Here is a 144,179-nt window from a genome sequence, read left to right as displayed (position 1 = left end):
TCTGCCTAGAAAAACAACTCCAGGGCAAAAGCAGAAAACGTTTTCCTTTGCTATTTCAAATCCACTGAACAAACACCAACAGCTTCACTTATCCCAAAGGGACCAAATGAATTTGATGTTTCCGAGGATAAAAGACCTTTGTTCAAGCAGTTCTCCTTCCTTCAAGCCCTGAGCCAGTAAAACCTAGCCTGGCCCAAGTACTCTATAAAGCAGCATAAGAGAAAGATCTTCGGGCAACTAGGAGAAGAAAGAGCTCAGGAAAAAAACATTGTCTCCCATTCAGGGGGGAAGACCCAGGCTGAAGGTCCTCCTTTCAAAAATATGGGAGTCTCCCAAAGATCAAGGTTTGCTTCCCAAATATGTACAGCTGCTCTTCAAATATGTACAGGCTGGCTCTGCACAGCAGTTGCTGTGCCATATTCTGGGCTGTTCTTGTAAGTGTTGCTATTGCATTGGTCAGAAGAGCATCTCCCAGACTCTGTCATTCATTGTGTAACCACTTAACAAGGCCACCTCAACCTGCTGGTGTCTGCTGGTGGTGGCACTCCTTTGCAGGTGCCCCAGCCCTGTACAAGCAGTGCAGTCTCATCTGTAACCACTGCCACTGCCTTGGCAAATCAGGACTCCCATGAACCCTGTAAGGATGTCCTTGCCCTGAAATTCCCCTGCCCTTTCTCAGACTACTTCCACTTCATTATCTGTAAGCTAGTGTCTCTGGTTAATTCCTTGCTGGAGGAGAAAGAGATTTCCCCACATTTCAATCTGCTTGAACCAAGACCCTGCCTAGGGGCATCTACTAGGACATGCGATGAAAGTATTTCCAAGAAACAAGGTATCTCCAGGCAGAGAGAGTAGCTCTTCTGTGCTGTGACTACGAGCACCAGAATTTCATGTGTAATATGGAAATCTCACACTGTCATATAAGGGACTAATCCTGCCTCTTCCATGGCCTCTTATATCTTCTTCTTTCATGGAATCATAAAATGGTTTGGGGTTGGAAAGGATCTGAGAGATAATTCATTCCAACATCCTGCCATGGGCAGGCACACATTTTCCATCTGAACAGGTTGCTCAAAACCTTCTTTGCACTGAAGACCTTCAGTATAAAACACTTGTGGACCCTCACTTCATTGGACCATTTGTCTGATGAGTGTCAGCCTGCTGTCCACTAGCACAATTTGCTGTTTCAAGGCTGAGAGCTAGATTGATTTGCCTCAGTACAGGTGAACAAGCCATTGCTAGCTGCCAACAGCATCTGAGGCATTGACACAGTGACAACCATACCCTACTATGTGACAGCCAGAGACCATACCAAGCACCCAAGGATGCCTCAAATGGCACTACATATTTGGGTTTAGGCAACTGAATCAGGTCCACAGCATGTACAAAGCACACTTCTCACCTTGGCAAAATTGCCAGCCTTGTACTCAACCAACTACAAGTTCAGTAAACCAAACCACACCTGTCCACATGCTTGGGAAGGAGCATTTTGGGGTGTCCAAGCCATGGCAGTGTGGCAGAAAGAGCTGCATGCCCCAAAGACTTCATTTGAGGGGATGCAGTCTGACATCTTGTCATGCATAGAGCACCAAAAGCTACAGGGGCAAGGTGCTGAGCTTGGAAGTGTAGGCTGGTGCAGCAGCCTCCACTTTGGTTTCTCTCAGTAGTAAGTTTGCTTCAATTGTTGATGCCATTTTAGAATGTTGCCTTATATTTATTTCTCTTTTTTATCTGTGCAATAAGTTAAAAAATGCCATATGCCTGTTTTTATATTCCTCAGGCTTCATCCCCACACACACACCATACACACACAGTTCCCAGTTGAGTAAGGAAAGCGACGCATTTATCTGTGGCTCAGCACAGACACTGGTATACCAATGCATACATCCAGTGTGGGCGTAGGAGAGATATAGATGCCATATGGAAATCACATCTGACACATACAGCTTGGGACAAATGGGAGAAAAATCTGTGCTGCTCACGTGCACCATGGAAAGAACTTTTTCTGAAAATTGTTGTTAGCTTTGGCTTTATAACTCTCTGATACACCAAAGCACAGATGCCAGCTTGTTATCAGAAAGGAGTTGGAGGGAGAGATGGGACTTGACTGTGGCACAGAAGGAGAATTGGTCACCCTCAGCTTCCTCCCCTCACCCAGATTTGCAAACAGGCTGGACCCAGCCTTAGGAGGCAGCTGTGCTACGCCCACCCACCGACTGGCAGCTTCACATCGGCATTCCCATGACTGCCAGGAAAGAGCTGGCTGCCATCCTGCCTCCCAGAGCTCCCTCCCTTCAGGGGACAATAAACACTTCACCTTCTAAAAACTGGATTGCCAGATACTTTATACAGCCAAATGATAACTGATAGGCAAAGAAGAGAAATCAAGCACAGCAAGGAGTTTAAGGTGGGTTGAGAAAAAGATAAGTTAGAAATAGGATTTAATTATACAGATGTTATGGTGATTAGGGTCATCCAAGTAGGTAGATGGATTTGCAAATCCAGGAAGTTTTGCTCTGGTGACAACAATTTCTTCCCTTCCATCTTGCCTCCTAGACAGCCCAGCCCTCAGAGTGCCTAGAGAGAGATGACCTTGGTAGTATCCCTGCTCCTAATGACAAGGGGGGTTGTCCCAGCACTGACAACTTGTTTGGATGCTCAGAGCAGGCTCAGCCCCCAGCAGCACTCAGGCAGTCTGGAGCGAGGCTGCTTTTCCAGGGGTGGGGAGTGGGGAGGAGGAAGACGTGATTTATGGAGGAGGCTGGCACCGATCCACCGATCCAGAGGTTTGCAAGTAGAAGGTTCTATCACCCACTCTCTATGCAAAGAGACTCATACCACCATCAGTGAAAGTCTGAACAACGACCCAAGGGCTGGGCTGGTGAAGGGAACATGTTGTTCCCTAGTGTGAAATGAATGTAGAGTTGAAAAAGTTGGGCGTTGGGTGGAGCTGGGGTGGTCATGTTTCCCGGTAGCTGTGGGTGATGCAGGCAGAGCCCTTCCCTCAAGCCCCACAAAACCAAAACTGCAACACTGGAAGCTGAACTGGGCAAATTCATTTGTTTAACCCTTAGAATGCAGCTTCTAACTGGCTGCAGTTGCTCATAATTGTCTCAGCTGAAGTGAATAATGACAAAAATAACCCAGTTTTTGTCTTCCCAGCACCAAACCTGTTTTTACTACTTACAAAGTGCTTTGGGGGGTGTTGGTATCAGTTATTGGCATATCCTGTACAAACAGTCCTTCCCTCAGCAGTCATTATTCTCAGTCAACCCAATCCAACCTGAAATCCTATCACTAACACAGTCCTAGAGAGGGGACTAATTCTCATCGGACCAACAGCGATGGAGGAGGAAAAGGAGGAGGAGGAGGAAAAGGTCAGAAGACAGATGCAGGCCAGGTTACTAAAACAGAAGGGACCCAAAAGAGTCTCACAAAACAAGGGCCAAGGAACGTGCCTGCTCTCCTTCTCCTTCAAGCAACTGCACAGCAAGGTACTGACTGTAAAAACAAACACAGCATTACAATGCAGAGGCAGGAAAAACCAAATCCCAATCACACAGAGGCAGAGAAGAAAAAGATTAATCAACTTATGCCAAACCTAATAATAACATAGCCTCACCATTAGCCTCCCCAAAAGAGAGGAAAGGAAAACAAAGGCACTGAAACATTAAACACATGAATTAATGGAAAATATCAGGCAAATGTAAGAATAATAAGGAGTGCAAGACTGCACACTGGCCTCGATTTCCCTTTCCCCCATTATGCATACAGAGACAGAAAGAAAAAGCAAGCACCATTCCCAGCCATGGTAATCCTGGAGTTTGTAGTTAGGAAAATTATTTGTAAGCCAATTGAACTAAGATTGCTAAATTTTGTTCTTCCAAATGCTCTTGACTTGGTAGAGTCATTCTACTGAATTAGGTATGAAGTCAATGTGAGTGCATTTGAATCCTGCTCTGAACTCTTGCAGAGGGACACCTGCATTGCTGGAGCTCAGGAGCTCTCAGGGAAAAGCCTGAAGTGGAGCATGTTCGTCCTTGAATGGCATCCTCCAGCCAGGCATGAGGACAGGCTTCTGCAAAGCCGGGCTGTTGGGTCTCTGTGTTTTATCCCACCCAGCACAGTGCCCAGGCTCAGGGCAATATTTTGCCATGTCTTTGGCAGCTGTCCTGACTGAGGGATGGAATTCATTTCACCCAGCTGTGAATCTCTACCGAGGAGACATTTCCAGATGAAATTGTCACCCGAGGGATGTTCTTGGCAGACAGTGCAGAGAAACAAGCCTTTCTGAGGTGAGATTCACCTCACCTTCAACAAGGTGTCTAAAGTAAATCAGGTGAGTCAGTCTCAACAAGTGCCAATTGCCCCCCATTGCATATTAAGGGACTGTGGGTGTCTAGTTCAGGTGAAGGTATATAGTTGTATGAGAATAATTTCATCTCTACTTTATTTCCTATGCACATATTCAGGGAATGCATTTATTTATATTTAATTTATTTTCTTGCATAAGAGCAAGAGAATGGAAGAAAGCACATTCTTCTCAAGCAATGAGAACCACAACTCATATTTGCTTCCCTTCTAGCTCCCAAGCCTCTTTCTACTATGTTTTTTCCAACCTCAGCCCTGCCCCCAGCCCCATCATCCTTTTAGTCATACAGTAATTCCTCCTAAATCGTCCCTTTCCTCTTCAATACTTCGCACTGGCTATCCAGCCCACCCAGCCCAAGTTTCCTCTCACTCAGCAAATTCAAAGCTTGTCGTTCTTCCCCCTGTGCAAGAGCATTGAGACTGCAAGAGAAGTCCAGTCCCAGTGTCCGTGTTCAGACATGGATGTGACAGGGAAACCAGCAGTCAGGCTGGGGGAAAATCCCTGTTCACTCAGTTGCTGCCCTCAGTTGCTCCTGCCATGCAGGAAGGAGCAAAGCTTTTATGGACGTAAGTCACAAAGCCAGTCATTTATAAACAGATGAGAGTTTTGCAAGCACTGGCAGATTTCCACACAGATACTAAGGTACATCCCTGATGCAAGACCACCATGCTGCCAGATTTTGAATCCATGTCACAGTGTGGGGGATGTAAAAATCCTCAGAGAAAAGGCCAACAGAGCTTTTAAATAGTGATATTTATTTCCCCCACAGTTCCTCTTGGAAATGGATGCGTCTGGCTGGGGTTTTTTTCCTTTCTCACATTTCTCCACATCAGTGCAAAACACTTGAGACAGGTGAGGAAATTCTGACATGGTTATGAAGAATGTCTCCAGCAACTTCTGTAACAGTGAGGCTGTTCCCATTGGATGTTCCCAACTAATAAAACACAGCATAGCATCATTTACTCACCAACTTCATTCAGCTCTGAAGCTCATATGACTGCTTCTAAAACTTTCCATGCATGCTTTCCAATAGACAAAATCTGCTCTCACAAAGAGGTGGACTTTACTGACAACCATGCCAAATCTTACATAAACAAGGTAAAAATATTTACCCACACCGGATCTTCATCTGGTTTATTCCTGGTCCTGATTCAGTAGATATAAGTATGCTGAAACACTGAGTCTCTAGAGTCCATACCTTAAGGAAGTTCAGCTCAGTACCCACACACAGTAGTTTGTAACATGCCTTTCTCAAAGAAACCACAACAACCTTCCTAACTCTTGTTCAGAGTGTAAGGGTGACATGTAGAAAAAGGATTTGAAAAGCTGGGGGGATATCCTAACATACTTTTAAGGAGTTCTTCCTATATGTGAGCGTGTCAGGGTTCTGGTCCTCCACTCTTGTACAGATTCTGTTCACTTCCTATACCTATAAAATCCTACACTCAGTGTCACATCAGTTATTGTCCTCACATAGAATCATTAAGTTAGTAATTAAGTTTCTCCAAAACAAGGTCACCCCTATCTGCATACTTCTGAGGGTCCAACCTACACTAGAAGCTGGGGATTCAGCTTCCACACACAATTTCCTGCGGTGTTTCACTCTCCCCACCACTGATCTAACCCTGACTTTCCTTGCTGCTCTTTCAACTAAACCTGTTTCCCCACCGTGGAGCTGGAAAGCAGATGGTTTCCTTCCACAACAATCTTACAGATATCTGAAGGCTATTACCACACTAATTCCCAGCCCTCTTTTCTTTCCATTAAATCAGGCCGTCATTCAGATTTCCTGCACAGCACAGGACTTTCAGATCAATCGAGTGCTGGCATGGATGTCTTCTGAATACCTTCCACAGGTTGACTTTTGTCACGAAGCCCAGTCTCCACAACCCGCTAGGTCATAGCTGAGGATCCACGAACAGAGGGCAGGATGGACAACTGAGGGAGCATGTCAGACAAGACTTCTCCATGCACACAGAATCATAGACTGGTTTGGCAGGGAAGGGATATGAAAAATCATCTAGTTCTAACCTCCCTGCCATGGGCAGGGACACCTTCCACCAGGTTGCTCAGAGCTCCATTTTACCTGGCCTTGAACAGTCTCTGGGATGAAGCACCCACAACTTTTCTGGACAATTTGTTCCAGTGTCTCACCACCTTCACAGTAAAGAATTTCCTCCTAATATCTAATCTAAATCTACCCTCTTTCTTGAACCTATTCTCCCTTGTTGTGTCACTATGTACCCTTATAAATCATCTCTTCAACCTTGTTTCTTGTAAGCTCCCTTCAGGTACTGGGAGGCCACACTTGGGTCACAGAGTGCAGTTCATAACAGGGGCCGTGTGAAGAAATCTGTGTTGTTACCGTGGTCTTTCCAGCTCTCTCAAGGCTGTATGGCATAAATAGAGTTAGAATATTGACTGAGGCTCTTAAATTAGCCTACCCAGGTGGAAAAAGAAATAAGACATGCCATTCAGGCAGGAATGAAAAAGGATGGGCAGAGAGCACCCTGGAACAATGTGAGAAAGAGCTGACAAAGAGGCCCAAAGGTGTGACTCATGATTGAATAGTTGGAGGACATTCGTTTTTGGTTCATGGCATGTGGAATGAGTGCCCAGCAGACAGGATACCCACCAGACCTCTCCTGGGAGCTGGCAATCCCCACCCAACGGCACCAGTCAGGCTCCTGCATCAGTACCACAAACCGTAGAAGGGCACCTTGCCAAGTGTTTTTTTCAGGGTGTCCATATACTTGGCATGGCTACACTCACCAATTTTCAGCAGGCTTCGAGCCTTTCCTCGCATCATCCTCTCAAACCACAGAGCCTGGAATATCTCTACTTCGGCTTATATAATACTCCCAAATTGGCTTTCACATTCTCTGTGAACCACACACAAAACCTTTGCCTTAAAGCAAAACACCCTTCTCAAGCAACAAGGAACCATAACAGGCACTGGGACTACACGACTGGATTCCCACTGCAGCCCCACACCACATCATCCCCGTGTGCAGGGCTTGGAGAGGTTTGTCAGAGGAAGCAGCTTTTCCCCAAACACCTGCTGCTCCCCCCAACTCCCCTGCCTCAACCTCAACATGCATATAAATTGCTGCAACTGTGTCAGAAGACCAGGAATGCATCACAGAAACCCTTCCCCTGTAACCATAGCTGGATGTAACATTTGCAAGTGTAAAGCGCTTATGTTTGTGCAACAGCATTTCCGTACACTGTGTTCCACCTGGAGCACGGGAAGAGGAGCTCACTGTGACCCTGTCACAGCATCATATTTAGGCACAATCACACTCTGCTGCCGTGAAGGAGGTGAGGGAGGGAGCGGGGAGCTGAAAACTCTCGTTTAGTGCCAGCTGAAGCAGTAAGTGACAAAATTCAGGTTTCCACCCACTTCCTTCTAAATTTGACATTTTGCAGCTATCATTTTCCACAAATCTGAGGAAAACGTACTTTTAGGAATAGCAGCACAACTCTAGTCTATAAAACTCTTATAATTCACGTCACTTTATTGATAAATGTGCCAAACTGCAATGCAGGCAGTTAAGGAGAACATCAGTAAGGGTACAGTAAAGGTCAGTGCAACAGGACTGCAGTAGGGACAACACAGTGACAGCCATGTCAACAAAAATACTCAGATGCACCTCGAAGTCTTTGTTCGAGGGTGAATCTGTTATCATTCCACAAAATATGTGATGAACTCCATTTCAGTAAGGGATGTATATACCTCTATTTAATCTATCCTTAGCAGAGATAAAGAATGCTTTTATTAGCTCGACTGTCTCTTTAGTGTAGCTACTGCCTGGCACATGGCAAAGCAAATGAAGGAGAGACCAGACAGCAAACTAGGCTGGGGACTTACACATTGTTTATAAATTTTGTCATGGATGGTTTTTGAATAGGTAAAATCCAGTGGCAGAAAGGCGGGTAGCTAATGAAACTGCTGCACAGATGGAGTGACCTGCAGTCAGGTGGGGCTTGAGGCTAAGACATGCTCCACAGCCCAAGGGTCCTCAGAGAGCTATGAGGAGCTGTCCCCTAGTCTTCCACTGAACTGTGGAACAGCTCAATGCTCCATGGAAGGAAACAGGGCCCAGGGACTGACTGTACAGCAGATCATTAAAGCTGGGACAGAGGGATCCAGAAAATATTTCACTGTTTTAGTTAATCACTCTGTGCAAAGTGCAACAGCTAATCATGAGAAATGGGAAAGAAGCCATCTCAAAGTGTTCAACAACTTGTCAACAGAAGGAACATTCAGGACCCACAAGAAAGCAAAGAAACACATATCCAAATCTACTAGATGAAGAGTTGCATATTGCTTCCCCATTATTTTGTGTATCCTTCAAGGGAAAGTTTTCAATTACATCTGATCCACTATTTTAAGTTAAATTTAAAGACTATTGAAGTCAGGTCAAAACTACATTTCTCAATTATAAAATTATTTTTCACAAAAAATAATACAAACAGGAAGGGGAAGGGAGAGGAAATGTGCAATCCCAAACTGCAGCTCCTGGAAACAGATGGAGCCGAAGATGACTTCAGGGAGAAGAATCAGAATCTTCTACACCTGGGGAGCTCAGCAGAGTAGAGGCATTGTAGCAGTGCCCTACCACTGCTGCTTCATGTGACAACAAGAGTTTGTGGTCCCTCTGCTCTGCTGCAGCTGCAAGGGTGGGTGATACAGTGATACACATCTGTCAGGGCTCCATCAGTGCTAACACACCTAATGGCTGTATGAAACACTTCCCATCTTTGCCAGAAGCAATTTTGCAAAAGTGTAGATTGGAGTTTTGTCCCCCACTTGGCATTTATCCTGCCTCAAATACAGTAAGATGCTTTTTAAAGGCAAATACGTTTCCTCAGTCAAAAAAAAAAAAAACCACCATAGTTAGAGTTTTGTACAAGCTTAGAGATGTTGCCAGACAAAGCCTTACCAAGATCACAAGATTTGTGTAGCAGAATTCAGAATTTGCTGTTTGGCTACATATTACCCTATGTTGCAAGGTCCCAATATATCTGGGGCCTCCAGATGCTCTGAAAATAAAATAGCATACTTAAAATAGCAATATGCTTCAATAAAGCTACCAGTGTTATTAATTATATTGCTATTCTATCAATACTCCAACTGGTTATTTGTACCATTAATTATGAAAGTAAAGTAATAATAGGCCAAACTGAACTTAAACTGAATTTTTACAATGGAGATTCCTTATATCTCTTGCATTTTAAGCAGTTTGCTGAACAAATAGATGCTGATCTGTGAAGAAGCCGCCCATTTGCTAACAAGTCATGTTAGCAAAGTCAGTACATGGATCATTATTGTATTTGTAACAGTTCCAATGGACAGTATCTGGATAAGCTGTAAGCCTATCCCAATAGTACCTTTTTCTGAAAAATAGATCAAAACTGTCTGATTTGGTAGCTAAAAGTAGGAGCTTTCTAGGGTTTAAAAAATGTAGTATTGACCTAGACAGTCCAAATGTAAGTTAGAGTCAACACTGAGAGGGGCCCAAGGCAAAACCTCGGACCTAAATAACTCCAATTTTAAGGAGTTCTAAGTCTGGTTCATATAGACGCTTCACATAAGAGGGAGGTGCTCTCTGAGCTTCCTTTGTCCTGAGGACTTCCATAGCCCTGCCAATGGTGACATGCAGGTTGCACCTATGTAACAGGCAGCCCTCCCCATCACCTACACCACCAGGATGGTTCCTGGCTTGCTTTTGGCTCTCAGCCACCAGCCCTCAGGCTGGCTCGAGAGCTGTCTGTGTTGTGGAGGTCCCTGAAAAGGACAGTGCTGCTCTCAGGTGTGACCTTACATGGCATGGTGTATCCCCCATCTGTCTGTCACTGCAGAAATGAGCTCCATGATGTGAAGACCTTCTCAGACCTTCCCATCACTTGCAGCCCCAATGGTCACTTCAGCCTCCATCAGTCTCCTGTTTTTGTTGTTGCTGCTGCTTCTTTGGAGGAGAGCAGGAGAAGTCAACAGTCATGTATGAAAACAGAACTCACTTTATGTTACATCAGTAGCCTATTGACATGGAACAGCACAGTAAGCTTTCTTGCTGATAAATAAAAATGATTAGTTTAACTGATGGTTGTATATTCATCATTCTTGATACCAAGCAAACATTCTGGTTGTCAAGCAGGTAATATCTGACACATCTGCCCTGTTGTTTATCTCTCAGGCTATACTAACTCAAGCACCTTATCCTTATCTTCATTCTTTGCCCACCCCTCAAAAGGTCTGACTGATAGTATGGCTATATCTGCATATTTGTATTGTTGGTTTGGTTTTTTTTAATTCCAACAGTACTAGTCTAATTGTGGACTTCTGAAAACTTCTAAAACCCGCAGCTTACACTTAGTGCCATTGTTAATTCCAACCATTTGCTACCTGCTAATATAATAAACACATGCTTAGGGTTATATTCAGACTACCTAAAATAGCCTTAACACTCCAGCTTTGGAGCCAAAGCTAAGGGAGACAGGAGCAGTTTGGCTTGGCTCCCCACAGAGCCTTTGGAGACAAATAGTCACAGTGTCCACATTAGGCACTGTATAAGTACTGGTTAGAGAGCACAGCCCCTATATCTCTGTTGGCTGAACAAAAAGCCGGCTCTGTATCCCTGCAGAACCAGATTTTCCAGCTCTCTGTTCCCTCGAATTTAGGATTTGTATGTAAGTGGAACTCGTGTGAGGCTCTCTAAAAAGCAGACAGGGTGCTGCTTGAAGGGTCTCATTCAGAGAGAGTAGAATTTCAGCTAAGTTTGTATCTAGAATCATTAAAGCTGTCATGCACTTATAAAACCTTTTCAGAGCAATTTGGAGAATTTACTCATGCTACTGAGTGCCATCTTGCTACATTATTGGCATAGATTCAGAAGTCAAACAGTTCTTATGTGATCATGACAATTTCTGATTAATTAAACTATTACACCCAAAAGTACATGAAACCTTACTCCAACCCCAGCTTTCACAATCAACAAGTACAAAACTGTGGTTCTTCACTCTTCCACCAAGATTTAATGAATTTCCTTTTGGAACTGTTAAAAACAAGAACAGCAACTGAAATATCAACCTTATAATAACATTGGTTTATACACCCATTGCTTTAGCAAAAACTGGAAGGAACACAGGCAAAAATAGAGATCTTCAGTGCTGGGTCTCACTTGCAATTGGATTTCAGACTCCCAGAATTGATGCAATGCCGCATGCTTTTTTCCAGTTCTCCCCTCAAAATTGCCCCAAGGTGTAAGATTACCCCAACCTAAACCTGGTAAGGAAGAGACAGAGGAGAACACTGACACTTTTGGGTGATGAGTGGACAACCAGTAGCATCAGTTCAGAAGCAGCAGAGCTGTAGGGTAGACAGGAATAAAGAAGGATGAAGAGCCAAGAGGAGATAGATGGTCCTCACTTCTCCCTGCAGAGAGGAGGCTTTGGATAGCAGTGAAAGAGCATTTTAATTGCCTGAGTTTTTTCATTTCATAAGTAGCAACTCTTATGATATGTGATACTTCATTGACCACGCAGCCTTTGCCTCTGATATGGGTGATTTCTGCAAGTGGAAAATACACAGGTGTGCACCCCTTTGGCTGAGCTCATGTCAGGCAGCTGCTCTGCACAAACCTCACACTACACCAGGACCCTGGGCCCTTGCTTACAGCTTACCCAGATGGGTTCAGATCCCAAGGAAATCAGGGAGTCTGAGTAGCATTGGAACCTACATGTGGTGGGAAACTTACCCTCTCAAGCAAACAGGAGGATGGATTTATTTTTTAATCACCTCTTGTTTTCTCGACTACAAACAGTCCTGCTATTTCTTTTCCAAGATTCTATCAAAAGTTCCCATGATAACGGGACAAGATCAAGAGATAGTAATTGAAAGTGTGCTGCAAAATAGGAAGGACAACTGGGAATGAGAGAATTACAAAAAAGCCTGAACCTGAAAAAAGAGAAGGGGAAAGTTCCTCACATCCCATGATTGACTATGAGAGAGATTGCTGAGGGAAGGGCAATGGACAACTGACAAAGAGCTGCGTTGTATGTGAGAAGTGGGCAGATTTATACTGTGCAAAACTTTGACATTAGACAAGCTGCCCAAAAGGAGTTTGGCCCATGGAGCTAATCTGGAGAGATGACCAGGAGCACAAGAGAAGATGGGGAATGGCAAAAGGGAAGAACTCCTCAGCAAAGAGAAACAGATGACAAAATGAAAGTGGTGCAATGCCAGGTGGGAATCATACAATCATAGAATGGTTTGGGTTGGAAGGGACTTCAAAAACAATCTAGTTCAAATCACCCTACCATGAAGAGGGATACCTTCCATAGACCAGTTTCAGTCAAAACCAACTGGGGAATTTGCATTGGGAGGTCATTAGAGCACCTGCTGAATGAAGAAGAAGGAATTTGACACAGGAGACTTACAATGAGGAAAGGAAGCTGGCTGTCATGGAGAGAAAGATTGGAACAAGCAGCCAGATTTGGCACAGGATGAGGCAGAAGGATGTGTTGATCCTGTACACTGAAGTAAGCACTGCTTCTGAGCCCTTCTTCAGGAAGTTAAAGGCTGTGCCAGGAAATAGACATAGAAAATTATTATTAAATTAAAAACCCAGAAGGAGCCTTCGCACTTGGCCTAATTTGGAAGAGCTGGACTTTGCAGCCTTGGAGTTCTTGTAACATGCTTGGTGCATGTATATGTTTGTACTTTGGAGGGGTTCAGCCTATTCCATGCCAGAAGCCAAGAGTGCAAAACCAGGGCTTTCCTTCTTTGTGATTTACAGCCTCTGAGTCTTCAGCTGAAAAATTCATTGGCTTGTCTTGTTTGTGCTCCACATTACAGTACCTAATCTCACATCTGATCAGTTGTCAGACAAGGTTCATCAGAGTTGTCTCATCTCCATTACCTGCCCCCATCCCAGTTTTTCAAGCTTACTAATCCACCAGTTTCTCATTTCTGTGGGAGGAGACCTTGCATCACCTCTACAGGACTGACTTATTTTTACCTACATTCAATTTCATTGTGCTGTGTTTTCCACATATTTTGAACACTGATATATCTCTTACTTACTGTTTTTCTTTACTCAGTGAGACTCGGATAATCAGTTTACCTTCCTCGGGACATGTCGCCGTCATTCATGAGTCACCATTCAGCAGAGTCCTTAGCAGGCCACTCCTTGGGGGTGCAGCACTGGGAGGCCACCAGACAGCCAGGTGCTGCTGAAGTGGCAGGAGAACAGACCTGACAGCAATACTAAGAGGAGGGCAACAGCACATACAGCTCCAGCTTTCAGTCCTGCTTCACAAGCAAAACCAAGCTTCTTGTACAGCACCCAGTGGTGTGCAGACACATCCCAGCCTGAGCAGAGCACTTTCCCTAGGGCTCAAAGAAGTTCCACACAGATTAGGACTAGCCAAGAAGACTCATTGTTAACACCAAAAAGGTCATGGCATAAGAGCCTTTTCCTCTCTCTTGCCTGTTCTGGTGGAAGACCTCTTCTTACCCTTCTTCAAAACCCATCTCCCCAGGCCAAGACCCCCAGCCCATATGTAACAAGATTTCTAATTCTCTTATTTCCCAAACCCCATACTGCTTCACACGCAGCCTTAGTGTCTAAATGTCTGCTTTCCAGCTCTTCGTACAATTACTTCACAGATGAAGCTCCCTGCTGACCTCTTTCACCCTCTTTCACCCCTTTCCCACTCTTTCTGAGCCCATCCCTTCATCTGAAAATATTAACTCCAACATTCTCTAAATTCCTCACTGAAGTGCTCCAGGGATGGCCATAGAACAGATATCAGAGCCAAGCTCGCCATGTTACACAAGACCAAGTTAGCACCTCTGAACTGATCCTTGCTCACCCACAACAGCTCCTTTGCTCACCCACATCATTGCTGCACAGGAATTTCTTCTCTATCACTACCTTAGTGTTCCTCAAGTCCAGGCAATCCTAAGAGACTAGGCAGGAGCAGCTGATACCTTCCAGCCACCTCAAAACTAAGACATATGGAGAGAATTGCTGATGAATTTTGAGATGTATTATGTGACAGGTGCTTTTGGCTCTGGTTATCTGAAATGAGGGGGAAGAGGTGGAAAGGGTCTCAGATGGAGGGTTTTCTAGTGGAGGTTTAAATATGCCTAGCCATGAATCATTCTTGTCTATGCTGACCACAGAGCATCACATCTGTTGTTTTTATGGTCAAGAAAAATAAAAAAAGAAAATGACTAATACCTCCTTATATAGACAAGCCACTTGAGTCAAGCCTAAAGCAGACTCTGCTAATTGGACAAAACCATGGCTCATAATAGCATTTTAACATTTCTCCTTCTTACTGTTTGTCTTTCGGTTAGTTACGAAGGGTGTTAACCCAGAAGTGGTCACCATGAGGGTTTGAAGTTACAGTAACACCCCATTAAGCAGTACATGGCAAATTTACTTCACACCTGGCTTGTCAGTGGTAGCATTTCACACTCTGAAGGCTGCCAGCCAAGCCAAACAGCAGCACAGGCATCCGTGCAGTGACTGGCAGTTTTACAGCCAGGAAAGCAGGCAACATTGTTCCATCTCTTGAAAAAAGCATTGGGGGTTTCAGGCACAGACTGTGAATTGATCACATTTATATCTGAAGCTCAGATATGTCTTCTCTGTCAGCGCTCATTGTACAGAAATATGTACACATGTGCTCCATGGTGGGCAAAACCACCCAGTGCATGTGACAGGAACAGCATCCGCATTGTTGCGAGCTCAGCACATGGAATCATATCCCAGCAGGGATAAAAACACATGATAAAAGCACACACAACACTGCAGCCATGGAAATAGATCAAGTATTGGCTTGTAGAAGTCAACCTCACCTTCCTTTGCTGTCTCTAAGCTGGAGCCTCTGAGGTTTCAGTTGTGCTCTGGGTAATACTTCTGTGCACTCCAGAGCAATCTTCATGGCTGGGTCAGTAGCTTTCAGTCCTCTTTGCCCTTATTCCCTACTGATACACTTAACAGATTACACCACTGTGGCCTCAAATCTCCTCTGCTACCATTACACCAGTAAAAATACAACAAGGGCAAAAAAATATTTCTGTATTCCTGTAGTTCCCCAGTCTCAGTTCCCAAACATCTTCTGAATTTATGCCAGCTGCTTTACATAGGTGCTATTCATGTTTTTATTTATGTATGAAAATGTATTTTACCTACAGGGTGGGGTTTACTTCTTGTCCACCAAACAGTGCTGCCTTCAAACATGCAAATTTGGTCTGTTTGCAGCATCCAAAATAGAAACATTGCACTAACAGTAATTAGATCAGAGTTTAAAAGGATCAGATCCTCATTAAGGCTTTTCCTCAAAGACTTTACAAGCTTAGAGCTTGAATCTAATCTTCAGTGTCAGCTGAAAGGGAAGCCAGGGGGCTTGATAGAGGGGAACAACCATATCTGGCATTGGTTGCTGTTGGTGAAAAGAAACAAGAGGTTAGTGCTGCAAATGGTTAAATCCACAAGATCTTTGAGGGACAGCCACATCCTGGAGGCTCTCTTAAGAATCCCTGTTTTCAACAAGACTTTGGTGTACTGCAAAGAAAAAAGCTGAAGTGTTGAGTGCCCTGACTTTCTCACCCTTCCTCTGTCTCCAAAGCAGATGTTGCTGCAGGCAGCCACATTGAGTATGTGGAACATCTTTGGAGAAAAATTTAAAAATTAGGATGTCAAACCGGCCAGATTTACTCTGGCCTGTCTTAATTCAGTTATCCCAGAGCTTCATCCTGTCTTTTTTTTCCTCTCTGTTTCATCTTGGTTGTTTCTTCCCTTCTTCCTGCCATATTGGTGCCCCTTCTTACACATCCTGTTTCTAAATAGCCCAAACAAGTCACAAAAACCCCTGGTGAATTTGCAATGGATTTATCATCCATTTTTTTACAGATAGAATGGTTTTACATCCTTTCCATCCTTTTACACCACTTTTCTATCTGTAAAACTGTCCATGGTTTTGCAGATAGAAAAGTGAGGGACAGAAATATTAGATACCTGAACAAATCCATTCTGAGAAGTGTGTGTGTCAGGGCACTGGCCCAAGCTACAAAACCACCTTTCCTGTCTCTATCCATTCATTCACACACAAGGTGTTTCTTGTTTACCGTCCTTGCAACCAGCTTTCTTTTCTTGCCTCCTGTTGAAATCTTCAGTTTCATTACCCCTCTGCTCCTTAATGTTCTTGTTTACTTGTTGATCTTTTGCTACTGTCCTCACTTCCATAGGTCTTTATTGGTACCCTAAAACATCCCCTTATCAGGGTTCAGTAATGGTGTCAAAGTTTTGCACACCCCAGGAAAGCTTTGCATTTAAAAAGTATGAAAGGCAGCAAGAACTTAATAGACAAAGGCAGATTTATTTCAAACTATAGGGGTGGGTTTAAGATACGACTGATTCTTAGAGCCTGGGATTTAATATGGAAGATGAGATGGAAGAAGTAATCCAATTGATCTAAATCTTAAATATGGCCCAGATCTGCTTGTAAATTAAAAGTAATAATTATGCATTACCTGTAAAAGCATTTGATTTAATTTTAATGGCCTTTGCAAATTGCATTACTAGATCATTTGTTTACAAAGTAACACACATATTGATTGCAACAAGTTCTACAGGACATAAAACTGAGTGGAAATACATCCACATGTTTGACAATGATGAACTTGAAATTTCCATCACATAAGAAGAATACATTTCCTCTTTTAAAACCCAAGAGCTTTCTGATCTAAATCTTAGAGTTTTAAGAATTATATTAGTACCAGATGAATGATAAAAAAATGCTGGTACACAAATGAATGGATTATAAATATTCATGAAGCAAACTGCAGTCTATAGCCAGAGGAAGCTGTCTACTATGAAGCCAGGATCATAACACCGTGCTCATGAGCCACTGAGTACATGTGATATTACCCATTGTCTTACCTCTGAACACTCCTCAAATAAGAAGGAAGACTCTAAAATATTTTTTCGGCGTTGCAATAGTGCTTCTTCTGCATTACATTTCACTTCCATTTATTAAGATGGATTATCCACTTCATGCTAAACCCTGACATCCTTTTAGTCACTAATTAGCTAAATTCCCATCGGACCTGCTGCTACATAGTTCTGAGATTTGTGTAATCAGTTAGGCCTGGCCTAATCAGAGTGGTTTCATTGTACAATCAGACCTCAGAGGTATTAAAAGTACATGAACGGATAAGAAAGAATAAAACAGAGTGTTACCTCATATTGATTTCAGTGAGTCAATGGGAGGTCTGAATAAAGACTGAGTAAGAGCCAAGGAAACAAATAAAATATTTCTCTTAAGTGTTGGTGGTCCTCTTTTTATTTACTGGAATAGCATTTCTGTAAGCTGACAATGTTATCTGTATTGTGCTAATTTAAGTGCCTCCAGCTTTAAGAGAAGCGACAAATAAAAAAATCAAGTATTCTGTACAGAAGACCAAGGATCTTAAATGTCAAAGCAAAAAAAAACAGAGTGAAGAATTCTCTTGCTCAGTGGTTTTCATAATGGAAAAGGAGGGAAAAAAGAGCAGGCTATCAAGACTTCACCCCTCACCCTTTTTTTCCTCTCTCTAACAGCCCCCTGAGGATCATTCATAGAATCACAGGATATCATGAGCTGGAAGAGACCCACAAGAACCATTGAAGTCCATCTCCTGGCTCTGGACAGGACCATCCCCAAGAGTCACACTGTGTCCCAGAGAGCATTGTCCAAACACTTCTTGAACCCTTTTAGGGTTGGTGCTGGGACCACTTCTGAGTGGAGTCTGTTCCAGTACCTGACAACTCTCTGGGTGAAAAACCTTTACCTGATATCCAACTTGAGCTTCCCTTGACACAGCTCCAGACCATTGCTGAAGGCCCTGTCACTGGTCACCACACAGAAGAGATTGGTGCCTGCACCTCCTCTTCCCTTCCCAAGGAAGTTGCAGACTGGGATGGGCTCTCCCCTCAGTCTCCTCATCTCCAGGCTGAACAGACCAAGTGACCTCAGCTGCTCCTCATACAGCTTCCTCACCATCCTCATTGGCCTTCTTTGGACGCTCTCTAGTAGCTTAATATCTTATACTGTGCTGCACAAAACAGTGCTCAAGGTGAGGCCGCCCCAGCTCAGAGCAGAGCAGGACAATCCCCTCCATTGCCCAGCTGGGGTTTCTGTGTCTGGTGCACCCCAGGACAGGGTTGGCCCTCCTGGTTGCCAGGGCACTGATGGCTCCTGTTCAGCTTGTCATCAAGCAGGACCCCAGGTCCCTTTCCTCTCCAGCCTCTCAATCCCCAGTCTTTCCATGCATCCAGCTGTGTCCATCCTAGATGCAGTATCTAGAAATTTTCCTGTTAAAATTGATATAGTTGGTGATTGCCCAACCCTCTAAAGGGTCAGGGTCTCTCTGCAGGGCCTTTCTTTGAGGGAGTCAACACCTCCTCCCAGTCTATTGCCATTAGGATTAGCTGAGCCTTGGGGAGCCAGAGGCAAGCACAGTGTGGATGCTGCATCAAGACCATGTACAAGTCCAATCTCCCACCTTTCTGTGGGATCTGGGGCCAGACCCATATAAGAATTTGCCAGGATCACTGCAGCAGGAGAAGGCAGTGTGTATAGACACTGCTGACTGCTCAGAGAAAGGTCGAAAATCTGGAGGAGAGGTCAGTGAGGAAGAGAAGAGGTTCTATCTCTGAGAAGATGGAATCTGGAGGCAGGTAAGAGAAAGAAAGACAAATTATTGAAATGGAAATAATCAAATTAAACTATTAGTGAATTTAAATAAACTTGTGGTTGTTTCCTTTTTACCATTGAAAGCTATGGAGAGGAGAAAACAAAACCTGACTGAGAATTGCTGTCCTGTTTTACAGATGTGCCATTACAGCCACTGAGTGAAACCAAAAGTAATAGAACCACCACATTATTCAAGACTAAAAATTCACCTGCTAAGTGAAAGAGATGTCCTGTTCACACAGGCCAGCCAGGGCTCTGGGCCCAGATCCAACCAATAACAGAAATAATAACTTCATTTTTGCTTGTACTTCTTATTTTACTTTTAAATTATAAATAAAGTTTTACACCTTTTGTTTGGTAATTAATCAGACCCCTTAAAATTAGACCTTTTAGATTTAAAAAAATAATCTGATATTTTCACCAAAAAAAGACAGCAGTGATATGAAAAAGAATAAAGACTCTAGGAAGTGAGACACTATAATCTCAATAATGCTAAAACAGAGAATTTTGAGAGAATACCACATTATTCAAGACTAAAAATTCACCTGCTAAGTGAAAGAGATGTCCTGTTCACACAGGCCAGCCAGGGCTCTGGGCCCAGATCCAACCAATAACAGAAATAATAACTTCATTTTTGCTTGTACTTCTTATTTTACTTTTAAATTATAAATAAAGTTTTACACCTTTTGTTTGGTAATTAATCAGACCCCTTAAAATTAGACCTTTTAGATTTAAAAAGATATTTATACCAAAAAAAGACAGCAGTGATATGAAAAAGAATAAAGACTCTAGGAAGTGAGACACTATAATCTCAATAATGCTAAAACAGAGAATTTTGAGAGAATTTTGTCCATGGCAATAAGACAATGCTCCTATCAGAATTAGGATCAAGTACTTTGTTGAAATCTTTTCTGCTTGTAAAAAAAAAAAAGTCAACAGCAGTAAGGATGAAAAAGATAGAGAAGTCTCACAGGCCAATATCTGCTGTCTAAAACAAGCAATGGCTCATCTGGACTTCCATCACACTCCTAAGGGATGTCTTAGTTCAGGCTGTGGCTGCAAGTGAGCAGACATTTTACCCAACATAAATATATCCTACAGTCAGAATGAGAAAGAAACTTTTCTGCATGTCAAAACATATTTAGCAACTGAACAGAAACATACAGCTACCGTGGTCTACCTTGTGTTAACTACGCAGATCCCCTCAGTGAGGATGTGAAGATATTTGAAAGAAGTCAGATTTTGCCTTTCTCGCCTCACAAAGTTTTGCCATCTTACCTTTCCAGCCACAGACACTGAATTTCATCCCTATTCTGCATTGCTTGGGTGCAGCCACCCTGTCACCCATACATTGGTTCAGCATTCTACTGCTGTGTCCTTCACACAAAACAAGAAACAGCAGTAGCTACCTAAGTTTAAAAACCAAACAAAATCTCCTCCTGAACTGTGAAGACACATGTGTTACACACATATCGCAAACTGTGGTATTTACTAAATGACTGTCCTTCACTTTGTCTTGTCTTTACATTTTTTTACCCATATGTCCCAATCCTGATGCCAGATTACTTCAACTGCCACATAAACAGTCTCCGCTCTATTATTCAATATTACACTTTTGTGCCCTTAAGTTGTCAGAGCCTTCTGGGATGCAATAAAATGTTTTCTTTCTTTCACATATTTTGAATAAGGGGCTCCTATATAGGAAGATGTGAGATAAATTTCTGTCTCCATCATGCTCTGTCTTGAATTATGGATCTAAGGCTCTGGAACACAAAGCCCTCTGTATCTGTAAGGTCTTGGTAAAAGGTAAAGGGCAGCTGTAACTTAAATATACTTCAACAAACTATCTCAAAACACATTCTCCAATTACACATCTCTCCCTTAAGCCCTATAAATGAAATCTCTTGACAGTAACTGGGCTTTCTCTAGTTGGTTTTTTTATTGCTTTTTCTGGAATGAGGATCCTCCACATTCACACCTAGTTTCCTAGGTCTGTATCTTTGTAGATGTCTCTCTAATGAATCAGAATTTTTTTTTCATGAAGCATCATATACAAAGTGTGCGTCTTTATTCTATTCATTCTTTTAATCCTTACACAAACAAAATATTGGTTCCAATTCCCTGGCTGTAATTTCTTGTTGATTGATTCATTGTTCAGCTATAACCTCAGTGATCAAAATATTTAGAAGGCTTTCAGGAGGTCATCTAGTAGTGCCCAAAGGCAGAATTGACTATACATCAACAGTTCTTGGCAGCTGCTTGTCTAACCGGTTTTTAAAAACCTCCAGTGATGGAGATTTCATCATTTCCCTAGGCAACCTGTGCCAGAGCATAACTACCCTTATCATTAGAAAGTTTTTCTTCCCAGAAAGTAGGATCATCTACTGGAAGACATATCAGTCACTGAGAAATGCTTTGAGATAAAGACTGTGCTGTCACCCAAATCCACCAGGTGCTTACTCAGGCTTAACATTTGGTAGGGAATATGCCATCCTTGAAAGATACAGAAATGTTTTTGAGCCACTCCCAAGACAATAACTGATAGCAACTGATTCAGATTCAATTAGCCATTGGCTCCTCAGTGGCAATAAACATCTCAGTGGCTGCTCCTGGATATCTTCCACACAATGAATAAGAATGATCTGGGAACTACACTTCTCCAAAATATTTAATTCTTAAAGAATAGATATTAAGGGGGAGGGGGGGGGGAAAGATTGCCTGGATCAAATACTGAAAGCATCCAGCCTGTGATGAGATCCAGATGGCATTGTGAAAGATCAGATTAGGCTGAATTAGGCCAAATATATATTCCAAGTAGTTTTGCCAATGAGCAAAAAGAAGAAGCTTCCAAGAAGGCCTACTGAGTTTGCAATTTAAACTGGCACTCCTTGCAATATAATCAAACCACTTTAGTGACAGACAGCCTCGTGAATGTGTGCTTATTTCATACATGGCTGTTTTAAAGCAAAAAAAAAAAAGACAGCAGTTGTTTAATGACACAAGAGAAAGGGCATTTTCGATGGTGTTATGGCTAGCAGCTCTTATTTACTCTCCACATTTCAAGAAGGAAAATGGAGGCCAGGAGAAACCAATCCATTTTGGCTAGTTCAATTTTCCATGCCTGAGATTCTTGACTTAAAAAGAAAGAAACAGAGATGAATCTCATTTCTTCATTAAATTTTTTAAGAAAACTATTGAAGCTGTTCTCCTGCTCTATTGAAAAAGCTTTCCATGGTAACCAGATAATGAGAGTTAAAAAATAAAAAGAAATTAAAAAAAAAAAAGCCAAGCAGAAACTCCAAGTCGCAATCACAAACCCTCCATTAAAATTTTATTCTATTCAGTTCCTATCATTCACTTGGTCCCCATCCAAATGATGGCTGAACCACCTCCTTTTTTTACTTCCATTATCTGGCAAGAATATCTGCAAGCTTGTGTGGAGGCTCAAACACGTGCAGAGGCTATGATGTAAAAGAAAATCCTACAACCTCTAGAATGAACCAGATGGCACATGAAACACTACAGATGTGAGAGCAGATGAACACTGGAGTGGTTTTCAGTAGTCCCATTCTGGACTTCCACGGGATGTGTGCATGAATTCAACCCCTCTGACTCAGGCACGTAATTGAAGAGCCTCTTCACCCTTGGCCACCTCATTATTCAGTGGAAGGAGACAAATATTTCCAGTCTACTCAGGCCCTGTGTTGCTCTCAGAGAACCCATTCTTCCACCATTGCAGAAATTTAGAGCATCCAGATTCCTATATTAGATATTTCCTTTACAGGCAAAAATTAGATAAGAATGTAATCAGAGTTTACAGTTTGGTGGAATGCCAACAGGGCATCTTACCTTGGCACCTTCATGCCTTGTGCAATGTGTGCGGGCATCTCAGGGGCAGGTGAACCTAAGAAAGAGCAGGGAGGCCTGTAAGTTTTTCTAAGAAATAACCTCTGAGAAAGTTTAGAGCTTGACCCCAGAGTGCAGAAAGGGGTTTTCATCCCTTTTCGATTCTCCATGGCATGGACAACACAGAAATTCTGTCTCCTCTAGACTCAGTTGAAAAAAGGCAGTGCAAGAAACCAGAGTACTCCCTGTGAATACCAGCACCCATCCTCCACTCTGAGGGCATTTCAGACCACTTCCCCTACAGGACAGCTGCAGTCACAAAGGCTTGGAGCATCCAGAGACACTCTGTCTGATCCTGGTCACACAGTTCCCATCTTGGCAGGCCAAGTGTTCAGTTCATTTCTGTAGCTGTGATTAGAACACGTCAACAAGGTAGGTCCTAGAGCAAAACTGAATATACCAAGATGAATGTTTATTTTCTGGCTCTCTTGGTGTTTGTGCACATAGGCATGTTTGCATGTGACTTTCCCTGTGGATTCCTCACCAAGAACCAAGGGCCTAAAAAGCTAAAATCAAGACTGTCCCAAAATAATACATCTCAGGTTTTAAATCAAACCTCTCATTTTCTAGCAGTAGGAACTTAGTCAGTATATTGTTAGTGTTCACACATTGCAGACCTGATCATTTAAAAAGGCTTAGGGTTGCCTGCACCCCAGATTCCCTGTCATTTTGCCGCACTGAGGCTTGTGTCCTGGAAAGGCTGTGGCAGCACCCCCTAATCCTTTAAACTCAACCCTTCCAGACTACCAACAGCAAGCAGGGTCAATTATGGTTCAGCCTGTGGCTTTACAGTTGCATGTTAGGCTACATCTTTTTCACTGTCCCCAGCCTGAGGCTGATATTTTTGGCTACAGCATCTCTGGTGTTTACCTCACGGAGGGGCTGCCAGAAGGACAGCTGCCCTCCTGCCCTGGGGCAGTGTGGGCTGGGACAAAGCAGGAGATCCACTCCATCCTGCAGCCCTGAAGGAGCTGCCCCTGCCTGGCTGGGGAGCAAGAACCTGACTGAGCCAAAGGGCTTTCCCTGCTCAGGCTCCTAGGTCTAGGAGCACCTTACCTGGCATCTCCAGCCATTATCCCACAACACTCACCTCTCCAAAGCATTAAAAGGAGTAGAAACAAGATGTGAATATAGGGAAAGCAGAGTGTCCTCACCTCTCCACAGATATATTTGCCAAAAATTGAAGTCTATAAGAAGAAAAAAAAATATGAGAATTCTTTAATCTTAGCTTGGGTATGACTAGTAATTAAGCTAAGAGTTGTATTACCAATATGTACAGTGTCATGAGATTCAGTTTCTCAGTGATGAACAGAACTAGAAATTATGCTTTGGCAGACATTTAAGTAATAAATACTTAATTTTATTGATTGAAAAATATAGCTAAATATAGTATAACTAATATATAGCTATCAACTGGCCTGTTTTCCATGTAACAGCAAAAATTGCCCTGGTAGTGCCTGGCAAAAGAAGAAAAAGAAATTACACAAGTCTGTCTCTCTTTTCCCTTCCCACCATGAGGTCATGCAGAGACATGCATTACCCTAATATGGGCTAGTTAATAACTCAATTCAGAAAGAGCAAGTGTGCACACTTTCATGTTGTGCCATGATTACTTGCTAATGATAAAAATAAATATGATCAAGCAGGAACTTTGGAGGGTTCAAAGTAGACAAAAAAAGTCATAATTTCCCAAAAGGGTATGTTGAACAATTAACATTAAGTTATTTTCTTAAATTCTTGGTGAAAACCAGCCCAACTGCAGGTCTGAGACCTTGAGGTAGGTCAGAGCTCTATGGTCCCTTATGGGTTAAGATAAATCCAAATTATAAAAGATACATCCAAAGGGAAGCCAGACAAGTGGAAACTCAAAAATAAATTCAGGGGTCTGGTAACTCTCAGCCTCCAGATTCCTCTCCTGCAGACACCAAATCTGTATAAAGCAAAAATCTACTTCAGTATTCCATTCTCCCTTTGCTTCCCAATGAAGACAGGTCAGATAAGCTTGTTCCATGTGAGACTGCTTTGCTGTTTGAAGTAAGGGGCTTGTTCTGGTACCCCTGAATCAGAGATGGTATTAACCATTCATTGCCATCGCAATCTTGACTCAACCAAAACTGCAGGGGTAGTTTATCCTTACCATTGCAATTACAAATAGAGGTGGCTTTATCCTTCTGAAAAGGATCTATCAGCAATGAAAGACAAAAATTCCCAAACCTTTGATGTGTCAGGATCTTCCACCATTCCCTGCTGAGAAGTTTGAAAGGACAGTAGATTCCTGGCAAAATTATTTTAAAGCTTTCAGATAATATAAAAATTTTTATTCCTCAGTGATCAAACTGTTGTTTTGATTGGCTGGAATTTGTGTGTTCCCAAAATAATGACTGACTGCAGGGGATGGTCTAATGGGTGGAGGCTGGTATCCAGTCACAAAGGCGTATCCATTTTTAAATAAAATTATATACTTGTAATTGCACTTTGGCTCTTATTCACAATGGTCCAAACCACAATAATTCTCAATAAGACTGTCAACCATCAGCTACTGAGCCCCAGACAACTCAGACTGAGTTTGCCCTGAAGGATTAAGGTCAGGAAATCGCTTCTGCTAAGATGCGATGTTATGAAAATGTTTCAAAATACGAGTATTGGGACATAAGGTCAGCTTTGGGGCAATCTGCCAAGCAGGCCTTGCTTTCAAAGCCTCACTTCCCACTCACCAAGCCAGGAGGGTCTCATTGGTGTAGATGTCACAGTTTATGCAATATCACCCAGCAGAAAACCAAAATGCACGTGTCCCACACTGACTCAGCAGAAGAGAGCTACAGGGATGTGGTCCGATGAGGAGGGATCACGCAAAATCTCAGGTCACTGCTTCCCCTTTCATGGCCTTTCTCCTCCTAGGCAAACAAACAGTCCACAAGCTGGCAACCAGCCAGGATGTTCTGCAGCCCACAGACAGGGCAGCGCAGCAGATTTGGGAGCACCCAGTCACTACTGACCCGAAAGTGCACCTGTGGATAAGGGACCAACAGCCCAGACACCAGAGACCTCTGTGAGCTCAGGAAGTCTGATGCGTGGGAATCATATCATCCTCCTTCCCTCTTCCTGGGTTATTTCTTCCCTCCCCCAAACCCACTGTCTCTCTGCCTTTCCCCTGTACCCTGCTCCCACCAGACCCACATCACGAGAGGCATTTCTTAATCTTTTCTCATAGTTCCACTTCCTGCATCTCCCAGCTACGAGCTGCAATGTGTGAATGCCAACTTTGACGTTTCTGGTTTGTTATGAATTCATGCTCCTCTCTTCTTGAACTTGAGCTCAAAACTCAGCTGGTGGGAACAGTTGTCCTCTCTTTTTCCTTCTCAGTAACTTGCTGAGGGACTACCCTTCACATCTGACTCACCACCTCACAGGCAGACCCAAAAGTTAACCTCACAGGCAGACCCACAAGCTGACTTCCTTGTTACCCTGCTTTGAGGTTTCCTACTTTGATACTGCAAAGAATGAAAAAGAAAAGGCAGAGGGGGGAAGCCTCTCTTGTTGTAACACCTGGTCACTATCTGCTTGCATTAATAAAAATTACGCTCCTCTTTCTCTTGAGTTGAAGGTGAGCAGGATGCTAAATAAGCATCCAGCCAGACTGAGTGGGGAATGAGGAACTGCAGTTCAGTGTTCGACACACAAGCTGCTGTTGGCATCAGCAGCTCTGCCTGCACACTGCAGGTGTGGGATGTGCTGACCAGCCCACATTCACAATACTTTGGGATTATCCCTCAGTGGCAGAGGGGCTCTATTGTACAGCACATGGCCCTGGATCTCTTCACTGTGGTCCCCTACAACTGTATCAGACTCATACAATCATAGAGTATTTCAGGTTGGAAAGGACCTATAAGGATTCAACTCCTTGATCATCCCAGGACTACCTAAAGCTAAACCATAAGACTAAAAGCATTTTCTGGATGGTCCTTGAACTCTTGAAAGGCTTGGTGCCGTGATGACTTCCCTGGGGGGCCTGCTCCAGTGATTATTATTAATTTTCATACATTTCTTAAATGAAAATTTCTGAAGCAATGAGGATTTGGCTCTAGCCCAAAGTATAGTGGTGTGGCACTATGAGAGGGACCCTGTTGCATACCCCTGGCATGACAAGAGGTGTGTGGGCACAGGTGAGGACACACAGCCCTCTGAGAGCACAGAGTGACTGCTGCCCTCCGGGGGGACAGCAGGAGCTGCTCCCAGGACTCTGCTGGGACTGTGTCTTGGACTCAGCTCACTGACAGATTTCAAAAGAGAGCCTAGGAATAAGTCAAGCTGAAGAGTCAAGCATGGCTCCAGTGCCCACAATTCTTTCCTGGTCTTTTCTCTTTAACACTATGGACATACCCTGTGGGGCCAAGGGCACGGAGTACCATGTGAACACACAGCCTTTCTGGGAATATCCACAGTGGCCTGCCTTCAAGGCTTCTGTCACTGGGAAACAGGAGCCAGCAAGCGTGCAGGATCCATTTAAACTAAATGAGCTATGTATGGGTCTGTTTTCTGTCTGTAGCAAATGCAAAGAGGGCCTGTCTAAACCACAGTAATAGGGGGCTAAGCTGTTTAGATTTCCTCCCATGTGCCAAAAGGTAGGAGCATGCACTCAGTCACTGTGCCCCAGCTGATATTCAATATATTTATTGTGCTACAATATGCTGATCATATGTCTGAGCCTGGAGAAATGATTAACATTTCTGGTTTGATTAAGTGAAGGTCCCTTTTGAAGCTGCAAATGATGCTGCTACAATCTATCAAGCAAATATGTATTTATGAATATTTAAAAATGCTAGTTATGCAAATGTGCACTTAGGGAATTTAAAAATACATGTAATTAATCTCTTTGGGGTTGCTGTGATCTGTTGAGTGAATACATATCCAAGGAGAATAATCAAGTCAATAAGCCAACAATGACTATTGCAGAAGGATACTCAGTTGTACCTCTCTTCTCCACAGATGATGGTAACACACAGTGGTTCTAGAGTGGATTGTCATCTTGTTCTTCAGTCATTTCTCTGTTAGTTTGCAAAAACTCAGGCTAGCTGTTGCAGCAATCCCAGCCACAGCCACACTTAATCAGGATGTTAAGACTCATAAAAAATCATTTCTGCAAAAAAGAAGGAGAGTATGCAGCATATTTTCTAGATTAAATGTTTGTGTTTACATCCTCCATTCCACCATCCACTTGGTGCATGTCCTCAAGCATACTCAATTTCCTCAAAGATACTCAGCTCTTATTTTTGTAATATCTGAACCCACAGCACCCCACTCCATGGTGGAATCCTCATCCTCAAGTGCATGCAATTCCCAGGGAGCATGGATTATCTAAAGAAAGAGATCCTGGAAACCAGCCAGGCTGGGATTCACTAAAGCTAGCACAGACACAAAGGAAAGAGATGGTGCTTAAAGTACATAAGGGTTGTTTACATTATCTCATAGCTCTGCTTCCATGCTTACTCTGCATCTTGGTCTTATTGCACCCACACTGTATTTCTATTTCTTCATGTCTGGGATCTCTTTTGTAGAATTCAACAAGATAAAACATCAACACAGTAACAGCAGGACAGACATAGCCTAAAAGTCTGAATGGATCAGCAACATGTATCTCCTGGCCACTTAGCATTCCTGCACTCTAGCTGCCCAGTTGCTCTCTCATGGCTTCCATTAAGCCTATCAGTCTGTCCTTGTGGAGCAAACACATGGCTCTAGGAGCCACACATCATCTCCAGGCTATACAGTGTAAAGGACCATTGGAGGAAACTGGCATCTTTGAAATTTCTTTCCATTTTCTTAATTTGACTTAAATTAGATAAAGGATTTAAAATTTATTGGGGATTGAGTGAGGAAAAAGACAGCAAAAACATGCATGCAGAATATATTCTCATCAGACTGTTGTATAATTTTCTCAGAAGACAGTATTTTAGAAACTATATTTGCACATAAATCTCCGTGGTTACTTACCTGGTGACTAAGAAAGACTCTGGAGATTGTTCTACCTGATTCATCTCCTCTTAAGCTTTTAAATATTCTGGGGTGTGCTTCTGGCTACAGCTATCTCACTTCTTCTTCCCTTATCCATGTCAACTGGTAATTGGCTTCATTATCTGCTCAAGAGGGTTTCCATCTGAGGTACAAGAGACTGAGGATCAGATCTTCCTCATAACTCATTTTTACAGCATTCAAAAACCAAGATTAAGAAACCCTCACACCATAATTCTCCACAGATTCATCTTGCTACCAAAGAGAATTTTAACCTGATGAAGGAAGCTTTTGACTGTCAGGGTTCCATTCTTTCTGCAGAGGATTCAGTCTGCAGCAGGCCCTCTATCTCTGGGGGTCACTGGCATCTGCTGTTGGCTTGTCCATGAAGCCATCAGCCTCTCCTGCCCACATGCTCCAGCATCTAGGCTCCAACAAAGGCACCCAAGAAACTATTACAACTATTTAATCCTTACACTCAGATGATAACACTGAGCCCCAAATATTGCACACTAACAGCTCTGTATAAGCAGCATAGCTAATTTTTTATTTATTTTGCACATTAACTGAGACAAGCAGTCAATTTCCATCTCCAGACTTGCCAGAGTAAAACAGAAAGCATAAAAAAACTTAAATTTTCAGTGACAAAAGTGAGAATGCAGTACAGGTATTTTAAAATAATTGCTTCAAAATCATTGGAGCTGGATCCATTGTTTCTGGAAGAGAAAAGTATATCAGGATCCTCCAGAAGCTATTGAACAGGCTACAAAGCAGGGATAGAGAGAGTGTAAAAGCAATGCTGACATGTCTGGAGATGTCTACACTAAATTTGGGCTGCATTGAAGCTCACAGTCCACACAGACCTGAGTACTCTCCATCATGCACGTTGTAACACAAGCACTCTGCACTTAGGGCAGCCACCCCTCCCAGGAGCTGGGCTGGTCCTAGAGCAGGCTCAGGAAATGTGAGAGCAACTGGGTGCCAGTGCAGTGCAGCAGATGAGAGTGGGGATGGTTACATTCACTTAGAAACCCCTTTCCAAAAGCATGTAAATACAGCACAGTCTTTCACATAACTGATGCTGAAATCCAGACCTGGGGCCAGGCTTGTGCAAAGAGGTGAAGCTCAGCCTTTAGAGAACAGTGTTGGCTTCACAGATACCTTTATTAGTTACATCTGAATCTATCAGTACCACACTTGTGACCACAGGAACAGCACGTGTACCTCTAAACCCTGCCTGGGAATCTGATGGGTGTGAACAGGACCGATGAACTGCAGCATAGTTCAGCAGAACTAACTGAAGTTTAGGAAATGGCAGCCTGTTTCGCATTTCGGATGTCTGTGAGAAAAGGCAAAATCAGGACTATCAGGCTCAGCAGTGCACTGATATTTTCATATGCTGTTTCAGTAACAAAACCACATCTCTAGTGGAAATATTGACACAAATAGGAACAGTGGCACTACATACTTTTAGAAAAGCATTTTATTTCTGAACTTAGGACTTACTGTTTCAAGCGGCCACAACTAGTAGTTCTCATAAGCAAATTAGGTCCAATTATCTGATGTCTAAATTAGAATCCTCTCCCTCCTCAGCTCCATTTGCAGCAATTTTTAGCACAAGAGCAATAACAGTTAAACACACTTACCTAATTATAGATAATGATCTTTATAAAGAGCTGCTAGAATATGCTAAGCATCTTAGCATAAACATACCCATTCATTCCTACAGCGAGATTATGGTAAAGCCTAGTGATCATGGCAAATAGTACCCCTGTGGAAGCAACCTGCTCAGTACAAGACACCCTGTGAGTCAAATGACCTACCTCCTCCCTCCCTTCCATCCCATCAGCTGCAGGTGCTCATTTCCAGCTCAGAAAGATCTCAGCCCATTCCTCACAACAGCACTTTTGTGGAAAGCATCCTTTGTTGCCTCTGATTTGTGACACTGTCTCTTGCTGCTGCCATGAGGCAGGCCAGCTTGAAGACTCATTTTGCCCCAGAACCCAAAATGTTCTCACACTGTTAGATAAAAATAATGACCAAATTCTTCTGCCGGGGCAGATTAAAGTCATCACTTGTCACAAAAGAGCCAGATTTCATCAGTATGACTGGGACAGTCAACAATCCTCCTGCCCTTCCTGACATTGCATCCTAGGAGCTCAGGAGCAAATGCTGCTGGCTCCCAAAAGGGACTGTGCCATGCTTTCCACCCTTCCCTGCTTGACAAGACCAGTTTCATCTCACAGAGGGAAGCTACTGGAAAGACAAGCTCTCCTCCTGTGGCCATGCACTCCCATTGGCATGTGTCTGACAAACAGCAGTGCTGCTAGGAGAGAACTACTAGGAGCTGAAGCACAGCCCTTGCATAGCAGAAGCAGCTGCCAAGGCCCTGGGGTGGTCCTTTGGCCAGTTTTGGAGGACCCAGATCCTAATGGGATGTCTGGAGCACACACACTTTTTAATGTCTTAGGACCAGGTCTGCAAGCTCTGGGGAAGCAGCAGGCAGAGCAGCAAGAGCATTTCCTCCCTTGCTGCCAGCAAACCTGAAAAACCACAAACTGTGGGGCTGGGAGGGACTGTGGGAGCAACCTCTGCACTGCAGACTGGTCTGGCACCTGCACCTGAACAAGAGCCTCCTGAGAGAGATTGTACTATCCAAAAAGTTTCCTCCAGAGTGGTCTGCGCTCTTGCAGTTTTGATAGCACTGGGCTCACTCCCCTGAGATTTTATTCCTGCTTTGTATCCCTGTGGAATAACAAGAGAGGAAGCCTAGTGAAGAGTCTGGTCTGCAATTCTATGCTCCTGCCCATCAAATTGCCAGCAGCTACCTCACCATTGTAGGCAATGGCAGTGGCCTGCTGTAGCAAATTTTGCTACCCTGGTCAGAGCAGAAAAAAAATCCTTCACAGAACATTGTGAGATGCATCATATGGGACACATAAAAGATGTGTTGCCATGAATTGTTGAGGGTCTGTATCTCTTGAGACTACAAATAAGACACTTCTTCTAGGGAAATACACAAGGGATGCACCTTTGCTGCTGTCAGGAACAAAAGTAGATACAGCAATAAGAGACAATTAGAAAACAGTCTCGTTAAGGCATCAGCTATTTGATGCTGTTAAATTACAAAGTCTAGTCAGAGAACAGCATGGGACTGAAACAAAACTGCTTTGAGAGGCCAAACCCATGCTTGGGAAAAGCAGTAGAGATGAGCTGGTTACAAAAGAAGTGCATCTGGTGAAGGACCTGCTTTTACATGTGGTATACTATCTGTGTGAATATCAGCACATCTGGTGCCAGCGCCTTTGACAAGTTACTGTGCAAAACCTTTCGTAACCTAGAGGTGAGCTTGCAAGACTGCTAAGAACACCATCACAAACCTCAGTACTCTGGGCCAACTCATCTCAGGGCTGCTGCTTGCAGCCCACAGGCAGACCCTCCCCACATCTCTGCACTAAACCACCATAAAAAATGTTTTGGGGAAAGTCATACTAATAGTGTGCAGAGCAGATGAGTATGTAGCTGGTGTCCTGGGTTCTGAAGACTTCCTGCCTCTTACCCAGGAAGGGCAGGGTCTGCAGGTGTCATCTGAGGTGAAAAATAAAGTGCAGTTCCCAATGACTTATTTCTAGTTACTTCTTTGGCTTTCAAGGTCTGTGTTAATGAAAGAAACTGAACTGTATTTATATGGAAATACAAATGTCTAGAGAACACATGTGATAGTAGAAAAAAGAAGGACCCTATGATTTTGGGCAGTCAGAGTGCAGTTGAAGCTGTATGCACACAAGACCCCACTCTTTGTCTTTAACTGACAAGAAAACAGGCGTTTCCTGCTGGTATAAGCACAGCACTGATTCCTTCCTTCACAGAGATCTATTTGTCCCATTTTACATTTAAGAAACAAAGAAACAGTAAAGGGCTGGTTCACCTGACCTGGAGTCAGGCCTAGGACCCATCTGAACTTGTGAAGAGCTTGCACTATCTGTTCCCAGGATTCAAGGCTTTCTCTTCAAGGGAAGACACCAGAAGAATCAATTTTAATAGCATCAGCCAGGAGCTATTCTCCTTCAGTACCTGAAACAGGAAATTTTTTACCAAATGAGCTCTGATAAGTGATCTCAAATACTCCATCAAATACAATCTTGAATAGATGAAGTCTTCCACAAAATACTGCCTCTGTATAACTAGGAAATGTGAAGGGCATGTTCTCCTCTGCAAACACAGGCCTCTTGCTGCATAGGTCCAATGGGCATTAATAATCCTACTGCTGACAACTACTTGCCATAGACCTAATCAGGAACAATAATACTTGCAACTTCCCTGAATAGTTTCAAATTATTCATTACAAAGCTCATTCGTGACTTTCAGTTGCTAATCCTTTTTTCCCCCAGCTAATCCTATACTTTTTAGAAAAGATGGTGCACCTAATTTGTGTTATTACTGCAAGAATTTATTAAAATTGAGCTTTAATGGGATCAAGGGATAGTGGGTCAGGTTCCCACCTCCAAGGCCAGAGCTGTAGAGCACAATAATGCCTGTTTTATATGTGCAAAATCTAAACTAGCAAGATGCTTTGCCAGCATTGGGAATGGGCATGAGGTGCTTTCTTTCTCTTATCCTGCCTTTTTCAAAAGAAAAGAAAACATAGTATGTTCTTCTAACTAGCTCAAAGAATAAGGAAGTTGTTCCATAGCGGGACACATAAATTGACACCATATTTCACCCAGGGACAGAAGAGAATTTGGCTTTTTTACAGCGCTATCAGTGGAGAGGACTAAATCCTTTTATCTATTTCTGAGCATAGTTTTCCTCTGGTTTAGACAATTAGATTGAATGGACATAAAGGAGCAGAACCCATGGTGATGATGGTGATGACTGATGATGATGATGGTATCAAATGCAGTAGTTCAGAGCAAGAAGGTGTCCCTGGCTGTGTTGTACTTTCCTGTTACAATGCCCTCAGCATCCTCCAGGCCTCATTCCTTGGCAATGACCTACTGACTCCAGCTCTGGAGATTCCTCAGCCGAGGAGTAAGGAGCAAAGTGACCATTTCCATTGCTTCACTAAGTGGGAAAGTTTGGGAGAGGAGAGGAGAGGAGAGGAGAGGAGAGGAGAGGAGGCAGCCCTTGAGAACACCTTAACGAGGGCAGTTCATGTGTGGGCATTTTTTCTGTGATTATAGCTCAAGCATGTTGAGCGACTCCATCTGTTCCTCAAGCTCTCAATTTGTGGAGGATTTTGTGAATAGCTAGCTAGCTGACAAAGGTCACACTGACATAATACCGTTAGTTAAGCAAGAAGGAGATGAGGATGGGAGTGTCCAAACCTGGCAAGGGCACTGTCTCAATTTATTTCCTAATTGTCTTGATGTGTAAACCTTATGTATTACCTTACATGTGAGATTTAGTTTTGTGCCTACCTGCAAAGCTTGTTTCCATTAGATGTTGTTACCCTCTGAGGTGCTGAGCTTCAGCCACTTTAATCCACTTAGGAGTTGAGCTGTAATTCACAATGAGCTGGAGGTGATGATAACTGCATAAACATCAGGAAGTGTGTTTTCTTTCCAGCAAAAATCACTTCACTTTTCTAGGTCTTTGTCAGCCTCCTTTACAGAGGTGAAAATATTTAGCCTCTTTGGAAATCTACAAACACAGAAGCATGAGATAAGTGCTAAAGTATTAGCTGAGGGATTGTAACACTTCAAAGAGACAGTCCCACCATGATGGAATTTCCTTAGCAATAAGGAGAAGACATTGCTTAGATTAGAGGAAGAAAATATAATTCCGTCTTGTTAACTCACTGAAAGCATAATTGTAAATCAGCCTTGACCAGATGACATGAGAGGAAGAAATGCTGTTTCCAAAGTTGCTTAGAAATCAGTGTCACTAACATTGACTGCCCCAAACGGCTGTTTTTAAACTGGGGACAGTAAAATTACAGTCCCTGTCATGCACACCAGCAGTGACAGATAATGTAACTAAACAGCTTCTATTCTGCAAATTAAATGCAAAATTAAATGCAAGTGCTCTCAAAGGGATGGGTTTATATTCATTCAGTGAACAGCCACAGGCAATTGATTACTGAGTGTATACACTAGAAAAATTCCCTTTCTCTGCAAGCAGGTGGTTTCAACTGTAGTTCCTGTACTGCAACTAGAAGGTGCACATCCTAAGACCTGTGGTGTTCAGTCCGTTTATGCCAATGGGAAGTCTATCCAATTATAATCAATGTGCTTGTCATTGTTCAAGCCTACAAAACACACACACACACAAACCACGGGCTGGAGGAAATTACCAGCCAGCCATTATAATGATTAAGTAACCGAGCAACCTCCTGATAAGTTCCAAGTAATTTAGTTTTCCCCTGGAGCCACACTGTTGAGTCCATAGAGAGAGCAGGGCCAGCAAGACAGTGAGGGTCTGGCAGGGAGGGAAGCCATTGGGCAGCTCTGCTCGTGCATGCAAGCAGAGTTTCTGGAACATTCACCTCCTTAATGATATGTCCACTGAGCTCATTTTTTAAAGCTACAATTATGTTCCCGCTCCTGCCAAAAAAGCACCTGACAGATGATGAAATTTTAAAGAATTCAATTTCCTCTCTGACTACAGCACTTGTTCTGCCCCACATTATTTTTCTTGATAACTTCATAGAAAGGCATTAATTTCCTGTAAATAAAGATTTGGGGAGTGAGCACCTGGATGGCAGATTCCAGGTCTGCCAACTTTCTTCTTTTAGAACACTGGTTTTGAAGAAACAGGCAACACTCTTCTGAGACACAGATGCTGACAGACTTCTTTCTATTAAAACTACGTCTTAGTCCAGCCTTGGTGATTAAGAAACCAAGTCTTAAAGATGGATTGCAATTTAGCTAGGAGCAACCCTGCAGGAGAGGAGCATGGATATGAGCTTCCAGAAAAAACTGGCTTAGCATCTGGAAGTGTCTACAGTGCTATGCTCCTCTGACACAAACCTATAAAGTACCAGTGCCCAAGTAGCTCTACTCCATATGCACAAAAATAACTGCACAAGACCTACACCACACCTCTTAGGCAACTTCAAATGTCTCTCTCCACACAAAGAAATACCCAAAAGGCTGGAAGGAAGGAAATGGGTATCAAAGCACTGGAGGGGCTGCCAGCTCAGCGAAATCTGGTCCTTGGAAGCATCATCTCCAGTATTCAAGCGCACTTTCAGGTGCCAGATACTTCTGCGACTCTGATCCTAAACAAACTTTAATTGGTGGGGAATGACACCTTGACAAATGTTGTCCTCACCTTCATCTGTAAAATAATCAGAAGCTGGTCACCTGTCTTTTGAGGGTCAGTTGTTCTACTTACAAATACCTCTTAACTTGCAGAAATATAGCAGCATCCCTGTAACTTAGTTCACATTATATGGAACCATAGCAATTAGAGAGCAAAACCTTCTGGTTTTAACCACAGCCCATCAGTTAATGTTGCATAGGTAAACATAGTTCAGAGGCAAATTAAGTTTTAATTAAAGGTGATGAGTGTCACTGTGTCATTTTTCTAAATGGGAGAGAAGCAAACACCAAAATCCTAACCTAATGCAATTTTCCATATTTTTCATGAAAGAAAACATATATATGGCTGTAAAAGTAGATCTGGTCTTTCAAAGAAAGATGCAAGTGGCTTTTTTTGTGATGTTATCCTGGCCCACCAGCACCATCACTGAAGTAAAAGAAGCTGATTTCAGTAGAGGAAAGTTAAACCTGTGTTGCCTGCCTTTAAAGACCCAGACCCTAGCGCAAGGGTCCTCCACATGCAAAAGCCTGGAAAAATCAGGGACCAAATAGCAGAACTTCAAGCAGGAAGGAAGTAGGTGAAAAAGAGACTGCAGTGAGTTTTGATGAAAGAGGAACTATCAGTCTGTGGAGAAGCTACTAATAGAAATACTCAGGGAGCAGCCCTGGGTCTGTCTTCTTTAATGTTTTTGCAAGTTACCTTGATATGCAAAGCAAGTGTGCTGCTGATATTTGCTCATAGCACAAAGGAGACAAGCCCCATTTTTCTAGGAGAGGCTTGCAAAGCCAAGAACTGGGGGAGAAGGTGACAGGAGACACTGAAATGGAATAAAATTCAAAGCTACTCAACACAAGATCATATATCTGTGGAGTAATAGTGAGAACTTCCACCACAAGCTGAGAGCTCATTAACTGGAGATGACTGAGGAGAAGAAGCAGAGAGCATTAGTTAATTATAGGATGACTTAAGCTAGCAGGTGATGCAACTATGAGAAAAAGCAAATGTGATCCTAGGATATGTCAGCCAAGATATTTCCAGAGAAGACAGGTAGTGGTTGTCAGGACATAAAGCAGTGGTGCAACAAGGAATGGTAATAACATAAAAATGGCTGTGCTAGTTCAGACCAAAGCTTCTCCTAGCCCATTAGCCTTTCTTCAACTGTGGCCAGAGTAAGAACAGGAAGAATAAGAATAGGACAAGCTCATCTAAAACTTCCTTCTGATACTCTCACAGCCTTGAAATATTTTCAGCTAAGGGGATTTCCTTCGTTAATTATCGTTTGACTGTTAAGCAACCCACAATGGATTTTTCTTCTAAATTACTTTCAATCTACTCATGAGCAAGTGTAAATTTCTTGAATCCACTTTGTCCTTCTGCAAGGACTTCCTTGCTTTTACTTATCATATGGATAATCACTCTCTTTTTTAATGTTTTGAGCCCACTTTCAAGTAATTTCATAATGTTTCCCCTAATTCATCTTCAGGATGCAACACAGAGTAGCCAATCTCCATCAACCTTTTCCCAAATTTTGTCATCTTCTGCCACAAGTTCCAAAGAGACCTCTGTTTCAGACCAAACAAGTCCCATATATTCAGTCAGTTTGTACCCCTGGTCATTCCTGCTGCCCTCTTTCATATTAAATAGACCCTTTCTAAGCTAAGGAAAGCAGGCCACCTTTCAAGGTTGGTTAAGTCACACACTATGTCATGAAGATGTGTCCTCCTTCTGCTCCTAATAGTTCCTATATTTGATGTGGATGAGGATTTTTATTTTGCTTTCTGATGGGCATAAATCTAGTGTTTGTATGTCTAATCCAGTCATCCATGCCCAATAAATATTAGCTTCACCTTGAAGAGGAACTGAAGTACAAAATCAAACTAAGACAATGAGTGACATGAAGAGTCCATTGCAGGAACTGAATTAAAGGAATAGTTATTATTTTTCTCTATACAGAGCACTGAAAGCACCAGGAAAAGATCAGAGTTATTGAGAATTAATAAGTCTATTGGTACAGTGTAGGGACAAAAATGTAAATTTCGTTTGGATGTAAATGAGGCTTGGATATAATCAGGCTGTTGATTAGAACAAAGCCCAGAGACTCTGAAAAAACCTTTCAACAGAAAAGAGGGTGAAAAATGAAATTAGTTTCAGGATGGGCCAGAGTCAGTTTGTGAAATGTTGGTTACCTGCAGTCCTGGGAGATTCATGACACAGGAAGGCCCCACCTAGGTATGCATTAATAACAAATGAGGGCTCCACACCAGCTCCCTCTGCGGCTGTGTTTAGCCTTCCCAAGGGCAATGCTGCTTGCTTTCCTTTTGGGACAGATGAACAGTACAGTTCTTTGCACATAGGCACCCAGAGATCTATCAAAAGCATTCACAGAGAAGTAAAGGCAGAGAAAGCAAGAGAGGCTGTAAAGCTTGCTTGCTGGGTTGGGGTTGCAAGCCATTACGAGATGAAGAATTAGTTTGAGCAGATATATGGGAGTAAGAAACCCACATGCATCCTACTGCAGAGGAATGTGGTGGGAGGAGCAGGCTATACAATCCCTAACCATTTAAATAATTCTATACTTATTATATAGTTAAATCATTTAAGCAATTATTTATGGATTGACTAATCCCCTCATTTATTGTTCCTTGTGTAGACAATCTTGGAGTAACCATTACTGCAAATACTGGAACTTATAACAGGTCAGATAACAGAAGTGTGTAACTAGGCACCAGATAGTCACACACAAAAAACCCAACTGATTTGGTTTGCAATAAGGGGCTTTTTGGTAGTTTTTTTGGGTTTTTTTTTTCACCACTCTCAGCATTTATAAAATGTCAGACTACCACCATATTAAAGAGAGGGGGGGAAAAAAAAAAAAAAAGAAGACAGAGCTGCCAGAAGTCTTCAGGATCACTGTCTTACTTATCAGTGGATTTATAACTAAAACACTAGAAGATACATGCTGGAAAGCTAACTAGCCAAAGGTATTATTGTATGTGCTGGCATAACACAGACGCATTTCAGAGAAGCATAAAGCAACTTAAAGGCATTTCTCTTGGGAACTCAGAAAACTGGGAGGATCATTTCCATATGCTCAAAGAGGTCCTGTCTCACAGGCAGGGAAAGTAAAAGTCTTCTTTACTAAACTGCCAGTAGAGGTGACAGCACTAATTCGAAAGAGTAAGACTAGTGCAGTGAAACTTTCCTTACCTCAGCTCCCAAACAGCTGCCTGGCTCTTTAACATTGATTGTAATGTTATGTTTTAGTGTCAAAATCACCCAGGCAAAACCTACCATCCAGAAGGACAAAGATTAGAAGCTGACTACAGGTAGATCTTGTTAAATAATCTTACAACATGAAAATATGAAATACGAAAAAATAATATCAATTTTCCATAAGATACATGGAAAAACACATGTAAAGGTTGTTTAAAATAATTTTTCCTTTGGTACATGCAGGTAATGCACAAATCATTATTTTCTCAACAAAAATATACTTTTCCCATCACAGAAGCACACAAACGTGGGTCTGATAATCACGCTGTACTTTTTCTTTCAAGGCTAGATGAGGGGTGTATCACAAAGGCAGCTGCAGAGTCGCAGAGGTAAAGATTCCCACCACCCACCTATAAACACCTCCCAAATGCACAGGCATGGAGGTCAGAAGAGCACAATGCAAGCTCTCTAAAACACAGTCCCAATAAATTAAAATGCTTGAAATCTTGTTTGGAAAAAAACAAAGAACAGCAAAAAAACCCCTCACGATTTCTGTTCTATTCCCCCTGGGGTTGTGCCATCTCATCATCAAGAATAACAATAAAATCAATTCATTACATTCCATTGAAGGCAGTCTCAGGAGAGAGATCAAAGAATAAGAGGAAATGAAAGCTGACCAACTTTATCACCTTTGGAGTCAGTCCCAACGATCTCAAATTAATTTAGATTGGTGGGGCAGTGCATAAAAGCTGGCAAGTTCTTTTGCCAGTGCACAGCCTCTATACAAAGCCTTGAAGTGCTGTTATCTCTGGGGCTTTTCAGTAAGCCAAACGTTTTTGTGAGTGCTAAGTACTTTTTCCTTTGGCCATTTCAAGTTTATTATCATATACAGGAGGAATATTTTCATGTTTTCCTCTCGAATCCTGCAGGGAGCCATCTGTCTCTCCTGAAAGACCCAGCAGTGACATTTCTGTATGAAAACTCTTCCCCCACAGGAGGCTGTGGGCTGTCAGCCCTTTCTGCTCCCAGCAGCAGCCCTGACTAGCCAGCCACCCTGGAACACCATCCCAAGTAGACAACGGTGCCCGCAGGAGCTGGGAGCTGCCTGCAGCAAACCTGTCTCTCTGCTCAAGACAGCGAAGCAATTCCCCAAAGCTGCAAGTCACAGGGAACTTGCGAAGGTTGCTGCAGCACAGAAACTCTCTGGAAAGGGGCTATGACCAGAGGGGGCTGCTCACTTGGGGAGCTTGGATCCCCCCTGCACTGATTACAGTGGGCAGCACAAAACCTGACTCAGCCTCTCTGCCCTCATCCACAACAGGTCCCGGACATTCCTCACCCTGCCATTTATTTTTGTTTCTTTCCTATGAATTTGATTTCAGATGCTTGGGAGAAGTCTTCTGTGCACTAGTTTTCCCCCCAGAGTTTCCTTGCCATGCCTTATTGTATTTCATTTTCAAACCAGATCACTATTTCCTTTCCAGCCTTTGTTTTAACACCCAGCCCCTAGACAACCAGACATGAGACTTGCTCTATGCAACTTCTGTCTTATCTCAGGCCAAATTTCACAGCATCTGTGGCACCACACGCCAGAGAGAGAGAGACATTCTGATAGACACCTTCCCTTCCGTCACTTCCTTGGCAAATAGCTGCCTCTTGGAAACACCCAGTTAGTCAGTGGATCCCATTAGCCCCAGTGATTCAAAGCTGTGTAATCTGCAGCTGCAGACAGGCACTGCCTTTTTCCTTTCCGCTGTGTGCAACTCACCAAATGGCATGAAGGTATTTAGCATCTCTGACCTGATTTCTTAGCAGCCAGCAATGGGGAGCCTAAGAATACAAGTTTGCAGCATCTCCTTTGAAAAGAGATGTGCTTGATGCCTTAACACCTCCTGCATGAGCTGTAGAATGCTTTGAACTGTGTGGTTTAGAGAGGCCTGCAGGTACCTAGTCACTCCACACTGTGTGATCAAGCCCCACCACTGAAACCACGGCCCTATGAAAGGACTCTCTTTTCAGCTACTCACCAAAAATCCAGAAAAAAGTAATAATTCCTTCACTCAACCTCAGTTCTACATTCAGTAGGAGGTAAAATCTCATTTAAAAATTGTATTTTATGGAATAGTTCCTGATCTTCCAATTTTACTTCTTAACTTGCCACCTGAGGACTCCCACAAGGGAGTCCCACAGTACAAAGTTTACTATATAGGCCAATTTTGAAAGCTCAGTCATGAAAGAAAACTGCTCTGAAGAGCTAAGAAAAGATTAATTTACTGCCATCAGAGATCTATACTCTTCACAACCAGTTTGAAAACCAACACTTTCTTTTGCTAACCCCTCACTGGTGAGCAGCTAATATTTTTGAAGGTTCTCCTTGCCTGTCACTCAGCATGGTGGAAATACATCATGAATAAGCTTCAACACGAACTGTGAACTCCAAAAAGTAAAACTCTGTCCTAAGTCCATCTATTCATTCACAAGCATTCAAACTTGTATGCAAATAAAAAATAAAATAAAGTTGGGAATTTTTTTGAACTGTCTAACCAGCTGTTCCTGGACATTAATGAGAGCAGTCATTTGTCCCAGTGTAGCTCCTGATGGATAGATCCACATGATCAAAACCACTTTCAAAAGCAAAGTGTAGTCAGGCTGCTGGCAAGCTTAGAGGACAGGAGGAAAGAGAGACAGAAGGACTTTTCAGCTGCTTTTCCTGGTGGTCAGTTCAGCTGAGTGGCAAAGTACAGCAGTAGTCTAAAGCAGAGATGCTGTCACAGGCGCATGCCAGCCTTGCCTGTAAATAAATAAAAGGCATCATTTTCCTCTGCTATGAACCTGGCACTTTTCACCAACACTAAATTGATTTAAAACCTTCCAGAGGAAAAGCCTCAATGTTTAATTTCTCTGGCTAGCCTTAGATTCTTGGCCCTACTTTTATTTTCCATAACATCCAGTTTATTTCTTTTGACGTTTGTTATCCTTCAAAAATGCTATTGTAATTAGATCATGACACTCTACAATTATCTCCAAACTTAAATATTCCCTTTCATTTAAGAGACTTTATGTGTAAATTTCACGAGGTTTTGAACAATGTTATCTTGAAAGTACACTGTGTTCAGAGCCAGGGTGAAAGGAAAATAAACTCACAGAAAATAAAAAGCAATTCAAACTTCTACCCCAAAACTCAAATTAAACTCTTTTGATCCTCCAGAATAACTTACTTGATTTTATTTATTTTCCCATTCTTCTTTGCTTCCTCTGTTCGGACTGGGAGGGAAACTCTGAAGTACTGCATGAAAAAACCTCCTTTTTACTGTATTTTCAGCTCAGCAAGGACTGGAAAAATAAAGAGAAAGCAGTGTGGCCTGAAAATAATCTCTGTTCATTCACCTCAGGAAAGTTGTCTGACTAAAGGCTGTTATGTAATAAATTATCTGAAATATGGATCTGTCTGTTTCAAACTGGTGTGATTCCACAGACTCAACCTAAGGTCACTGGTCCTGCCAAACTCATTGCTCCCCAAATTACTTTTGAGAGCTCACATAGCCCACCATTAAGTAGTTCTCTCTTCTCTTTTTTCCAGAGTGGCTGTGGCTTAAACGAGAAGACTGTTTTCTTTTCCCAGTGAAAACTCATCTGCTGAGGAAACCTCTCCAAAAAGCAAGCAAACTAAATAGCAGTTGGCTTTTAAACATGAAAAGTTCATGCTCAGCCCTTGCTTGTCCCCAAGTGCATGTGACTGCTTCAGAGTTCAGCTGGAACCTATTTCTAACTGCTGGCTACCAGCTTTGAGGGCCCATTTCCACACAAGCACCCAGGGATTCATCCATACATTCCCCCCCCAGGTTTATGTATGGGCCAGAAGCAGGTGCAGGCCTTGACTTGGCAAAACTTCATGACCAATTGCATAAACACACCTTCAGGATGCTGAATACAAGAGCAAATGAATGCCAGGGGAGGAATCGCTGAGCTGCTCTCAAGCAAGCCCAAGGAAAGGAGAAGCAGGGGGAAAATAAAACAAGAAAAAATATTAGAACCAGATCCAATAAAGTTCACACTGCCTTTGTATACTAATGGCACAAAATTTCTGCAAACTAGCAATCCCACCAAAACAGGGTAGTGTTATACAGAGATTCCAAACAGCAAGAAAATGAGTTCCAGAGATGGTTCCTTTTACCATAAGTCACATTATGGGGTCCAACCACAACCACCCACAGATTATCTGACCTACCTGATCCTTCTACTACACAATAGCCCACTATGCTGGATATGACTCAGGTTTTATGTTCATGTTATGGAAATATAATCTCCACTTAATTTGCTCAAAGTAGCATCTAAATCACACTTGCCTTTTTGGCTTGATTTCCTTGAAGTTTGAGACCACACTCAGGCTTCCAACTCTCCCATCCCCATCTCAACCACCCCATCTAATAACAAAGCATCAAAACTCAGCATTTCTACATACTAAAAGGAAACAAGCATGTTTCTTAACATGCTGAGGAGAGATGAGACTTTTTTTTACTGTTGAAGTACTCAACACTTAAGAGACCGATCTGAGCTCCTGGGACTTGTAAAATTACAGAGGGTTTGAGGCACTTGGCTTTGGATCAATTGCCAGACATCTATTAATTTGGCAATATTTTTCATGTTGATGGGTAGATTTCAAAGCAGATGGAAGTAACACACCTTTCTGGCACATTTTGTAGGTGAACAGCATCTTTCTTGAGCCTGCCTGTGAATTTGTCCCTCCCATTTCAAAGATGACTGCCTCTAACATCCAGTCACTGGGGCTCCTTGCCCAAACCATCAGCTGTTTCTCGGAAATTGCTTCTTCTGTCTGCTCTCTGCATTCCCCCAGTCCAACAGGCGTGTTCTGGAGAGTAGCCCTGCAATGAAGAGTTAATGAAAGCCCTGGAGGGCTGATGGGACCCACATGAATACACCCAAAATACCTACAGAGTCCCAGTGCTCCCCACAGTGATCCCCACCAGCTGTCATGCAACAGACTCGTTTTTAGACACTCTACCTAGTGCTTATGCTCATGTTTCTTAAACATGTGGGAAATGTTGATTCAGCCTGTACTTAATGTAAAACTTCTTGGAGTATTAAAAAAAAATCCTCAAGCATGTCATCTAATCATCAGGAAAACTATTTGAGGCAATTTTTGGGTGCTTTTCTTTGAGATTTGTGTTGTCCCAAAAGGCCACATGGCTTCAGAAATGAAGGATCAATTCAGGATCTTTAGGATAAAGCTGTAACTGAAATCCACAGGCATTTTTTCTGAAGGGTCAAAAGGAGTGACCCTTAAAAGGTTCTTCTGAAGGTTTCCCCTTTAAAACCTCCTTTTCTTAATCCAGTCTAGTCTCTAGAAGAAAACAATGGAAATATCATTAATACCCTTTTCTGCCAAACAGGTTTGTTTCCTTCCTCTGCTGATATCCAGTACAACTCACAGCATAAATTCACCACTAGAAGGAAAGGCTGTGAATGAGCAGGAGTTCCAGAGGATTCAGCTCCTCTCACCATTTAGGGCACTGGAGTAGTCCTTAAAACATGGTTCTACACCTCTCAGTTTGAGTGCCCATTAGAGGGAATCTGACCTCCTTTTGTACTTTTCCTCTTCTGAAAAAAACCAGCTCATACTGGGAGGAAATTCATCCAGGCTTAATTCCCCCACTATAAAACTTGATGACATTTTGGGTGTTCTGTGAACAGATCAGAGGGACTGACTGTGCACTTTGTACAAGTCAACTGAAGTGCAATTCAGGTTTAAAAAAAAAAGTGTGAAAACAATAGAAGTGCAAAGTTCCTGGGAATGAAACTGACCTCTTTCTTCTACTGTTGAGGGAATTAAAGGGGGTGCTCTTTCCAATTAATGACGGTAGTACAGTCAGTATGTCCCAGGGTCAAAATGCTCCTCCAGTTTCCGCAAGTACAAGATGGAAAGAATTTCATGAGACATTATCAGAAAGAATTCACAGTGAGATAAACACTTACTTCTTCCATTTGTTTTCATTCAGGCTTGACTTGTCACTAGTAATTATGACAGAGGATGTGATAAATGTCCGTCCAACATTTGTAAGAACAATATACTTTACCTAAACATGAGAACACACAGGAAAAAAAGACTAATCATAAGCTAATTACTTCTTTCACTAATTGTTACTGCCCTGAGTCACTGTTTCTACACATTGCCTGATTTTTTTTTCCTTCAGGAGTGAAGCAAAGGGACATTTCAACCTTGTCATGTTTCTTACCTTGAATCTGTTTTCTTTTAAGGTTATTTATTTTATTTCTCCTTGACAAGAGTTTGTTGATGTTCCAAAACCTACACTTCAATTTCCCAGCCTTCATCAATCTATTTAATGGCTAAGAAGAGGTAAAACACCCAAATACTATGTTTTCTTTCACCAAAAATGTCCCTTCTGGGGAGCTACACTCTTTTTATGGAGCTGGAAGGAGCTTGAATGACAATTTAGATGCTTTACTTGTCTTTCACCTGCTACTTTTCCAGGGGATGGAAGAGCTCTTCTAACACATAGATAAGACCTGTTCTTCTTTCCTTTCATACCTTAGCAATGGGTGAACATTTCAAGCAGATCACCTTCTTACCATTCCTAAAGGAAAAAATAAATATGATCGTTTCAAAGTCTTGACACTTCCTGCTGCCAGGAGAATAAAAATCACACCAACAGCCCTGGAGAGCAGGTGCCATAGGTAGGTGGTGAGGAAAGTGACACAGGCTCTGTTGGAAGACTACAACTGATGAACCAGATACATTTAGAAAAGTTGACATTTCACTGAGTTGAACATTTCCATCATGAACTGTTGTGGTTCTTTCACCAAAATGCCTGTGCAAAATAGCAAAACTGAACAAACATTTTGCAGTCTTGCTATTACCAAGGAGTTTTACAGATGCAGATATTTGTGCTGTTTCTGGGTACATTCTGTAGATCCACGTGGGCTCTCAAACCCACCATCACACTGTGCAGAAATGGATCCATGTATCATGCTGGACATCGTCAGGCTGCTAAATAGGATTTCTGCTTATTATTTCATCTTAAATTACAAAGTCTAGATTCTGGAAATAAATGTGTAACTCCTGTGGTACTGAGTGCTCTCCTATTCTCTTTGGCTTCCTAAAAAGTACAGGATTCTCAGTGCTTTACAGTAGATTCTCAGAAACCTGCTGAATTTACCCTTTGATAAAAATGTACTGTTTCTGAAGTAGGAAACTCAGGTTTGTCATTTACTTAACATTTGAGAAATGTGAGAAGTTCTGTATATTCCACAAACTCTGGGGAAAAGAAGGAAAAAACCCACCAACTACCAACAAATGAGCAGGGGCAAAATAAACAAATTGCTCTTTAGAAGCTGCACAGTCTAACAGTTACACAGCAATTTGAAGTTATTGTCAACAACCCTATCGCCTTGGAGACTGGCTGACGCTGAAGAGAAATATTAGATGGGAAATTAAGGTTAACAAAGGGTTTCCTACTGTTGTTCCTAGTAATATAAGCACTTTACACATCAGTTCTAATTCTGCTGAAATGGGAAAAAGGAAATGGGAGAAGAAAATTTAAACACGGACCACCCATTAATATTAGAGGTACCCTGTCCTCAATAAACTCACTTTCCCACCAGAACTGCTGCAGCCTTACTTCACCTTGGCTGACTTGTTTGGAAACAGTTTTTTGATTGCAACTGCTTTAAAGTTCGTGATTTTGCCATTAACCCAAGTTCAGTAGCTGTTTTTCAGCAAGATCTTGCTTCTGTTCAGGTAGAAACATGACATGGCAATGCCCTAAAAGACAGGACAAATTGTCTATCCAAAAGCTAAGTGTTGAGAGGCAACATGTGAGCCTGACAAGCAGTGCCATTGATGCTATGCTGTCTCAGCACTGCTCACCCCCGTGCACACCAAATGTTCCAACTGAATATGAACTCCAGACTCTTGATAACAGCTGTGTTGTGCTTTGCTTTCCAGCAAGACTCTGACGTGAATCCAGTGAAAGACAAAAATTCCCAGTTCTGTTACACAGATGCATCAGCAGTAATGAAAATATTTCAAGAGGTCTAGAAATTAATTTCCAGTCAAAGACTGCCTTTTCTGCTGTTTTCCCCAAGTACTCTAATGCTGCCATCTTGCACTGAGAAACCCTCAGGTGTTCATAGATCATACTGCCAAATCCACATTAATATGAGTGGTTATGGCTCCCACATGCTTGGGAAAAAGAAGTTGGTTACATTGAAGTAGAAGCAGCACAGTATGGCTGCTTAGGGCATCTTTCATCAGGACCCTGAGAAGGAGCAAACATTTCCCAGGTCAGGATCCTGTCTGAAGACAAAAGCCTCTCACCCTATTCATTCACGTGGAGAGGAACATACCCAGCCTTGGACACTGGACTTCACTGATTACATTTTTCCCTGCTCAGTCAGTCCCAGCCTCTCCTTCTCTTCAGCTACAGAGCTGACTTTAGCTGTCTTCCCATGCACCTCACTCCTTGCTCAATCCTTCATCCACTTACACTGAATTTCTCAGCCTCCATGCCACTGTTTCTCTCCCCTCTTGCCACCTTGACCTGCTGAGCTCTATATAAACCTGCCCATATTTGATAAAACAGCTTTCTCCTCCATACTGCTGTGGCATCAGGAAAACATCATGCACAGGAGAGCTGCTGAGCTGCTGTCCATTCTGTTCCCACTCTCAGCAGCTCAAGGCAGTGTCACATGCTTTCCAGCCCACCACAAATGCAGAAGCTTTGCAGAGATGGAGTCTGTACATGAAGACATTGCCAGGGCTGGAAGTTGACCAGTGAGGAAGGTATCTTCAGGAGATGTGAATTTTAAAAAAGACATGCAAGTTTCTACCGTGCAAATTTGTGCAAAATGGATATTTCACATGACTTGTAACTTGAATAAATGTGGCGAGATCTTCAGAGGGATAGAAAAGAGCCAATTTTTATAGAAAAACAACAATTTCCTACAGTATTTTGAATTTCTCCTACAAAAGCAGAAAGAAGAATGGAAATGAGAGCATTAAAAAAAAAACACTAGAGTGATAGTAAATTTTAATTTGTTTTTAATTCTACCTTGAACTCTTCTTTGGGAAAAAAATAAAAAAAAATAAAAAAGGAAAAAAAGAAAGAAGAAGCCTTTCTGGCCTCATTCTCTTGTTACACTTACCTTATGGCAGCACATGGCACTGGAAATTTCAGCCTGCCTGGCTGAGCCTTGAGAACGTGAGCAATAATTAAAAATGTAATATTGAGCTGCCAGGTATCACAAGATTTTAATGATAACCAAAGCTACCAGCTCCACCTACAATCACATCTTTAAAAGAACAGAAATGAACCAGCCACTTCTAGCCTCTTTATGTTCATTATTGCTATGCCTTTTTTTTTTTCCCACCTGCCACTCATCTCCAGCTCCTCCCATCCCAGCCGGAGTATAACCTGAAAAGAGCAGTCACAGCCTGAGGGCCATGATTGTTTACTAGGACATGCACAGGGAAGATTTCTCTACATCTGGCCATTTAATGCTACAGCACATTGTACAGTAACATCGTAATATTTTCAAGCAGCTGTGTAATGCTCTATTCTTTCTGAATCAGTCAAGAGTTTCATTATCTAAATCCATGTGAGAACACAGGAAGCTGTGTTTCCCCAACTCCTGAAATATCTGCCTCAGGAAGGAAGGTATATTGTCTTTTTGATGCCCCTGTTTTGCTTGAGAGGTGGTTCTGTGTGCCTGTTTTGCAACAGCACTATGAAAGCAAACTAATTCAAATCTTCTATGGAAATGCCATGTTTGCTAGACACAGTTTGCATCCTTTTAACTCAAGGGTGACTAGATCTTGAGCATATCTCTAACGTTATCAAAATCTCTATGATCTGAGGAGCTCCAAAGTATGATTGCTGCAGTGTGAGCTGCAGTAGGAAATTAAAAATATGAAAATGATACCCCTGCATTTCAATCACCCCATGTTTTTGTTTTAAGAAAGGGAAATATACTTCCTGAAAATCTTTGGCTAAGCCCAAGACTGAAAAAAAAAAACAACACTACAAAACAAAACAAAACAACCCCCAAAAATAAAATAAAAAAAAATTAAAAAAAAAACAAACCACGCAACCCTGCTTTAATACCCTTCTTTTAGTATGTGAAAAATAGTATCTGTTGCAAGAGATGATTTTTATGACCTCTAAAGGTATGAAAGCAGAGCTGAAATAATAATGATTATTCAGACTTCAATCTTCCTTATTCTTTGGCTACACAAATCCTACTCCAGGCACCAGAATTTTGATCTAACTAATAAAAACTAAAGATGCAGAAATTCAGCGCAGTTAGGAAAGAAACACTAAGCAAGTGCATGTTGCTGACACGATAAATCTCAATTCACAAGTGTAAATTATCATATTTCTGTGAAGTTCAATTTCTTGGACTTAAAAGGAGGCTAGTTGTATAAGTCTTCAAAATAGTTTTTGGAAATTATGCTCTTTTTTCTACTCTGCTCTTCCTTCCCTACCAGCAAGCGGCACTGTTCAGAGAAGCACTTACACATACATGTACAGCGAGACACCAAGTCCCACTAGAGTCAGCTGGGAACTGCATTTGAATTTACACCACCCTAAACTACCCCTTCGACTGGGTTCAGACTGGGAAAAGCATCAAGAGCCAGGCAAGGGAAGGGATTGTCCCACTCTGCTCTGCTCTGGGGCAGCCTCACCTCGAGTGCTGGGGCAGTTTTGGGTGCCACAATATAAGGAAGGTATTAAACAGAGAGAGTCCAAAGGAAGGCTACAAGAATGGTGAAGGTCATTGAGAGGAAAATGTGTGAGGAGCAGCTGAGGGCACTTGGTGTGTTCAGCCAGGAGAAAAGGAGACTGAGGGGAAAGCTCATCCCAGTCTGCAACTTCCTTGTGAGAGGAAGAGAAGGGGTAGGCACTGATCTCTTCACTCTCACAACCAGTGACAGGACCTGAGGGAGCGGCCTGAAGTTCTGGCAGGGGAGGTTTAGGTTCGATATCAGGAAAAGCTTCCTCACCAGGTGGGTGGCTGGGCACTGGAACAGCTCCCCAGGGAAGTGGTCACAGCACCAGCCTTACAGAGTTCAAGAGCATTTGGATGATTCTGTCAGGCACATGGTGTGACTCTTGGGGATGGTGCTGTGTAGGGCCAGGAGTTGGATTTGATGATCCTTGTGGGTCCCCTCCAACTCAGAATATCCTGTGATTCTGTGATAGAATTAATTACCATGACTGCTGGCAGAAACAAGTGAGCTTTGGGAGAGTTGTCAGCAACTCTCCTTCTGAGCATCGTTTTGGTCACTGGGGAGTAGCAAGGAGGACAGAAGTGGGACCAAGAAGCCATGCAAAGCAGGTAACTCAGTCCCCCAAGAAGACATCTCCCATGACAAAGAGAGATGTGGTCAGAAAAAGTCAGTAGTCAGGAAGAATCTTTATACAAGGAAAAGGAGCACTGGGGATCCAGAGCCCTGCTGCAGCCTGCAGTGCAGATTGGTACTTTTTCCTGTGGTAAGAACACAAGAGAGCTGTAAGCAACAGCTTAGCTGAGTGCTCACCAGTAATTCAGGAAATTTTATACTCACCACATCTACTGTTCTCATATTTACTGGTGTGGGAGAGCTGGCATGTTCTAGCAAAGCTAGTGGAAAGGGAAAATGCTTGAAAAAGGTGAAAAGTGGAGTTTTCTTCTTGGGCTCATAAATAAAAGTTTTTAGAAAGGCAAGATTTTACTTAAGTTTATGGGATAACTTCTCCACATACTACTCATTAGACTGGATAAACATTTCACAGCAACAAAATAAAGTCTAGAAATTGCCCCAGTGTGCTCTTGTAGTCCGTATTACTTGTTATTATTTCTCTCTCAAAAAGACAACTTGATTGTTTTTAAAAGTTCACATACCCATCTTTATACAGAGTCAGCATTGGTCTACTGGTTTAAAATAGGGAAGAAAAACCCTGAAATGTTAAATATAGTGCTTTTGGTCCATGTATATTTTCAACTCAGAAATCCCCAGCAACAATCTATGGTAAGAAATGAAGAACAAAAACACACAAAAGTCTGCTGAATAAGATAGAACAGTTGTTCGGGACTCCTTAATGTATTCTCCCATGGATATATTTGTACTTTATAATTCAGTTTCTCCACTGTCTAATTATCTACAGACAATTTAGTCTTGGGTGGATTATAATAGGTTCTGCTTCAGTTCAGCCAAGACAGAAGCATAGATGGTTGGTACAAGGCCAGCAGAAAAGGAGTAGAAGACTGTTGAACTATTTTCAGGGTCACTTGTTTTTCTAACCTTCCTACAGTGTGTCCAAACATAAAGTAATCTTACCTTTTTATGTTCAGCACATATCCAGGTCTGAGATAGAAGTTTTTACTTTCCTGCTTAATTCAAGCATCTTTGAGATGTGAATAATTACCAGCTCACCATTTGTGCAGGGTCCAGATATGGCCTGCCTTCCCTCTCTGTCCTTCTAATATCACTGGTTCTGTCCTTTTTTCAAGACCAGATGCTAGAGACAATGCTTTCTACTGACCAACTTATCTTATGTACGATTAAACATAAGAGCTTGGTTTTCACTACTTTGCTTGAACCTCTTTACTTAGGAGGACTGGAACTTGGGGGAAAATTCTCTTTAAGTGCTTTTGAAAATGACAAGTCTACGCTCCACAGTTCAAGCAGTGCAATACTGCTTGTGCCTGGGAATATACTGAAAGAGGAATAAACTGAATGCTAGGAGACCTCCATTATTACAGTGCATTAATACCACAGACTTTAACTTCTCTGTAATTCTTACATGCAGCTTCCTGTAATGTTATAAAGTCCCTATTGTCTTGAACAGAACAGAGACTGGTACTTTCCTCCTTTTTATAACATACTTGACATTTATAATACCATCAAAAGCTTTGAGGTTTTCTGACAGAAGCTCTCAAAGCCTTGCTTCCTGTTCTGATCTACAGGCACACATAAAATTCACAGCAGAGCAATATGTGCACCAGCAAGCTCTCCGTTTCAAAAGCGTTCCTGTGCTTTAAGGTTGTATTTTTTTCATTGCACTATTGGCTGATACTCTATTTGAAAATCAGAGTCAAGGTGGTCTTAAGCTCCTTAAGTATTATCTGCCAGACATCAACACACACTTCAAAGAAGATTTTTGGAAGCCCTGTATAACCTTTCCATTGCCTGGTTTGCTTTTTCCATCACCTCTTCACCAGAGCTAAAATCTGCTTCAGGGTGTTGATGTGGCAATCAACATTCTACACTGTGAGCTGGAAGAGACCCAGGTGGTGCAAGTTCTCACTCTAAACACAAAGGCTCTCCCTGATCCCTCAATCTTTCTGCCAAACCACGGGAAGAGTCTACCTGATTCACGTACACAACGCAAGTCCAACTTCAGTGGTTTACTCCAGACTTGGAGCCCCTGGCTGGCAAGAACATCCTGCTGCGTAGGTGTTCAGGGTGACATGAGCTTTAGCTCCTGCCAGCAGAGACACGCCTGGATCCTCCCACAGAGAGCACCCAAGCTGCTCACAAACAACTATCCTGGAGAGCAAATGTTCCATTCCCTCTACAGGTTTCTCGACATTTTTGAATTTCCTATTGTTCCCAGAGAAGTAACTCCTGGATTATAGCCCTGCTTGGTGGAGCACCTTTCCCTAGAGCTAGGAATATGTTGATTGTGTGAATAATAGAAGGACCTTGGCAATAGCTTCCACCGGATAATATCCATTTCCTCCCACTAAACAACTCAATTTCCATCAAAAAATATCCTTAGAAGGATATTTTTCATTTAGATAGTTGTGCTGTCTCCAAGATCAACCAGTCAGACAGGTCTATAGGTTTATTCCTTTCTCTATTTTTTTTTTTAGCTGGATACATCCTTATAACCCAAAGGCACAACTAAAAAGCCAATATCCTCAACATCATTAAATCCTTTGCAAAGGATTTAAATTCAAGACAATAAAGTAATGTAGTCAGTGGGCTAACATAAGCTAGGTTGGTTTTTGTTATCTAGCTTCTTGCAGAGACTCTGCCAAATTTATTTGGACTGTTTACATTGTAGATGGCCCCTTAATTACCTCTACAAAAATCTAGACACACATCTTGGTCCACACCCTTTTTTTACAGCAAACAGCAATGCCTTTCAATGCCTCTGAGTGACTGTTCTGCAATTAAGCCTGCTTTGCAGGAGTCTCTGGGCTGCAAACAGCTAAGGACACTCAGCTCATTCCAGTTCATCCACACATCCTAAGGCAACCACCAAGCAAACATAAGTCCCTGGATGTCTTTTTTCCATTAACTATTTCAGAGTCATGAGGAGTGTAGCAGCAGAGGACATCACATCTGGTGGTTTGAGAAGTATTTCAGAGAAAAAATTAGTATGCTGTGGTCCTGTTCCCAAAGGGAGATTGTAGTCAGAGGCTGAAGAAAGGGAACTACTCCCAGTTCACAGAAGTGAAGAGCTCACATTGCAAGTGGCAAACCTGATGTGCCAGTGAAACACCAAGAGTACTGACCATGGGCTCAGAGATCATTAAAATCCACAAAGTGCAATTTAAGAATCACCAGCTTAGGCTTTAATAATACAGACAGTTTATATATGGCTTAAAATTTTTTGTCTAAACTTTTCATTTTTATGGATCTGCAGACAAAAAACAACTTTTCTCACAATCACTGCTCACATCTTAAAGACAGGTTTCCAAGCTTCCCACCCCGCATTTTCAGGTTACCAAAGGAAGAAAACCTCTAACACTACAAATGTGTTTTTTGAGTAGGATAATAAAGACAGTCCAAATGTTTATATTCCTGATTAATTTGTAGCATAACTTCTGTGTGACTGCATTCAGAACATTAGTGCTGTGCTCGGCAAGGTACTAGGCAAACTAAAGACAGACATGCATCACAACTTTGAAAACCCTCAGCACTCAAGGGTGAAAGAAAATTGCAAAATAGTAAGAGCATGGGAAAATTGTAATGTCAAATTGGTACCTTAGGATAATGGATAAACAAATAGGTCAACCCTTTCTATCAGCCTGACACTGACCCTAGTAAAATATCAACACAACTGACAAAAGGATTGAGAACTATGTAGGACTATATAAAGATAATGATAATCAACATATTTATGGAAAATAAATCCTATCAAGTAAATTTATGTCCTATCATGATTTTTATAGCAGTAATAGGAGTGGTAGAACAGTTTAAACACAGATAAAGGATTTTGATGGGCCCCAACATTTGCACTGGAAGAAAGAAGATGAAGAAATCAGTAAAGTGTGTGGAAAATTTAATCAAAACTGTATTGTCAAAATGTCAATTGCTATTGGCAATGACCATCAACCAACAGTCTTAAGGGATGCTCCACAGGCAGAGAATCCCCTCAGGCATCCATGGCTCTGACCAATGAGTCATGATTTGATAGCAAACTTGCAGTGCTGCACTTTCGCCAAAACACAAATGCAAACTTTGGATCTTTGAACAGATCTGTACTAAATCCATCGTGGAAGTCATAGGACCAATGCTGCTTTAGTGCACCTACTTCTGATGTCAAGGGGAACACTGGAAATCAGATAGGACCCTAGAATGGCCAAGGGGTTTTAAAGATGTGCCTTATGAAGATTACAACCCATCACTCCATTTTTGTCCTCAAAAAGATAAAGAAAGAAAACTTTACCAAGGAGCAGAGAATCATCTGCACTCTCAAAAATACAGGGACAAGATTCACAGGCTGAAGGCAGAGGCAACTGATGTAGCACTTTCAGCAGGGTTGGTTACTCTGGACTCCCTTCATAGCCCACAGACAAAAAAAAGGTTCTTGCAGGATGCAGTTTATCTATCCGAGAAACCTGGTCTAGTGGAAGGGATCCCTGCCCATGTCAGAGGGCTGGAACCTGAAGATCTTTAAGGTCCTTTCCAACTTAAATCATTCCATAATTTGGTGGTTCTATGATTCACCAAGCAGACCCTTACTTTAGCACTGCAGCAGTTTACATCTAGACTTACTTAGAGTGGTGAAGGGTCACCAGTTTGTTGACATAGTGTTAAAAAAATAGAAAAGTTAGTTGATACTGTTTATGGATCCCCTGTGAAGCAGTGACAATCTTCCTCAAACCAGAGGGACGGGAGCAACTGCAGAAATATATCCAAAAAGACCATTTAAATTGTTTTGTTCAATAACTAGATATAAGGTATTCCCAGCAGTTCTTCTTGGTTTGTCCATGCTCCAGGAAAAAGTTAGGATTTTTTAAGAAGATACCTACAAATGCTGGCCTAGCATCTCTAGCAAAAATGTTCACACCTGCTGATTGTTTTTGTGCTCTTCAGGTTCTGCTTTGGTGAGAAGCAGAGGCCAAAGGAAAGACAGAAATTACCTAGGCCAGTTCACATCTTGTGTTGCAACTTTGTGGGAGGGAATGCTTGCTCTTGCTATTGTAAATCAGGGAGAATAATTCCCTCATCTCTGGGGTGGAGCTGCCCCTGAATTGCACACCTCTGGTTTCTGAAATCCAGCCAAGGGCTATTACAGTCCTATATGTGAACAAGAAGCAGACAATCAGCTTAACTTGTCCATGCTAGTTTGGTTCTGGTATTCTCACTGTCCTGGCAGCCCTAGGAACAAAGATAATAGAGCAATGGGTAAGGAAATAGAAAGTGGCATGGCTATTTTCAGACTATCAAGTGAAATCTGTTCTCCAGTCCAGCAGAAAACTCAGATTTGTTGGGTCATTGTTAAACCAAATAAGAACAGCTGCCTAGCAAGAACCCTATCCACTGACAAATGATCAAGCTGACATATGGAGAGAGGATAGTGTTACTAAGAAAAGTTGCTTGGAGGATGTCTGGTCACTTTCTATAGTGCCAGGTGACAAAACAAAACCAAAAAAAAAAGGATTGCAAGATGAATTTTTTAGGCACTTTTAAAACCCTGTGTTTGCTTTGAGTCCAAAACTTGAAATTAGCTTAAGCTCCTGTTGTATTTACCAGGCCAGTTCCTCAAAAGTATCAAGGTATGGCCAAAAAGGCTTGTCCAGTTTTCCTGTGCATGTTATTTGTACATACAGATCTCCATTTTATGGTGTGCACAAAATTGAGAGGGAAGCTCTAGCCTAAGTAAACAGCCTCCATAGGAACAACATTTAGGCATTCCTATGTAATTTCATCTGAAGAACTCAAAATATTTATAAACTGTCATTAACTAACCTCCCATCATTTCCTGTGAAATATGTAGGTAGCCTTATAGGTTTGGGGACATGGTAGAGAACCTCTGGAGTAATTGGGGGTTTTTTTGTTGTTGTTGTTTTTGTTGTTGTTGTTGTTGTTTTGGGGTTTTGTTTTTTTGTTTTTTAATTTTACCAGCCCATTTCAGTTAAAACTGAGATGGCTGGAAGCGAAACAAATGCTGAAGCTGGGACTTTAAAACTGGAACACATTTCTGGATTTAGCAGCTTAAATTTTCCAACAAATGCAGTTTTATGGCATGAAGCTGAACATCTCAGACTTAAAGACATCAGGCTTAACTTATGCTTAAAGGTCCCTCAGCACCTGATAGTCTTCGCAGCTGCTGAGTTTTATTGCTAGAACCAGACAGTTCAAACTGGGGACATCAGCCAGTTTAATAAAAGCACAACATCTCAACTGTGACCTATTTCAAGTATCACGTGTTATGGGCATGCTCATGCCTTATCACAAAGCCATGAAAGCCAAAGTCTGGGCAGGATGTTGGGCTGGAAACAGCAGCTTGCTACACCTGGTTGAGGAGCACTTGTCTATTAGAAGGAGAAGCCCAACTCTCTGACAGTGAAATCCACAGATACATCAAGCACAGGCTCAGAAAATTCTGACAACACGGCACAGACCAAAACCAAAGGAAAGCAATGGCACAAGGAAAAAGTCTCAATCTTCTACTCCAAAAAGACTTTTTTCTTCAAAATTACTATGAGGAGCTAAGAGCAAATTTAAGCATCAGACTATCGTACAGACAGTCTTACTTTGCACAGATCCATCCATGTCTAAAAGTAAAGGGCCTCCTAGAAATCTTTCTATAATAAATATAAGGCACATCTTGGTTTCTGCTAGTTTCAGGCCTAAACTGTGGAGCAGAGCTACCAGAGGGTGGGAAAGTGGCTAGAGAGGATATGTCAATTGTCATGAACTCTCTCAAATAAATGGGAATGTGGTGGCTAGCATCATAAATGCAGCTAGACCTCTCAGACCAGAATTGAAAAGAGAAGCACTGGGGACTTTCCATGCCAGGAATAAGTTTAGACCTGAAGTCAGACATGCCTTACTGCATTTGTTGGAAAATTTAAGGTCCTAAATCCACAGCCATGTTCCAGTTTTAAGATTTTGTCTTCAGCATTTGCTTAGTTGCAGCCAGGTCACTCTCAACTGAAATGGGTTGGCAACAGGATAAAAAGATGAAATTATTCCAAATTTTCTAGACCAGAAGCATTGTTTTTAGTTCTATAAATCAAATGGGCCTGGCTTTGCAGAGAAAAAAAAAAATTGAACTGACATGGAAAAAATAATATTTCAAGCATGATCCTTCAGGGCTTTCACAAAAGTGAAAGTTCTCCTGCTTGGCCAGTGCTATCACTTGGGTTCACAGGCACAGTCAGTGCTGTAGGTCTCTACATCTGCCTTTTAGGTAGTAATGCCTGGGTTTCCCTACACCCTTCTTTAGAGGGAGTGCTGGTCTAGCACAGCTCCATCTCTTAGCCACAGCTGCTAACTCCATAATCTCCAAGACCTCTTTTCTGGCATGTTATGTTTTGGCTGAATCAGCTCCCTGAGCCGGTTCCTGAGCAGCTCTCCTGCATGGTCAGCAAAAAGGTCAGGACAAGTAGCCAGAGTCTCTGAGGCTCTGCAGTCACCAGTGTGTGGAGCCACGGATGATGTTGGGTTTGGCTGGAGCTGAAAGGTGTGTCCCAGCTGTTTGTTTTTACAGGTGACTGCTGGTGAGCAGACAACAGCCTCATCCCAAAACTCAGCACTTGGCTAGATGAATCCCATTTCCAGTTTCCCTGAAGAAAACCAACCTTGAAAACAGGTTTTTGAGGTGTACACGCACCCATCCTTTTCTTGAGACTGTCTAGCTACACATCACAAATTCATCTGCTTCACCTCAACCCTGTGAGTAAATAGGTGATAGATATAGAAGGGGATATAGCAAGCAAAGATATATTTAGCAAAAACTGAGAACAGATTTGATGTCTTGGAAACAAAACCCGGGGTATATCCCTTGTAGCCCTAGAGATTCAGGAAACATTTTGAAGACTGCTTTCAGTTCTGAAAACCCCCATTTCCATTGCCATCTGCCTCATTTTGATTCCACTGGTTCCAAGTCTGCACTGACAACATCTCTACCTGACATCAGGCTCTCCCAGTGACTGAAAACGTGCTCAGATGTATGGTTCACACCTGATCAGCTACACCAGTTCCATTAATGACTTCTCAAGGACCTGTTTCCCAGCAGCCTGGTGGCCAAATTCTCTCCATATGTAGTCCAGACAATTCATTTTATACAAGACTGTAAATACACTCCATGCTATGACATAGTTATTCATTTAGATACGAAGACCTTCTCCAAGTTCATTGCTTTGGCTTACTTTATCAGCTTTGGCAGAAAGACCACACACTGTCACATTGCACAAACGGGCTGAGAAGCTGCTTTGCCTGGATGTGTGACTGAGAAGATGCTCTCCCAGAAATTTTGGCTGGCTCTCTGCACTATAGTGACTCTCAGACCAGGACATCTTGCCCACCCACTGGTTCAAATGACAGATAACTCTCCCTGTCCCTCTGTTCTGCATTAACCAGCAACTGAGTTTGTCCTTTGCCATTTCTTTCTCCACCTGGTATTCACCTCTCCCAATCTCCTTTCCTTTACCTTCCTTCCTTTCTGCAACTCATGTCCTTTTGGTTTTCCTTCACCTTAGCTTCTTTCTTCCTAAACCTATGAAAGATGTGGATCATAACAATGATTGCCAGCATGCTATTTCATCCATGTATTTGTTTTCACTTTTCCCAGCCTGTTTCCCCTTTCACAACAAAGACCAGAGAGTGCAAAGCAGGAATTACTTCCTGGAGAAGGTTTTTCCAACACTCAGGCAGGTGGGACCCCATTCTGCCATGTACAGTGGCAGATAATCAGGAGTATAAAACTCTTCAAAGAATGGAGAACCATAGGAATGTAATAAAACCAGGTACCTAGAAGCCCATCCCTCATTGATTTCCATCATCTTTCAAAGAGAATGTTTATATCCATGCTCCACAACACTGGATATCTTTAGGACTGCGTCTCTTTCAAAACAAGTTAATTTATTTCTCCACACAAACCTAGGAAGTAAGATGTGCCTTGTTCAAATGTATACATATGTTTCAGAGTTTTCTATATGCTAAAAGAGCATGAAGGAATAGATTTTTTTTAATTTAAATTCACTGATCAGGGCCATATTTTTTTCTTGTCGTGGAAAAATAAGTCAAAATAAGTCATTAAATAAGTTTGTATTGTTATATCAGAATCCTTTCTCAAGTGAGAAATAAGCAAATAGTTTTCCAATATGGTTAGATATATCTTGACCTTAAAAGAAATCACACTTACGAATTTTTTAATGCTACTGCTGTGAAAAACACAACAGTCCCCTAGAGAACTGGATCATCTTTTCAACAGATAGAGAACACCTCTAGTAAACACAGATGCTGTTAACTATGGTTTTCAGTGCCACTGAAGTTAGCGGTTGCTCTTGCAGCTGCTGAGTACAATTTATTATGTCTGCACCACTAAAGCCTCTAAGAACCTGAACACAGAGATCATCCTCCCTACATCCTCCCTTTTATGAGTATTTTCCAACTGGGTAAACCAAACCCTTAAAAAACCCCCATAAAACCAGTGCCACTGTGAGCCCCACATGCAGCCATCAGCAGGGAGGGCTCAGGGCTCTCTGTGCGCAGCTCACAGGTGCTTGTGAAGCTGCAGTGACTTACCTAAAGCACAGCAGCCTTTGGAGCTGGGGGCAGCCATGGGTTTGGCATGGAGCTAGGCAAGCCTTGGCTGGCCAGGGCTCATGCTCCCCCCCTGCACCGTGGGTAGGAGTCACATTCCAGCAATTAGCACGGCAGCCCCAGGAACGCAGAGCGTGCAGGGCTGGCTGGCTGAGACCCTGCGCCAGCAGATCTGCCAGCTGGATTTCATCCCCTTGGCTGCCAGAAGCAGCTTTGTATCATCAATCAGTTAACTAATGCGCAGAAGGCAACTGTGATGTTGGTATGCAATTGCCTCTTAAATTATGGAATTATGAGGCCTTCCTCAGTCAAATTATGAGGATGCACAGTAAGAGTGAATAAGGTCAGCTGTGTTCTGGGTTCCCTTTACCCTGCCAAAGGTAAAAAAAGACATAACTTCTCCACAAAGCTGCAGTAACTGACTGAGAAAAATCCAGCAGATCATTACACATGAAGGGAAAAAAAACAAAGAAAAATCAATTAAAAAAATATTTAATACACATCACCTCCAAATTAACTTTATTCAGAGGGATTAGGCTCACACTTCACTTTGCACTTGCAATAGCCTGAGAGTATCTGTGCAGCTTCTGGAGTGGGTGGCAGAGAACTTCCTGAAGTTCTCATAATGACCTCAACATATCTTAACATTGCTAATGGCTAATGCAATCAAAATAGGGTTCAGGACAAACTAGGGAAATTTTAGGAGAGATATAGAAGCTTTCAGAACCAGTCATACAAAACTATTGCTTACTACAAACTTGTCAGTTGCAAGCTTCTTCAGAAATAGGAATATTTTCATCCTGTTTGGAAAGTGCTCAACACCTTACAAACACTGCTAATCAAAGCACACAAAAGAAGAGCTCCTAAGTAACAGCTGATGCCAATACCAACAGGAAGGAACTCTGGATGCCCAGATGCTGACATTGCAACCATGATTCGGGTGTCCCTAAACCACTGTTAAACCTATCACCAAGGAGAAGGTGGGGGAGAAAAGACAGGGAAGAGAGAATGGATCTGCTTGACAATGAAGCCTAACAGTGCTTTATAAAATGCATGGTCCTCTGTTATTCAGTTTGAAATACATTAAAAAGTCCAGATTTCAGTCAGTTGAGGTACCAAACATTAAGTTAATTTAAACACCTACCAGTTTGCATTAATGGAGGTTTAGGTATTTCCCTTTTCTTTTAAAAGTGGAAATTTAGAGAAAATAACCACTCAGTCTTGAAGGGGAACATACAGAGGTGACAGCTTTCTTAAAAATTCTTTTTGAATGTTTTGAGAACAGTCAGCATTGATCAGACTTCACATTTCAAAGCTTCACAGAGGAAGCAGCTTTGGACACAGATCTAAGGAAAGAAAGCTACGTTTGCAATGCATATGGTAGTCCATTAGCATTATATTTTCAACACTTGAGTGAAGTCTGTGATTTCCTGCATGTTGACTGGTGAGCTACAGTATAAACTCACTCTCACACAGTATTTATAGCTGCTGGCATTCAAGACTCAGCTGCAATGTCTACTCAGCGTCTCTTCACATGAAGCCCTATAATGGGCTGGTTTAGCTTGGGGCAGGGTAAGACTTACCTTTCCTTCATCTTTAGGTCAGCACTTCTTAATCACTTGCCAAGAGCTAACAAGCCTGCTGTCATTCTGTTAACATCCAAAGGAAAGAACTCAAACTATAGATCTGGCAAGAAAATGCTGTTCTATCCTCCACTAGAACTCCATTCAGCATCATTAAGACCTTTAAAAAGCACATTTAAATGTGCTTTTAAAACTGCACATTTCACACACATTTTGCTTCTGGCTGACCTTGGCTATCAGCACGGGAGGAGACCCTGCTACTGACATACCACTGCTTCTACACCAGTACTGCTAGGCTCACTGTCCAGCATCACTGCTGAGTATCTCTGAAAGGCTTTCAAGTGCCCACATTTGAAAGGACTTTAACTCCTTACTGGCCAACAAAGTAAAAAAAAAAAAAAAAGGTAGTGCTTTAGTCATGGGTGTGGTTGGGAGGATGGATCTGTAACACTGTCTTATCCCTGCCCTTAGCACAGCCTCCACAGAGCTGCAAGGGAACAGCTGCTTGGGATGAAGAGATTTTGTTTCTTTCTGCTGTGTCTTCCTCTTGACAAATATCTGTGCAATTTCTTCTGCCCTAAAAGTTTAAAAATCTAACCAGGTATTTCGCATTTGTTACATCACAGCATATTATGTTGAGACATAATCTCAGTTGATGCCTCCTGAGAGGTATCAAGCAAGACACCCAACACAATGTCCACGACCATTGACAGAGAATTGGAAAGGGACTTGTGGAGGTTTGAAATCTCTGCACAGAAGGGTGTCAGGCAGCTGTTTCTGGCTGTACTTATTCCCAGCATAATTAAGACTCTGGAGACAACCCTTGTAAGGCTCACTTACAACAGTGTCCAGTCAGTAACACTGGCCAGCAGCAGATGCAGAGGAGAAAACAGCAAAAGGGACAGGACACAGACTGAGTAATCCCTTCCCTGGTACATGCCCCAGGCTTCCAGCACTGGCCATTTAGAGGCTTCCTGAGCTAAAGGCCACATCCGGACCATTGTATTTAGTAGCCACTGATGGACATATCTTCTATTAATTTGTACATTCTTTTTTTGAATCCGTTTATACTTTTGGCCTCCACTACATCCCATGGCAACGAGTTCCAAATTTTAATAATAGTGTGTGAAGAAGTACTTCCTCTTGTTTTAAACCTGCTGCCTGATCATTTCATTGGGTACCTCCAATTGTGTCATTAGAAATACTGATTAATCACTTCCTATTCACCTTCTCCACAGCACTCAGTTTTACAAACCGCTATCACCTCACTCAACTATACCCACCCTCACTCATCCCTTCTGCTATTTAATCTCTGCTATGGACTCTGCCAGTTCCATTATTTCTATTGTTAGAAATAATTATTTCTATTATTTCTATTTCTCTACTATTACTGCTCCTGTGGGTTTTTTTGTCCACAGTTAATTTTAAGCTGAGTCTTGCAAGAAATCCTTTCAAAGACTCTAAGATTGTTCTCATAGTGGTAACACTTCATCCACAGTTCATTATGTATCCATGTGCTAAACTCACTTTCCCCTTCTCCCTGTGCATTATTCCACATTTATCAACAATCATGTCTGCTGGTTTATCAGCTAGTCACAAAATATGCTGAAAACTCTTGCAGAGACCAGCATCATCATTTTTTTAACTTAATATACCTGGACCTATTCAAGCAACAGGACCCCAGCAGCTGGAGTCCAGCATATTCAGTATAATTAGTCACTACTATCCCTATCTGCCTGGCATTCTTCTCAGTCACCAGCAGATTCTTGCCTTACCACACCAGGACCATGGAGATGGAGACAGTCAGCAGCTCAAGGAACCTGTAGGAAAGAGTTCTATACTTCTTATTTTATGTTGAAAATAAACTTCCAGACAGATGTGCTTACAACAGAAGGGTTTGCCCATGGCAAAACAAGACATGGAAACCTTAATTCAGAAAACCCTCTTGTCAAAGTCTTGCCTTGCAGACCAACAAGGGTCAGTGAGTGGGTTACAGGACGCTGAGGCTGGGTGGGACAGGGCCAGCAGTGGAACAGATAGACGGCTCCAAGACAAGCCCCCTTCCTGGGGACTCCCCTGTCATCTCCAGGCTATTTTCAATTTAGAAGCGCCCCACAGCAGGAGAGCCACAACCAGACGAAACTGTCCACCTCAAAGGGCTCCTGGAGTCTTCTAAGAATGGATGAAGGCTCCTGGGAATGAACTTTGGCTTCAGGGATCATTTGGACATTAAATAAAGAGATCTGTTTTAGGGGCTGAGAAAGGAGGAGGAAAAGAACTTCCTTAGCAGAGCTCAGCTATCACTGTGGGGAATGGAAAGAAGGACACAGAGTCTTGCCTAGTCCAGCTTCTCTGAGTGGGGTATATTAAAACACCTCAACCAAACAGGAACACTTCTCTCAACTGTGAGAAACTGGGGGGGGGGGGGGGGGGGAGGAGGTAGAAAGGGAGGAGCAGGAAGTGGTAACTTATTTGGACTCCTGAAATGAAACTCCAGTACTCACAGGGTTTCACAGCTCACCACTTGTTTTCACCTGGTCAAAAAAACTGAAGCAACAACTCAGGCCAGGATTTTATGCTGTCTGTGGTTGCTCTTGGACACAACTTCAATATCCATCAAAAAGAAAGCTCTTTTATTTGCAACATTAGCCCTTTCCCTAGAGAAAATCCAGTCTTCTTTAGTCTTTAAAGCAACCACTTAACAAGCTTTCTCATCCCAGAATCTCTCATCTCTCCCCCCTCTTTCCAATGCATATACACTTTTATAATGGGCTTTTCCATGAACTCCGCTGACTTTACTGAAGTTGATTGAATATTTCAGAAACAATTTAGACATTCCTGCCAAACAGAGTTCCCTGGAAACCCAGCAAGACTTGTGGAAGGTCTGGGCTGTTGCCTGCTCAGGTAGTGTCACTCTAGGATACTGAGAAGGAAATATAACCATACAATCATTTAGGTTGGAAAAGAGCTTTAAGATCACCCAGCCCAACCATTAACTCAGCACTGCCAAGTCCACCACTAAACCATGTCCCTAAGTGACTCATCTACATGGCTTTTTAAATACCTCCAGGGATGGTGACTCAACCACTTCCCTGGACAGCCTGTTCCAATGCTTGACAACCTTATGGTGAAGAAATTTTTCCTAATATCCAAACTAAATCTCGCCTGGGGCAACTTGAGGCCATTTCTTCTTTTTTCCTGTTACTTATGAGAAGAGACCAACATTCCACTCATCTTTCTTGGAAAAGCCCCTTCATTTAAGGATGGCATGAGTAACTGAAGATGAGCAGAGAGGAAGGATATAAAATGTTGAGGTTCCAAATTATGAATGAGCTCTTTGTCTGATTCTTCCCTCCACAGCCCTATTATACCCATGAGAAGCTTCCTGCAATGCTCCTCCAGTTGTACTGCACGAAGCCCTCATCCCTTTTCCCATCATCTCGGTGATAAACATCCCCACAAGAAGTTTACTTGAAAAAAAATACATGCAAAATTTCTGCATGCCCCAGGGTCCAACAGCAAGTAGAAGAACATAAAGTAAGATGGGCGCTGTCCCTGCCTCCTCATTTTAGCTATCATTTTGGCACATGCCAGAACATTACCCCAAGCAAAACATAATCAGGTAATGAACAGGGATTTGCATGCAATTCCAGCAGTGGGCATGACCACAGGCACTGATCACTGCAAGTTATTCCTTCCAAGGATCTTCACAAATCCCATCTTTGCACACCAGCTGCACAATGAATGGCTGCAAGACCTAATGTCATTTGTAGTTTTAACTGGATTATCAACTGAGGTGATACAGTAGTTAACATTTCTACACAAAAACATGTTTATTACAATGATGTAGAACTGACTCAGAGCACAAAGATGCTTTGAGGTTTTCCTGCTTGATCAGCAGATTCAAATCCCTTGTTACCAGATTGGCATAAATTGCTAGCCAGTCCCTTCTCAAGAGACAAGCTTCAACTATCTCTCTTAACAACAGTAACCAGTCATGTACCAATTAGATGTGCATCCTTTCCAAAAACAGCCTCATGAACACCCAAAGAGAGTATCTTTGGATCTTAAAACGCTCTCATTCCAGAAGTCAGGCTTTTGAAAATGTCAGAGAAGATATCCTCAGCTTCTCCTAACACGTAAAAACCCTCCAAAATGTACACTGAAGGAAAAAGGCTGAAGCTAAAATAATGAGGGAACTGCAAGGTACAAGCAGAAATAATTTTTCAGCTATCTTAAAATATTTCTATTTTTACATGCAATTAGTTCTTTCATGTTCTTTGGGTCTACCTCTGCTCATTTTAAGATCAAACTGCCAGCAATTTATTTTTTTTTTGCCAGCACTTCACTTAGAGCCTGCTCTCTGCCACCCCTTCCCTCCCCACCTGCAGGCAAGCAGGGATCTGGGCCTCACAAGACAACTGTGGCGTGGGTGTTATTGGCTGTCTGTTTTGGCAGCCTCTCATCCTTTCTTCCAGTTCTGTTTTGAAACACAATCTAAATTTAAAAAAAATAAAATTGAAAAAAAAAATTAGACATTCCTGCTCTCCCTACTCACTCACATCAGCAGCGCTCCCATCACCACAGCCTGAAGCATGGCTGCAAAAGGAACAGCACCAGGAAGGCTGGCAAATGTTCCGCAAGGAAAAAACTTACTCTGAGAAAAGGTACAGCCTTCTGGAGGGGCAGAGGTAGAAACCAGGGGAAAGAGGACCAAGAGAACTTGGGCCCGCTCTCTTCATATTTAATAGCATTAGGTTCTATCATGTAATTTGGACTAAAAGACTAATTCTTTCCTGTGGTTTGATGAATGTTAACATCCCCTTTTTTTATTATTCTTTAATAATGTATTACATAACATTCTGATACACTAATTACCATCTCATGTCATAGCAATTTTATTAAGAGCTTATACTTACAAATACCCATTCTGAAACGATTTCAGGACTTTTTTGCCATTTTCTCTGAACTACTCTTGTTGAAGCACTGGCAGCACGGTCTGACGCCGCTCCGTGCCCCTTCCAGTGACAACACACCTCTACACAGAGCTGGCTCGTGAGCCCTGGGAGTCAGGCATGGATTCTTCTTGCGTTTAGTCTCAAAGACTTGTAAACAAGTTACTTTTAGCACACTAGGTTGTGATCAAACACTGGTAACACAGCCCTATTAGGTTCCTGTACCTGCTACAGTTCCAAATCCAGAAGCAAGGCTAAGAGGCAAAAATTCCTTTTTACCAAGTAATGGAAAATTTGTTAACTATTCTGCAGTTAGTGTTTGCTCATTAATATGTTATCATCTCACCAGGCAAGACTTGGTACCATGAGGTATTTTTCTGTATAAAATTGCTAATGCCATCAGGATTGTCCAAATGGGATCATCATCATTAAAAAGAGTACACGGTGAGGAAAGTGATTACGACAACATCTCAGTAGAAGGATTACTAATCACAAGTAGAATCCTGGTACAAATCTCATTCTCTGTATACAAGAAAGGACACAAAATCTTTTTAACATAATTTATATACATTTATGGCTTTATACAACAAACTGTCAGGGATTGTTCTCATGTGTCTGTAGAAGTACATCAGGCACTTTTTCTGAAAATATCCACGTATGAATTTTAATTTTGCAATGTGACTAAGTCAGAGCAGTGAAGCGTTGAAGAGCTGTCACACCACTTGCAAATAGAACTAGCAGTATGTACATGCCAATCTCTCAGATATTGCTGGTTTGTGGAACACCTTCAAAAAAGAGGCCAGTTTTCATGTTGAATAATTTGCTTTTTGCTTGCATAAACCATGCTGCATCTTACATTACGATTACCAAAATAATAATAATAATAATGAGAATACCTTATTTAAAATCAGTCATAAATTAAGAATCCTAGCAATTTCATAATGAAAATAGGAATTTCAAATCAGTAAAAAAATAAAAAAGTACTAACATACATCCAGTGGTTTAACAAGTGCAAATTTTATACTGTTTTATAATTGGTCCAATTTTAACTCCTCAGGGATGCTCTGTTGACCTAAGCCAATAATAAGCAATATGATTTTTGCTTATAAGTGTAGGCAAACTGTCAGTTTATCAAAGCAGAGCTTTCCAATTAATGCATCTACTACCTAAACATATATCATATAGCTATATTATGGAAACAATACATCTTTATATTTAAAATATCTCAACAGCTCTATAATACAATAAACTTTTAATAACAGTACAAACCAGAGAAAAGTCAAAAACAAGGCTGCATAGGTAAGATCATCTGCACAATTCACAAACCAATCATTTACAACAATTCTGACAAACTAAGTTACTCCAGAAACTTGGTACTTTTACTGAAAAAGGATTTATAACTAGAGGTCACATAATGTTTGTCTTCAAGGCAGACAACATGCTCCTTCACTAACTTCACAGTATTCCAGAATTACAATTGCAAAACATTGGAATGGCACCACAAAAAAAAAAAAATAAGAAGAACCAAAAAACCCCAAACAAATGAACAAAAAAACCCCTCAAAATGAACATAAAAAAACAAACCTCAAAAAATGCCAAATAGACCATGCAGCCCAAATCTCTGATTACCTACAACCGTTTTCCCACAATAATTAAAAGGGCTTTCTACAGACTGTTGTAATTAAGGTAAGGCTACATTTATGTTATTCATAGGTAAAAAAGGAAAGGAATAAAATTGCTGTTTACAGGAAGTTATACAGTAGCAGTAAATAATAAACAGGAGGTATACTGTTAAATGTAGCATGTTCAGTTGCATCCCCACGGAGCATAAAATTGATTACTGCTTTCTTTACATGCAGAGGTGGATTTTATGACAACTTTGACCTATGTGTATCAGTGCCTATTTGGGAGCAAACATTTTTGCACATGCAGCAGATAGAATGATCTTCAGAAACCCCTGTATGAGCCCTCCACTTGCTCCACTGCCAGGATTTACTACCATGTTTCAGAGACCAGGCATTTGATGGTGAAGATGCTACTGGAGATATCTGCCTGTAAAAGAAGGTGGCTTCATTGAGGCTTTGGCACTAAGAACATTTGATTTTGCTCAAAACAAGTTCAAAGACCAATTTCACGCTGGGGAAGATCCTGTATCACATCAGCCTCTGGAACTGCCTGACAACTTTAATAACATATCTAAAAAAGTAGGACCAGCTGTAATTAGTAGTGATTTAAGTCCAACAGGGAGCTAAATGCTAGCACATCAATAAATACATTGCAGAGCCTTAGGAAAGTCATACCAGGATCATAAAATAGATGGCTTGTTCCTAAACTTCATTTACTTGGGACATCCTGTTTTCTTCTCCACCATACACCATCACTACAGGGAAGATGAGTTTCAACTAGGACATTTTCTGGTTGTGAGCTATTTACACAAAAGAAAAATCAGTGTAAAAATATTTGTATCTCCCCTTCCTCATAACAGCCAGCCCTAGCAAAAAAACCCCCACCTGTTAATTCTGTCAGCGCATAAAAAAAAGCTCCAAGGATTTCTGTAACACAAATGTTGTGTAGCAACCAGTGAAAAGACAGGTGAGGCCTCTTATTAACACATCCATGAAAACTGCATCTTGCAATGACAAAAAATCAGAAATCACTTATTCTAAGACCTAGTCCTCAGATAGCTGTCAGTGTGCTTACTCCAGCAAAACCAAGTTTTTCCACAGAAACAAGATCTCTGTTATTAATCCCGTCCCCTATCTTAAGCCTCACGCATTTGTATAACTTTGCCACTTACTTCATCTTTCTTTCTGAAAAAAAAGTAATGTTTTGTTCTGCAATAAAGTCCAAGTTTTAGCCTCCCACTCAAAAGTAGCATTTTGCCTCTTCAAATGTACTGCTTTACAACAGAAACACTGATGAACCCTAAAACTAGCGCTAAGACAAATGACAATTTTGTCCTTAATTTTGCTACAATTACAAATTTTCCGCAAAAGGTCCTGCTCTTGATTGCACAAACATTATGAGACCTCCATGAAATAAATATAAATGTGAAGCATTGTACAAGCATCTTAACAATGAATACTTAACACTTCGTGGTAGTTAAAATGGTAATAGAAGCAGATGACATTTCTAAAAATGCATATATAAAACTGATTAAATATTTCTAAACATAAAGTTGTCTATATTTATACATCACACAACAAAAAAAGGGACAGAAATGTTTTGTATTCAAGATCCTTATCAAGCTTTTCCGTTATTAGCACTCCCAAGTGCTAGGGAAATTTATAAAAACATGTACTTAATCCAGTTAAAATACTGTACAAAATGAAGCGGTTATGAATGCTGCCAGATCTCAGATTTTTTTTTTTTTTAAAGTTGCCTATGTAACAAAAGTAGATTTTAATTATAAGAAAAATAACTTGGAAAGTATTCCAAAAATTATCTTAATCCCAACAATAAAGTGATTAATCTGACAATGAAATCCAGATATATTCTTGCATAAATTTACACAAATACAGGTAAATTATCAAATGGCATTTAACCTACTGGTTGCTTTGAATAGTCAGTGAGTTTAGTAGGATCATATTTAACAGGCTATTCTATTCCCATATGAAATGTGTGGCAATTTTGAGTAAAATAAAGCAGTTCGTACTGCTGCAAGGCAAGTCCACAGTTATCTCAATTCATCAAAACACAGGTAACATCAACGAAGGTTAAACTTACTTAGGGCATGAGATCATCACAGTATTCTTACAAAAGTTTATAAACTTTTCTTAGACTGAAACAGATAGTCTTAAAAAACAATTCTTCTTCTACAGATCATACTGTACAAAACCGAAAGCACAACATGATGTAAGTAAGAGTCTTTGCTGTGATTATATGGTGTAGTGAATTTGGCACTTCAGAGTAACGAAATTTCCAATGGCACAGTTCTTATCTACAGCAGCACATAACCTGCAAACCTTGGGCAAACATCCTGTACAGGAAAATACTCTCTCTGCTGCCAACTCTGACGAAAGGAAGGCAAAAGGAAAATAAAAAAACCAAAAAAAGTTAGTGCATGCGCACAACGTTGTCAAGAAAATTAAAAAGAAAGGTGAAGGACATCTTTGTACTGCTTTTCTCAGTTCCTGCTGTCAGACAAGTCTGGAGAATTTAACCATAGCCTAGGAAGAAAGAAAAAACAACAAAAAGAACAAATTAACATTCACAACAGATGAATAAATCTATTATAATATGCTCAAGCTAGCTTAAAGATATTTAAATGTGGAAAAAAATTACTCATTACTGGCTAGTAACCAGCAAGTTTTTTGTTTAGAACATCGATGACAAAACATTAGCGCTCCACATGAAGTACACGAAGTCGGTACTTGACAGTCCTAATGCACCAGTGCAAACCTGATTCTCAAACTAACAAAGGACTGGAAAGTGACTGACTGTTACCAAGGGAGTTCACATGCCAACACAGAAGAACTCCCAGATTTTAAGCATCTTGACATTTCTTTCTTTTCCCTTTAGCTGTTTTGCAGATTTATTATAAAAGGCACAGCTTACCTCCTACTACATCCTAGCCTGACACCCAACTGTGTGTGGTTGTCTTTACGCTGTGCTGAAAACTTTGGTTAGGCAATACACTGTCAAAGTTAAAATCTAACGTTTCTCCATCCATAAGGTCATTACGGATAATCGACTCCATGTCACAGTCCAACCGTTCAATTAACATGTCATCTAAGTCACTGGGAAGCTTCTCCTGGTGGAGGGAAACAATTCCCACCCTCCCGTAGCCATTGCAACTGTTAACAGGGGCATATGGATTCATGGCATTCATCTGCATCGGGTGACTCATAGGCACTTGTAACGAAGTCTTCACTGTCGACAGGCGATTTAGCCCCGACGTGTGTGACATGGTGTTCACTGTGTGTGACAAGGCACGGCCATTGACTGCAGGCGCTGGCTGGTTATGTCCCTGGTGAGGGCGGGCGGTGGGGTTCATCATTTTGTTGTGGGGTGGCTGGCTGCCGTAGTTCGGCACCACCGAGTTGGCGACCATCAGCACGCTTTGGCCCAGCGCCCTGCCACCAGCCTGGGAAACGCCAGCGTCCACCGATGCCAGGATATCGCTGTGCGGCGGAGAGTCGGAAGTCAGTAACTCCTTCAGAAGTCCCGCAGGACAGTTGTATTGGCTCATTGATCCATAGCTTGATTTACTGTCTTGGAGAGTCTGCATAGGAATCTGGGACAAAGAGCTCATGCTAGCTTGAGCGTAAGTGAATTTCCTGTAGTCAGGATTTGGTGAACCTATACTTGTGGTCGAGGACGCGAATGAGTAACCTGGTGTTTGCTGCATCAGGGTGGCAGATGAAGACTGGGTTGACACAGTCATTGATGTATTAGGTGATAAGAGATTGAGATTATCCAGAAGATTTTCCATATTCTCAGAATTACTCATCTCTGAAAGGCTTGGTAGAGTAGAAGTCATTTTGGTGGTTGATGATGGGTATACCATGGAGTGCACATCCCCATCTCCAAGGTCATCTTGCTCTGGCAAAATAGGAGAAAGTCTTCCACTAATTGTGCTAGCATTAGAGCTCGTTCTAGGTCGAAATGTACTCCAGTTATCAAAGTCATCGTTACTGTGAGAGCTGGGACTTGCAGGCCACTTTGAGAACTGTGATCCGGGGCTGTCACCATTTCCCTCTTGACCAGACTGAAGGGCTGCTTTTTTCTTGGCAGCTCTGCCTCTGCTTTTGGCAAACTTGCTGTTGTTATCCATGGACGCTGCTCGCCTCCTAGGAGATTTGCCACTCTTCCCTCCTTCAGGATTGAGCATCCACCAGGAACTCTTCCCTGTTCCTTCATTCTGCACTCTGATGAACTTGCTGTGCAGAGACAGGTTGTGACGGATTGAATTCTGAAAAACAGAATAGCATGTAAGAAATGGAGAAGACATGCATCTTTTATGGCATACTAACATCTGCTTTTGTAAGCATACTCTCATTTTGTTAGAAAACACAGGAATAATCATTAAATAAGAAAACATGCCAGCCTGGAAACCTCTTTTATCTGCTCATCGCTCTGAACTGGCTGAAACAAGCTTGCAAAGAGTCGCCATGTCAATTTGTCTGTCATCTGCCTTCACCGCATCTGACATTATAAAAAGTTCAATAAAACAGCAGGAACTGTTCTGAAATAAAAATTCCACATAAAGGAAAAAAAAATAAGCCAGAAGATCAAGAAGATAACTGAAGTGAGTCATCTAATGAGAGAATCTGGCTGTATTTATGGATTTTTTAAAATTATTATTTTATGCAAAGTTCAGGAATGTTAAATCCTGTCCTATGGTCCTTATAATGGATTCTCGTCCTGCACATCCGAAAACCCTACACACACACGACATACAAATTGTCACTATTTCCACTGGGCATTAGTGAGGCTTATATCGCTTGTGTTATATGAGAAAATACATCTAGAAAACCAGTTGAGGATTAAATTCTAATTTTTATAGGTAAACATCATAAATTTCCGAAGAAATCATAGAAGATAAAGGCATGTAAAGAACACAGACAAGCTTGTAATGAAACCCTCATTCTAAAACCATCTTTATCTTTCAAAATCAACATTTTAACATCCAAAATTGACTCTTCAAATACCTGAAGACATCAAATATCTTGTGCCAAGTATGGCCAGAGGTACTGGAGCTTTTTTTGACCTCCCCAGCTATGAGTAATGTATCATGTTTTGTTCTTAAATATAGACAATTTTTAAAAAATCCAAAATGGAAGGCCACAGGCTGACCTGTTAACAAGAGACTAATCTTTGCACTACCAAGCTGTAAAAAAACCTATTTTGCTCATATAGTTTTCTGCTGAGCATGTGTAAAAAACATTGTATCAACAGAAAAGTCTTCCTGCATCTTGACACAATTGCTAAGAAAAGACCACAAGTTCAAAGAGTGCTGAAATAGACAGCCATAGATGTTAATAGAAGGGTGAGACAGTACCATGGTCTACGCTAGGACTGCAATTCATGCAGAACAAGGAGGAGGGAACCACAAAACAACACATGAAATAAATGTGTAAAACCAGAAATTAGACCTCAGTGGCAGAGAAATCAGTAATTCACTACCTGCCTTCCATTCACAGTAATTTTCAGCAACTTGTCTAAAGATCTTCAGTGGGCATTCCAGGCACAGTCATCTCATGGCTTAAACCAGAAACAACAGGCTCAAATTCCCTGCAAGAGCTGTGTAATGTTTTGGACCATGGAAAGCCAAACGGACAAAGCAGGACTGGCCATCTGCAGAGCTCTACAGAAGTAGTAACTCTGGGATCAGAGAGGAGACTTTCAGGAGATGAGGGCAGCAAGGAGATGTTACAGTCCTGCAACACCTTGCAGGTTATACTGACTTGAGACCATGCCCCCAGAAGCGCAGCTTCACCCCAAACGGGCACGAGACGCTCCCTAACATCAGAAGATGGCAGAGCACGGCCTCAAGGCACTGACTGTTCAACCAGCACAGCGCTTAGTCAAACCATGTGGCCAAACTCAGAAGCCTTTCCAGCCTCTCCTCCGAAGAACCATCTTGACAAGTTGTCCCAGTTAAACAGACACCATCAAAAATTCCCCATCCCTGGCAGTATTCAAGGCCAGGCTGGATGGGGCTTGAAGCCACCTGGTCTAGTGGAAGGTAATCCTGCCCATGGCAGGAGGGATTGGAACTAGATGGTCTTTAAGGTCTCTTTCAGTCCGAAGCATTCTAAGACTCCATGATGACTCTATGATTTGAGTGTTTTCTTAATCAATTTCAAAAGGAAGCCATTGTCCTAGAAACTGTAAAGTAGGACTGTATCTCCTCACTTCTGGTAATCTTACAATCAAAATACTATCTTTAATCTAGCAACAGGGTGCTGGGGAAAGCCTTGGAATTTTATTTGCACCAGGTGCAGCTAACATATAGGGAGGGTAAGCCTGGATATCCATCTTTGGACTTGCCCACAGCCCCAGGGGCTGGCCAGGAAGCCTTGTGAGGCCGGCCTGGCGCAGCCCGATGTTTTCACTCCAGGGCCACAGACGAATCTGTGGCTGACACAAGTCCAGCTCTACAAATGTCGCAAGAAAGTTGCTCTGTGCGGCTGTTGATTAAAAAACCTCCTGCGCCAGTTCATTTTTTTTACTGTATTTTGTAAACATACCCGGTTGGCTCAGGATCAGTGTTTACTATCAAAATAGTCATACCAAACACACAAAACATCGGTCAGGGAAAACACCGTGATGAGGCTCAGCTCCCTCTTCTCTGCTACACAAGTGTTAAATATTTAAGAAATCGCTGCTATTCCTTAGTCATCAAAAATGTTATAATCTGGTATTATTGTACTGAGGACATTTGAGGTCGCTCTTTGAGTAACAGAGCTGTCTCCTAACTCTGCCAGCAATGAAAAAAAAATTTTCCTAACAGGAAAAGGTTTGCGGCCCAGAGCTTGTTACATAAATTCCTGTTTTTCACGCAGCCAGCAGGACATTAAAGAAGCTATGATTTACTAACTTGGAAAAAGTGTTGAAGAGGTAAATCTTGTGAAAATATGCACTGCTGTTAATGATGTTGTGTCTACAAATCCTTGCCAGATGCAAACATGACCTGATAAAAAAGTATAGTTTCAGCAGTGGATCTTGGCAGCGGGAGGAATGGCGCAGCTGTTAATGGCTGGGGCGTGTGGCAGCACCACCAGCCCTAGCACGTTGTGGAGATGCCTTCAGCCATGGGTTTCACCTGGACTTTGAAGCAAAGCCTCCCAAAACCTGTCCTGAATAATTCCTAAAGCAAGCATCTGCATTTTGAAGCAGGTCTTCGCACAGCAGCAGTTCACGGCAGACCGCACTGAGTGTAACTGCACTGGAATTTTATCAAAATCTGGGTCAGGATGGCAGCAGGGCTGCTGCCACCTGTGGAGAGCTTCCTGGGATTGAGTTTGTTTTTGCCTCTGAGATAAAGTAAACTTACTTCAGCATTCAGACCAGGAACTGTGGATATGCTTATTGCTACTTTCTGATTTAAGACTCAAAATATGCAAAACCAGTATCAGCTACGTGCAATGTGAAGAACACACCACAGCTAATAAAACTCATGAAGCCAAGATAATTATTCCTTTGAATCTACATATTTATATAATTCAGCTGTACTTCTGACATTTCCAACAGCACTACTAATATCCAACACTGCATTTAAACCCAAGATATAAATAGCAAAACATGCAACTTAAGTTAAACTTGACTAATTGCTGAGAAAAATTATATCCTTATCCCACTGAAGTTGAGGCATTTAATTATTTTTTTAGTAAATTGGGTTGATGTTTCACTAACCACCTGAAAACTCAGTTGCTCTGTTAAACTTGACAACATCGTAGTTACTGAAGTGAGACCATACAGTGACACTTGGCTGTCTTTCTTCCACCCCAGACCCTGGAGCACCAAAAGCAGAGAAAAGCAGAGCTCCTCTTTAATCCAACTGGAAACCTCTCCAAGCAGGACCTATCTGTGGATTCGTGATTATCTGGGGCACTGCAAGACCCCAAATTTGGAAAAGCACCTACAAGTGCTCACGGTCTCTCCCACCCTCATACTTTCATCCATGGGCACAGGCAGCACCAGAGTGCCATGAGAGCCACCAAAAGGGAGAGTGAGGAATGGACATGAGAATCAATACACTTCACAAAAACAAGTGTATTTGCCATCAAGGTGCATATGCTGACAGCATTGCAATAAGGCATGCCACAGCATCTCAGGGAGATGTAACAAGTAACTTGTAACAAAATTAGGAAGGAGTTGGCCTCTGGAAGAAGATGCAGTCATAACAAACTGGAAGGCCACAGGAGCAACACTACTTCTATAATACATAGGTCTAGGATTTCCATTAAAATTAACAGTCTAATGACTGCCCACAAATTTTTCATTTAGATGAGTCCACTGCTTTCTACACCTCTTCCAAGGGGATGGCCTACACAAGTTGCCAGCTTGTTCTACCATCACCTGTGGTAGCACATCCTGTTAATGACAGCTTGCAGCAGGTTTCTGAGCCAGCATAATCTCCTTGTGGTGACAACACCAAAGCAGAAGTTTTGCAGCAGAGAAATGGAGACCGTATCCCCCCAGGATTTCCATATGCTCTTACAGAAGATATTCAACCTGTCCCTCTAGATCTTTGTATAGGGACTCTACAGCAGGTCCAGATGTCCACATCACCCTCCTCCTGGAGCCTCAGTGGCAAGTGCCACTCTAAGAAGAAGTCATTCACAGTCCTAGGAAAGCATGCAGAAGCCAGGAAGTTCTCCAGCACACTTGCTCACAGCTCATTCAGCATTGCCAGCCGGACAGCAGCAGCAGGGGCTAACCATGGCAAGTGGCACAATGTGGCATCTACCCAAAGCTAAGTTAGATCATGCCTGGCAAAACAGGCAGGTTTGCCTGCAATAGCTACACCACCTGCACCCGTTCTGCTGTGGTTTCCAACCGCACTGCCAGGTTTATGGCGCTTGGATGAAGAGCCCAAGGAGGAAAGAAAACATTGGTAACTCCAGACCTACCAGAATTTCCTTTGGTACAAGGCAATCTGGTCTGGTGTAAGGCAATCCTGTTTGTCTTACCTAATAACTATGAAATACAAAAAGTTCAGATGCCGATGCTGCACATGGAGCTTGGATTTGCCTCAGAGCTAGTGCAGGACAGTCATAAGCACTTGCTCTACAGACAGCACACATTTTCTGACACTACAATGTTCACCAACACAACCACACTGCAGTGTCAGAGGCCTCAAATGCTAATGAAACAGCTAATTTTGCCAGCCAGTTGTGGTACTTTTTTATTACAGCTCACAAGCCTTCTCTGTTGTCCAACAGGAGTATGGACAGAAAGCATGTCACCTAGCCTCAGGCCAAAGAGTCATATTTAGAAGATGCTGGAAACTTGCCACCTGCAGCTGCATGAAGGTGGAAGGGCAGGATTTCCTCCCAAACAGGTCATGCTTTTTTGGGTCCTTTGTTCTCAGGGAGGTGCTTTTGTTTGACTTCATTTTTTCTCCTGCACTGTTAAACAGTTAAGAAGTATCAGCTGGAAAAAGTGAAGAACTACTTCTCTCTTCCATGGGGGACCTTGCATTGTTTCTCTGTGCTTTCCATTACATGTGGCGGCACAGCGAGAGTCTTTCCCAGACCTCTACCAAAGAAACACCACCTCCAAACATGGAGACAGTGTTCCATGTGGTAAGATTTAAGCAATGCATCCCTTTTCCCATGAATGAATGTACAAGAACAGGAAGGAGTGTGTGTTATTGCTATATGGTTGCTATACATGTCTCCTAAACACAAAGGGACTTCCTGTGGCCATATGTCAGTGGCATTAATCTAAGTCCTGCACATTCTGCATTCTGCATTCACATATTTATACTATCCTGTGATTCCTTCTCATAGCTGTCAGACTAAAAAACTTTGAACACTGAAGGTGCTTGGCCATCGTCCAGGTTGCATCCTGCTGCCACTGCGGACTGGAGGGGATTTCTCAACCACTGGAGTGTTCTTCTCTGGATGATGGTAACATGCAGGAACAGAAAATGCATACCCAGCTTCAGACAGTGATGAGACTTGGCTGTTCATGCATACACATCAGAGCAGGCAACTCTGTTGACATGTATTTGAGTATCTCCCAGTTGCTATACCCTGTATCCTCTTCCTCATCCTAGGTAGACTCCTTGAAAGCACTTTACCATAATGGCAGTTTGGACATTTCTAATGAGATGGTAACACTACCTGCTCTCCCTACACAGGCATTTAGGAAGAATGAAAGTAAAATCCACAAGCAAGGCTCACAGTACATCAAGTGTGCACACAAGGCAAGCACAAACCTGGATACTGTTCCACACATGATGACCCCAACAAAAATTTTTAACCACTCTTATGTTTTCTGTACCTCCAAGAGAGAGATGGAGCCACAGCCAGGTTAACAATCACCGAACATCAGTGTCAATACTGTGTTTTGTAACTACATTTATTTCTGTGAGCACAATACAGGCATGATATATCATCAACACATATAGACCAAATATATAGACATTTGCTAGGATTTCAAAGCCAAGGAAACTACATGACACTGGATAGGGAAAAAAAAAGGAACAAAAAATGCACATGAAAAAATGAGATTTTTAAATTAACTTAGTTTAATGCACCTTCATCCCTCTGGTAAAATCATCTGGGGAACCAAGACAACCAACGGGTTTGTCTAAAATCTATCCATTTTCAAAGGTAAAAGAAGGGCAACAATAAGAAGGCAGCACTAGTGTCATTAAAAAATGCAAATAGCTATCAGGATAAATGATGGCTTCATTTATCAACTTCATTTATCACAGCATTAAAAGTTGTGAAGTGCAGAAAAATAAGTATCAGATAAAAAAATGCAAAGATAGCAGGGGTAACTATTTTTGGTGATCCAGACAAATTCTAATAGTGCCTTTACAAAACTGATGCTACAAGCTTTCTATTCCAACAGATGGAAAACAAGTGTTTGACAAATACAAGGGCTCCATATTTGTAAATAAACATTTCTGTTTTCCACAAATATGAAACATATATATGGATATATACAGCTCATGATGAAGCGAGTTCACCAGTGACACAGGAGGCGAACAAGGAGACCTCACTGAAGAGGAATGTTTCAAAGTCAGAATACCCTTCAAATTAGGGCTTCTTCTTTGCTCTCCTTAAGCACTCTCAGACCTCTGGCCTTCACAAGCAGCCTGTGCAATTACGTCAGTAACACAAAACCAGCAAAGCAGGAGGACTTGTGAATAACCTGAGAGACCAGGCGCTATCACAGAAAAGCTGGTAAAGGACTCAATTAATAAAACATCAGAGGTCAGGGGAAATAATCAGTCTTTCAAACCAGTCCCACAAAATATTGCCATTGCACGTAGAAAAGCCTGCATCTTCTCTTCAGGAAAGGTGAGGGAACACCTGCATTATGCCGACACCAAACCGAATGCATGACAGCGCAGTCAAGGTGAGCACCGTGCACCACAGCTAAGGTGAGCCCAGCAAAGGGGTTAAAAGCATTGGAATTATCTGTAGTCGGAAGGCTGCTGTGATTCGTGGCAGGCACGCAGTCCTTTTACAATAATTCACTGTGGGCTCTAATGCAGTGACCAGGAATGCAACTCTGCAGGGACACAGGCACCACACAGCCATAACGGTCTGAGGAAAAGCTGCGCCCAAATGCAGAGTAAAAGCAGGTTATTGCAAGGAAAACAGGAATCACAATTATAGGCAAAGTTCACTAAACTGAAGAAAAAAAATTAAGTAATAAAGTAGCAGTTCATCCATATAATGCCAGAATGACTAATAGCTCAAAATTTTATTATCCAGCTATAGTAAAGAGAGACTAAGCGGTGTTTATTTTTTTTTTCAGCCAGTGGGAATAATTATGATCAGTAGGACAAAAAATGTTAATCACTCGTTTCCTGTTTAACAGACAGCCTGCTTCACCTCTGCCACTCTCCACTGTTACACCCAATTCATCACAAAGACTACAGCACTGTTTATAGAAATCTTTCCCCCCAGCTCTTTTTCCTTCTAAAACTAAGCTGCCTTTTATTGACATTTGTTAGCTCTAATGAAGAGGTACAAAAGTGTATACATGCTAAATATATCAATGCTAATTAGACTAGCAGATCATCTTAAAAGGAACACTGGAAATATGTTCTTACCAATTAGAAGCAATAAGGTCAGAAGTAGGCCACAGTCTTAAATGCAAATTACAGACGTGAAAACATGCTGTAGTAGAAAATAGGGCTGATTTTTTGCATTGGCCTTTGAGAGTACACAGAGAACTTCCAAGAAAAAAAGCACAATCAAAAACCCCAGATAGCTTTAACAGGTCAAGTGAAACAACTGTAAAAATCCCTGCCTGAGAAGCCACGTAAATTTTACAGATTAAAATCCCTGCATTATTAAAGCAGATCTCTGCCATTTGTCTAGGTAAAGGCACAAGCAAAACTAGACCTGTATGTTTGGTTTCAGCTGGATACTTGGCTAGGGAGCCACAGATCTTCATTTTCATGAATTAAGGCTATTTGCTTCCACAAAACCATGGATAACCTAAAAGGTTGGAATGGTTGTCAAGACCTGATGGATTTACAAGCAAACAGTTGAAAGTGAGTTAAAACTGAGGCAGGTAAAGCAAAGCAGGATGTAGTGGGACACAGGCTAAGTTCATGACACTTGCCCCATCCACTGTGTTGCCTGTGGGCAAGCCATGCCTGGAGAAGCTCAAGGGCTGTCCATATTTCCTACCTTGAGAAGCAACACACCAAAGGAGATGTGCAGATCCAACAGTATAAAAAGTTTTGACTGAGCCTTTGTGTAGAATACAAAAAATTAAATATATCTCCTTACTACACCTGTATTAGCATAGCAAAGGCAGTTTTTTTCATTTAGCAAGCAAAGGACTACAGGACTCACATTCTGTGGTCATGGATGTCACTGAATATCAGTTTTTCAGAAACAAAGAGTCAATGAAAGCAGCAAGCTTCCTCTGCAGCAGGGTTAGCTGTGCCCCACAGGAAATCCTTAGCTTGAGGAAGCTGCAAGGCTTGTGAAAAGAAGGGCAAAACCTTTTATTTACGGGCTGAACGATATCTTAGGCTATATCTCACTATGCATTTGATCTTTATTTTGATTATAACAAGTGCAAGGATATACTAGCAAAATTTTATACAGTCCCCCAAAGTACTAAAAGAAAATTAAAACATAGTTAAGCAGAATTTTTTGTTTGGCTTAGGTCATCTTTAGAAACTATTTAGTGCATCTAATGGTTAAGATGCTGAAGGTTTCTTTCATAATTGTAAGGGGATAGTGTCAGTGTAAAAATAACAACCACACCATGAATTTCACCTAGTGTTGTAAACATGTGATGTTGATGTAGTAAACAAGAGAAACTGAGGAAAGAAGAAAGTGACATTTCTCCTTCTCTTAGTTTCTTTTGCATCTGAATGCAGTGCAGTACATAGTCACTGTTTTACTATTTATATTTCCTCTAGCCAATTTATCCTTTATCTTATACATAGAAAGAAAATAAAATATAATTTCCCTGTTAACAAAGCAGTGGCAGAAAATAATCGATTTCTTACATTTTTATTAAAATAGCTTAATTAGGATCATATTTAAGTTCTCTCTAAACTCCTGCATATCTGCAAATATGTAAAGGATATTCCTTTATACAGTCAATATTTGTTCATTTCTCTTTGTTTTCTTATACCCCAATTTCACAAGAGCAATTATATATTTTCAATACTTCTCTTTGTACATCCCAAAGAGACACCACATAAACCAGGTATTATGTTTCTCCCCACCTTCTTAGAACACAGTTTGCCTTGGTACTTATTTTCCCCCACCACAGAAGCAGGTCAGACCACCAGCACACTCTCTTCAGGAAAAACTCTTTCCAATTCAAGTTTGCTCCACAGCCTAGCACATTTTATGTAGCACAATTTACTATCCCAAAGCCAGCAAAAAACCCTCATCCAAATTTCAGGACAGCCTTTGGCTATAATCCAGCATGCATTGCCCCTGCCCACTGTCGGGGCACTTGCAGACACCCTCTTTCAAAAGGTGAGGTTGATACTTCACAGTGATTTCAGTGATTTCCTTGGGACTCGGAGGACTCCTGTTGGGTGGCTGCACCGTTCATGCCAGAGTCTTCCTCTCACATGCTGCTTTCTGTGATGTTCTTCAGGCCACAGTTCAAGAATCACAGGCACTCATCACTGGGTTTTAGGACATCTGCTCAGTATTATAAAGCCAGAGTCATCCAATCTTGCAAAACATGTAGCACCAATTCTGAACAGTTACCCCCAGAGAGGCTCAAAATTTTCAGTGGGCTATGGGAGGCAGAGCAGTATTTCTCAGAACAAGATGGGCACTCAGAGGAAATTGGCTCTAAAGGCCAATTTCTTCCCTCACACCCATTTTGGAAGCATTCCTAATCCCTCAGTACTGTAGGCTGTGCTCTGTACTTAAGAGACCTTTATTAAATCAAAGAACTATTTACAATCTACATACTGGCAAGTCCACATTCCCATAGAATGTCATCTGGCAACAGCGACTTAAATCATCAGCTCTGTATTTATTTGCTTTCCTCCTTCACAAACAAGAAAAGTAAAAAGGACAAGAAAAAGCCATGTTTCTAATAACAAGAATGGAATTAACAGAGTAAAGCCCAAGAGCTCTGATGCACCAGCACTCATTACTATACCCAAACGTCTTTTTTTTAAGCAGTAAACTATTACAATGAGGTCAATGAAAAGGAAGATTAGCAACACCATTGTGGCTTGAGATCTTTTACGTACACACCTGCTGCTAGAGGTGCAGGACCTCACTGGACACAAAATAAGACAGCTTCTAGAGTGGGACACTTACAAAAACAATCTTTGTTAGACATTTCGGGTGCTAGATTTCTCCTACCAACTAGGTCTAATAAATTACCCCTCACTGCTATTTCTTTCCATTTGATATACACAAGGAAACCTTTCCATTTGAAATACACAAGGAAACGTTACCACAGCTGCTCAGAGATCAGACCTCATTCAGTCTCCCATTTCCCTGGAGAGAGGGAGCTCTGGCACAAGGTGCCTTTTACCAGATGGAACAGGAGGTGTCCCAGGGAGGACATTGTTATCACTCTTATCAGTTCAGAAAAGAAAACACTGTTTTTGAAAAGCCTCCCCTCCTCTATGGTAATCCCTCAAACCCAAAAATCTCTTATCAACTTCCAGATTAGGCTTCCTCCTCCTGAAGGTCACAGTGTTCACGTGGTGCAAGCTTCACCATCACCACCCCAATCCCCTTCAAAAAGAAGCCCAGTGTAACTGGGCAGCCCCAGCCTGCCAGCCTCGATATTCACATTTAAGGACTGCAACAGTCAGATTCCCAACCACAAAACCTGCCAGGGGCCTCCCATCCTTTTGCCCAAAGATGAAGAAAGCAGTGGAGCTTCTCTCCAGCTTTCCTCAGATATGCATTAAAGCATATTAAGGCAAAAGCATAGCTGACACTGGGAGCTAAAGAACCATAAATCAATTCAAAGGGGTGAAAGAAATAAGTTTTAAGTTATTCTAGAGGGACTTGCTCAGTGTTTGTCTCCTGACAGTTTTTGCTTCTTTCAAGTACTGCAGTTTAGTTCTGCCTCTTGCAAACAGAGAAGCAACACAGCCCCCTGTGTAGTTCCAAAGATGTGCAAACTCTTTAACTGAGTTGGCCAGAATGGGACACTTATTTCAAATAAATAAATAAATAAAATTTACAGAACATTAACTTACATCTGATTAAAAATAGCAGGAATGTCAGCAGTAGGAGCTGTCATTTGTAATAGCTATCAGGACACAGGAAGTTATTTATTCTGTGGGTCACAAAAAGCCCTCTTTAAAAACAAGGATGAAACAAGAAAAAAAGAAAGCATGTTTACTGAAGCCTGTTTTCTGATATTAGCCAGCCAACTTTGTTTATTAAATGTTATAATAATTTGTCATTGATACATATTTGGGTTTATATCCACAGATCTGTTAAACTGCTGGCCACTGCAGGAAACACTGAAGCCCTTGCTGCTTGTGCTTAATTTTTGGATTCTTTTCAGTTTTGAAGATATTGCAGGGAATTTTTGCACATTTTCATTTGGTTTTAAAAATAAATTAAGGTCTTCCCCCAGAAAGTCAGGTGTTTTCAAGTATTTTGTTTGTTAATTATTCATGTAATCATAAATTACGCAGAGTATTTGGCAGGCCATGCCTTTCTCTGTTAAAACATTTGTTTTTACTTTTTCAGTTATTGTTTAGATCCCGGTCATAACATGCTCCAGGTTGTTTTGAACAGCAAAGAGGAAATAAGCAATATTTTAACTTATATCACACTGCAACAACATTAAATGCCTACGCAGCAATATGCTGCCTATTCAGTATTTTCCACTTTCTTCCTGTCCACTGCTGGCTTACAACAGCAAAATAATTCACAATTTTACAGTTTTGCAACCCGTAAAACACAGGCTCACAAGCACGCTCCGAACAAAACACAAAAAGGAGCAAGAAATAGGACGTCAAAAAAAAAAAAAAAAGAAGAAAAATCAGAGGGGCAGAAGATAAAGTAAACATATTTGCTGAAGGCTGGTTTTGAAATCATAGGAAAGCCAACAAAGCTCCTCTGAAGTCAGCTCACATGCACGCAGGCATTGCAGGTGACACAGTTGGACGAGGCAGAGCCCCAGCAAGGCACTGTTTGCCTACATTCACCCTGACACCACGGCAGAGAGTTAGGAAAGAGACTTTGAACTACGTGCCATCACTGCTGCTCAGCAGGAGCACGGCCTGCGGTGGATGTGATTACTAAAGCCATCGTGACCCCTAGAAAATGCCCTATGGGTTAGAAAAAAGAGAGGCAGCATTCCAAACACCACACAGTTCGCGCAAAACAGTCTGTGACAAAGTAGAAAAAACAGAACTACGTATCAAAAACTTCCCAAGGATTTTTTCTCTATAGGTTTAAGTTGAACATTGTATTTCAAGCATTTAGTTATCATGGAGAGGGATTTCCATCTCTCCTCTGTTAGCTAAGTCTTAAGAATTTGGCATTTACCTCAGAAGGAGAGGGAGATCAAGAAAAGAAGAACATTTCTTCCAAGACTGGCTTTGTATGAAATACTTCAAAACTCAGTTTTGGAGCAATGAGTGAAGGATCTGGACCTAGTACCCTGAAGATATCGACATACTAACTGCAATTTTAAGTAAGTTTAGTATGTCTTAAACACTCTTTTTAACAAAATTCTCAAAGTATCAGAGAAATTTAGGACCTACCACTTTAAAACACAATCCTCAAATAATGGCAACTGGCAAAGAAGCCATGGGCTTAATCCCCCTTTTTCCTCCTCTGTCAATTATTCAAGGACCCCACATTCACTCATCCACTGCTGTCTACTTCCTTCAATGCCAAGCATTTCTGGGGCATCTGATAAGGAAGTGCAGCATTATCTTGCTCAAAGTTTTCGTAACGACAGCAGCTATCCCACACACACACATGTGTATATATTCAACGTATTTGACTGATTTTCCAAGGAGAGTAGCTGATTTTGACAAGAAAAAGTGCAAATCTCCGTGTTCCACAGCTCTTTTACAAAAATAAGTCATATTTTAAACTTGAAAGACTGGTGTTTTTTTCTAATTCTCACCTATTTCCATTTTTGTGTAAAGTTTTTAAACATTAAAACATTCAACAAAAAACATTATCAACCAAAATATTAAGATACATATTCATCCCTAAGGAGAACTGAAGAGAAGTCTGTGATTTGTACAAATCCCCTGGCTGCAGTGATTTCTGTGCAGTGTAGTTGGCTAACAAACACCACACAAACGCGTTAAAAGCAGATTTAAAGGCCTTTTTACCTTAAGAAAGGACTTGCCAGAGAGCAGCAGTGACAAGGCACTTGCTTCCTGGCACAGCTAAAGGCACACCACAACTTTTGCATCAGCTTGCTTGATTCCTCTGCACTGCCACAGAGGCTGCCCACAACTCAAATAGCCCTAACCATGCGGATTTCTAATTTTTTTTATCAAAGTCTATTGACAAACTCACATCCTTTCTATTGTAGCTGCTCTCAGCTTGTAGCCCACATACTCATAGTGGCTCCAAAATACTTCTAAAATCCCTCAGAAGGCAGCCAGGGGAGGTAGTGGCAGTCAAATGTTCTCTGTCTGTTTGCACTGGGCTTTCCTGTAATCCTGGCTTAAACACACGTGCACCACAGGAAGAAAACAGACAATTTTAAGTTGCTGACTCTAGAAAAAAGAGCAAGAACCATCCAAGATTAAACCTGGCCCCCAGGCTTCGTCAAAAGGCTGACTTAAAGGATAAGACCAAAGAAGATTAACTCAAGTACGATGTCAAAGTACACTCAAACAGCAACAGCTTCTTGACAAACACTGAGGGGTTGTAAAAACCAAAACATTTAAGAGGAGGATTCATAACTCTGCAGTCTGTGCCTGAAGAAAAGCTCTCCCAGTCCAAGTTCTGGCACCTGGTAAACTCCAGCAAATGGTTCTGGTTGTACTGATGCAGCACAACTCACTGAGTCCATAACCAGAAATGCAGACAACCCAGATGACTTCAGAGTACAAAAATCTTCTGAGGGACACACTGTCCAATGCAGAAGGTGACACTGCCATTCTTCACTGCACTATGGGACCAGTCAGCTTTCCTTTCATCTGACAGAGCAGTCAGGGAGAGATGCAGTAGCAAAGAAGTGCACAGTTCATCCATCAGCAATGTCAGCAAGGCACAGGGGAAGAGACAGATGCCTCCTCTCACTCCTGCTATGAGGGGCAAAAGGCTTTTGAAATTACTTCTATAAAAAACCTATCAGCTCTTCACACTGAGGGACCAAACAAGAACAGGTCACAGGTCAAGAAGATCTACCCATTTGTGGCTGTCTTCCCAAGCAAGTGAAAAGACGTAATGAAAATAGTCCCCACTAGCACTGTCAACAGAGAAGACCAGGGCTTTAAAGACCATGGCTTGTATTGTACAGCAGCAGTTTCATCACAGCTGCTTGACAAGCCACAGCAGATACCAGCCACTCTTGGGGCGAAGAAGTATTGGCTGCCAAACCTGGAAATGCTTCCCTGAGCACTCTGGGTCATCCATCTCCTCTGAGGCAGTCATAGGCTTACAGGGTGGTAGGAGCACCTGCCTCTGGTAGGGGGTCTGCCTCTCAAATTCAGCTGTTTCTGCTTCAGGTGAAATGAGGAACTTGCAACCTCAGCAGTCGCTTGAAAATAGGAAAGCTGCAGCTTCCAACAGACGACCAGGGAGTAGCCCATGAGAGCTCCAGCCCAACACAATCCCAATTCCCAAGCACTAAGAAACTCAGCCAATTCAAGGACAATTTCCCCATACAGAAGATACTGCTCCACACCTCACAGGCCACTCCCTGAATCTGCATGCTGTTGGTCTCAATCTCATCACTGACCAAAATTTTCCTCCTCTTTCTCCTCCTGCCCACACCAAATTTAGCTTGTTCCTACTGGAATGATGACATCCCTAACATGAAGACTGAACACTGGCACTTTCCTCAGTGAAAGAAGAAATTTCCCCACACCAAAAGCTACCAGTGAACAGGTTTCAATGACTCAATATACAAACCAAACTTACCCAACTCAAGTCAACAGAAACTTAACATTTCTCTATGTTTGACACACATTTTTCTATTGATGGCATTAAAGTACTAAAATTAACACTGCTAGTTAGAAAAGGCTCCAGGGAGGCCTCATTGAAGCCTTTCAGTACTTAAAGGGAGCTTTTATAAAAAGATGGAGAGTGACATTTCACTCAAGCAGATAGTGGAACAGTTTTAAACTAAGAGGAGACATTTAGATTAGCTGTTAGGAAGAAATTCTTCAGATTGAATGGTGCCCTGGGCAACCTGATCTAGTGAGAAGCATTCCTGCTGATGGCAGGGGTGGCTGGAACTACAGGATCATTAAGGTCCCCTGCCTATGATAGCTCTTCCATACGAAGATCTTCTCTGCTTTGGTGCAATTTTTCCTTTGTCTACATCATGTTTCAATCTTCTTGTTTCCTTTCTTTTTTTTCCTGAAGATTAGCTTACTATCCATTCTACAAGCCCCAAGGTAAGAGAAAAGGCAGTAAAAGCAATATAAAGAGTACCTGTGAAGATTAAAGACCATAATGACAATGGGAAGTCACACACACAGAGGAGGCTGACACCCTCACTGGTGTTTTGGTTTCCCTCCCAGCTGCAGCTCACCATGGTGAGTCGAGACACAAAAACCTGTGAGACAAAGTAAGCTGCCCTCCCTTATCTACAGCAGGCATTCCCGCCAGCCTAGTGCCTGCTTGAGGCTGGAAAGCTGGAAGGAGACGAGGAGGGAGACAGAGGTGCATGGCACCTTTGGTCGAGGTTCGGAAAACCCCATTTTTCTTTCGGGCAGAGAAGGAAGCAAACAGCAAGCGCCATCCCTCAGCCATGGCAGCACGCACGCACATGCACACGCATTTCCTGCGGCTTCGCAAAAACAATGAAGTGTGGGGAGCCTGGCTCTCATATGAAGCACACACCGGCTATATATAAAATAAGGAAAGCAGCTGCTTCAAAAGCTCAGTCACACTTTTATCAACAGGGCTTTAATTAGTACCCATCTGCTTCCTGTTTTATACTACAGAACTGACTTTCACCTGTTTCAGCAAAACACCCCTTCTCCCAAATGGAAGTGTGCACACACACACACGAACACACACAAAAAGTTCACAAACACCTTATGCTTAACTAGTTAACATCTGAAATCCTTGTTCTGAGTGTGTGGGCTATATAATTGCTTTTTTAAAAAAAATTAGGCTTTGTCAGAGCTATCCGACTTCACAGTCAACACCTTTAAATCACACACATTGTATGTTCCACCATTTATTTTAACTCACTGGCACCTGAGAACCCAAAGAACTCTGGAGCCCTGTTGTATTGGCACTGTACTACAGAGAGGCTGCCCAGAGGGCTCGCAGTGGAAGTGTGGGCTTTTCCTGAGGTCCGTCACACACATGAAAGGCTTTAAATAAACAATGGCAAGGCTGATAGTTTGAATCCATTCTTAACTCACCCCATTGTTTGAAGAGAAGAAACAACACGTAGAAGAAAAATATTACTGAGGGAGGAAATAGCTTCACCTTTGAATTTCCTGACATTTTTCCTCCCACGCTTTTCCCGTTCACTCGTCAATTATTTATTTATTTTGCAGGGAGAAGACAAGTGAAAGTTAAGTACACCAGCCCAGCTACGTGCGGTCAGACCTGCCCACCTCTCCTGCACAAAGGAGCCACAAGCATTTGAAAGCTCGCCAGGAGCAAGGTATCCAGAGAGCAAAACAAGAGGAAGCAAAGCACTAGGAGAATGAATTTCTTGCCAGTCACTGAGCAAGGAGCACCACTTGCCTGCTCCTAGGCACAGCTAGAGCAACGGGAAGAGGGGCAAGTGGCAAAAGGAGCAGTATTCATAAGGTCTCTATGTGAACTTTTTTTGTTATGCAAAGCCTTCTCAAACTCAAAGTTGCTCATCACAGAAAAGTGCTTTTCTTAGCACACCTTCAGCATCAGCCACCACCTACAATGCTTATTTTGCCAAAATAAACCTGGTAATCACACGACTCATGCTCCAGTTTTGGAGTGGGAGGAGATCATTCTCTCTTTACAGTTAGATGAGTTAGAAGCCTCATCTGCAACAGATTTCCCAGATGCACAAAGCTGGCCTAACTCAATTAGAGTTTTCTTCCACAGCATCTTGGAACTGCTTTCAGTTTTCAGATCTCTCTGTCAGCAGGGTTCATGAGATTCACCAAAGACTGAAAAGTAAAAAAGTAATTCCAGTAAACAGAATTACAGCAGTTACCCCTTTATGTAGTTACTCGTGGTGGTAGAAAGAACAACCAGCCTACAACATCCTCCTGTGCCCCCATACCATCACCCAAGGGGAGATCACAGTGCTGGCCACTCCAGAAAGGGCAAACACTAACAGCAAACACTTGACTGTAAGACTCAGTATTCATGGGAGCCTACAAGAAAGATGGGGAGAGATTATTTACAAGCCTGTGTAGTGACAGGACAAAGGGGCACAGCTTCAAATTGACTAAAAGTAGGTTTAGATTAGGTATTAGGAAGAAATTCTTTACTGTGAGGGTGGTATGGCACTGCAACAGGTTGCTTAGAGAGGCTGTAGAAGCCTCATTCCTGGCAGTGCTCAAGGCCAGGATGGATGGGGATCTGAGCAACTTGGTCTTGTGGAACGTGTTCCTGACCACAGCAGGGGCTTTGGAACTAGATGATGTTTATGGTCCCTTCCAACCCAAACCATTTTATAATTCTGAATGGGTACCCAGAGAAACATATTGCTAGCTTACTGCCATTTGTTATTGACACAGCACACCAAAGCCATCTACCTCTGCATGCATGAAGAGATTTGCGCAGCATCACACAAACCTGATAAAGAACTGCCATTCAGAAGTAAAGATCAAACTTTGTTTTCAAATCTCCAACTTCTAGAAGTTCTCAGCAACTCTTCTGCTACCTCACTGTCTAGCAAAAGCAGGATTTTGTACACATGATAAGGGAGGTATTAGTGAAGGGAATGAGCTCTGTTCTAGAGGAAAAAATCAAATGAAAACAACAGGCATCCAAGCACAATGAATGCTCTGAGCATGTCAAATAGGTGAGAAGGGATGGAGCCAAATGAGCATCAAATGTGAGAACTCCAAATATGTCTCAGAAAAGTAAAGGTGGCTCACTTCTAACTCACTAATTTCTTGGGTTGTGTTTTGGGACGCGCTAATTTCTTGGGTTGTGTTTTGTTTTGTTGTTTAATTTACATACTTTATGAATTAATAAACCTGAATAATCTTTTTTTTCCTTAAAAAAAGAAAAAAATTCTTAACCTTGTGTTTTCACCTAGAAGATTACACCACCACTTAGATATTTTTCCATGGTATCTCAAGCAACATATTACAAAACTTCATCCAGGACTGAAACAACAGATTGTCTCAAGAGCAAATGACAAAATATTTGTACCAGAAATCCTGGCAACGTTGCTTGCAGATGGGTTTCTGAAAAATGGGGTTCCAAGAATAAGTCACCCATGGTTCCAAAAATAAGAGTTAAATTCAAACAAAAACTGGATGTTCACTTTGCAGGGTACTGCAGGCCCTCTCCAGGGTCCCACCCTTGCCACACACAAGACACTTGCTAACCACAAGCCTCTGAAGTGTGAACTTCAGCTAAACATACGAGGCTGGAGAAATGCAACCAGGGCCAACGTCCTGGATGCATAACCCAGAAATCACACGGTCAGCCACCCCACTGCCAAGGGACTTTGACCGGAGTATCGGGACAGCCCCGAAATCCATGGCCACCATCCGTGGGGGTCTGAGCCGCAGCAGGAGAGGGATCACTCTACCATGCAGGACCAGGAACATCTCTGCCTGCAGCTGGAATGCGGGCACGCTGGTCGGGTCCCTGAGCCTGCCAAGGCACAGCTCAGACCTGAGCCTCCCCGGAGCACCGGGGGAGCCCATGTGTGCGGAGGCACAGAGACGCGTCACGCTTCAGCGGGGGGCACCGGAGCATGACCACACCACAGCAGAAACAGATGTCTGAGACTGCTCCCATAAACAGGGATGGGGAAACTCGAAACCTGCACGCTATTGCTCCACCTCGCCTTTTATACGGGGAATCAAAAGCAAAGTTCACTGGATGGTAGTGACCTTTTTTAAGAGATTCCTGGGCTTTGGGACACACTGCTTCCACACTGCTTTTTTGGTTTTGATAATCTTATTCAGCTAGACATCCATGTTTACTGAATTTTTTTTGTTGTTTTTATGGTCAATACATACTGATCTGACAGGGAGTCCCAGGATATTCTGCACTAAGAGGAAGAAAACAGATCCTTATTTGGAAGACACGTTTAGTCAATATTTTTCCGATCTCTGAAATCTAGGGCCTTCAATAAACTTTTCACCACAGCTTGTCTTCCTTAGCAAAGATGAACTTCATACAGATAACTACTGTTCATAAAGGCTATGCAAAACTAGTGGTGTTTGGCAGGAGACAGGCACACATTAACATTTTTAGCCCGAAAAGAAAAAGCTAATATAATTTTTTTGAAATTCAGCACCCATCTGAGACCAAACTTTTCCGTTAAGATGACTAAATAACTGGTTTGAAGTGATTTGCATAAAAGGCTTTAAAATGTAATATGGATATGGGGAAAGGAGAAGTGAAACAAGAATGGGATAATGACACTTCATGATAACAGAGAGCATTACAGTCTGGTGCATGTAAGAAAACAGTGTCCTTCCTTTCTTCCCTTCCACATTTCTCTCTATATATGAAATTAACAAAACTTTCTTTAAGCATAAAAATCAGGGCTTCAACTTAAAGCTCAGTGGTACACAATAGTCCAAAGGAATATGATAAGGAGAATAAAAAACAAACTCAAAACCTCGTAACACCAGCAGATGCAGTACACATATATATTTTTGGTTTTAACAATTAACAAACTGAAGTTTGTTAATTCTTTGACATAGCATAGACTTCTAAATTACAATCTTGAGCTTTCCAGAAAAATCAAAGCTTTGATACCAGAGCAGGCATGTGGAGTATACACAATTCTCAACATATGATTAGTTCCAATTACAATTACACAAATTTGGTAATTACACCAAAACTTGTTTGTTTTTTGGGATTCAGAAAGTAAGTCATCAAGCTGATGACTTTAGAAATTCAACCACTTTCCAGCATTTAACTGGCTCTCCATCATATTCATCTTACTTCAACCAAATACGTTTACTTGTGTTGGACAGTCATGCACCATTTTTGTTGCTTCAACACATTTAAGACTTCTTTAAGCCACAGTGCAAATGTATCTTAAAAAAACACACACACACAAGAGGGCCTGAATTAATGCTCATCCAATATATATATTTGAGTAGGCCAAATCACGGGGCATCTAGGCATTGCAATAAGAATAAAAAAGAATAAGAACAAGCACATTTCTCAGAAATTCCAGCTTTTTAAAAATACTAAGTATATTAAAACTAGAATTTCAGAGCCATCAGTGTAACAGTAATCTCAGTTATAAAACACTACTAATCGTCAGTTCAGTTATTCCATTTTGGAAAGCACCCCCTTAAAAAAGGGCTCAGATATTCAAAGCCAGCATTTAACTCTTGCTGTGTCCCTATGACTGCTAACGTATCCCAAAATTTGATTTACTGCTAGTAAAAATCAAGCACAGCTGTGATGAGACAACTTTCTGCATCCAATTATAAAGACAATCTTATTTTTAAATGGATTCATTTAACTTCAGTGTCATTTACTTCTGTACTATCTCAATCGTGGCAAGAACATGCTTCTGCTTTAGGCCACAGACAGATGTCACATTATAAGAATGAAAAGTAATTTTCTGTATTAATGCATCAAGAGCTCTCACTTTTTTCTATGTAGTGATGTTACCTATACAACATCTCAAAAGGGGGAAAAACCATGTTCTAGAAACTTTATAACAGCAGTCACTGGACTTACAGCCACCAAATCTTGCCCACTGGTGGCTGCTTTGTATTACAAACACAACCACAAACAGGACAAGGGTAACACCAGCGGTGCCCAGATTAGGCTGGTCATGTCACCAAAGCCAACAGGACCACACCAACCCACCAGCAACTACATCACTTCTCCCTGCCTCCAACCCAGCCACCAGCAGCTTCTTGCCACCACAAGCACAAGGATGATTTGGGCAGTGTACTGCCCAAAAACCAGGGATGGAGTACTCTGGAGTAGAAACATGGGGAGTTATGCCAAAATTCTCAGTAACCAAACTTGTTCCAGTTTATTTTCTGTGGGCTTTATCTGGCTGATCTTTCTTCATAACCCTGCCTAAACTGATGCAGAGCAGCTTTGCAAAAAAAAAAAAAAACAAAACATATCACCCCACAACTGTTACCCCCACACACAAACCAAGCCCAGGCTATTTAAGAGTTCAGACCTCTTCACCTAACAAAGCTCAGCTTACAAGACTACTTAAGATTTTTCTTTTGTCTCATTTTATATGTTTTCACTTAAGTACTTAAACCTGACTGAACCCTTTGGACCACGGGGCTCCCTGTACAAGGAACCTGTAAATCCAAGTTCACCTGCAGAACAAATCAGATCCACCATAATTTTATTGTGTTGTGGATTATCCTGTCAACCCAGAGATTGCATCCCATTCTAGCAAGCCTTCTGCAGAGGAGGAAAAGCAGCAGCCTCTCAGTCAGGCTGCTACAATCTGACATAGCAGAATACAGGAACAGACAACCAGTGATATGGGAGAAGTATAACACAGAACCAATAAGGGAAAACCCATCTCCAAGGGAGCAGCTTGAGCACATAAGCAGCCTAGCCTGTCACCAAGGTCTTTAAAACACTACAAAGAGCTGAAATAGGCTTTTGAATGAGAAAAATGAAGCAGTTTTGTAGAAGGTTTCTCTCCAACAGGAGATCACTGGAATGGGTTTTGTACAGGTGCATCAAGTAGGCAATGGAAACAGATACTGCAAGCACACTAGAGGCTGGTGTTAACATCACAGGAGTGAAGTGGAAGGGAAAACAACAGTAAGTTTAATGAGGCCCTGAAAGTGAATATGAGCCATTCAGATCAGGTGTGACAGGGGAGGGTGGAGGAGGTGGTTACGAAGGATGCGGCATGGCCCAGTTAGGGATATGGGTGTTAACTCTGCAACCACACTGTGAGTGGATACAAGCATGGTGCTTTTCTCATGGTCTGAGGCAAAGTTCAAACACAAAGCAGCTTCTTACTTCTCAAGAGTGATCTCCAATTTGTTTGAAGTGTGCTTCATATCCTTTAGCAAAATAGAAAGCAGTTGTCTCCTTTCATAACAGCACCTCACCAGGTCTCCAGCAATATCTCCACTTTTCCCTAAGGGATCACCATTTCTATGTTGTAAGAAGAGAAACACCTTTACTGTGATGGTGGTCAAGCAGTGGCAAAAGTTGCTCAGACAGGCTGTGGAGCCTCCACCCTTGGAGATATTCAGAATCCAGCTGGATCTGGTCCTGAGCACAGCCTTAGCAGATCCAGCTGTGGGCAAGGGCCTGAACTAGACAATCTCCCAGAGGCACCTTCCTGCCACCACTACCCTTTAACTCTGTAGCGTTTCTTAGCCTGTCTCCACTGCTGGTCATCTTACACAGCCTGGAAACCCTACACTGCCAGGAGGGATGGCCATTTCCCCCATCTTAAACATCACTTTGATCCACACTGCCTTTCCACTCTTTTGACAACCTGGTCCACAGCAATTCCAAAGGAATTGCACTCTCTGTATTTTACAAAAAGCATAAAATATTTTCAATTATTAAATGGAAGATTACAAGCAGCCCCATGTTCCCAAACCACCTTGGACACTGACCCATCACAGCTGGAGCTTTCCAAAACCATGTCACTGCTGCTCTCCAATGTACTCTATCCACCCCTTGAAACAGAGCTGGCACAGCACAACTTTGGTATACACTGCTCTGGAGCAGTGGAGATTTTGGTGAGACAGTGGAATTTCCCTGTAGAATACAGTACAGAAATAATGAAGGTCTCTCTAGAGAACAGGATTGATTGAAGAACAGATGGGTTAAGGAGATATTCTCTGCTTTGGAAAATGAAGTTCAGATGCAGTCACTGCAAGCTGCATTTCAGCTACTGTATGTTTAAATCACCCTTAACATGCCCAGAGCATGCATCTGAGGAGCTCTGCTCCAACCAGCAGCAAGCTTCTCCTCTCTCCCTTTGTGCCCCAGGGACATCCATCAGCTGTAAGGCTACTCTGAAAGCATCTGTGGTGTCCAACTCTTCCAGTTTCAACCTGCAAGGATGGTGTTGGGTGACAATGTTCTCATGGTACTCTGGAGCTGCAGGGCAGCTTTATGGTCAGAGGCTCTCATTCTGGCAAAAAAAAAAATACTGCAGAGAAAGGAACACACAGGTCAAAGAGAAAATTAAGTAATTGGTAAAGCAACTAGTGCTTTGAGTAAGGGACGGTCACCTTAAACTGTATCAAAGATTGCAAGTATTAATTTTCTTGATATCTATACTTTTAAAGTTCTATTGGCCTGTGAAATTCTCTCTCCTGAAGAAATTACACAGGCAGAACAAACACAATTATTACAAAGTAATATCCATCAATGAAGACAGCTAAGCAGTTTCCTTGAAATTAATTTGCATTAAGCATTCCAAAAGCATTTCTTTTACTGAAGAAAATGTTCAGTATAAAATCTAATTCATTTTCAGCTCATTACCTCCCGATGCATCCAAATGCCATCAACAAATAAAGACACAAGAGAAGAAGTATCATCCCTCTCTTCTCTCATTTATCATTATGGAAGTTTGGTACAAAGTCTGTCCTTACAGAAACAAAAAGACAGGGGAAGAGAAAAGGAAGGGGAATCAAACTCCAAAAGCTGCAGCAATCCTCCAGAACATAATACAATTTTTAATGAAAGGAATACAAATAGCTGTCCTAGTGGACAGCTTTCACAAGGGACTAATTTATTAACTTATTCTTAAAACAAGAGCATAGGAGAGGAAGAAAATTCAGCAGTGAAATGAATTTATGTATAGTTTTGATGAACCACAGCTAAGACTGTGCAGTATTGCTGCAGATTTCTGAAATAAAATTCCAAGCATGTACACAAAAATCAGACTATTTTGATTTTTTGCCAAACAGGCTACCTTCCAAGAATAAAAGTCTGGGAAAAAATGCTAGTACAGTGACAGAACAACATCCTTACTTCTCACTCCCAAAAAAGAGACAATCTGAAGACAAAATGAAAAGGTTGACAACTAGTTGGTGGATCTTAAAGCTCAAGTATTCCAGGAACCAAGGTGTGATAATAAGTGATGTCATCTGGAGAAAGGGGATGAAAAGATGAAAAAGTGCCTAAAAAAGCACCAGGATTTTCCTGAGTGTTTATCAGTGGCAAATACTAGAAGCAGTCAAATTTATTGGTAAAGGCATTTTTCTGTTAATTACTCAGAGAGAAACAGTACTGATAAACTTTAAACCATTGTTTTGTTGCCAAGCATTTTTTTTTCTTGTGGGGACGATCTGATAAATTTACTTCTCCCATACTGTTTTTTCCCCATGGTCAACGCAGAGACATCTTTAATATGCAAACTATGTAGGTTCCACCAACCTACACTCGACGTTTTTAAGTGTAATCAAATTAACACGGTCTCAAGCATATCAAGTCCATAAATTTTGAATCTGCTATAAAGCAAGAGGCACTTAATGCAAGTTTCTGTTTGTAAGGAACCGGGCAGTACTCGATGGTGTAAACACGGCCACCTGTCTCTCTCTAGAGCCTTCACGTACCGCGTGAGAGCCAGTGTGAACATTTGTTCGCCTAAAACGCTCGACATATGGTTGGGCTGACAATTTAATAATATCTTGATAAGGATGCTGCCAGATTTTTGGCGGGAGATAAGCATGTTTTATCATTAAATATTTGTACTGCAGTAGCACCCGGAGACCTTGAGCAGAAAGGGCCTCATTGTGCCAGGAGCAGAGGGTAACTGAGTCAGTGACCCACAGAGCTGACAATCCAGGACAACCAGGCTACAAAAAGAGACTGAGCAGAGTATGTGCCACATGCACTACACAAGTCTTCCTCCCAAATTCACCTACGCCGACCTGCTAAGGCTTCTCCCACAAGTCATAACTGATCCTCCTCAAACTGGGAAGACCTACTCTACAGCAACTTCCCACCATGCTGGGAAACCACAGTGACATTCATGGGGGAGAGGACTTGTTTATTTCCAAAAACCAGGATTCTGAGGCAAAAATCCAAGTTGCATTAGTTTTCTGGATGTCACAGCTAAAGGCTTCATTAACAGCACCACACATTGAAGTTTTGCTCCCCACATAGTTTCCTTTGAAGAGCTGCATATAAACATTGCTCTCCCATTGCAGATCATTCCATCTGCAAAATTTATAGCTTACTCTTACCCATGATCCAGCTAAAATTCCTCTTCCTACCTACAATTCCATGAATGCTTTTTTTTTCTGTTGTTTTCAGAATGTCTTCTATCCTTAACAACCAAGTGAAAAGGGAACAGAGGAAACAGATTATGCACAAAATCAGGTCTTGAGGTTCCTTCACTCCATTCACACTGCTAAAGCTGAGTTATGTAGACTTTACCAAAAGAAGTTTCCCCAGGGTGCACATTAAACCTAGTGGCAACCCCATATAAACAGTGAGAAATCCCCAGCCACAGCTGTCTAAATCTTATCCTTCAACCATTATTTCCTATGCAGTTACTTCCTACAATAAATGGGCTTTACTAAACCATGTTAAGTGCTGGGAGAATCAAAATAAGTATGACCCGTGGTACAGAGAAAATGAGAGAAACAGAAGTTTGTTTTTAAAAATAAACTGTATATAGAAACCAAGCAATAAGACTACAACAATGGAAGACCTCATTGCAAGCAGAAATGTCTCATGTCTGAGTCACCTCAATCTTTGGACAATGGCACAACACATTTGCTTCAGCTTCAAAACCACCTCATGAAAATAACTGCTGCAGAAATAGGATTTGAGCACATAGGTGCATCTCCCTTTGCAGTAGCACCATTATTTGTGTTTTGGCCATTTTACATGGTTCTGACTTTTAAAACATAGACACGTTATACATAAATTAGCAACAGAAATGCTACTTTTTAAATGTTTAATTTTATAGGTAGGTATAATACATATATACATTTGTATATTTATAATCCTTACATGTTAAGATGAGGCAGCCCTCATGTAAATGTAATGTAAGATGAGGCAGTCTTAAGTTGCACAACAGCTGGTAACACCTCCCTTTCCACAGCTCCACTCCCAAAGGAATAAGCAGAGGCAGGCTCACATAACTTACTTTCATCCAAGGCTAATACCAACACACAAATTCTTGAATATTTTTGCCTGGCATGTGTTTTCAATTGCTTTTTGTGTATCATATTTGCCCCGACTTCATATTTAACCAGAGGTTTAACTTAAATAACCCCTAGTATTTTGATGTGCCTTTACAAGCCCCATTCACAGCTGACAGTGAATTCTGTCCTTACTGCTATTTGCAGACATGTCTGAACATGCCAGGCAGACTCACTCTGCCTTCTTCTAGGACTTGGGGTAGTATGCAAAAGACAACATTTCCAAGAAGGCTCACAATGATTTTAGTGGAAGATTTTCTAAAAGACTCACTATTTTTCTACAGCAGTCAATGGGATTCACATTTTTATTTAATAACTTTTTTGTTTCTGCCTCCTACCAAGAAATATGACCAAAAACTTCAACAGCAAGTACCTTCTTGATGACGGTTCTCAGCTTGCAAAATTTAACAAGTATTTTATGCACACAAATAACAGTAATACTACATTGTATTTTAGGAGCCCGATGTGACAGCAACAGCATTATTTCTTTTTAATTTAACGTGACAAATTAAAAAAAAATAAAATGTAGTATTTATGAAGATATATGCACAACTTAAAAACTTAGTGTTCCGGTTATCAATCTACTTTAATGCTTTCAACAAAATAAATTCAAAACCCTTGCCTGAGCTGGATGGATACATGCCTTCTTGCACTTCAATTAGAATAGATCCCAGGCAAAAAAGACTGGAGCAGAAGGATCTTAGGCCTTATTCCCAAAAGACCACTTTTATATTCTGAAATTCACTTTTAAAACATCATTTGACTGTGGCTGGGTAATGAAAGGAGCCTGCAGGCAGTGCTAAGCGTATTCGTATCAATTGGTTTTAATCTTGACATTAGGCCTGACAGGTCAATTATCCCCTGTTTTGCCAGCTACATCTCATGGATCCCCTGTCATGGGGTACTGCTGCTTCCTCCCAGTCCATCCTCCTTCCCCAGAGAGTAAGAACGCACAGCTTTCCCTGGACAGATAGCAATACCAAGGGGGAGAAATCCTTTTACAGCTGGAGCTCCTCCCCACTCCTTCCTCCCTGCCTTCACTATCATTGTGCTGTAAAACAAACTGGAAGGGAGATGTCGGGATAACAATCACAGGAAGAGAGTTTGTGACAGCCTGGCCGCAGAGTTATGGTGCCCTGAGATGGGAGGGCAAAGGTTCATGCAGGAAACGATGCTGAGACCAGGACCCTGCCCCGGCTGGCAACAGCCCTCTCAGGGCTACATTTGGGAGAAGGAAATGTATTTTGCTCTTTACCATTTTGAAGTGCCACTGTACAGTACAGGCTGCAGGATGTTTGCATTTACAGAAGATCTCAAGGATTTGCACTTAGGGAAGCCCGCTGTGCGTGGCTCTGCACTGCAGCACGCTCCGCAGCATTTGAGCACCACGCAAGCAATTCAAGCATCTCTCTCACTCGAGTTGGGAAAAATTTCAGCACCTCCTCCCAGAGAAGGACTTCTCTGGATCCCAAGATGACTTCCAACAGTGGCAACAAGTTAGTCCATTAAAGAAAACCATTTGCCAAACCAAAACACAGACTTGCGGCTTCCAAGGGACTCGGGTGCATTTGAGAGCTGCTGCAGCTTCCATTAAACACTGACTACAACAGAAATCACGCACTAAGGAACTAAAACATGTCTTTGAAAAATAAATACGTTTCTTTTAGATTATTCAGAGTACTGTGTGCTCCAAGTTAAAAAACTCCCTGTGAGAGGATTTCAGATTACACTAAACCAAGTTATACTCCCTTCCTTCTAGCGGCTCCCCCCTTCACCTTCTGCTGGAGTAGAAACAACATCACATGCTGCACTGCAGGTCTGGGACAGGATAGATGTTCATAAACACTCAGTCATGTGTCTATCCTGTTTTCCATGTTTGTAACTTCATGCCATTTATTTATGCTTTGAAATTCCAACATAAACATAAGTTTAAGATCCACTAAAAGCTGCCTGTTCTGGCAACAGCAGATTTTCTAATCTGTTTACCTAGATATACGTACTGAATAAAAATAAAACTTTCACTTGTGTTTCTCTACCCCATTTCAGTCACAGTTCCCATTTGGCCATTCACAGCAGAAACACTGGGCTTTGGCTGTGCATATTCTCATACAGCTTCCCTTATATTTCACAGCCCCACTAGTGTGTTACTGCAGCCAGTGACTCCAGGGCTGTTTTTTGAACTCAGCCTCCCCACATAAATGCCTCTTTTAGAAGCTCTAGCCTGGCACCAGTTTCATGCTGATGCATGTGATAGAGGCCAAAGTCTCAAAGCTATAAAACCCGGCAAGTTCAATCACCCACGGGAGCATGAGGCACAGCATTCTGCCCACACACTGCTGTAAAAAAAAGCATACCCAGACGTCCTGATCCGATTAGCAATTCTGGCACCAAATCCTTACCCAGACAAAATACGTGTGACTGATACTTGCCTAGGACCAGCTCAAGGTTTCTCAACAGCGTAGGCAAAACTGAATCTGGTGGCATTACCACATTCGTAAGTGGGAAGCTGAGAACAGCCCCAAAACGTTGTTTCCCACTCCCTGCAGCATGACCTCCTCCATCCATCCACCTCATACCCACTCCCACTGCAGCGCACCCATCCTCTATCTTCTCAAACTCAGACTCAACTAACCAGATCCATCCAAGCCTCATTCCTTCTACAAAAGCTATTAATCCTCCACTTTGTTGTGCTGCAATCCTTAATCATGGTCAGGCAAATTTCAGGCTGCTGCAAAAGGGAAGAAAGCAGGTAGGGGGTTTCTTTGCCTTGGGGAAAGGAGGCAGTGGAATGGAGGAAAAGGACACAGGCTGAGAGCCAGGCTTTCTTCTTTCACCGCAGTCCTACAAGGCTAGACTGATGACTGATGCTGCTGAAGGGGCTTCCCTCCCACAAAAATGTGACTGCTCCTCCCAGCGCAGCAGAGAGCTGTGTGAAGGGGGAGTAAAATAAGCTATCTGGGCATCAATCCTCGCAGCTTCTGGTGCAAGCACACACCATAACATTCCCCAACACCCTCAACATGACGTGTACAAGGGCTGGAGCTCAAGGATGCAGGGAGGTGTCTTCGCCCCAGCTCTGCAGAAACCATGCTTAGAAAGTCTGTTCCCCATAGGTGTAAAGAAAAAGCCACTAGATGCCAAGCAGAACGCCTTTCTGGGAGCAGCTATTTTGTAATAGAGGGAACTGTAAGAAGGAAGAATAAACCATTTTAAAATCTAAAAGACAAAAGGGATGGGACCCTTTGTTGTACAAACCAATGGAGAACAAGAAAAACTGTGTGTGCAGGTAATGCACTTAAAAAAAGCATTGTTTCCATCTCTCAGAAACAAAAAAAGCTCAAAACCACACCTAAATACTTCCAACAGTGCAACAGCTTAAAACTTTGCTGCCTTCTCTGATTTTCCATGGTTATTACCCTGGGACACAGGGGCTTCTTGGCCAGATACTTAGTGGTAGGTTCACAAAGGCAGCAATGACTCAAAGAAATGAGATGACCAGAGACCCAAAGGCAGTAAGAATCACACCATGGTTTCTGACATGCTATGGAATGGGTTTTCTCTGCACTGTGAGCTTACTATCATCTTTTAAATGAAATAACATGCTTCCTAGAAAGACCCCTGCTATTAAATATTTGGGATAACTACCACAAATAGACTCTAGCAGAATACTTCTCACAGAAGTTTCTTAGTGTCTATGTATGTAGAGCAAATTTAGAAGTCGTCCAATTATAAGTACTTGCTCTTCAAGGAAAAACTCATATTTTTCTCAGAAATTTAGAATATATCCAGCTGGAGTTTTTCAACAAAAATTCTCCTTGTGGAGCAAATGATGAGGGAGGCACACATACTTGAGCTTAAACCAAATCCAGCTTGATAAATTGATGGAAAAATGGGGTTAGTAGGATTTAATTCATTCTTAGCCTTAAACCAGTCTTTGATAATAAGTGTGAAGCTAATAACACTAAATAACTGTAGTAGAAAGATGCTTGGCATGTGTAGAGTTAATCACCTGCACATTCCTGGTTTATGATTACAAAGATGCTCATTATCCAGCATTGTGCATCTAAGGGGACATGCAACCACTGTTTCTTTACTAACCGGGATGTAAGTACCTAGAATTTAGTCCTACAACTCCCACTTTTATTTCATCACTTTTTCTCCCATGTGCAGCTGCATCTTTTCTATTTCATGAGTAATTATTTGCCTGAGTCTTTTTAAGTTTAAAGGAAAGCATGAAGCAGAAAACTCTCTCAGCTGGAGACCTGCCTTGCCTAGAAAAAGGCTTGTGTTAACTAAAACCTAATGCAGTGCTACCACCGGACCAAGTAACAACAGCAGAGAAAATACATAGTACTTTGACAACACAAAAATCTCACTTTAAAAAGGTACCTTGTAACTCCCAAGGAACAGCTACTTATACCTTTTTGTTCATAGACATACAAAAGTAATTTCTACTTTAAATTATCAGGCAGCTCTTCCTACTTACACAGTCACATGGCCCCAGTACAATCCTATCTCTAAACCTGCTACCCATCTCTCCACAGGAGCTCCAGGGCCATTCACATGTTAAGCCTGCTCTGGGAGAAGCTCTCCGGTTCTGTAAACACAGTCAAAGTCTGTTCAAAACCTGTGCCTTCCAGTTTTCCTTTGAACACAAGTTCAGGCCAGATTGAAAACAAAAACAAAACAAAAACTATTCATTAAAGGAACATGGTCCATATGATAAATAAGGGGTTCATAATATAAATTTACCCTTAGACTTACATTGTCTATTGTCTTTTAACTTCTATTTTTTGCACAACATCTTTACCTACTGTTACTTTTCATATTAGGTATGTCTGTATTTTAGCCCAGAATCTTGTATTTCCTCTGCATGTTGGAAGAGCTGTACAGACCCATGAGAGCTGACAAGCCTACAGAAAACCAGGTACAATTTTGAATCCTTGAATGATTTAAGGAGAACTACAATGGTTGAATAATTTAGTTTTTTCTAAATGCAAATATGCAAAGATTTATGAAGATGCAGCTTAACATATAGACAGCAAGTTCTGAAGCCTAGCCTAATTTACTTATTAACAAAACTGCATGTTCACCATCAGGTTTTTTTCCCAGAAGGTCTATGCCTTCAGCCATCATACATTCTCTGCACACCCTGAAGCTTCAGCACAGCTGGTGAAATTCCTGGGCTCCTACAATGAACTGCTTGTAAGCCTGATTTTGCCATTTCCAAGGAGCCTGAAGCCATGAGGCTCTCTCTACTAAGTTTTAAACCATGTGCTTTCTTATATCCTGATTATGACAACACATTAAGTAACACACACTCCCTAAAGGTGATCTAAAAACAAAACCCCAAGCAAAATTTGCTATGCAAACAGTTTTTAGAAACAGTTTTTGCGATCCCTTGCTCAAATCACTCTGCACAGCCAAGTCAGCAACCTGCATTGGGGTAAAAAAACCAATTATTCCGACTCTTATCAAGTATCAGATTTTGAAAAGATGCAATATTGCAAGAGAGAAATGTCACAACACTGGTGTACTTTCTGAGCAACCAGGGAGAGAAGAGATAAAACAATAAAATATGTGTTGAATAGAGGAGCAGTCTTCAAGAAGACAATGATGAGTAGTCCCCTGAGCAAGAAGAGGTGGGTATATGTATCTAAAGGGCAGTTCAAGAGTGGATCATGCTAACTTCTTTGGGAGTATGAATGGCAAAAAGCTAGCTCTTATATGTATAGGAAGAGTCATGGAATCTTGACTTAGTATTTGTACTTAAATATGTACTCAGTATTTGGCAACAAAAAGATTACATATATATATATTATACAAAAGATTAACAGCAAACCTCAGCATAAACTTAACTCTGAGGTTAACTTCTCCATCTTCCTCATAAAAAAGCAATTCAAGTCTTATGCACCCTACAGAAAATCAAGATCTTCAGCCATTCTGCCTGCAGTTTGATTCTTGCGAGTAACTTCTGCATGTGTTAAATGTGATGGGGCACATCTGAATCACACTCCATTTGTCACCCTCTGACAAAAATCAAGTCAACACGAGCGTCTATCAGCTGCATAGCTGATAGATAAGAGCTATGCATCTCAGGGAACATTTATCCAGATTTCAGATTAAACCACATCACCAGCACAAAACAACCTACATAATCACCCGTGACCTACACTCTCAGGAGCACGAGACCTCTGCTGCTGGATGAAAGAGCAATGAAATACTGTCAGAGCCCCTGTGTGTGGAAGGAGCTGCAGCACTCACCTGCAAGCAGGACTGGTCCCTCTCACTGAGTAAGCCAGCCTTTCTCCCAGTGTGGGGAGATGAGGCCATCTGAACACCAGTGCCCAGAGAGCAGGGCATTGAGAGAGCAGGCCCAGAGAGCCTATGCTCTTATTCTTGAAGACTGTCAAAGCAGACATGATTTTCTGACCCAGCTTCCTGCTTCTCTGATTTACTCTGTACATCTGTGGGTTTGAGCAGACTAGGGACATCCAGCCATTGGCTGCTTCCTGTGTTGCTTATCAAAGAGCAAGAGACCATTGTGCTTAAATAGCTACATGGGAGGAGTCTTAGCTCATCCACTAAAGAGGATCTCAGTATTCCCTTCCCAGTCATCTTTCAACACCTAGCTATCCTACATGGCTCTGAATTTCACAGATGCCCTCATTTATCAGTAAATGCAATAAAGAGGCTCTTACTGAAAAAGTGAAGTACAAGATGATGTTACACATCATAGTAAAAGAAGCACAGTAGGGGTTGGCTTGGCCAATCAAACACCCAAATTCTGGTTGTTTTTATTCCCAGGCCATACACAAGCATCAAAGATGATGGGATAGATGCTTTTACAAATGCAAAGAATGAAAGCCAGGGCTTACCATCCAAAAATGAACTCAAGCATTTCTCAGGCTATGCACAAGTGCAAGGTTAAAGCCACACAACTGATGGCAAAATACAGTTACCTCTAAGGTGCGATGAAAGCAGCGACTTTGCTTCAACACCACAAGATTGTTTACAAGAAGGGAAGTGAAGCTCAACTTCTCCAGGTGAAGCTGTAGAGGAATTCAAGGCAGCCAGAAAGTAATTATTCAGCTGGAGTTTGGCCAGGACACTGGAGTTAGCACTGCTTCACTAAAAGACTGTGTCGGGGGACTATGCAGTGACCACCAGCACCGTCTATTGTCATCAATGCTGCTTCCCACAGAACCCAGGTTCTCCTTGGAAAGCTCCCATTTCTGGATTGAACGAGCCCAGCCCTTGTCAGTTTGGGAACAACATAGGACAAGGAGGAAGGGTGAGAAGTATAACTATTAGTGTCACTTTCAAGAGCAGTAAATTTTACATGGATTAAAGGGATGAAATCTTTATATATAGCAAAAAGGATAATTATAATGAAGGCATCTGACTAGCTGGCACCACCTACAGCAAGACCTGCAAGCAGTAATTGTACAATAACAACGTGATGTTTAGTGTGAGGTTTAGGACATTCTGCCAGAAAACCTAAAGTATCCAGGTTGTAAAACAGTGTAATAAGTAGGTAATCCCCATCCTGGCGTCCAAGTTACTGCCCTAACCTGTTCCTTATGATTATAAAATGTCTCGGTGTCAGCAGGTTCACTGTGAGTCAGAGCTGAAATAATAAATGGCTTATTCTCCATCCTGATGGAGGAAATACATCATGGCTCATTGTGGCTCACTAACTGAGGCTTTTTTTTTCAAACAGGAAAATGTAAAAATAACCAACTCATTCTGCTTATTGCACTTATTTTTGATTAACAAGGCCCTTATTACAATCAAATTAGAAAAGAAAAAACAGCATGTTTTCAATATGGCCTGCAAAAACAATACCTTAGGAAAAAATACTGATGAAAAATACTGCACAAACAGCTGAAGAACACAAAATTTGTGACAAATAGTCTCTTTGCCAAAGTGATTCCAACACTTGGCTCCTGCAAACAACAGGTTGCCTGAACTGAGGTGAAGGTCCAGGCCGTAACCTTGAGGCACTTCTGCTCCCAAAAATCTGTCTTCAGTCAGGCCCCTGTGTTCACAACATGATGACAACTCAAGTTGTGTGTTTGCACACTCAGGACCTCTAGCTGTGAACTCCAAAAGAAAGGTGCCATCTCTTGCTTTGCACATTGCTGGCAAGCAAACAGTGCCCTACTTCTGTCACGTCTGCCCCAACACTACACATAAACCACACAAAATGTTCCCCTTGAAAGCTCTTAAGAGACCCATAAAACCCCAGCAACTCAAAAAAACTCATCCTTTACTTAGCACAGATATATATAACAGAAGGAGCATTGTAAGCAAGGCGCAGTCAATCCTCCACACTTTTTGCAAACTGAAAGAACAGTAACAAGTGGAAGAAAATAAGCATCATTATTTTATGGACTTAGACAAAAAGTACAGATATTATTTCAAGCTCAAATTTGGAGCACATGTATTTTTATATACACACAGAGTGGCTTAAATACGTAGAATGCTTAAAATAACAGAATAATATATAAAACCTAGAACAATAAAGAAAAATGTATAAGCAAATGTTTCAATATTTAATAACATCCATTCTCAAAAAAAAAGAAATGAAAGTACCTAAAACAGTAGAAAATACAAATAGGGAGCATTTTTAGAAATTAAGGAAAAAAAAAAGTGAGTGAATATCACAAAGACAGCCCCAATTGTTTTCAGAGAAATTTCTGTCCAAAAGGACTGCAAGTTCTGACTCCATATATTTGAAAGACACAATAATTGACATTAGACTTACAAAAAAAAACAAAATTCTTTGAATTAAAATAACATGCACTAAGAAAATAAAATTTCTCCAATATTTCATTGCAGGAAAAAAAAATCTTCACATTTTTCTGCATTATATGTAGAATAACAAATTATAAATTAATAATAAATTAATAAATGTTAATTCCCAGAGTACTACTGCTAGTAAACTAGTAATCAATAACTAAGTTATTTATGACCAATACTGTACAAAAATATAAAGTACAAAATTATGTTAGATTGGTGGCCCTTGACTGGAAGTGTTTTTTTAATATACAGTTTAAATTTACAAATTAACTATTACCATTTCTTGCGTATTATTTCTGCAGCTTCTTGTGCACACTTTGGTAATTCAGTTTTATTATGACCTTTAAAACATGGACATCCTGTGGGTAGTAGCAGTGGCCAGGACTCAGGGCTACATCTGCAGCAGGGCAGGCATTTTCACCCTGTGCACGTTCTGCCATGCTAGAGCCTGTGAGACACTGCAGTGCTGGGTTCCACCCCACGCTGTTTTCTAGCTGAAAACCCCGCATAATTTGAGTTCTGTTCTGGTGCTATCCATCAGCCCTAATTCTTGGCAGCTACTTAAAAGGGCTAATGATCTTGCAATGGAGTCATGGGACTTTGAGTCATGGTCCCAGCTCCAGGTTCCACCACCAGTCCCCACACGGCTCCAGGCCCGTGCTCCTCCTCAGCCGCCCCACCATGCCAGAACCCCTCTCTTTTCCTGGGCCTGTCTCTAGGTTTCGAAAGATTTTGTGACAACTTCTGATACATTCAAGGTTGTGCCCCTTGCACCCTCTCCTCTCCACTGCCCTCAAGAGAAATGCATGCCAAAATAAGTGAAAATATTGGCGTGTGAAAGGTGGATGCACTGAAGCTATGCAAGCACAACAAACCGTGTCATGCTTTCCTGCAGATTAACCCGCACCACCACCTCCCCTACCACATATCCCACAGCTTCCCATGGGCATAACCTTAATCCCACAATCTGCACCCCCTCTACAACTTCGCTACTTTCACTCCTTTATCTTTAGCAGCCCCCAAATACCACAAGCCCTGAGTGAAAGGCTTCCAAACTCCACAGCATCCTTCAGCTCCCCCTAAACAACCCTCCCTGGAGCATTCACAGCTTGGGTAGCAAGCTGCTACCCACCAGGAAGAAAACGGCAATCCCAAGCATGGTTACTTAACTCTTGAACTGAACCTTTTTTTAAATGATATTTTACGACATCCATAATAATGAATATTCCAGTGATGAGCACAGAAGCTGGACTCATTACTGCCTTGTGACTCATTAAGGGTTTTTTTCTAAACTGAACAGTTTCCATATTTTTTGGGCCACATCTCACAGCATAGCTACACTACAAGGAAGTGTTACAAATCAAAACAACTTTGATGACAACACTAAAAAGAAGAACAAAACACTCAGCATTTGGAATGGCAAGAAATTGGGATTTTTATATATCCCCCAGATACATTTACAATTTTTAATCCCTTTCACCCTTTGGACTTCAATCCTTTAAAAAGCAGGAAGAATGGTTCATTTTAAGCTTCTGGACTTTTTTCTTTTAATTTCATTTCCGTCTTGGCTTGTGATGTGAACAGATCTGTTCAGTGACATTATACAGCACTGCTTCAGAAAGCAAAATCTGCTCTTTTCTCTCCTACATCAGTAAGAGAGGAAAAATCTCCTCCTTCTGACGCAAAGATCACAGAAAAGAATATATTTGTCTAGAGACAACATTTGCAGACAATTGTCATACCTTGTACAGAACAACAATGTTGGACAAAGTACACAAGGTTGGTATTACAAGAGCTCTTCCTTGGACTGTTTTTATTAACTTTTTGAATGGTTATATCTATTTCCTAACATACAACTCATAGCACGTTATCTTCCTTATTAATTGCAGCTTCTTTCTGACATTCATTTCATTATCTATCTTTTTCTTTTATTCTCATCTGCATTTAAAATGTTAATGAAGAGTTCGTGCTTCCAGGTAAAGATTGTTTTTTTGAACTGATAGGAAACCCTATAAGGTCTTACAGTTGCAGTTTTTCTCCATAACAAACCCTTCCATTACGTTGGAGATTACAAACCTTAAAGATATTCCTTTTCTTTGTGACACATATTGTCTTCTCTTTAGAAAGTAAAACTTTCCTAACTAAGCCTCAATGACAGAAAGCAGGATTTTACAGTGAAAAAAAAACAGAAAAACACAACAACTCATGGCACTCACGATTTAACTCACATTTCAAAGTCTTTCTCATTTCCTCTCTTGGCTTTTCTTAAAAACACCACAACCAAAACAATTTGTTTGCTTTGATTTTCAAAACTCTGTTTCCAAAGACAAGAAAATTTCTCCGCAACCCACTGAGGTTATTAGCATGTTACAGCTTTTGTTCCCACATGAAGACCATCGAGCCTTTGCAGACTTTCCAGAAAGCACAGAATAACTCACAGTTCAGATATGCCCTACACCTGTCCTGGGAGGGGGCAAGCCCAAGACTGATGGATGTCATGGCCATCTCTGGCTCAAAGAACGTACCTCATCATATGCAACCCCGACACATCACACTGCTGTGTACTCCTGGTCTTTTCCAAAAGGGAAAAGGGTGACAATCCTCTTGGACTGCATATGCATGGAAGTTATGCTATTTATCTGCAAAAATATACCTCTGCTGTATGTAAATTGTGTAGTTGTGCTCAGTATTTAGGAGACCAGAGTTAAGAGTTCCCAGAGCTGGCAAGCAGGGAGTTAGGTGTGGATTAAACCCCATGTGTGGCTGTCACCTTTCTATCTCCTTGGAGGAGCAGACTGTTACTATCACAGGTGAAACCTGAAATTTCTCTACAGACTAGAAAATACTTGCTTTTTTTACCCCTTCTTACAGAACCTTTTCTCCAGTCCTTTAGTGGCCATTGTGGTATGGGCAAGAAGATACTCATATGTTGGTTTCCAAATCAGTTTGCCAAACTATAGCCTATACAGAAAAAAACCCAGAGGTTCCTGAACTCTCAGTGTCTGGAAAACATGGCAAATTGGGCTAGTCCCCTGTGGAGTCAAAATGCAAAGTTCTTCACATGAGGTGGAAACAACATGGTCCAAGATTACCATCTCAGTTCCATGCACTTGGAGCTACAGGCCTGAATTTGACGAGGTTATTTTGTCAACAGTTGAAGCTGTCCCTTGGCCTCTTCCCTAAACTAATGGTGTCTCAAAATTTTAGTCTAAAAAGACCTCTATAGAAGGTCACAAGGGCTACCTTCTTTCTCAAGAATTACTATGCCTAATGAAGTTCCTCCTTGTGAACATTTTGTACAGTTACCTATTCCCCTCCATCAACTCCCAATCCCTCACAGACCAGCCTTCTAAGCTAAAAGCACACTACGTAACCCTCTTCACATCTATCTTCTTTCCCTTCTACAGCTACCCAAGGGCTTTCCCTGCAACACCAACAGGTACTTTGAATCATAGAAGTCAACAAACAGATAGGAGCTACCAGGCTTGAATAAAGGCTCCTCTGAGGTAGGAAGGAACCTGCAGGAAACCTCACACACTGTTCAGAGGACTGTGCTGTCCGTACCAGCTAATCAGCCAGGGAACATGAATAAAGGCTCCTCTGAGGTAGGAAGGAACCTGCAGGAAACCTCACACATTGTTCAGAAGAGGACTGTGCTGTCCATACCAGCTAATCAGGCAGGGAAGCTTTGCTGCTGCAGAGGAACTTCAGAACCCTACTGCACTCTCCCACAACTGGTTTGCATCAGCAGTTACACAACTGACCTTTAGGTTTCCAGTATGAGATGAAGTAAAACCTAAAACAGTAAGCAAGACTTATTTTTCTTACTGGTGTTTCCTACATGAACATTAACACATGATTTACATGGCAGAGGAAAACAGGTGTTAATGAGGAGAGGCAACATCCAGTAGATGTATTCTTGGCTACTCTATTTATATTCCTCATGAAGTAAAACTTAGTTAAGTGGTACTCAAGCAAATCAGCAGCAATAGCAATAAACCTGGTCAGAAGTTTCTGACTATAAAAGCATTCCAGCCTCTGGGGTTTTTCCTTAAATTTGGAAGGTTTAGTATTTCAGTATAATTCTGTCCATGTTAAAGACATTTCTAGGAAAAGGCACATATCCTACAGCAAAGCTCATTTAACAGTCACTTACCAGCAACAAACTTAAAGCCTTTATTGGTAATTTCAACTTCTGCTCTGCATGATTCATTTATCCCTGGGATAAGCCTGAACAAGGGATTCCCCCAGCGAAAGACAGACTAATCAAATTATTTCAAGTCAGTCAGGTATTCACTTTATGCCATCCAGCCCCAATGGCAAAATTGCTTGCAATAGCAGATCTCCCAACGTTACAATTAAAAATACTTTCACACTGGCTTAATCAGAGCCAAAAGACAAAGCTCCTACAATCAGAAACACATAAATGTTACCACTGTCTCCCTCTCACCCGTAACCTTTCACGCTGCACTGGGAAGTGGCTTCTACACAGATACAGGAAGGTCTTTTCCAGCCTGAACAATTCTGTGTTTCTATGACACACCCTCATTTCAGACACGCACTAGACAGAACATGAAATTACCCTCACACACAAGGCAGCGCTGCTACACTGCATCCCAGCAGCTGGCATAGAGAGGACAGATTTTTGCAAGATGCTGAAAGACCCCAGCACTGAGCAACAAACCTGAAAAGGCTTAAGGTTCTCCACCTCTCTTTTCTGAGGGAGTTGTACGCCATGCATCCATCAGATGCTGGTACTTTCATACATCATGCCTAGCTAAAGATGCCTAACCCCGTAAGCAATTTTTGGTGTCAGTTATTTCTCACCTGTCTCACCCTGGATGATAACTTGATAACAAGAGATTTGCTGCACATTCGTTCCAGCCTGGTTACTGAAGGACAGGCTGCAGCACCTGCATGGCACAGCATGGCAGCTAGCTGGCAATGCAAAGTCCAGGAAATACCAGCTCTTGTCCCAGGAGTAGACAGGAAATATGGGGAAAAGATAAGCAATTATTCCAGTAACTATGCAGGTTTTTCTTTTCCCCTGCTCCTACCAACCTCTCTAAACTCCGACAGCTTTCATCCCTCTCACTTAGGAGAGCCATTCAGGCTTCCACCTCCACTGCTGCCCCTGCTCTACACCTGCCAATGATGTTCTTGCTCTCATCATCTTTGAAAATGGAACTATTTCATCTCAACCACATAGTTTTTGATGTTGACAGCTTTTATTTCACACAGGAAGAACTTCCTGCACACTTGAAAGTTTGCCAGCCTTTTTCCCATGGCTCTAAAAAAAGGCACTGCCTCCTTTAAGAGCATCATCATGCCACCACCACCACTGCTATTCCCTATGTTCTCAAATCCAATGCAGAGGGCAGTCACATGCTCCTGTTTATACATCCCATAATACAAGGCTGCTATTTATCAATAAATGCCTTGAGGTGCAGAGCAAAGCCCAAGCTAATAAAAATCTGCTGGGATTATCTGCTGGTGTTTCACATCAGCAACACAGTGGCCAGGGAAAACTGAAGGGGAATTAAGATGTGGCAGAGAGCATACAAAGAGTAAAGAGCAAAAGAGAGGGGAAGCTGCAGGTATTTGAAGAACTGGGGATTAAAGATGGAAGAAAGGCAACAGAAGTAGAGGCCCAACTTTTTTTTCTTTTCCTTTTTTTATTTTAAACTTGAATCCAAGGCATTAAAGAATGTCTTAAATACACACAGGCAAACAGATATTCGCTGTGTTTTGCTCAATAAATAACTAACCATTGGAACCTATGCCTGCAGGATAACTGCTGGAAAAATGACTTGCAGTGATTAAAAAAGGATTAAATGGGTTTTATAAGCAACAGTATCTGTTGTTAAACATGCTAAAATAAAATTACAAGAGTTAATAATCTGTTTGCTCCAGGGCATAAACTAATCCTCATCTAAGGGTAGCAGAGATCTGCTTGCATGTCAGCTCGATATCTGGTGCAACAACTCCTCTCCATTGGCAAGCAGTCCTTGCTTTTGATTCCCGGCATTTAAAATTTGTCTTTCTTGCCTGAAAAAAGAGAGTATGTTATTGCTCAAGCCTTCAACTGACCTCACATAATTAAGTGGAGTTTACCAGACGTATCATTCCCTTGAGAAGCGGGGGTGAAATGCTTGAAAAGGGAAGAGAACAGTTTAATTGCTCCACATTTCAATATTCTGCTCTCAGTTTCTTTAAATACAGTTGTCAGGGCACTAATACTAAGCACATGAGTTGAAACTGTTGGAAAAAGTCTTCAGACATGAACAAAGCACGCAATCTATTAGTACTTTTCAGTGGAAAATGGTTCATCAGCCAAATCATTTTATGAGAAAGTAAGATCTTCGGGATGGCAAGCGAGGGAAGATTTTTAACATATTAGAAAAGAAGAATTTACTCTGCCTGGTAATAGTTAAAGCATTACCTAATATCACAGCCTGGTTCTCCAAGATGGAATAGGGTTGACAAACTCCTCAAGATTATGATCCCAGCCCTCTCCAAACCCAAACCCATGAACCTTACTAACAGACTGGCTAATCTCCCAAATAATTGCTTCTGGACAAACACAACACAGAACACAGTGACACATCCAATGTGGTTATGAACTTTTACTTTCAAGCACCAGTTTGCACATTCTCACAGGTAGGACAGCTGCATGCTGAGGACACTCCTCCCCTGGCTCGGGACAGCTCCTAGAGGAAGAAATCTTGAACATGAGCCACACAGAACTCATTCCACACGCAACCTTTCCTTCCAGACTCTCAGGGTAAACCCCCCGCCCCTCAGTTCTACTGCTCTACAGATTTTGTATTATCTTTTATTTTTAGAGGGGTGCAAAGTCTAGCTGGTCCAGTTTGGCAATCCAAATGCTCAACATCTGAACTGTGTTTTCAGAAAAGGACTTTGCAATGGTCCACATTAACTCACTAGCAATTCAGATGATGTCCAGAGTGCTTCTGCAAAGTTTAGCAGTGACCACCCAACAGATCAGTATCAGTGCTGGAACTCTACGTTAAACTCATAGCCAAAGCAAGAAATATATAATGCCTGGTAGGAAAAAACCAAAACAAAACACAAATAAAAAAAAAATCCAAACAAATCATTTTTAATAAGAAGCAAAACAAGAAAAACTTCTGAAACTTAAATTAGTTTTACAGAGAATACAAACATACTGTTTCAAACCACTGTATGTATATATTCCCTCTCCTCCCCTACTGCTGAAACAGCAAAGCATGCATGGCAGATGGCATGATTCATCTGAAAATTACTCTAGCAGCACTCTATTAGCCTCTAAGGAGTAAACTAGGATAAAAATATTCTGAATGTTAACTAAAAGTAGGCAGTTGTCATGAGGAGTCGTCAGGTCAGTCTACTTGCTTAGCTTGCAGAATTTTCCTCTCAATCAGCAAGAAGCACTACACATGAAGATAACATCACTTACTTGTTCTACCTACAAGGAATTATTGCAGAAGGGAAGCAAGTGGGAGACAAAAAGGTTTATTTTCCCCACATCTAAGTAAAAATTTACCAGCCACAGTCAGGCCAAGAGCAACAGGACATCACATTAACAATGGCCTCAGCCATTTCGGGTGAGATGGGAGAGATTCATTTTCTTAGAGACTGCACATCTTAGCTAGGAGAAGAACTTTCTACGTGCTCAGTAGCCGAATGAAAATCTGCTCAGTGGAAAACATGGAAGAAGGGACCTCAGGAAATCTGTCCTTGCCCCAAGGTATCAGTAATTACACCCATCAGCCCACATGGCACACAGAGTAACTTGCCAGGGAAGTGACAAAATGAATGCCTGCATCACATTCAGGGTCAGGGCAGCCTTACCAAGCAGCCTAACTCAAAAATACAGTAAAAGCACCATGCCACGAATCCCCCTGCTTCACACAAAAGACAGGAGTCAGCAGTGCTGCATGCCTTCTTCCAGAGAAATTTAAAAGTATAGGAAGCAAGGAACTGGGTTGCCAGATGTAAGCAATGCTGAGCACTCGCTCAGTGACCTCTTGGACCAGCACAGGATGTCTCCAACTGAAACACCATCACTCATCTGAAAATAAGAAATGAAACACACTCTTAGGTGGTTCAGATTATGCTGACAGTAAAAATCTCACTAGAGTGCAGCCCACTGCCCTGGGACCAAATAGTCTAATTGCCTTGGGTTCTGAGCCCCAAGCTAAAAACTCCTTCCCAAATAAACAGACCACAAGAACTGATTTATTTTTCTGCTCCATCAACAATAATCCGCAGTCAACAGAAGCTGAGTATTTGGTGTGCATTATATATGCAGGTTAACCAGGTGAAACCAGTAATGGAGTTGTCCTCATCTTTGGGGAGAAGGTGGTGAAACTGTGCTTAATGTAATATCTTCAAAAAGGCATTTTCTACATATGTATACGCTACCACGTCAGCCTCGTTGCATAACCAGGTTGTGCAATCATTGCAAATTCATTTACATCTTCTGTTCCAGTGCTCCAGAAGTGGGAAGGAGGAATCACAGTCAAGGGAAAATGTTGATTTTGCAGGAGTGGTCCCCTTGGCCACAGGAGGATGGTCTGAAGGGAGGTCAAAGTCAGTGGGGAGAGCACCAGGACTCCATCCCTAATGCCTCTACTGCTCAACCACAGCAGAGATTTGGAACAGAGTTTTAGTTAGAAACCTCAAAGCAAAGAATGACTTCATAGCATCAGGAGATGACTAGCGTTGGCTTGGGCTGCAAGCAGAGAAGATTATGGTTTCTCCTTTTAATGCTTATGACTATGTCATTGCCACAGAACTGTAAAGAAGAAATAGGCAAGAGTGCAGTATCAGGTTTTCATAGACTGTACAAACTGGATTATTCAAGAGTGACTCAAGTTCCTAACAAGCATGGAGAAGACTGTATTAAGATAGCATCTCTTGATTTTTCCCAAAATCAATTGCAACAGGCTGCACTTTAAAATACTGCTTTAAACTCCCGTCCTTGTTTGTATTTCAAGGCAGCGTTTAGTGGATTTACTACATTTGTGCATAAGGAGGACACAAAACACAAACAGTACCGGGGACCAGACATTAGATCAGCATTAAAAACCCCACCAGCCAGAATATACACTCACACAATGTCAGGAGAGATGCTCAGCTCTTGCCACAAAGGTAAACCCTCAGCCATAAAAACCTGACACCACAGTTTTACTCAGAGGCCTCATATATTGATCAAGGAAAAAGGAGAACAAGGCAATAAAATTAATCCCCCAATTTAAGCCAAAAGAGAAAGTTTTCAAGCATTTAAAACAATTAACTGCCTTCCAGGTCTGCCTTAATACCATCCCAATGATGGCAGGGCCAAGATACCAAAAAAACTATGAAAAATTAAAGCTGCTCTAAGTTAAACATGCAGCCACACTCTGATCAAGGAAAAAGGAGAACAAGGCAATAAAATTAATCCCCCAGTTTAAGCCAAAAGAGAAAGTTCCTGGTTCAGCCCTCTCCATCCAGCTCTGAGGTTTCCAAGCATTTAAAACAATTAACTGCCTTCCAGGTCTGCCTTAATTCCATCCCAATGATGGCAGGGCCAAGATACCAAAAAAACTATGAAAAATTAAAGCTGCTCTAAGTTAAACATGCAGCCACACTCTGGGTTTTCATATTAAAAAAAAAAAAAGTTGGTTTTTTTTTTTGTTCTTTCTCCACTATAGATTTCTAGATATTCATCAAAATCTAAATCTATCTAGCTAGATAGAAGTGTGTAGAGCATTTTTATTTATGGTTAATTTATGTACTACAATTTGATCAGATCACACACGAGGCTGCATCCTCATCCTGAATTTCAAATAGCTTCTGGTTTGAGCTGCAGATCCATCAAAGAAGCAGGGGTGAAGCAGGACAAGCAGCAACTGCAAATATCTAAGCCTGACCTGATTCTGGTAACTTAACCTTCCTTAAAACCACATAATTTAAAATATCAGTACTGGTAATAATCAATCTAAAAAAATAGTAGTAATAATTTTAATCTAATCAATAAGTATCATTTACCTTGAAACAACATATCACAGATTCACAAAATGGTTTGCGTTGGAAGGGACCTTAAAAATAATCAAGTTCTAACCCCACCACCACAGGCAGGGACACTTTCCATCAGACCAGGTTGCTCAAAGTCCCTGGCCCTGAACACCTCCAGGGATAGGGCACTCACAACTTCTCTTGGCAAACCGTGCCAGTGCCTCACCATCCTCACAGTAAAAAATTTCTTCCCAGTATCTGATCTAAATGTATTCTCTTTCAGTCTAAATCTTCCAAGTTAGCACAAGCATTGCTTCCCTCACCTGAACCTCCAGAGACACTGAAAGATCTTAGCGAGGAGTGAAGGCAGCAGCAAGGTATGCTCTGGAGAGGCCAAGGGATGTACCTTAACTGATCTAAGTAGTGAGAAATTTACTCAGTGAATCACTACAAACTTCTCTGGTAACTGCAAAGAGGAAAGAGGATTACTTTCCCTGACCTCCTCTGCACACCTGAGCAGTAAGCAGCTGAGTACCCACAAAGGGGCCAGGCAGACAGAAGCATTTTGGCAGGACTGCGCCGGTGGGCTCTGCTCCTGCACCAGGCAGCTGCCAGGTCACGGCTGGAACACTCCCTGAGATCTGCACAGCAGCACCCTGCCAGCACTGGGGCAGAAGCCAGGCTCCAGGCTCCCCCAGCCAGCCTTGCACTCACACCTCCCCACACCGGTACCACGGCCAGGAGCATCCCTCAGCCCCACAGCGCTCGGATGCTGGAGCCTGGCAGGGCAGTCCTGCAGGGGAACGGTGCCAAGGGGCAAGGAAAGAGAGGGTCCAACCCAACAGGTATGAATTACACCTGCTTACTGCGCTTTCCCACGTGTAGACAACAACAGCACACAGAATCTCTCTTGCCCCAGAGCACCACCAGCATGCCTTCAGAGAGCCAGGTTTCCTGGGAGAAGGGGTTGGGGGCTGGCAAATAATTACATTTAATCTGAAGGTTCAGATTTGAGGAGCGTATTTTTGGAAAGAGAAATCAACACGTTTAACAGTGAGCAGGAGCACAGAGCACAAAATCCTTTCACATCCTGACAGGGTAGAACTGCGGAGGCCTGCTATGAAGCATGTCTGAATAACAGCATCTTCATTTTTTGAATATCTAATTAGGCGTTTCTATATATTGCAAAGCATTGCTATAAGATATAATTTAGTTGGCAAACACTAAAGATCTCAGTCTGTAAGTATGCTTTTGGCAATCAAAATTCAAATCTAGATATATATCCAAGATATGTATGGCACCGGTACCTTTTTTTTTTTTTTTTAATTCTAACAATTACAATCAAATTAGCAGATTAACTCATATCAGTTTTAAGCAAATTCAAGCTACAAGCAAATGAGCCTACACCACCACCACCACAGTAGTGTATTTTTGGATTGTTAGTATCCTTACTCCCATTAGCGACTTCACATATATTTAACACATATTAAAGGGCAGTAAAAGTCTAAGAAGGCTACGGATGCCAGAACTTAGCACCAACTTAGAACTCACATATGCCAAAAAAACATTTGCAACTGTGCTAATTCCCACTGTGGGAACTGAAAGGCAGATTCATATAACACAATGGGCAACAAATACATTCCTTTAATTTCAGTCGCCAAATTTTAATTAATTTCCGTCCAGGCAAACACCAAGCATTTCTGCTGATCTTGCAGGATGTAAGCTCATTTGCACAATAAATGCGGTTTAACAAGTCACCACATTTATAGCAAGTTGCTTCAGTCTTATCTAACTGCACAGTTTGAAAAGTCAGTGATGGGTAAGTGAAACCCCACCCACGTCACAGTTTCTGGAGCTAAGTGCAAGAAAACTGAAGAAGTTGCTACCTTGCCATTGCAAGTGAGACTGCCAACAGTATATTGACAGTTAGAGTCCACATTCTGAATTATGTCTATGCCCCTTATTCAAGAAGGGAAAAAAGCATGCACTTCACACATCTGAGTTTCTCCTACAAAAATTAATGGCCATACTCCAATGCTCCAGACCTCCCCCTCAAAAAAAAAAAAAAAAAAAGAAGAGTGCGAAGACCTTCTGTGCTGTATAAATTTGAACAGGTCACACATAAACAAATCCTGCGACCCACAAAGCACTGCAGCACTAAAGCAGCCTTATGCACTTTCAATTTTCTCCAGAACCACTGTTTCCATGCATGCATCACCCCTACACGTATGCACGCTGCTCATTTCATTAAAAAAAGGTTTTAATTTCCTGATTTCTGTGTGTGATGAAAATTTCATTCTGGTAGCAACTAAATTAAAGGAGGGGAACTTCTACATTTTCTAAGAGGGACACCAACATGCAAGAAGCAGAGCCCAGCCCATTTCATCATTTTACATCCTGGTACGGAAGCACCATGGAGACCTGGCACTAAGCGGTCCCTGAGAGAGAGACACCAAAAAAATTAAGATGTTAATAAAATAAAAATTCCCACATATGACAGAGCACAGCAAGAAGATATAATTTAGTCAGCAAATATTATGGTTAAGGGCACCTCTGCTTGCAAGCACTTTTCTGGTAATCAGTCCAAACTTAAATCTGAATATGTCCTATTTCAGAGACCATGTTCCCAGCACATTCTCTCAAGGCAATGTGCCAGGCCCCAGAAGCTACACCCCATGGACCTACAGAGCAATAGCCCTGACAAAGCTAAAAAGGAGTCCCATATGCTCACACTAATATGAGCCTACATAGCACACACCAGTAAAGCACTTGGAGAAACACTGGCCACGTGATCACAGCCATCCCTGGCATGCTCTCTCAAATCAGCAACAGAACTGAACACACTTCCAGCTGCATGTATTCTCAGAATTCCCAAAAACTACGTTTCTAAGACTAGAACAAGAGAAGACATGTACCTTTAAGTTTCATTAACTCTGGAATAAGACACATGTTCAAACAGAACTACTAGAACATCACTGATACTATGCAGTGATGCAAGATGCTTCAACAGCTCAGTAAGTTGTCTGAGCAAACTGAGTGCTGCCCTCCACTCTTCCTAATCTCTGTCTGATGCAGAAGCTGTCAAGAGTCCCAGGAGGTTTTGAGTGACTACATTTCTAAAGACAGATTCACTTCTGGTCCCATCTACCACAAACCAAAGCATTGCTAAGCCCTCACAATCCATTACAGAAGTGCTTCAAAACTTAACGAGTGCCTCTTTAGGCATCATTTTAAGCAATCTAGTAAAGACCAGTGTCCCCTATCGAAATCTAGAACAAGCATGAGGCTTAATGAAGATCTTAAAAGATAATAACCAGTCCTGTAAAAGCACCTTAATTCTTTTTATTCCTCCTCTGTTAGGAATGGAGACCTACCAAGAAATTTCATGATGCTGCACTGCTCACTTAGGACATCTGCATACAACAGTGCAGGAATGATGCACCTTTGTTTGATAAACACAAATGATTAATGTTTACTAATTATATTTAGAAATACTACTTAAATGTGAATAGCACTTATCTTTACAGATCAGTTCAACTCATGCTGAAGCTCTCTACAGAGCAGCAGAGACTGTGTTCTTCAAAATGTGACTCCTTCCAATGCACTTGATTTCTGAAGCACAACCTATCACCACCAAGAGCAGTGTTTCCCCAATATTTAAAACCCATTTCAGCAACCAGACTGACAAACAAAATGCTACAAAATTCATTAAAATATTAGTATGCACTGCCATATGTTTAACTATAACTATCTGCAGCCAGCATCAGTGAATTTGAAGTTCCTTTCTCACAAGAGTTGACAATGAAGTAAATATATCCATCTTTTATATATTTCTGAAAGAGGAAAACAATAAACTACATTTCAGGTTATCTTTACTATGGCTTCGTTTATTATTCATTACTCAAGGTTTTAAAGTCGTTTCTACCAGAAATCCTTGTTTCATATACGAACTTCTTCCCAAACAGAAGGGGCTGAGAGTTGAATTTTTGTAGCCACAGCCCTACATATTTCACAAATCTGTGGCTGCAAAATATATCTGCATTTTTATTCCAGAAGCCAAGCACTTATTTTACAAAATTATTCACCAGTTGAGTAAACAGAGACGCACATATTTAGGCAGCATCATGCTTTGGAAACTGAAAAGATATGAGCAGACGTCTCAGGACTACACAATTTCTGGTGCCTTACTGAAAAACCCAACCACCAAAAGTATTGCCTATTTTGTTAAAAAGAAATAAGGAAAAAGAGAAAGAGAAAACAACCTCACACACCTCACCTAAAAATCTTTATCTTCTTGCACCACACTGCTTCCCCTTTCCATCACAAGCAGCAAGGGCTCCAGTTCCCCAAACAAACAACTTCACCAACTACTTGTAAAACCATGTGATACAAAAATAATGATAATAAGGAAGCAGCTGAGCATGTCATAAAAAATACGGTGGCAGAGAGCTGTTACCTTGTCTTTGTATTTAAGTTCTTTAAAGGCACTTAAGGAAAATTTAGTTCATTATGTCACTATACAAAGCCACTCACACATTTCATTCTGGTGTTTAGTCTTACCTATAATCATACGAGTAACTGAACAGATACCACAGCAAACAGAAAACGGGCAAAGAAAATTAAGAGAAAATTAAAGCATTATTCAAAGCCCTGATGGGAAGCTCAAAAGCACTGACACAGCTCAGCCATGACTTATTCAGACACAGGTGAGGAGAGCACCTTGCACCTGCAAAAATTAGGTTGAACTTTCACACCTGAAACTAAGCAAAATGCAAGCTGGTGACTGACAGACAACATAGGCTGCTACAAGAGGCATTTTGGTGGCAGTGAGCAGGTATGCAAACACCAAATAGTTTTCTGTCCACAGGGTGGGCTGAGGCCAGGTGTCACAGCAGAGCAGACCCAACTGCAGCTGCCAGCTCTTGAGGCTATTTGCCACATGTATAGTAAAAGGTATGACCTTGACAGAATCCACAGACAGAAAGCCAAACACACACACCTCTACCTGCATATCCCTGTGTGTGCTGCATGAATGTGTAATACAACACATGATGCTGGGGGGGCACATATCACCTGGGGGAACATCTTAAGAGACAGAGGTAAATGCCCACAGGTATGTAACCAGTACTGAGGGAATACACAGGCTGAGTTAAAGGCAATCTTCAATGTGATTTTCCCACAAGAGAAAAAAAAAATCATAAGAAAAACCTCACAAAAATGATCTTTAAGGTCCCTTCCGATCCAAACTATTCCATGACTCTGATTCTATGTACTCATTTCAATTTAAATAAATCATCTGAATGTCCACAATTTAAACTGTTTGCTGATCTATGTTCAAAAGCCTTGAAAAAATTCAGTGAAAATTATTCTTGAATTTTCAGTCCTTCTAGTATTTTTTACTAGCTGTGATTTTCAAACCAAATACAACAGAATTAGAACCCAGAACTCATTTTGCATGGAAACCAATTCACTACGGAATAGTACTGACCATAGAGAGCTCGTGTGATAAGGCCACCCAAAGCACCTGTCCCAAACCTGTTTTGTCCTCAGGCTTTCAGGCTTACAACCATTCATCCCTCTGCAGTTAGAAATCTATTCTCATTCCTTCAAAAATGGCAGCAAATGAATTTAGCTGAACAAGCTCCCCTGGGAAGACAAGGAGGTGTATGTTCCCAGGGACCTTAACACTTGCCACCAAGAAAAATCAACAACACCTCTATCTCCAGATAAGTGACACTAAAATTCCATGTTTCCCATTCATAAACATGACAGGGTTTTATTTTAACTCATTTTCAAAAGCAGACTGAAAGGATGAGACCATTCAAGGAAGCTCAACTGTGACAGCACCTTTACAATAAATCTCAACACTCGCCATAAAGCAAAGACATCATGAAATATGCACATCACAGAGATGTTTTATATTTTATATATGATGATTAGCAAAAAGCTATCGTACTGTGAAAAAAAAAATAGTTATCTACAGCTGCAGTGGAGTTCTTGCCTCTTCTGTTTTAAGCCTTGCGTCTCCCACTATCACAGGTAAGGAAAAACGTTGCTTTTACTTAACTACTACAGTAGAGAAAAGTCTCCTTCTTCCATGTAACTTTCACAACAATTTCCTTCTTATCTCTGCAGCAGATCTTGTTCTTGCTTTGGCTTTCTCTGAGCAACACAGGTCACTATCGGCACTCATTCACAACCAACAATGCAGCAAGTCTGGCAGAGCACATCCCAAGTGCTTCATTCAAGGCAGCCACCCCATGGGGGTCATGGAGACTTTGCTCCCTTCGAGTTCAACAGGGGATTTGTTTAAAAAGCAGAGTTTGCAACGAGAAAATCTGGAACAAACTAATGTGTATGTATAACTGAGAACAATTTACCTACTTTAATAATTTTGTTACTGATAGTTTTATGTTAATACCTTTGGCTTATACCCCCTGATTTAAAAAGGCATTTTTATTTTAATGTTTTTATTCAGAAGAGCTTGGATGCTGTTTTGAGCTGCTACCAGACAAGGTTGACACCTCTGAAGTTTCTTCAGTGACAAATGAAAAAGAAGCTCAACATCATGTATTAAATCGGGGCAGTAGATATTCACAAGCACTAGAGCAGTCAGCCCTCAACTTCTGCCTGAGAAACACCGCCTTGCCACTACACAGAAAGTGCACATTCTTTTTCAGTTCTTGTGCGTTTCATGTGTTTTGTGAAGAATTTGAAAGCTGCCTTATTGCACTCGCAAACATGCAAACCCCAACAAGACAAAGCGTCTCGAAGTTTTACTTAAGGGGGAAAAAAAAAATACCCCCCTCCCCATTTCCCAGCCTGCGTCAGCAGCGCACAATGTACTCCCAGCCCTAAGTCAGTGCCAGGCTCTGAGGCGAACCCGCGCTCCCTCTGTCAGCAGAAAAGTCAGTCGCTAATCTGTGCTCATCTCTGGAGCGATGCTCCTCCTCTGCAGGGCCCTCGGCTGACTCAGGCTTCGCTCCCAGCCCTACGCCTACAGCAGGTCCCCAGACCACGGGCAAACCAACGGCTCCCAAACTGGAAAAAAAAAATAAAAGTAATCCTCACTCACACTGAGCCGTGGAGAATTGGTGATAAACAAGGCAAGCGAGCTGCACGCCTCAGCCGGGCCAGTGGCAGCGTTGACACCCAGTGGCTGCTGGTAACTCAACTTGAAAGTGTGCTTAAGAAACTCTGCACTTGCTTGGCGTGAGTGTAAAACCTGCAAGCGTGCAGCTTTCAGAGCAGCCTGGCAGTTATGCAGCCAGAGGGATGGGGGCAACACATGTCCGACGCATAATACTGTGACTATTTCATTACAGAAGGGGAGTCCATGTGTATTTCCCCACCAGCAGTGGCAGGATATGCACTCCACTCTACCAGAGGGTACTGCAGCCAAAAATCCTACCAGGAGCAGCTCTCCAGGTCACAGCAGAGGTATGTGGGCATAGGATGTGCTCAGTCTGTTAGAGGGAGGTGTGCGAGGCTTCTTCCTTGCTGAAGCACCACGGGACAAGCAGCAGTGAAATAGGAAGCACCGAGTAACTTACACAGCTATCAGCGCTTCTTATTTGCTCGCCTGAACTTGGGAGCTATTGGATTTTATTTTGGTTTGTTTGGCTTTTAGTTCTCTTCTACTCATTCTGAAAATGCACTTAAGGAGACAAAAATACCACTGGAAAAAAGCACCACTTTCAAGTGACAAGTTACCTTATTTAAAAGCTGTCAGCTATCAATCACTTCGCTCCTATTAAAGTTTTTCATGACAGATGTCTTCAGACAATTATCCTTTAAATTTTTTAGTCAAACACATCAATAGAAACTAACCAACTACTTTCAAAAGCCCTACAAACTTTCAGCTAAAAATGAGTTACTGCTTACCTCTAACAAAACAGAAATTTACAAAAAGCCGATGTAACAAACATTCCTAGCAGCGCAATTAGAAACAGATAAATGCAGGATTCGAGTTCACACTTTTTTCAAAGAAGAGATAGAGAATACAAATACTAGAAAGCGAAGCAGGGAGTTTGACTGGCCCTAACTGGAACTAAGTCCCGAACACACCAGAGTGCGCTGATGCTTTGCTAGGTGCTCGCACCTCCCGCATTTTCTGCCATCATTTAATCCCTCGCAGGGCGGAGGAGGCTCTGCCTGTACGCAGACGGCACCAGCTCCTTCTGACAATGCTCTCACGCCACAGTGTCACAAAACCCGGCGCTGCCTCCGCCGCGCACAGGGACACGGATGGGTGACACTTTCTCCACGGAGGCCTTGGAGAGAGGCGATTCACTGGCAGCAGCGCTGAGCCTTTATCACCCACGGGGATGCAAAGCTGGAGGGTACCATGCGCCTGGTGCTGCCACCGGGGCCGCACAGCCCCAAGCGCAGCCTGGCTGGCCCCGCAGCTGTCCGGGGACAGCCGGTGCCCGGGATTCCCCCCGGAGCTGGCGAGGGACATCCTCGGTCCCCTCGGACATCCCACCGCGGGGCTCCGGGCAGCACCGGCTGCGGCTCCGGCCGGCGAGGAGCTGAGCACAAATCCCGGCCGCCAACAGGTTGCTCCCACCGCTCCGCTCAGCCGGCAGAGACAGCGCTGCGGGAGAGAGGGAAGCAGGGAGCTCCGTCCCACCACGTAACACAAGAAAGGCGCTCCGCAACTCAAGTTTAACAAAGCCATCAGGTCAAATACTGCGGCTTACTCATTAAACACACGGTATTTCTGCAACCCTTGTTCTGCCTCCTCTCTTTCCCCATCCCTGTTTGCCTCTGTCCCCGCTCCACCGCCCGACGGCAAAGCCCTGCAGCGCCAGGGCGGACGGCGGCACGGACCGGCCGCGCTCCGGGGCCGGGCAGCGCCGGAGCTCCCGCGGCACCCCCGGCACTCGGGTGCTCACCCCGGGCCGCGCCGGCAGCCCCCGGGCAGCAGGAGGCGGCGCCGCTGCTGCCGGCTGTGCCCGGGGACGGCGCCGTGACACCGCGTGAACTTTTGCTTTCGGCGGGGCAGGGCTGGGGGAGGCGGAGAGCGGGGGGGCGGCCCCGGTCCCTCCAGCGCCCCGGCGGCGGGAGGGCTGGAACGCATTTCTCCCTTAAGAGTTCTCTCTTTGGAAAGGTGAAAAAAAGTAGAAACGTGAGGTCAAACTGAAAGCGCGGAGCCGGAGCGCTGCAAGCTGCGCAGCGGGGCAGCCGGGGAGGGCGGCGTGCCCGGCCGCCTGCAGCGCCGCGGCCGTGCCCGGGGGCGGCGGAGCCTCCCGGGACCCCCTCCCACGGGGCGTCCCCCACCACCCGCCGCTTACCTTCCAGCCGGCCGAGCTGTTGCTGTCGCCCTTATCCTTGAAGTAGGGGACGCTCTTGACCATCCACTCGTAGATCTGGGAGAGGGTGAGCCGCTTCTCGGGGGAGCTCTCGATGGCCTTGGTGATGAGGTCTGCGTAGGACAGGTTGCCCCACGCGTTGCGCCGCGACGAGCTGCTCTTGCGGGGCTGCCCGGGCACGGGGCCCGGTGACAGACCGGCCACGGGCGGCGGCACAGGCGGCACCGGCGGCGGTCCCGGCGGGTGGAGGCGGCAGCCGGCCTCGGGCGCCGGGAAGTCCCCGCAGCGGCAAGCGGCAGCCTCCGGCGGGGCGGCGGCGGGGGGCAGCGGCGCGAAGTCCTCGCTCTCCTCTAGCAGGCTGAGGTTGCTGATGAAGTCGGCGCTCAGCGCTCCCGAGGCGGCGGCCCCGGCCGCGGCTCCGGCCGCCCCATCGGGCTGCCCGCCGCACGACGGCGCCGGGCTGGAAGTGGCCGAGCTGGGAGGGTTAAACTCCGGCCGCGGCAGAGGCCAGGTGCAGGAGCGGGGCCGCGGCAGCGGCTCGAAGTCGGGGTCGATGTCCACCAGCTGCGGTGCTTCGGCCATGGCGGGGCCGGGGCGGGAGCGCGGCGGGAGCGGGGCGGCTTGGGCTCAGCGCCGCCGCCCCATGCAGGCTCCGGGCGCGGATCGGCGCGGCACCGACGGCGCGACCGCAGACTCTCCTGGCCCCGCCGCCCTAGACCTCCGGCCTGACCTCCCGGCCCCGCCGCCCTAAACCCTGCCCCTGCCCGGCTCCCGGATCCCTGCCCTCCGCGGCAACTGCAGCAGCAGCGACCCGGCCGCCCGGCGCGCACCGACTGGAGCGACCGCCCCGCGCGGGCCCGCCTCCAGCCTCCCTCCTCCTCCTCCTCCTCCCGGCGGGGAGGGCCGGCCCGCGCCGCGCCAATGGCAGCGCCGCGCCGCCGCCCGCCTCCCGCCGCGGGGCTGCTTCGGCAGGAGGGTGCCGGTGCCCCCCGTGCTGCTTCTGGGTGGTTTTTGTTTCCCGGCGGCGCAGCGGGGAGGGAAGGGGCGAGCGGGCAGGCGGCGGTGCCCCCCGCGGCCGGGGCTGCCCAAAGGCAGTAAGTGCTCGCACGGCTGAGCCGCGGGGGTGGCCACGGAAAATTCCCCCGCGAGTGTTTCTGCCTCAGTCGCTGCCGGCGGGGTCCTGCCTCCCGCATCGAGAGCCCCGGTGCCGCCGGGGAGGAGCGGGGACCTGCGAGCATCCCTCGGCTGGAGCGCGGGGGCGTCTCCCCGCTCCCACCGGCTCCGTGCGGAGCGCTGCTGCCGCCCGGCTGCCCGCCCCGCGGGGCCCTGGCAGCACCGCAGGCCGGACCGGGGGTGCGACAGCTGCCCTGCCTCCCTCCACCCCCCCGCTCCTTCCCTGGCCGGCTCCTCGCCAAAAAGTGTCTGCACCTCCCGAAGTGATAAATCTCCCCTTTGGCTGAGCATGTTTTCATTCCGTGAGTTGGTGTTTTATTCCGTGAGCAGGCAAGGAGCACGGGATAATTTCTTCCTAAGTCAGCTATTGAACAGACTTGATCTTTTTCCCGGCAAACTCCAGGGCTACTTAGTTCATTAAAGTTAGTATTGTTCCCTTTCAATTGAGACAGCAGTCACAGGACACATCGCCTCTGCCTCCCCTGCCCATCAACATACGAAGATATGTATAGATATATAGATATATACATGTTCAACTTAACACAGAAGTCTTATTCTGTTTAAACTTAAAAAGGAGACATTTGCCTAAGCCAGGGAAATGAATCCCGAGGATGAGACATGACTCAACACCTTGTTCAAACTGGCAAACCGTACATTTTAGAAAATCTGTTTTGTTTTCAGTAGGAGGAGTGCTTTTAAAAAACATACTTCAGACATGGCTTCGTAAGTCACAAAATTCACAACCAGCCATGGCATTTGACGTTGCATGTCAATGAACCACCAGAGCTGGGTAACTGTCAAAGCTGAGCCAGAAAACCTGTTACCCTTCCCTCCTCTCTGCATCAAGGCAGAAAGTGTTAATGTTATTTAAATGCAGTTCATTGTTCCTATAAAAATATTTTCTGAAAATGAGTAACAATACGAAGGGGAGAGAATTCAAGACTGGATTTAGGCCACGGTATGTAATTTAGTGGCAGATCATACACTAGATACTCCTGCTGTCTATTATGAAAACGCTTTTTAAGATATGCGGTGACACCTAACTATACAGTTTGTGCAAAATATACATAAGTGCATAGTAACTGATCACATTTTAAAGCACTGGTTTTGTCATGTTTATTTTACCAAATGCCAAAGGTGATTATATCTTATTATAGGTTGGCTGCTCATCAGATTTCGGAGTTGCTTTGCCTTTAAGTCATTTCTATGTTTTGTAAATCCTTCAAAGGATTCAACCCATAAATTTATATTATTTAGCCCACAGATTTTAGAAAACGCCTTTTTTTCAGGCTTTTTTTTTCAGTTTAAAAAAAAAAAAAAGAAAATCAAAGAAAGCAAAGTAGTCCCAGTTCAACCTAATAACTTGCATGCCACGTTTCAGCTTGGAACAGCTTTATGTGGCAGTGTTACACAACTCGGCTGCAGTAGTTGCCCTGCAATAAGGGAGAGCACCCTGCCTTGGAGAAGCAGAGGTTATATAATGGTGAGAAGCAGCCAGGGACGCGCAGCGAATGGATGTGTTTAAATGGGAGCCAAAACAAAAGAAGTGCTTGAGAACACAGAAACATTTTCTTTTTCTTTCCTTGGTGTCTGAAAAAAAATAAAAGGGGGGTCTAAGAGCCAGATTGGCACCCATCCTGCTAAAGGAAGTGGATTTATTACCCAGGCTTTCTTCTAAGGAGTTTTTTTTTTTGTTAATCTTGCAGTTCTTGCTCTTTTATTTTGTCCAAAGTAGGGATGCTATTCCCTGAACTCTATTGGTGTATGCAGATGTTTAAAAAAAAAATCTTCTCTTTGTCAGATGCTAACTGTGAAAACTGGGAGGAAGGCTACTGTTGGGGAATTTAGGAAGTCCTGGTGCATTTGTAATTCAGCCCAGGTCGTTCTGCAGGATAGAGGGTGCATTCCCCTTTCTTGGCCCTACACGTCATTTCTGTCGCTCCCACTCATCTTCTCGGCAGGGCTCTGCCACCTTTGTGCCCCATGTCACTGATGTTCTTGCAGCTCAAAAGTTAGCAGTGAATACAGGAGTGCAGACAGCAGTTTGCAATGAGATGTGAGGGACATGCAGGTGGAGAAGATAATACTAGAACCTTCCAAATGCTGCGTTTGCTCAGCAAGTGGGGCCCCGTGACTCACAACGCAACAGGCAGAGCTGAGCTGCAGAGATTTTGGCTATTGCATGCCAACAGCTGGGACCAGGTCTGCTGAGGGTTGGAGGAAGGATGAAGGCCAATGAGATGATGCTGTGCACTTTCCTGGGATGAGTAATCCTGGTAGTTTGCTCTGACTTTGGCAGAACGACCCAGGTGAGTGAGTTCTTCTGTAGGGCCCCAGTGCACACACTGTGATCTGCCACTTTTCTTTTTAGAATTTCTTCTCTCTGTCAAGAATTTGGGGATTGAATCAACAGATTTTAGAGTCAAAGCAACACACGCCATGCACAATAAAAGTGTCTAACCCTGAATGCACTGTTCTCCTAGTGCACTCCAACACTGCTGACCACCCTTAGGCAATGTCATGTGAACAAACCCACCCATTCAGCTGCTGAGGGGAGCTTCCTGCTCCTCAAGCAGCTCAGCACAGTGATGGCTCAGTACAAGAAATTTTACTGCATCTACAAATGACAGCATTAGGTTTATCTCATCTCCCACAATGCTGAAATGCTGATGGATGCACCACAATTCATTTTCTACTCCCACCCTCCTCCTCCTACACTCCACCTTTTCATTTCTCTACTCCTACTCCTGCTCCCATTTTCTACTCCTCTACAATACAATATCTCCTATCAACCTGAGCATCAGCTTGTATTTTTTTTTTCAAATTTAAGACCTGAAGATTGCCTTTTATCATCACTGAAATAAAGCAGAGCCTTCTATTCATATTCTGGGTTTGAAGCAGCCAAAATAAAGGATCTGTGCTGTCTTTTTACTACTGTCTGTATAATTCACGTTCTGAGGTTTTGATCAAATTCAGCAGGAGATTACATGAAGTTGAAAGCACTCGTACTCTATGTACAGCTGTTTTTTTTTCTGCACGTATGTGCATAGTGAGAGAGTACAAATGTTTTTACAGCATAAAAAGCAACAATGAAATACCCAGTTGTGTCTGGTATCATCAGAGCTGGGAGAAATCCTATTTTTTGTGGAAGTATGAAGAAGTTCAGCACCCCCAGTTTCCTCCTCTGAACCTCAGAGGGGACATGATTTGCAGTGCCTGTTTCTGAGCAGCCTAAGGTACCGAAATGCTGGCACAGCACCTCAGTCACCTCCCCTCCCAGCCCGGGGTAGCAGAGGGCTGCCCCACACAGAAGGGTTTGGACACGTCCTGGCTGAACAAGGCATTTACACTGCCATGCCAAGGGAGTTCAAAGGGTCTGGTGCTCTCCCAACCCATCTGAGGCTTCTTCCAGAGCCACTGGAGCAGGGCAGTCCCTCTTGCACAGCATTTCAGAGCAGGAGCTTTACTGCTGTGAGTTACTCCCTGGGGCTGCGCATCTTTCCCCACCGACCGCACAAACCACAGATGGAATTTAAAGATCTGCTGATCCCTCACCACAGCTTGGGGAGCCCATTCCCTTTACACCTGCCCTTTGCCTTCCACCTCAGACAGCAGCACCCACAGGCAGGTCAGGGTCTGTCTGGCCCAGGGAGAGGTGGGTGTCACATTTAGGGTCACTCCATGGTCAGTGGAGAGAAATACGTTCTTCCCATGGGTGATTCACCACCCCAGATGGTGGAGCCGATCAGACATTGAGATGCCAGGCTCTTACTCCAGGTGGTTCGCAGTCACTTTCAGCCAGCTGACTTTAGGCCAGCAAATCCCACTCATCCCACTTTATAGTGCATGGAAAATACACAATCTTTGACCTCTCTGCCATTGCATCAAGAGGGAGAAAAAGGCTATGAACACAAAGGCTTACAGGCTTACAAGGTGCTGCAGAGAGATGACAAAACAAAGGCAAAATGGCTTGTCCTGCTTTGCAGGGGGAAAGCTGCCCACTGGGAATTCACATGATGTGCAGAGGACCTCACAGAGGATGCGTAGGCAGGGACCGACTTTGGTCCAGGTCCTTAAAATAAAAAAATCACGTCACCACAGAGGTGTCAGGGTTCTTGCTGGTGAGGGGCTTGAAGTTATCTTGGTTAAGGTCCATCTCCTTCTACATATGGGGAAAAATCCTGAATGCACCCATAGAGGAAGCAAGGCCCTTCTGGATTTACATCCATGTCTGGAACTGGGGCCACCTGCTGACTGCACTGCTTGCCCACTTCACTGGACATATTTCAGAGTTGAGAACTGACAGATCTTCACACAATGTGGTGTAATTCCGGCCTCCAGAAAGCCTTCAGGCAGCCCACCCCTTCTTTTCAGAGGAGATGGGGAGCTGTGGCTGGTGATGGCAGAGCTGCCCAAACAGCCAAACACCTCGCTCTTCATCTCCCCACAGACTGCTGCGGGGAGCTGGGCTGCTGTGATCAGGGTTCACACAGCCATGGACATGTCCTCCTGCTCCTTCTTCTCCTTACCCTTTTTCTTCTCCTCCTCCTCTTCCTCTTCTTCACCAAGAGCAACTGACAGTGGCTCTTCAAACCAGACAGCTGCAAGACACAGACAACTCCTTCCTCCTCCCCCAATTTCTCTGTAGCAGCTTTGGTGGCAGAGGGTGGCCAGAGGGCTTGCCGGGCACTGCTGCCAGGAGGAGGGGTAAAAAGGACTTGTCAAGTGGGACAAAGGTGGGGTTGTGCTTCCCAGGCTAGGAGATGGAGCTGCTGGGTGTTGGGCTACCAAAATCTAAAGGCTGCTGACATTGGACCACCCTGGCTTAAAAGAAGTGCCGCAATAAATATTTACTGTGTGTTTTTGAACAGTTTCCTTTGTTGTTGTTCATACCTCATTTGTTCTCAATATTTGCAAAAATGTAAGCAATAAAGATTTGAGGGCAAGGTTTCATGGAACCATTTCTAAGTGGCAATTTCATAAGGAATCAGAATTTCATTTTAAATTCTCTCATGCCCGCGCTTATGCCAGAAGTACTTGCATGTTTTCCCAATCAAAGAAAAGAAATAATAAGACAACTTTACTGGTTGCTGCAATTAATGCAGCTCAGATTCCTTCTAGGCATGATTCTTAATATTTGGACAAAAGCGTATTCACTGAATGAGCTCAGATGAGGCATAAGTTACTGGGAACCAGAGTCTGCTGTCACAGTTTGTAAACAGAAGCTAAGCAGAAGAAAATATTTCACACAAGCTCTTCTCTCAACTCACAATCCAGGCGCAAGACCTCCCATTTAAACATATATCCTCTGGCACCCACATACACCCATAAGTGAAAGACTGAAGTGCAGCATGACCAAGGAACGATCCTTGCCAGGATCAATACAAAAAATACCAAAGGTAGTGTCTGCATAGCAGTATCTGTTCCCAATGTGTCATGTGCAATCACTGGCTGTGATGTAAAAACAGAAGGCAAGAGTTTATCAGGTTTCAGATTCAGCTGAATCACCCGGCCCACCCCTATGCAAAGGCCAATGTGCCTGGAAGTAAACACAGTTCAAGTGCTCTGTGTGTTTTCCAGGGTGTTGAGTTTCTGTTTTGTCGTAAATATGATCTATTACAATATTCTCCAGTGTTCTACTGTCAATGTTTCACCATTTTCAGGTGTGTTTCTCATTCCTTGTTTTCCTCTATATATTGCTGAAGGAAAGACCGACTGGCTGTGCATGATAGCTTTTGTATATTAAATAATTTTATTGTGTTTGAGCAACAAACTAAAAACAGGACACTTGACAGTTATGATATAATTCAGTGGTTTCTTTTCAGCCTGTAGGAAGGAAAATTCATGGCATGGTACAATGCAATGCTTGACAACTATTTCATCTTCTTTTCCTTTGTTTCCTTGGAAAACTGATAGCTACCTGTTATCAACAAGAAAAATAATTCACAGGCAGAATCAGCATGAAGGCACAATAAAGGCTGACTTTTAAAAGCAAATATTTTTTTCCATTGTTGAATTCATGCTTGAAAAGTGTATTTACTTATGGATAAAACTGTATTTCCATACAAAGAGGTGATTATGTATATGCTACACAAATACATATGCATGATAACTTTATATGCATTTTATGCTAGATTTATATAGATGCAAACTTGCCTAGACAATAATAGGAAGACAGTATTTTGACACTTATGCATATGTTCCTATGCTGCTGCTGATTAGCACACCACAGGAGGCAAATCTTGAGCAGGACACTCAGGGGATAAGGTTTGTAGTGAGCAAATCCTGTCCATAGGGTAAATGCTCACAGCCCATGGATGGCAACCCAAGCAGCTTCATGCTTCCAGCTCTCCATAAAATAAGTGTAAAAATGTGTACTCATTGCAACCCTGATGTTTAACTGTGTGAGTGCTTTGAGATCTGCTGCTGCAAACGCAACCCTTGCTTGTGCCTGGCCTGTGAGGGAGGAGAACATACTGATGAAACCGAAACCAGCATGGTCCCAGCAGCAGGTTCTGCCTAGAGGCAGAGGCACACCACGCACCAGGGCTGCAAACAGATAAGAGCAGCAGCCAGTAGTTTCAATTTTACAGGTACATCTGCCAGGCCCCAAAGAGTGAACCTCAACCACGACCAGATAAGTTCCTGCCACAAGATCAATAATGGGAAGGCACATGCTGGGCAGCAGTTTGGTGGCTTCTCTTTTATCCCTAAAGCAGACGGGGATCTCCAATGAGATTTAGGAGGGGGATTGAGACAGAGAAAGGCACGGGGTGCAAAGGAGAAAATGCTGGGGCTATTCAGATCCGTCCACCCACACACACCAGAAATGCTGCTCCAGCTGCACAGAACTCTGCAGTGGCTCCCTGAGAGCCACCCACTTTCATCTTCACTCCCATTGTGGCTGTGAACTTTGCTGGCTGATGAAGCCTCTTGCAACAAAAAATCCATCACAAAAAAAATGCATAAGCAAACAAAAAGAGAGTCTAAGACAGAAACTGGACTCTCAAGTATCACTTTCCTGCCATGGGGAGCTCTTCATTGATGCATTCACAGGTGATACACTTTCCTCTCCAAAGGGTACCAGTGCCACTGGAGAATGGGAAATATAATGAAGCAAAACAGTGAGAACAGAGAGAAAAGGGAAGAAGGAAAGGGTGGGGGAAGATAAGAAAATCACAAAAATAAGTCACAATGAGGGGAAAACTATCAAAAAAGAAAAGGAAAAAATAGAAAGGAGGAAAATGAGCATGGAATAAGGAGAGAAATATGCATTGTATGAAGAAAGAGGATGTGTATCAGAGCACCACAAATTGAAGCTTTTGCAAAACAAAAAACCCACAAAAATACTTAACAGACACCGAAGGGCTGTCATTCCAGAGCTCTAAGGGACAGCAGGCAACCTCCCCAGGTGTCCAGGGCAGGTCTGCATGGATGTCCCACAGAGGGCTCACCCAGGCCACATTCATGTCCCCACCACAGTGTACATTATGATTTAGTGGGCAAATGGAACCAGAGCCTCTGCCCTTGGTGTAGTCAGAAAAAATTTTGCTTTTCCAAAGTCTAGACTGCAGTGAAGTTCACGTGGTCAAGTGTGTGCTGGGAAGCTGGTCCTGCCTCGCTTTCTGCCATGCAAGAGCCAGTCAGCATTTCCTGTCCTTTTAGTCCTGGGGCATGGCTGCCATTGCCCTGCAGCACTCACAAGTCTGGAGTAAGCATCCCCAGGCTTGAACACCTGTGGTGTTCCTTGTGGTGTTCCAGCAAAGTCAAGCAATGCTGCAAGAGGCAAGATCTGGAGATGACAAAGGAGATGCCCAGAGAGGCTCCATCCTGGGCACAGGGCACAGCTCATCAGCCAGGGGGTTTCAGGGACTGACAGTTCTTGATGAAGTGTTGTATCATGAAGCCAGCTGCTACCTCCTTGACCCACCTGAATAAATGCCAAGGCACCCTCTACAATTCTTGCAATCCATCCACCCAGGACCCAGCAGAGATGGCCACTGAATGTGGATACGCACTTGAAGAACTCAAGAGTCAAAATATAAATAGACAAGGGATGAAAGTGAATTTTTAAGAATTCCTTAACATATATGGGTTTTTTAAAAACTTGAGCCTTTCATAGTTCTGTTGTAGAATGAATTTTTACATTACAGGAAATTGAGTGCAGAAAAGCAGGACTCCTTTTTTACTTCCCAGACCTGTCTGATGTGTTTTCCTTTCAGCTGATAAATTCCTACAATTTTTTTAAAGTGAAACCTTTTTCATTTTTTCTACTTGCACTCCTCATCTTACTCTCTGTAAAATGTCTGTGACGCAGTCACTTCGCAAACAAGCGAGAAGGACACTTTTCTCACAAGCCCCAAAACGCATTGTCCTCTCTACACATCAAATTTCCTGCAAAATCAGACTTTTATAGTGAAAACCGGGAAATACAATTCTAGATGCTGAAGGTGTTTAGGCTCTAATAGCGCCAGGCAGAGCTGCCTTCTCCACTGTTCCTGAGCAAGCCTTTCCAGCCACTCGTGATGTCAGGAGGCGCCATTCAGACAAATAACTGCAACCCACATCTCTGTGGATTTTCCTCAGCCTCTGTAAATAGACACTTTCTTTGCTGCTCCATCATGTGAATCTAATGAGTGGGGGTTTTTTGACATTGGAACTAAATCAGGAGTGCAAACACAGGCACCAGTCTGACTGTGTCTAGACCCTTCCTCCCCAAACCCCTGTTAGCAGAGGGGCACCCAGAGCACGAAGCAGATGTCCAGCCTCCTCCAGAGAAATGCCCAAAGTCCCACCCAGCAGTGCAAACCATTCAAAGTCAGTTCCCCAAACCAGCAAGACTCCAAGCCTCAGCCTGCTGGAAAGCACAGAGGAAAGGAAAGGACTTACCCTCTCCAGAGCCCCAAAGCTGTGCAGAAGGAAGCTGCAGAGGCAGAAGCCCAAGGCTGGTGACTTGGATTGTCACCAACAGCCTCCAGGTTTTTCATCCTGGAGACTGACCAATGGACAGTGTCTTACACCTCTTCTGTTATGGTACATCATCCAGAACCCTCCAGGGCATCAACTTCAACCAGTGAGCTGGTGGCTTGAAGAGTGGAGAAAGAGTGAAGAAGGTGGTTTTCTATCATCTTGTAGAAGTCTCTGTGAAGGGCACCAAGGACAAAAAAAGGAGAAGACAAGAAAGAGAGAGGACAATGGCAAAGAAGCCCAAAACAACATCATCATGTACTAAAATGTGGTAGCTGAGTGGGGAGACAGTATAACCCACAAATGAGTACACTGAATTTCTCTGCAGCTGACTGGTTATCAAGGGTTGTAGTTTGAAGACTGTGATGACCAAATATTTCTGACTCACCAGAACAGCTCTTAGTTTTATTTGCTTTTCTGACAGGTCTTCAGGAATGTGTCTTTGTTCTCCCTCACTTCTGCAGCATTACAGATTTGCATTATAACCTTTCATTCTGATTTTTTTTTCTCCAGGGACAAGACAGTATTCTGTGGTCCAACACAGCCCAGAAGAAATCCTGCAGAAGGAGTCACCCAGATCATTTTCATCCCCTCTTTGTCCTCAGCTTGCTCCAGCTGCAGGTGAGAAAGGAGACTCAGTGGTTGCTGGTGGTGTGAAATCAGCAGCCAGAGTAGCTCAGTGGCCAGAAGGTGGTTTGCAAAACAGGAGCTGGGGATCACCGGCACATCGGTTACCCAACTCCTCATCCCACACACCGCTGTTACACCATGGGTAGTACTCCTCCTCCACCACCATGGTTTTCTTACAGTGGTCAGAAAAAAAACATCTATTTGAGCAACATCTGTGAAGTCATGCAAACGGGTCTACAAAAACACCTACACCACTAGATCCTTTCTTTGATATTTTAATCCAATTCGTGTGCCAATGTCAGATGAAATCAGCGCATCTCTTCCTCAGCGGGGTTACGGCCCAGCTGACAGATTGCTGCGTGTGCAGCAGCGTCTGAGCCAGCCAACGAGATCTGCAGCTGAGCGAGGAAGTGGGTAAGTGCCATGGAGGTAAACACAAGGTCAAGAAAATGGCTAGAGACAGAGTGCAAAGTGCTAAGCAGAGCAGTGACAGGCATCCAGAAGGGGTTTTTCACAAGCGTGCTGGCACGTTGTGCTGCACAGCTTGCTCTGCTCCGTAGGTTTCAAGCAAAAGCAGACTGTGACAAATATTTTGAGAGTGCTTCGCGGGAATCGAAGCTGCGAGATGTTGAATCTGCACTGGCAGAGCCAAGCAAAAAGTGGCGAGTGAACTTTTTCCTACACAGATTGCACCACAGAATAAGTTCCCTGATTTGCTGAGACTTTTTTACACTTCTTGTCATAGGCAGCCCTGCTGTGAGAAAGTTTCTGGAAACCTCTTCTGCAGCACCATGGTAGCATATCTTGTTTGAATCAACTGGGGTGAAAAGCAGGTCAAAACCTTTGAATATGATTCCATATTACCGACCCACGAGAGCTGTTGGATGCTCACGTTGGGCATCGCCTTGCAGCAGACGAGGAGAGCAGCCTGGCAGCTGCTCCGCTCAGCACGGTAGCGGTGCCGTGTTGTTCCCTTACGGATGATTCACAAGGGCCTGGTGGGGGAAGCAGGCAATTCGTGACAGGAATTTCTTCTAATGCAGTGTGTTTAGCTAGAAACCAAAAGAGCAACCCAGGCCATTGGAAACAATTCAGATGTAAGATTTCCTTTTGAGAAGACAGCAGCTTTTGCTAGCCGTATCACTGCGGGCACAGCAAGAACGTGGGAGAAAAGCCCTGTTTCTCACTACAGCGCATGTGGCTTACACAAAACCTTTGCTCAGCTAAGGTGGGGGGAAAATGGAGTTAATTAACTTTTTATGGCATTAAAATGGGCCTCTGCTGCCTTCTAACAATATCTCCAGGCAAAGGGGAAAGTACCTGCAATCTTCCCAGTCCTAAGGTTCTTTTTCAAGTTCTTTTTCTGCTGTCCAAGGCTTCTGGGGAGATGGGCATTTAAGAAGCTGTGTGTGGCTTTATTTAGCAGTGGGTAAGGCTCACCTGCCATGACTCAAGCATCGAAAACTTACAGTTTTAGTCCTTGCCAATCACCTTTAACTCCATTTGTAGCTGAGGAAGAAAAACAGGCAGAGAAAATTCACTTATCCAAAGCCTGGCCTGGAAGACATGAGAGCTGAATAGTCCTCTGTTTTGACTTCACAGAATCATGGAATGGTATGGGTAGGTCAGGACATTAGATGTCATCTAGTTCCAACCCTCCTTCTGGGGGCAAGGACACCTTCCACTAGACCAGGTTGCTCTAAACCCCATCCAGGCTGGTCTTGAACACTTCCAGGGACGAGGCATTCACAGCTTCTCTGGACAACCTGTTTCAGTGCCTCACCACCTTCACAGTAAAAAATTTCTTCCTAATTTCCAATCCAAATCTACCCTCTTTAATTTTAAAACCATTAACTCTTCTCCTACCACTTCATGCCCCTGTTCAGTGTCCCTTTCCAGCTCTCCCTTCAGGTACTGGAAGGTGTTCTATAGTCTCCCTGAAGCCTTCTCTTCTCCAGGCTGAACAGCCCCCACTCTCAGCCTGTCTGCTTGGGAGAGGTGCTCCTGCTCTAATCACCTTCACGGCCCTCCTCGGGACTCACTCCAACACATCCACATTCTACTTGTGCTCAGGACCCCAGAGCTGGATGCAGCACTCCAGGGAGGGTCTCCTGAAAGTGAAGCAGAGGGGCAGAATCACCTCCCTTAACCTACAATAAAAGACTAAAAATAATATTTTAAATAATACCATCATTACTATTATTACACAGTACTATCAAACACACAAATTTACATTTAGCTGTGAGTTTACAGGATCCTTAAGGTCCTTTCAATCCGAACCATTCTGTGATTCTGTGATTTAAAACCATCTTTGTGCACTTTGATAAAAGATACATAAATTAGTAATCTGTTAATGTTGTTCAACCTCTGCTGCTGAATTTACTTGAAAATGCCACGCCAGTGTTGAAGTCTTAATAGCAACTTAAAAATTAGTATGTTGACCTGAAAATGGGTTGGGAAAGGGAGAGAAGGCTGACAATGATTTTGAAGTCCTCATGGATTATAGTCAGAATTACCAATGGCCTTTAGAACACCAGAATATTCTTGTTTGGAAGAGCTGCAGATGGAATCAGCTGGTACTGGCCCTACAAGGGGTAGGTTTCCCCTCTCAGACTGCTCCCTTCTCCTGCTAGTGTGTTATTTTAACAAAGACTTGTTTTTATCAGCCACTCTTCTGCAGGGCTCACTTTACCTACCAGCAGAGAATGCTGATTTCACATCAGAAGTGGAGGCAGGGCAAAGAGCAATGGTGAGGCATGGCAAGGGGTAGAGAGGGAACTCTGTGGCAGGAGCCAGGGATTCCAGGGTGTTGAAGCACCTTGGGAATGTGAGAGGATTTTTTGTCTTTTTGTGAAGGTAGGAAGAACCTATTTAAGGCAAGATGTGCAGAAATGGGATACTGAGAGTCCAGGGAGACACCAGCAAGAGGCACCAAGGATGAACTTACAGAAAACAGCATGGAAGTCTCTCAAAGGCATGGAAAGGCACACACACTATCAGGGTCTGACTCTCCAAAGACCTTTTCCACTTAAAAGAAACAAAACCTTTTCACAAGAGTCTTCAGACCAGGGCTTCCACTACTTACTGAGAAACAGAGCATGTACAACCTGCACAGTAAGAAAAAGAAATATTACACAGGAGCAGGAGAGACTTTTCAGGAGACAGTTCTGTCCAGTGCCACAAACACCACCTTGACTAGGAATGGGACTCTTCACCATTAGAGGTGAGACACTCACTTGGAAAGTGGTGCTTGGCCGAGAGGCAGCATGAAAGGACTTGAAGAACAGACCTACATTTGCTGAACACAGCATCTCGTGGTCAGCTGAGAGTTACAGGATCATTCCAGCAGTGAGCTGTTTGGTAGAAAAGCAGAACACAGCCTTGAACCTGCAAACTGTGGAAATGGTCACAGGAGCAGAGAAGCAGAGCTGGGGGCACATGCCAGGTTTCTCCCAGGGAAGGGATGTGCTGGGACAAAGCTTGTGAAGGTAAGAACAAACCTGAAGGCTCTCAGGCAGCCATCCAAGTAACCTGGGATGAAAGCCAGGGATGGGTATCCTCTGCAACTTAATAAGTGCCAGCTGAGGGTAAAAATGGGGAAATACTATGAAAAGAATGATGAAAAGAATTAAAGAGAGGAGGCTCTGTGATACTCCATGAGCTGTAACTCTGGCACATGCAGAACCTTGTACACATTTGTAGGGATGGACTGTAGGCTCCAGAAACATTAAGCACATGAAGTGCTTGTGGAGGCAGTCCTCAGTGATTTCAGGGAGTATTAATCCAAGCAGAACTACTAGGGAGACATCCCAAGGACTCACAATAGGAGGAAGATGAACAGCCTCCAAGGCCAGCTGACCCTTTTGCCTTGTTAAAATCTTCTGGCTTGAATCAAGCTGCAGCCCATACTGTCCTGTCAGCCCAAGTATCCTGATACCACGAGAAATCACCACAAAAAATAGGACAGAAATAAAGGGGGGTTTTTTCTCCCTTTGCTACTTCCTTCTCAAATGTTTGCTTAGCTACTGTTCTGCAGAAGGTACAATGATCAGTCCAGGTCACCACTGCCTCCTTCACCAACACCACCAGCAAGGAGTGATTTCAGGTGACTTTTGGCCAGAGCCAGAGGGGTGGTCTTGTAATGCCTGGAGCCACTGGCTGTGTGGAGGAACAGAGTGAACCCACGCAGAGTGCTGGCCCACAGCAGAGCAATCCTCCCACACAGGGATTCAGGATGAAGCCAAAGCCACTCTTCATTAAAGCACACCTCCCTAATTCCTGTCACAAAGGAGCAATTGCATCAAGAAGTGCTGCTTTGCTTTGCAGCAACACCCTTTGGGGAGATAGGGTGCACTGGATCTGGGTCACCTCCCCTAGCCTGTGAGGTACAGCTGTGCTGGGATACAGGAAAATCCTAAAGCAGCTATGGCACCTCTTCAGGGTCTCTTTCAGTGGCTGCAAACCCCACCCGAGCTGGTGGTGCTCTCAGTGCTGCACACACAGCGTGGATGCCGTTTATTGCAGCACAGGAGCTGGAGAAGATGATGACTTCAAAAGGGCTTTTGGGGGGCAGCTCCTGTGGTGCACGGCTTTCCTTACAATGGGCATCATCCTCACCATCACCTCTGCCACTTGGGGAGAGCTGCACAAAGCTGTCGTGCTGCCAGGGTGTTCAGGGCCGGGATAATCTCCCCTCCAAACAGGAAAGAGGCACACAAAGTGGGTGTAGGTGGGGGAGGATTCCAGAACACGACAAACAGGTATTCACCACTCAGCAATTACAGCACTGCTCTCCCAGGTGTCTGTGGGCACATCTTCTGCCTCCCACCCAGAGCAGGAGGGAGACATTCACATCTGTCTGCTGGGGGCATGGCAGTGGGTGATGGGTCATCTGGGACTTCATTCTCTCTCTTTTGGTGGGTCCTGATGAGGGTAAAACATAGGGACATTATAGAAGTCTTCTCTTGTGCAGGCCAAGGTCACACCAGTGCAGTGGGCATGGAAGACATCCTGTTCTGCCTTTGAAGTGCTCCATTTCCCTTATATCCCACCAACTACAGCAGACTTTCTGGGCTACTGGGGAGACAGATTAAGGATTACATTTTAGGGGCCTTCCTCAAATGCTGTCAGCATCATTTGTCATCAACATCCATCACCCTCTGCCCCCAGACAGTGATGGTGACAGTGGGCTTCTGGCACAGCACATCTTGTCACCCCCCCTCTGCAGTCCCAGGAGAGCCATCTCCACCCTGCAGGCAGGAAACATCTTCTGGGGTGTAATTCCTTGATTTTTCCCAACAAAGAGAGCAAATGACTTCTGGAAATTATGCATTTGAGTGCCACAGATTTATAATCAGCATGAAGCAAACATTGAGTTGAGGAATAAGTAAAATATTGTGGATTAGAAAAAAGAATTATCCTTTGTATTTTCAGAGGAGGTTATTGAAACACTGAACAAACATAGTCCAAGAGACTTCTTTAACTTCAAAATATTTCTGTAGTGTATGTAAAAAAAACATTAAGCTGGAGCTCCCTGTTCACATTTGGGGTGGGAAAGTATAGATTCTTATAGCTCTTAACCATAGCCCCATCAGTTAAGCACAGGA

The 144,179-nt window shown here is 42.7% G+C and overlaps 1 protein-coding gene across 1 annotated transcript; it reads right to left on the bottom strand.

Moving 5' to 3' along the window:
- Positions 1 to 66,962: 66,962 nt before the first annotated feature.
- On the bottom strand, positions 66,963 to 128,480 carry FOXO1 (forkhead box O1). The gene is made up of 3 exons (XM_039716687.1): positions 127,786 to 128,480; positions 71,647 to 73,003; positions 66,963 to 71,258 (listed from the first exon to the last, which is right to left on the bottom strand). Exons 1-2 carry the CDS (start codon positions 128,383 to 128,385, stop codon positions 71,660 to 71,662), a joined length of 1,944 nt encoding a protein of 647 aa, XP_039572621.1. The 5' UTR covers positions 128,386 to 128,480; the 3' UTR covers positions 66,963 to 71,258; positions 71,647 to 71,659.
- Between the last annotated feature and the right edge of the window lie 15,699 nt (positions 128,481 to 144,179).

This window comes from Passer montanus, unplaced genomic scaffold (genome assembly GCF_014805655.1).
Source record: "Passer montanus isolate IOZ18808 unplaced genomic scaffold, ASM1480565v1 scaffold36, whole genome shotgun sequence".
Taxonomy (NCBI): domain Eukaryota; kingdom Metazoa; phylum Chordata; class Aves; order Passeriformes; family Passeridae; genus Passer; species Passer montanus.
Note: the sequence above shows the minus strand (reverse complement) of the source record. Positions and strands in the feature narration are given on the sequence as shown.

What these genes read in the sequence shown, in the direction of transcription:
- FOXO1 (XM_039716687.1), bottom strand. Translation starts at nt 128,385, where the DNA reads ATGGCCGAAGCACCGCAGCTGGTGGACATCGACCCCGACTTCGAGCCG. An exon ending in ACAGCTCGGCCGGCTGGAAG is followed by an intron (nt 73,004 to 127,785) that starts GTAAGCGGCGGG and finishes TCTGTTTTTCAG; the next exon opens with AATTCAATCCGTCACAACCT.